This window comes from Argiope bruennichi, chromosome 7 (assembly GCF_947563725.1).
Source record: "Argiope bruennichi chromosome 7, qqArgBrue1.1, whole genome shotgun sequence".
Lineage (NCBI taxonomy): Eukaryota > Metazoa > Arthropoda > Arachnida > Araneae > Araneidae > Argiope > Argiope bruennichi.
The window spans coordinates 108540645-108673506 of NC_079157.1; the positions used below are offsets into that span (position 1 = coordinate 108540645).

At 28.1% G+C, this 132862-nt stretch overlaps 4 protein-coding genes and 1 long non-coding RNA gene across 5 annotated transcripts in view; 4 read left to right on the forward strand and 1 right to left on the reverse strand.

Moving 5' to 3' along the window:
- Positions 1–10376: 10376 nt before the first annotated feature.
- Positions 10377–32817, forward strand: LOC129975768 (zinc finger CCHC domain-containing protein 8-like). Its single transcript, XM_056088973.1, has 13 exons — positions 10377–10939; positions 12516–12614; positions 13829–13964; positions 16013–16074; positions 17443–17508; positions 17657–17788; positions 19807–19863; positions 23068–23216; positions 25966–26019; positions 26780–26850; positions 29382–29459; positions 30540–30639; positions 31983–32817. Exons 1-13 carry the CDS (start codon positions 10386–10388, stop codon positions 32765–32767), a joined length of 2343 nt encoding a protein of 780 aa, XP_055944948.1. The 5' UTR covers positions 10377–10385; the 3' UTR covers positions 32768–32817.
- A 21300-nt stretch (positions 32818–54117) lies between these two features.
- On the reverse strand, positions 54118–73293 carry LOC129975982 (uncharacterized). The gene is made up of 10 exons (XM_056089298.1): positions 72940–73293; positions 70248–70442; positions 68918–69171; positions 68583–68727; positions 65387–65516; positions 63102–63267; positions 62287–62435; positions 60157–60833; positions 57143–57260; positions 54118–54921 (listed from the first exon to the last, which is right to left on the reverse strand). Exons 1-10 carry the CDS (start codon positions 73233–73235, stop codon positions 54658–54660), a joined length of 2394 nt encoding a protein of 797 aa, XP_055945273.1. The 5' UTR covers positions 73236–73293; the 3' UTR covers positions 54118–54657.
- Positions 73294–74103: 810 nt separating this feature from the next.
- Positions 74104–81636, forward strand: LOC129976122 (uncharacterized). Its single transcript, XR_008785087.1, has 5 exons — positions 74104–74240; positions 78072–78158; positions 79953–79976; positions 80061–80126; positions 81537–81636. It is a non-coding gene; the product is annotated as an uncharacterized LOC129976122 (long non-coding RNA).
- Positions 81637–85644: 4008 nt separating this feature from the next.
- Positions 85645–103951, forward strand: LOC129976121 (ornithine decarboxylase-like). Its single transcript, XM_056089518.1, has 7 exons — positions 85645–85816; positions 87678–87812; positions 89076–89241; positions 91748–91898; positions 96641–96735; positions 100308–100519; positions 103801–103951. The coding sequence occupies exons 1-7, from the start codon at positions 85650–85652 to the stop codon at positions 103916–103918; spliced, it is 1044 nt and encodes a 347-aa protein (XP_055945493.1). The 5' UTR covers positions 85645–85649; the 3' UTR covers positions 103919–103951.
- Positions 103952–108177: 4226 nt separating this feature from the next.
- Positions 108178–132862, forward strand: part of LOC129975523 (ornithine decarboxylase-like) — a 32180-nt gene continuing 7495 nt past the window's right edge. Inside the window, exons 1-7 of the mRNA XM_056088585.1 lie at positions 108178–108572; positions 115309–115450; positions 118639–118704; positions 121118–121214; positions 126033–126109; positions 128787–128959; positions 132816–132857. Coding sequence (XP_055944560.1) covers positions 118648–118704; positions 121118–121214; positions 126033–126109; positions 128787–128959; positions 132816–132857 — 446 coding nt within the window. The 5' untranslated portion in view covers positions 108178–108572; positions 115309–115450; positions 118639–118647. The remainder of the gene's footprint in view (positions 108573–115308; positions 115451–118638; positions 118705–121117; positions 121215–126032; positions 126110–128786; positions 128960–132815; positions 132858–132862) is intronic.

The window sequence follows — 132862 nt, forward strand, 5'->3', positions numbered from 1 at the left end:
TCAAATAATTTGATCTCGAAATCTTGATTATTCTTTACCCTTTAGAACTTTCTGAATTTGTTGAAAAAGTTTGTCGCAAATGTATTTTCTTCTCTGCTAATACGTTAAGCTAAAGATGGATGGAGTTGGAGGAATATATGGTAATTGATTCTGAAATCAAAATTATAAATTTGTGTCAAATTTTAGAAACAATCCGTCCACGGGATAGTCTGTATATCATTCCATCTACATTCATGCAAACATGATTATTCAAACACTAGATGAATGAAATTTCATATACAGATAAGTCATCAGATAAATAGACATTTAAACAAACAAAAGCAATCAGAATAACGATCATCATTCATTTACTTATGAGCTACGATTTAGTTGAGCTTTCCCTTAAAAAAAGAAGCCTGCAATTTGAAATATGCATCAGATAGGAAATGAAAACAAACACACACACATATATGTGTGTGTGTGTGTGTTTATATATATATATATATGTCGAACTATTAAAATAAAATAACAATCGTTATTTCAAGTCCCAATTTCGAAAAGAAATTCAGCTCTCATTCAAAATCAGTGTTCTTATAAAAAGAAATTATGATAAAAATTACATATTTAAATCACACAAAAATTTTTAAAAAGTATCCTTTTTAAAAAAAAAAACAACTTAATAGAATTAGACAATGCATTAAAGGTGTAGGGGAACAAAACAATATATATATATATATATATATATATATATAACTACTATTAAAAAATTATTTTTGCAGAGACAAAACCAAAATTTGCAGTATATCTAATCAATTTGTAAAATAACTTAAAACTATATGAAGAATAAACTTGTATTTAAATAATTCATAAATATACATCATTTGCACAATAGCCATTCATCATAAAAAAAAAGACAGTGATTAAGAAAAAAGAGCATCTCGAAATTTCATCAGATCTGCAAAAAAATTTATTTGTGATATAGTTTCATCATGGGAAATTGATTCAATGAAGAAAAATCAAATGGTGTGATGGACAATTTTCAATATAGAGCTAACGAGTTAATTAAGTTCACCAATTTAAATAAATTATTGAGTTCATAAATTTAAATAAATTTTTTCTACATGAGTTTCTTTCATAGAAACCAGTTTTGTGAAAATACCATAATAAACACTTGGTTTATAGAAGTAACTTATTTGATGACATATATAGAACTTATAGCTTTCATATGTATTATTGAAGATGTATTTCCCGATTTCGCTTAGAAAGGCCGGGTGAGGAAGGGCAGACGACCTTTCATGAAATATTTAGAAGTCATAAACTTTCATATAAAACAAAGCAAAATCGGATCAGTAGTTTGGGGCTCTGCATCTGGTTCAATGGTTTTCTATATCATTTTAAATATACAGATTACGATATCAATCTCTACCACTAATAAAAATGAATATGTATGTATTTGGTAAGGTAGGCTCTATAAACTAGACCGTTGACTTGAAGCTATCCAAAGTGGCAAATGCATATTTTGGAAATTAGAAATGCGTACCTGGGAGGGATTTTTTCTTTTTTTTTCTTTTTGTAAGTTTGATTAAAAATCTTGTTGAAGAAGATAAACGAAATTTGCCTTTTTTTTGATAAAATTTAACAATATTAAAGCACAAAAATTGTTTTTGCCTCGCTTTAAAATTCAGAAAATATCTTTTTAATGATCCATTTTTTCTTTTTTTGCAGTATAATTTTCTATCTATTTTTTGAATACATTTTTGAAAAATGTTTTGAAGTATATTTAACAGCAATTTATTTGTTTCTTGAAGTGAAATTCTAATCATTTTTATTCTTGCTACCAAAATTTTTTTGTTCTTTGTCTTTTGTTTTCATTTTTGATGATGCAAGTATGAAGGTACGGAATAATTTTCCATAATAAGAAAGTTCTATTTAAAGTATGCTTGTTATGCATTTTTTAAAATTTAATTTACTTAGAATTAAGTTTTGGTTTCATAAGTAAGCAATAATAAATTTTTTTTCAAAAAAAATTGCATCTTTTTTTATATAATGTTGTTTAAAAAATATATTCTCTTTTTTTTATCGTTTAATGACTGCTTTCTTAATTAAATGCACTGAATTTTTTGTAGAATAAAAAAAATCTTTATTGAATAATCCTTAGAATTACTGCAAAAATTACAAAAAAAAAATCTGTAATACACATAAAATTTCAATGCTGAATGATTCTATTATCTATTCCAATATTTAATAACTTTTTTTTTGTTTCACCAAGAAAGGTTATGTATCAGATAATATTTAATCATTTGCATTTTTATAGTAAAAATTCGTGATTTAGGTGATATAACATAAAATTAAGAAGATGTACTACACAATGAACGGAACCAGTATAAGGATTTTAAAAGAGAGCATGTTATATGTTTGTGAAATTTTTAGTTCAATAATATTTTTCTGAGGAAGCTATCAAAAGTAACCTATGTAAAATATTTACTTAAAAATTTTAACAACCATTAATCCCAGCGAAGAACAAACTGGTCGTCAAAGGCGATTAATTATATTCAATATTTTTTTAGAATAACAATGCCGTTCTTTACCGTTGTTTTCCTAATGATGTTTTAAAAATAATCTTTTTATTGGGTTCTAATCGCTATTTTAAAAACAAGACTATCATTGACTGCCTGATTGAGGTCGGATACAGCGATGAAGGGAGAATTGACGGATGGGAAATGAGAGTAGTAGCATATCACCAAGTAGAGTTCCCTCCAAAATTGGAAAATTCATTGGAATTGCAATGGCAAAGAGGCTACTCAAGCGTGAAATATAAAGAGTTTTTATTGAATTTGGCAAAACTGCATCTTTTCATTATTATTATTTCGTTTGTCTTACGGCTTTTTTTTTTTTGTCACAAAATTTCAATATTAGAAATTGAAACACACAATGATCGGATTCATGGTCCCAACGGCTACACTATTTTAAAGCATCTGTAATAATTACTTATTTCTTGGCATCTTATTTCCTATATATAGATACGACTTGTCTTAACAAGATTTCAATTTTCTCTATTTAAAGATTAAAATCTGTATAAAATTACTATAAATAGTTTAGATGAAACAAATACTTCTTCACTGAAAATCAATTAAGGCCATGTTAAAATTATAATTTTCATTATCGAGAAATAACATGAGGTCGGATATTTTTTATGTGTATGAGTATATGTTAAGAACTAAATTTTGTTATTATCGCTTCGTTTTACATTATTTTACTTTACAAATGAGGTCTAAATAAAAGAATTCAATTCTTAAATAAAATAATACTAAAGTATACCAAATAATATTAAAGTATTGATGTGAAAAGAAGATATATTTGAACTCGTATATGCAGAACTTCCACATGTAAAAAATCTATATAAATATACAAAAAAACTTTTAAGAATTTTGCATTTTCAATAGAGAAAAGCTTCTTTCATTCTGAATAAAGTTTTTATATATCGCACAAAAATTTAAATATAAAAATTGAATATTAAAATTTTTGTGCGAAATATTAAAATTTTGTTGTAGTAAAAGAACATTAACTGGTTTCTTTCATATTTAGGTATATGAATAAAAATAAAAATAAAAACTGTTTTGCCGATTTTGCATGCAACAGAACTCATAAAAAAAGCAAAAGTCATTTACAAGGCAATAAACACTTACTGGCGAATCGTATTTTATTGCCAGTTTCTGTTCTACTTATTCATTTCATAAGAGTAAGGAGATATCTTCTTTAAATTTCCTATCGTGAACACGCTTCCAAACGAAAATCTTAAAATTCGGAAGAGTTGCATAATGATGAGGAGTGGGTGGGGGGATGCAAAGTGAAATTGAAACAAAAAGTATGAAATTTCAACATGCATGGTATCAACATTCCGGAAAAATTATTATTATTTGGAAATTCTTTTAAACTAATTTATAGGATACTTTTATTTTCTAAAATCTTCTAATAACTCTAAAAAAATCAATTATAAATTAATGTTTTTGATAAGAAAATGAAAAAAAAATATGCAATATGTATTTCTGCACATCGAAATTTCAGCACTTCGAATTTTTCAAGGATTTTTCAAATGCGATATATATGGATTCGACAGTAGTGCAATATTTATTCAGTAACATGAACAAAAAATATAAACCAAGGTTACTTAAAGCTTTTTCAGTAGGCAACCCTTTTTCATATGTTAAAAAGTTCACAGTCCTATTATTTGATAGGAAAAATCTTGTGATCCGAAATCAGAAAAGTATTGGGAATATAAGGCGTTAATTAATGAGATCAATGCAGTAAGGATTAGAAATTGCTTCCCACGAACTTTAATAAGTCTGTTTATTTGTCGCTTTGACTTTACGTTAACATGATAATTCAAAACTATTTTGAGCTTGACAAACAATATTTGATTTGCCGTCTTTACATCAAATGTGTAGATATTTTATCAAATTTTGAACACAATAAATTCACAGGAAATATACCTGTCTTGCTGTCCGAATATAAATGAACACGATTCAAAACGTAAGTTAATATTTGGTACAAAAATTCGGCTTTTAAAGTGTAAGCCAAATTTTGGCTCGTGTATGTCAAGAGATTGACAATCTATCGGTTTGTATTCTTACACGAATGTAAACGTGATAAATGAGAAATCCAACAACTTAGATAAATGAAATTCGATATTCGAAATTCGATTCAAAATTTAAAACCGATTTTTGTAAAATTTTGGGCCAAATTTTCAATGTGGACTGTTTGTCGGTCTGTACTTTCGTATACACTTATATTCGATGGTTCAAAAAGCTCGGTGATTTAAATAAATCAAATATGATGCAAGATTTTGTTTTTAAAAATTGCAGTTCTGTGTCAAATGTTGATTTAAATCGGCCGAAAAAAAAACATATACAACTTTCTTCATTATTCCATGAAGCACAAAACACTCAACTACAAGACTCTGAAAATAAAAATCTGAGCACTCGTAGTACAAGAGTCATAGATTTAAGCAGAGAGTGAGAGGCGATAATACCTTAGAGAGTTTGCAAGAAGTTTTGGAGATATCCCTCCTACTTGTTTCAAATACAAATGAATAAATTGCCTTCATAAAATTAATGAAATTATATTTCATCATGGCTATTTCTTTTGTTTAGTTGAATTAAAGTTCAATAGAAATGGATTTACTGAAAACGTAAGAAAATGACTACATTGCTTTCGAAAATTATGCTCATTGAAACTGATATTTGAATGTGAATATTAAAAGTGAAAACAAAACGTTTCTGTAAAAATAAGGCAGATAGCACTAATTGTTAAGTATTTTTTTGTTATTTTCATATAAATCTTCATCCAGCCTTAAATTTTAAATAAGCAGCATTCCCAACCACCCTTTTAAAAGCAGCTATAAATATTCCAATGGCAAATTATTTAATGCATATTATGTTAAAAAAAAAAAAAAAAAAAAAAAAGAAGAATTTCCCCTTCCACTTTTTTTTACATTTTCATCACATTTAGTGTTTAGATTTTAGATACGGAAATGTATAAAATGATATCGAACATTTTATACATATTTTTAATCTTGAACTTGATATCCATCTTGATAGAGAGACTGAAAGACAGTCAGTAAATTGCTCAAAAATTTGATCAGATATTCAATTTTAGTGATAAAGTTAAATGACAAAATCCCACTCATTTCACCTTATTGCATTTTTGGGCTATCCAATTTACCTATTGACAGATAGATTTCTACTTAGGGATTTTATTCATAATTTGAACAATCTATAATTTTAGTTTGAAGACAGAACACCAAATTTTATTTGTTCAACTCCATACATGTTTAGAGACAATTGTTGCTTAGCTTTGTCATACGGTGAAGAAAATTGAGTACGCATTTTGGATTACTTTTTAGTATCCAATGACGTCCAAAATTTTACACTTATCTATAATTTTGATACCAAATTTCATTCATCCGTACTTACTAAAAGACAGTTAACAAACTGATTCAAAATTTCGCAAAGTGATATGAAAATATAACATTAAAGATTTTAAATCACATTTTAGAAAGAAAAAAACATGAAAGGACAGAAAAATAATGATATGTCCAAAGTTCCGTTTATACTTGCTAAATTGCTGAGATTGCACCAAAAGCGTTATATTATGTGTCGCGCAATGGTTATATTTGGCGGAAGTATGAGGTTGGGTTGTATAACTGAAATGGCTGCCAATTGTTGCCAAATGATTACCTTCGTTACAACGTAATGTAAATTCATGTCTTAAACGATTCTATTTTTTGAGTTTCAAAGCCATTAAAAGAATATTAAATTTTTTTAATTAAAAATTAAAAGTATTTTTGATATTTCGATACATTTTTTTCCTTGATAATATCAGAAAAATTTATTACAAGAAAATGACATAATTAATTTTTATATTAAAAAAATCTCGCTCATCCTCTAATGTGAATTAACTGTTTTATAATTAAAGTGACTAAGGTTCCAGAGTTTAAAACGGACCCTGTAGTTATCGCAGAAAGGAGAAGTGTTATCTAATCGAGGCAGTAAGCTGAAAATCATGTTATATATTCATTCTAACTTGTTATTAATGACAGCAGGATCAACTTATGTAATTTAATAATATACTAAAGAAAGATAACATAGAACTGGGGTTATTTACTAATACAATTTCTGTGTTCTATAGTTTTCTAAGTTTTTCTAAAATCAAATAACTTTTCAATTTAAAAAATATGATAAATTATATTTATGTCATTGAAATATAATGAAAATTAATTTTGAATATTTCATTCAAAAGCAAGATTAAGTCAGGAGGTTTTTTTCAAGCCTATGTAGTGGTAACATTATAAGCCAGATAACAACTTCCGGAGAAGAGAGTACTCTTTTGTCTAGTGGTTATGTTACTTGGCTATGAACCCTAACGTTGCGAGTTCGTACCGCAACCCGCACATTGGTGACCCTGGTTCTGAATAAACGCATCCTTCATTCAGCTGTCGTGGCTCCCTCTACCGGCAGCAACCACTCACACACGCTCGCCGTCACCCGCCATAACGCTTGGCGCGATAATCACGTTCGTCGCTCGCCATAACTGGCGCAATAAACTCTACCGACTCACTGGTGGGGGACTATTGTAGTGGTAACATTATAAGCCAGATAACAACTTCCGGAGAAGAGAGTACTCTTTTGTCTAGTGGTTATGTTACTCGGCTATGAACCCTAACGTTGCGAGTTCGTACCGCAACCCGCACACCTACATGGCCAGTGGATTAGAGAAGAAAAGTGGCACCTAACGGGGCTTAATATGATTTTTTTGTTACTTGTCGTTCTCGACTAGTAAACAAACTTTAGAAAGAGTAAACAGCGGCCAAAGCATGATATTATTTTTTCGCCCCTTCCTGGTATTTATTTCTCTTTAAAAAATGACATAAACGCACAATTGTTTAGGTCTAGTGGTCTTATTATAGCACAAGATATTGTACAATATCTCCACGATGATATCCGATTGTTTGAATGTCGGCAACATTGTGTTGATATCGTTAACAATGTTGGAAATTTTATTCAGTGTTTTTAAAGTGTCCTCTGTGAAAGCCTCTCCCTTTGTTCCCGATCACTATAGCCACTGATAACGACTTGGCAGAAAATTGGAGCACTTGGGCCAATTTACTCCATAAGCCCTTGGACGGATCATATCATGAATAGTTGTAATTTTTTGACGTTACAAACAGAATTACAATGGGGTCAATTCACGGTCACGTGTCATGTACCAAACAAACCGTTTCTGTTCAATTTTCAACCGTTCTGCGCATGTCGTGATGTCTGCCGATAACGTTGATGAAACCATCGTTTAGTAAATATTACGCTAGCCGATCAATTATTAAAAACTTCTGATTTTTTTTAAAAAAGATATTATTTTGAATTATTTAATCCAAATTTTCGTAGTTATATAATTTTATTTCTTATATTAAAATTTTAATTAGTATTTTAAATTGAATTATTGTTTTTGCATAATTAATTAGCATCGCTTTTTAATTCGTTTGGTGCCGCTTTATTATTTCATTTCCCATATCCCTTTCTTTTTTATCCAAAGGATACATTTTGACAAATGACTATGGAAGTGTTTTTGAAAAATTATATGTGTTCTTTTTTACTTATTATTTAAATATTATTGAATGTTGAATCTTATTAATATAGTTCCCCCAGTTAATTCTTTTTAAAAATAATTATTACTCTTAGATAAGTTAATATTTTAAAGCTTACTAATAAAATTATTACATTTTTTCTTATGTAATTATTTTTATTAATATTGAGACTTTGATGTTTTGAGTTTGCTCAGAGGGAAGAACATGAAACTCAAATTAGTATATATTGAATAAATTAAGTTTACAATTTCAAATTATGAAATATAAAAGGCATAGATACCTTTTTTTAAATCTATGAAACATATGAATCAGTTATTTTATTTTAATTTGTAGAAATCTTTAAAGGAAAACAAACAAAATCACATTTTCATAATTTTTATTTACACATTACAAAAAAAAATATAGATAAAATATGTATGATAATTATTTGGAAAAATAGGATCAAATGGATGTTTTAATGCACTCGCTAATTCAAAAAAAACAAAAACAAAAAAACTATTTACTATTTATCAACATTTATTTTTCTAGACACTTAGAAATAATATAAACACAGTATTACAAGAATGTCTATGCAAATGATGAAATCAGTTTTATTCAACAGAAACATCCTAGATACTAAACAACATTTTTTTTATCATCAATAAAAACATAATGTTGAACAATATACTTTTAAAGCAGAACATTTATCAATATTTTTTAATGATAAAGTTACATTGAAAGAATATCATAAAATAAAAAAAACAAACATATAATACAGTAAATTTAATAAACAAGAATAAGGTCATGATAAATATATATATATATAGAGAGAGAGTTAAAATAGGATATAAAGAGTAGTTGAAAGAAATCCTTTTATGCTTTTACAGAATTTTATAATTCAAGATTGATATGTTAAAGAAATAGAAAAAAAAAAAAAAAGAGTCTAATATTTTCTGGAATGAATCTGTTTCTTTCTTACAGAATCCTGAAGTTCTTGTAGCTCATTTTGCAAATTGCTGATCATGTAGATTATTTCAGAAAAAGTAATAGTCTGGGAAGAAGCAGAGTACATTCCACTGAAATCAGAATTCATATAATTTTGCTTTGTAATCAATTCTCTTGCATTTATATACTTAACTAAATGACATGAGTTTTCAAAACTTAAATATATGTATATAACATTCAATTTATCAAATTAAGACCACTTTTAATAAAATACATCAATTATATATATGTTATAACAGTCAATAAGAAAATTGGATTTTCAGTAGTTAGTAAATTATTCACTTACTAAATATATCTTTAAGAAATTTATTCACTTCCACCTAAGTTTAGCATTATAACAGTTGTTATTTTTGCAACAGGAATTTGTTTACTTACATTAATTAAATTTAGATAAAAATTTTGTAGAAAAATGCAATGTAATATTCATGTAAACATTTTAAAACCTTCTAAGCATATTCAAAATTATCAGAAATTTCATCAAATGCGAATAAAGTAAATTAGAAATGCACTCATGTTTTTGATGGCAAATCACTTACCGATTTCTTTTTCTTCGAAGAGTTTTTCTAACAAATTACTGGAACAGCTATATTTAATAAATGGACACACACTGAATGAATTCTTCAAAATGATCGGAGCATATCACCGACTTCGAAGGCTTGAAAAAATCTGTACCAAAGCTATCAACCCGTCAGGATTATTGAAAAGAAAATAAGAAAGCATTTTATCATGACAGTCACTCTTGTGTTTCGCATTAAAGCATGCATCCATCAGCACACCAGTATTTCCTCTGTTAACACATAATAAGAGCAAAGAAAATGACTCAAACATTATAAATTCAAATGTAAACAAAAAATCCGCTTCATACTTGGCGGAGAACGTTAATGGCAGACTGCTCGACGAAAGCGGTGCGGATGAAACTTAAATGCCATGCGCGGATATCTCATGACATGTGACTTTTACGTCACATGAATTGACCCCATTCGTAAAATATTCGATATCCTTACCTAATAAAGTATGCAGGAAATTTGAAACACCAACAGAATAAAAATTTAAATAATTGTTTTATTAAAAAAAAGTGTTTTAAAAAGCAATAAAAATTCATATAGAAGCTTCCAAAATAAAAGTAAAATGCTTGGCTAAAAATAAAAAGAATCATAATCATGTTAAATTCTATAGAAATTTCTTTTCAAAATTTATAAATATATAAAGCAGCAAACTGGCTCATACTAGTTTGAAATAAGTGAACAACTAAACTTCTTTTGTTTAGGTTTTGGACTTCATCATGGCGGATGTATCAAGGGAACATTTATTTAAGTCCAAAAACAATCGTACCCACAATAAAGAAAAGCATAAAGAACGTAAACATGGTTCTCATCATAAAGACAATGATATAGAAAACGACAGTAAGCATGGTTTTAGGACTAATCATAAAAAGGAATCTTCCTACAAAGACATCAAGCACAAAGCTCACGATCACAACGATAGAAAACACGACGAGAGAAAAATACATTTTACTCAATCTCAAGATGATCGTTACATTTCCTATCGTTCAAACGAAAGAAATCACCATTCTTCATATCGCCACGAGAAACATGAAAACGTTGATGAAAATTTTAAGGACTCTACTTGCAACAATGACAGATATTCAAATAAACACTCTGGAAATAATTATGGGCGTTCGTCATATAATGAAACACAATGTGACGAACGTAGCACAAATAATGAACGATTTGTTACATTCAATCGCTCTGCTCATTCTGATAATGATGAATGTGTTGCCAGTCTATGGCAAAAAATAGATTACCTAAGTAATCAGGTAGATGTGCTTACTCAAGAAAATATCCTTGTTATGTTTTATGTTTCGATATATGGATTGTTTCTTAATTTATTTTTATCTATTTATATTAATAATTGCAATTTTTAAATATGTTGATACCATTATTGAATCTTATTTAGAACATCTTTATTGTGAATATATATTTTAGAGTCCCTGAAGTTTTCAATAATTTAAATTTTTTCTTCTACTCTCAAAATTAATCTGTCTATGAAGTAGGTACATTAAACAAGTATTTTAAAAATCTGATGAATATTTCACTTTTTTGTTTTGTTGGTTTTCTAAAAGCATTAATCATTTAGTGCTTCAGTACAATCAGTGTATCCTTGATTTTATTGATAAACTTTTAATAAATGAAAGTACACAAAATGAATTACAAATGAGTGTAAATCAATTCATACATAATATATAAAAGCCCCAATATATAGATTTAATTCATGTGTTATTCCCCCATTTGCATGTAATTATAATAATAAAAACATATATTTCATATACCTCTCTGTTAAGATGACATAAACTTCTCATTTAATGTTTTCAGAATTTCAATTGTTATGGCTTTTTCCCCTTAATATTTTGAAGCTTTATTATAATTTGGAAAATCACTACAAAAGTTTTTGTGTCCTAAAATTTTTTTTTAACTATCCTAATTAATGTCTTGAAAACTTTCTACTCTATACTGCCCTATAATTTGAAATGCATTGTATTCATCAGTCCTGCATTTATGATAATTTGCTTTTCACTCAGTCGGATTCACTTGATGCAGCAACCACTCACACACACACGCTTGCTCCCCATAATGCTTGGCGCTACTCAAATGGGTACAGGCACATTAGACTCAACAGCTAAATACATCACCACTCAATAGCCATATAGTTCGTCTCGCTTCCGACACACTGGAGGGAGAGTCTGTGGTGAAAGCTTATAAGCCAGTTAACAGCTATGCTATGTGAGCAATTGCTTTTGTATTGTGGTCATGTTACTGGGCTGCGAACCACAAGGTCCCATTTACTACCCCTGCTCAATTCAATCCGCCACAAACTATTGTCTTTGATTGTCAGTATTTCTTAGTCTTAAATATTTTGCCTTACAATGTAAGAATATAATAGATTTTGAAAAATTTTAATTTTCTTTGTATTTTGATCTTTAATTTATAGTTATTTAAAGTTTATGAAATGAATTATATGTCACTTTTTTAGGACAGCAACAATAAAAAATCATACTATAGCTGACTCTGTAAATTAATTTATTTATTCACAGTTAGTAATAACTAAATAGAATTTATTCACTGGTAATAATTAAATAGAATATTTTGTGCATTCATTTACTGAGGGAAATTAAATTATGTTTAAATACAAAAAAAGCCATCATTGCTACAACCATTTAATTATGCTATTTTATCTTATTTTATACTTATTTAACTTAAAGTTATATGTTTTAAAGAAAAATGTGTATCATGTTAAAACTTAATGTACAGTAATTCATTATACTTCACACTTTTGAAACTATAAATACATATATATATATTGCTGTAATATTTTTATAAAGTATTGTTTAATGTGTGTATACCTTAATTATCTTAAATGAAAAATTAAAATACAGTTTGAATATGAGGCATATGGCACATGAGGATCCACATTCAGAAGTGACTATAATTTTCCGAAATAAAGATTTTGAAGAGTAAGTATGTTTGACATTTTAAAACCTAGTCATTTAGTCTGACATTTTCCTTTCCATTTAATTTTTATTTATATAAATGTTTTTGCAAAATGATACTTAAGGATTGGTTGATAACCAAAATAAATTTAAATATGTGTACTAAATGATCAATATAAGCAATTTTTCTCATTACTAAAAATGATTTTTATTGTGATAAATTGTTATATTTTGTATTATTAGATTACCAGTCTCACTGACTTTCAAACTTCTCTCTAGGTATTTTAATGTCATTAATGTCTTAGCATTGATTGTTATTTTTGTTATAAGAAAACAGTATGTTGGCCCTTGATAAATATTTAGGTGGCAGCCCACTTTTAGCAATTTTTTTTTAAAAAAATTTCTGCATTTACTTCTGGTTGTTTTCAGCTGAATAAGAAAATATCAATCAAATCTATCTAAAACTTCTTGGTATTATTTTTTTTTAAAACATATGATTGTAATAGATATTAAAATAATCATTTGTTTTAGGCAGTAAATCCATTTATTCTTTTTTGACAGTGTAATAACTCTCCTTAGCATTGAAATTTTTTTCTAAACATGAATTCATCTATTATTATAAAAACATTATGTTTCACTGTATGAAATGATAAATGTATCAGTTTGATTAACTTAAAATCAGTTTTGATTAACTTTGTTCTTCAACACAGAAATTTTTTTTCATAAATACTTGAAAATCACCATTTTTTTTCTAAGCCTATAGCAAAGTGTATATGGAAACTGAAACCATCCAATAAAATAATTGGCCCAACTCCACTCATAAATGGACTTGTTTTTGAATTTCTGTCTTTTCTTAAAACTTACAAAATACCTGAGACTGACTTCACAACATTAAATAAAAGTTCTGTCATTATAAGGTTAATAAAATATTTTTCAATTTGTTACTGTGAATTCAACAGCAACTAATACATGTATTTATATTAACATGAAATATTAGCAACAAATTATATGCAGCAGTACAGTTAATACTGTAGTCAAGTTGTATGCAGCAATGTGAAGTATACTAGTCTAATGTTATGCACATATGCTATATATGCACATTTTATTTTCTAAGGTTCATATATTTTGGTGCATATTTTGGCTTTGTTTGTGCAGTAACAAAGAAAGTAATAATTTTCTTTCAGTAGTTTTTATTTCTTTTTCTCATTTTGTTTCTAAACATAACTTTTTTGTTTTAGGAGATTTTTACCAATTTTAACTGAGTTAGCTTCGGATTTAATTCAAGGTCATATTACTGTAGATGAACTCAGAGATATCAAATTCTCTAAATATAATTCTCTTGATGAAAGGGAAAGTATTAAAGATTTTCCTGAGGTTTGTATAATCTTCAGACTTTAGCTTCAATTTGTGAATCTTTCATTAAAGTATTTCTATATTGTAATTAATTATTGCATTTTTTGTTTGTTTTGTTTATGAAAAGTAATAATAAGAGCGGTTACTTGTTAAATTGTGTAATATTCCTTATGGCAGAGAAAATAAACTTTTGAAATGAAAATGCCAGTTTTATTCTTCTCACAGTGTTAGTTATAGCTTTAAAATATAAAAAAAATATTGCTAAAACAGCCTTAATGATTATTAATCTGAAAAAAATAGGGTGTTTTTTTGGAGAAAATTGCTATATACCCATTTGTTTACTTTAAGATATTAAATTCATGTTTTCATTAAGATATTAAATAATTTCAAGACAGCATTTGTAATTTAAATTTTGTGAATTCTATAGTAAACATAAACATGTGGATTTTAAAATACTATTTTATACAAATTGAGCTTGTAAAACATGTTGCATCCAAATCCTGATGAAACATGCTGACCCGAATTAACCTTATCAAGGGATATTTGTATTGCAAAATGTTATTTTCTGACTGCAGAGAACTAATTTTAGTAATTTGAAAATTTTGCAGTATCTTCAAAACGAAAGAAATGTCTTCATGTGAAAAATATCTTTTATAAATATTATTAATTTTATTTTTGCATTGCCTGAGAGCCATTTGTATGTATCAGATAAGACTCTCAAGGTGCAGTTTACTCTTTATTATCTTAAATATTGTTTAAGGTGTTTTTTTAAAAAAAATTATTGAAGCAATTGTCCTGATATTTAAAGAACTGATATAAGTATTTCAGTAGCACATTTGTTATATTTATTTATTGCTTCTTTTAAGCAAAATCTGTCAGAATTTATTGATTTGTTATTGTTATTTTTACTATTAGTCAGGTCATTAAACTGGTCAAGTATTATATAAATATTCCAGATGATTATAGCAATGTCGTAGCATTCAGTAGTCAATAGTTAGCATTCAATAAGTGATTCAGCAACCAATAACATTTATCCATAGCATGAAAATTAACATAGCAATTAATGTTATCAATTAATGTTATCCATAGCAACATCATCTATTCACAATAGAATATTGCCCATTGAAGATTTTTACAGATTCCATGATTCATTATTGCTTCTTTTGTTACTTTATCGTTCAAAGGCAACTTTTGCTAACTTCTTTAAGTTTCCTCTTGGCATGTATCAGAAAAATCTCAGTCTTGCATTAATACCACTTTCATTTGGACATGCATTAAGCATACATTTTTTTAAAAATTATTATTTTTAGCATCTATTTTTTAAAGCTAAAAAAAAAAAAAAAATGTAAATAAATTTGTATTTATTAGTATTGTTTAAAATTACTTATATGCAAGCTCATTATTATAAATATTCTAAGTTCCTTGGATTTTTACTCTGTGGTGATTTTTAAAATGAGATCACAATTATTTTTTCTTTACTTCTGAAATATACAAAAGATGGTATAACTGAAATAATAATATATAATTTAATCATAATTCCTTATCTAATTTAAATCATTGCTTATAATATAAAGAGGCAATAGAAAAAGGAGCTCTGTGAGAAAGATATGCCTGCAAGATTCACAGATAAAAGAAACCATGTTAATTCTTTATAATTTTTGCAATTATATAGAATAATTCGATAAAATTAGAATAATAATAATAAAATTATAATTTATTTTTAAACAAAATAATTATGTGAAATTAGGATAATAATGATAAAATTATAGTATATTATTGTAATAAAAATTCTATGAAATTTTCATGCACTTTTATATTAACTAAAAAATAAGCATCTTACTTTTAAAACCCTCAAACTTCTCTAATTTTAACTTTAAATTTTCTATAGGTCATATGAAGCAGTAAATAATTCTTCCACTTGATGTATATGCTATTTCAAGTTGGATAAAACTCTGGGTTTATTTTTTGAATGCAATAAAGTCAATTATTATTTTATTTTTAATGAATTTTTTTAAATTGTTAATTTAGCTCATTTTTATAATATATGTAATACATTTTTTTCTCTCTAGGGAGAATTATTTCAGCTAGATAATTCAACTACAGAGCCTAATGAAAATCCACATGTTCCAAAGTAAGATTAGCAAACTCAAAGACTTAAGTAACACTCATTGATAGGAAAAAAAAAAAAAAAGGAAGAAAGATTTTATTATTAAGTTTTTGATACTATTTGACAATGTTTTTTTCATAATTAGTAATGCTGTTAAGAACATTTTGTATGAAAAAATATGCATTATAAATAATTTTGAAGATTTCATTCTTTTGTCCGATGATTCTTCTGATGAGTCTTTTATATACCTTTTAATTGGGTTTGGATGCTTAATTTCAATAATGTTATTGGTACAGTTCATTATGTTTTGTATTAAATTGTGGCATAGAAATGTTGCAGTGCTTAAAATTGCTGCAGTAATTAATTTGTATAGCTAATTTTTTTATATTGATTTAAATATTAAAGTACTTTGAAATGGCTTATATTTTTTACTGGAAAATTATGAATGTTAAAAGAAAATGCTAATGTGCCAATTTTTCTTTTTGAAGCTAAATTTAACAAATTGAGAGTACAAATGGAATAATGATAATAATAAACCAGGCATCATTAATTCTCACTATGTCATTGATCTTTTTAAATCTTAAATTTGGTTTAGACAGTTTTAAGTTAGCCAGAATTTTGGCTGTACTCTGTCAAATATATATTTATTTTCTTCTAAAATAAAACAGGAAATCAAAGGCAAAATTTAAAGGTTTTCTAAAATATTAAATTATTGCCAAAGTGAGATAATTAAAAATACACTAAAGCCTTAAAATTTAAAATTCAGTGTTAAAAACAAAACAGTTTAAGTAAGGAAATAAAATCCTATAAGTTTTAAAGACAATATTAGATGGAAATGTGGATCTCTATTAAGCAGTAGTGGCAATGTAAATGCAATTTTTTGGAAGTGATTCAAGTATTCAATTGTAATATTAAAAATTTGAAATATAATGATGATGAAGTAGTTGGCTGCTATACCTTAAATTATCTTTGATTTCAAATTCGCTTTAAGAATAGAACAAAGATAAGGGGGGAGGGATAAACAAACAAAAAAAAAAAAAAAAAAAGGAAAGAAATAAATGATAATCATGGCTAAAATCTAAGCATTCCTTTTTTTCAAAAATGTTATTTTTCAAATTTTCAGGAAGATTAAGAATCTGTAAATATGATAAAGGTAAAATATTTATTTTGCTATGGAATATAACTTTTTGATATTTAAAACAAAGACAAAGATGAACTAGATGTTTAAAATTTTCTTCTACTGCACACATTTGTTATAATATTTAAATTTAATTATGTAAACTTATTATGTCTGCCATTTTTTAGTTATGTAAGGTAAATGTTTTGTCCTCATTTAATTAATAATAAGTAAATTACATTTATTGCTTGTTTTTAATTTTAATTATTTTGCAGATATGAAACAAGTTTTTTAGAAGTTTTAGAAGATGAAGACGGAAAAATCAAATTGGATAAAAAAAGGCAAAGAATTACAGATAACTTTTTCCTTAATGATTTAGAAATATAATTAAATTTTTTAGATATTAGTAATTCATTCATTTACCTTATTTTATTGAATGTAGTAATAAATGCAAATATTAGTTATTAAACTTATGTTTATATTTTACAGTGAGAAACCAAAATTTCGAAAGGTTTGTTTTAACTGTGGTGAAGATCATTTTATCAGCAAGTGTCCTCACAAAATAAATTATTATAAAGTAGCTAATGCCAAAAAACATCAAAGGGGTCCACCTCCTACTGTGTGAGTATCAATCTGTTCTTTTTATGGATTTATAATGAAAATGACATATTAATTTGAGAAATTTCAAGATTACTACCCTCACCCTCCTCCTAAAAAACTTAAGGAAAATTAATTAATTGCTGAGAACTGCAATTATTCAAATGTAAATCTCTTATTACATTTGAATACTTAGCAAAGAATGTATGAATATGTATTTATTTTATTATGGGTTATAGCATTGCTTTATTTGGATTGATGTCAGTTCTTGGTTGATGATATACATATATATATATATATATATATATATATATATATATATATATATATATATATATATATATATATATATATATATATATATATATATATATATATATATATATATATATATATATATATATATATCTTGTGTTATTTCTTACTGTTTACATGTTATGGTGTATATAGTGATTACCAAATGGAAAAAAAAATTCTATCTTGAAAATTTTCTGTCAAATCTATACCAAAAATAAATGCAGATTTGGAAAGAGGGGGAATAATTCTGTGAGATAGTACTATTTTCATCAGGATATTATATTTAATGTCAAACTGTAAGTGTCAAAACTTTGGCAAAATGCGATTATCTTCAAAATCTTTAATGTTGAATCTCGCAAATACCATTATAGCTGTAATATGTCAAATTTATCTAAAACTCTCCTCCATTCTATCGGATTTCAAATGAATTTTCAAGAAACCATATTGGTGTTCTAGTTTAGAAGAACTTGAGTGTTTCATTTGCTATACGTCACTGGAGTCAGCGTTCATCAAAAAAGAAAACTCACAAGAGTTATTATTATTACTGAATTTAATTTTTTTTCTATTTAAGCCTGCTATTGTAGTTAAGCTGAAGAAAGCAAATTTTAAAACCAAATAAGAAAAGTAGCCTATTTATTAAATTATAAACACACACACACACACCCACACACACAAAAACAGACATATATTTTCATACCCAAAAGAATTCATTTTTGTGGCTTTATATTGATTCCATTTACCCACCATCTTTCCATTTGCAGACTTTCTTATGAATGTCTATTTCAAAGAATACTGATTTCAGTGATGCATTATAAATGAAAGACTAAATTTCTGCTGAATTAGAGTACTGACATTGTTTTTTGTAAGTTCATTCAAAAGCTGATAAAATGAATAATTTTTTTTTTATCAAATAAGAGATAATGTAGATAGAATGGTATTTGTGGCATTTAACATTAAAGATTTTTGCAACCATTCAGTTTTGCATTTCTCCCTAAGTTATAACCTTGGAACCATTGTTACCAAGGTTGTAGTTCAGTTTTAAATCCAGATATCCTGGTGAAATTGATGTCATCTTATGAGATTTATTCTGCTCTTTTAAAACATGCCCATATTTGACATATAGATCTGTTGGAAATTTTTTAATATTTTTTTCGTTTGTATAATTACTTAATCTGTCATAACTCGCAAATGGTAAGAGATAAGACTTAATTGCTATGGTGTTTTATGGTCCACATGGTCTCTTTTCTTACCCTCTTTCATTCGGCAGCTTATGTCAAACTCACCTGCATATGCATAAAGGAGCATATCTAAATTTTCCTCAATTAAATTATTATTAAAATTTTGTTTTAAAAATTATGGTACATGCAATAATTTCGATAAATGATTTAAAACATCTTTTCTTAATTTTAAAACTGTCCATCCTTATTTATATTCTGATCTTTCTAAATTATATACACTTTTGTTTATTACTATTTTTCGAGCTTGTTCTTCTTAACTTTGCTTGCAATATGAGACATAATTTTTTAAAATTCATTAGATAATTTACTTTAATTTTCTTAAGCTATTAAAATTATTAAACCTAAACTGCATGCAGGCTATTAAAGCTCAAAAATATTCATTGTAATTCATACTTTTGCATTTTCATTCTGATTTGCATTCATATGCTATCTTTTAAAAATGATTTTCTTTATTTATTTTGCTATGTTGTCTCTTTGACATTAAAACATTATTTTACATTTTTTTAGGCGTTATCATCTAAATAAAGAACAAGGTGAATCTGGATTCAAACCTGGTATCTTAAGGTATTGTAAAATTCCTAAATCTAAAGTTGAAAACTTTTTTTTTTTTTAAATTTTGAATGCTTCTTAGTTAAAGATTTGAATGAGGCATCACCTAATAATGAGGGAGCAAATTCCAAAACCATTGCATTCAACAGATATTGTTTTTAAAATGTGCATTTTTTTCTTAAATGAGTCATCAATGAAATTTATAATGATGTATATTCATTTATTTCTTTATCCATTATAAAAACATAATCTCCATATGAAAGTAATTTCAAGCTTTCATGATAAGTTTATTCATCAAATCTCATAAAGTTTTTACTGATTTTATCATTTCATAATGCTAAAAATGAGTGATAAACTCGAACGATGATTTTCGATGATTGCATTGATGTTCAGATTGATCCCTTTGACGACTAGACTTTTTTCAAATTTTATATATTCCTTTGTTTTTATTCTTTCCACATCACTTACTCTATAAAAATGTTAAGTATTTTTTTTTTTTTTTTTTTTTTTTTTTGTACTTGAAATTTTCTTACCTATCTAAACCATAGTGCATGAGAATTTCATTCGTGAGAAAAAATATTTTTTTTTCCAAATAACTCTATTAATAAAGAATATACATGAATGTTGACTCCTTACAGGCCTGATTGCTCTATCTAGAGATACTAAATTTAATACAGATTTGCTTTAGAATGTGGGAGTATACATCTTGAAATAATAATTAAAAAAATTCTATTAATTAGAAATCATTTCAGATTGTTGCTGTTTTTTCATGGTCTATCCCTGAAATATTATTGCAAAAAATTGAATTTTGTTTGATTTTAAAATTTTAAATATTGTCTTGTTAAAGTTACCAATTTTGTGCAAACTTTTCTTAATTATAAGTAATTTTTTAAAAAATATTCTTATGCAATATTTCCAGCAATGGACTTAATAGTTCCAATGAAATTCAACTGTTACCATTATTTCATCAAATATATAATCATGTTATTTTCTTCTATAATTTAGTTTTCAACACCAATAATAATTGATACTTTGTGGAATTATCTTTTATTTAAAATAAATTGTTTTTGATTTCGAGGAGCTTTTTCTGTAGCTTTGAGATTTTTAGACACATATTTTACTTCATCCATCACTCTTTAAACTCTTTTAGCTTTCTAGTGCAGTGAAAATAAAGCTTTCTAGTGCAGTTCTCAGATTTTTCATGATAAGAGGGACCAACAAGCAATTAATAAATTTTTAACTTCCATATAAATACACATTCAACTTTATTAATTACTAGCCGCCTTTGGTGACCAGCCGGTTCGCCAATCTTAATATTCGTTAAAATTTTAATAACTAAATATTTTATGCAATTCCTACTTTAATAGCTTCTTCATCAAAATATTTTAAAACTTCAAATTTTGATTGTCATATAATTCATTCATAATATTATAAAGGCCTTCAGTTATAACGTAATATGTATCTCTCTAATTTTCTGTTAGCACCCGTAGAATTTATGCTTTAAATTAAAGTGGAAAGAATTAATCTTCAGTTAATATAATAATATTTTTTACTGAAACAAAGTATTTTTTAAATAATCTGATTACTGAAAATAGAGTCACTCAGCTTTTAAACTTTATGGGCACTAAAGAATATCTTTTTTAATATATGTAATATCTCAAGAATTTGTCAACAAAATTTTCTTAGATTCATCATGAATAGATCGATTAATTAACAATGTTTAATATTAAATGCATCAAACATTAAGAAAATAAAACGAATCGTTTAAAATAAACGGTTGAAAACAGGTTTTAAAAAAACTACTTAAAAAACGATGTACTTAAAACTATAAGCATATACATAAAATATTTAACTAACATAAATACATTTTAATTACAAAAGCATACAACGAACCTAAAAATAATTTAAATCCAGTCCGCATCTGTTGATAATAATTGTCAACACAATGCGCATGCGTGAATTTTCAACGCCAGTTACATAACGCAAATACGTGATTTTTTGTACGCCAGTTGGGGTAACGCTATGCGGATTAGACATTTTTAATTTCCTTTATTCTGTTTTATTTTAATTCAAAAGTACTTCAGAATGAATCTGAAAGATCGATTAATTAACAATGTTTAATTTTAAATGCATCAAACATTAAGAAAATAAACAGAAGCGTTTGAAATAATCCGCCGAAAAATATTATCCCTAACCTCATTACTGTTGGGAGAAAAAAAAAACTGAAGACTTACTCATTTGACGGTGGGGAAAATGGAAGATTTTTTTGGCGGGAAAGTTAGTTTTTAATTAATAATTAAAATTCTAATTAAAAATTCGAAAAAAAGAATCCCAGGTGCACATTCCCAACCTGCAAGGTATACATGTACCAAATTTGGTAGCTGTAGGTCAAACGGTCTGGCCTGTAGAGCGCCAACACACACACACACATACACATTGAGCTTTATTATAAGTATAGATAAGTGAAGCAGATGTTAGGAAGAAAATAAAATAAAGGATAATGTTTTCAAACATATGAATGTAAAACAATATAAAAATGTTATATTAAGTGGAATTATTTTGTTATTGGTGGCTGTTTAAAATCTAATCAATTCTTCTTATTCAACAAGATTTTTTTTCAGCATATAGCAAGCATTGTATTTGTATAGTGAAAGATATATGGAGTTCTGAGAAAAAGAAAATGCAATCATGATAAAAAGCTCTAATTCAATTCATTTAAAATTCAAATCTACTTTTCAAGTATCATTGTTAGGGAATTTGAGTTATGATCATTATTGAGAAAAGTGATGAAACTCTGATTAAAGATTTCCCATTTCTGAAATTTGGACATAAACATGGCTGGAGTAGATGTTTAAGTACACGTTTCTGCCATTAAGTCTCAAGAAGTGTGTGTGGAAAAGTGTGTGTTAAGTGTGGAAAATGCATATTAGTCACCATTTGTTTATTTAAAATTTCAATTTTGTAAGAGGGGGGAAACATGAAACTGCATAATTTTGAGTTTGTATGCGCCAGAAACTGTTAAATTCAGTAATCTTTGATAATAAAAATAATTTATCTATTTTATTTAGAATTTTTTTTATTTAGAAAACTTTTTATTTAGAATTTATAAATTAGAAGGTTATCATCAGAGCATTTTGTAATGAGTGCTATTGATATATATATATAGTTTTCTTTCAATTTCTGCAAACTTATTCTAGTAAAAGTATCTTGTCTTTTTAGTAATGAACTTAGAGAAGCTTTAGGCTTAAAGACAGACCAAATTCCTTTATACATATATCGCATGAGGCTTATAAATTATCCACCTGGTTGGTTACAAGAAGCAATGGTTGAAACTTCTGGCATTGCTGTGTATGATTCCAGTGACTCTGGTATGTATATTTCATTACATTTTATATTTTGTTTTATCAATTTGTTTTCTGCAGTTTGCATTTACCGCATTGGCTTTTTCCACTTCATAGGTTCATAAATACAGATGAGAAGCATCTTCTTACAGATAAGAAGAAATAAAGCAAGAGTCGCTTATTTGTCAATAAGCGGCTCTTGCTTTCCTAAGAGGCATATAAATGGCAAGAAGTGGAGTTATCTCTACTGTGATGGTAGGGCATACCTCCTATTGGAGAGTTTGGGCTGTGATGGACTATAGGCTCTCACCTCAGTTTACATATTTGGGTTGCCGTGCCACCTGGAGAATAGGAAAAAGTGTTAAAACACAGGGAATTTTAAAATCGTCTAAAAAAACAGAGAAAATACAGGGAATTTTAAATTTCTTGGTTATTTTTTTTTCCCATCCAAAAAATGCCTATCTCTAAAATGTTCCAAGAATAAAAGATCATAGTCATCGCTTTCAAAAACGAAACAGCACTATTTGCTATTGTGTAATGTGGAAACTCAGCCTTTTTATTTCTTACCTTTTCTTTTCCGTATCGATCATACTAGTTTCAATTTGCTTTTTCTGTGAGATTCCCGAATTGCAGCTTAGAAGCACACACAAGATTTTTGCTACTGTACAAAAGAATGGAATACATTTCTTTGGCAAGATTAGCAACATTCAAACTGGGGAAGTTGCACTGTGATGTTAATACTTGAGTTTATTGAATGGTTTGTTTATTATTTGAGAAACTGTGAGCTTATTCAAAGAGATTATAATTTTTTTTTAACAATGAGCTGAATGAGCTGCTCAAAATCCATATTTTATATGAATTGCAAGAATAAAGAAAAATCAGTCTTGATTTTGATGAATGGATTCGAGAAGTTCCGCAAAATCCATTTGTTTTGTACTGCTTGCTTTGTAAAAAGATAATAAGCTCAAGTAATATGGTAAAACAGGCACTTGCTACTCATGCCAAAAGAGCAAAAGATACATGATTGCGTGCCAGTTTAAAAATGTCATCATTGATGTTGGACATAATATCTAAAAGGAATGACATGTCAAATCCGAAAACGTCAGATTTAATACCCGAAAATAAATCGATTGTGGAATTCTGATTTTGAAGAACAGTCATTTAAAGCTGAAATTTTAAGGATATTAAAACTTGTTGCCTGACATTCGTCCTTTTATTCATTCAATGATATATTGGGAATAGCATTTCACATATGTTCACTGAAAGTGAAATAGCAAAAAAATTAACACTTTTTCTTTTAGTTCACAAACAATCATTTAAAGCTGAATTTTTATGGACATAAAACTTGTTGCTTCACATTTTTTTTTAAATTCATACAATGATATATTGGAAATATAATTTCACATATGTTCACTGAAAGTGAAATTGTTAAAAAATGTATGTTAGTCCATATGAAAAATATGAGGAAGTTGCAGAAATTGATGCCCAAATATTTAAATTTGCAAAAATGAATAAATAAATAAAAAAAATCTTGCTTTGTAATATTTTTTTGTTATTTAACCATTAAATGATTTGTACATGATAACGAAAATGTTTTCGTGTTTTATTCCACCAAAGTCCTTAATTTTGTGTGACTTACAATTGAACAGCATGAGGGATAATATATCTCCCACCCTTAATATATAAATTTTTTCTTGTTTCTTCTTGCACTTCTAGAAACAGTAGCTTAAGTAGCAAATCAGTATTAAACAACTATAACAACATAAAGTGCACAGAGAGGAAGAAACTCTATACAGCTATCTCTCAGATGTCAGCTATTCTGCTTTGTCCATTCACTAGAGCTGTACTAGACTATCAACTCACTACTAACTTTGTCCTGGATTTTGACTGGCTGTTGAGCACCTTATTTAGTGCTGCTTCTATACTTGTCTGAACTATTAACTTGAGCTCAACTCAATTGATTTCAGCCTTGTCTCTTGGCTTTTAATAGTTCCCATGTCAGGGCAGAAAAAGTTTAATGAAGGTCACCATAAATCGTATTTTAAGGGACTTATTGTCTCAATTCTTGGAAATTCTGGAACCTTCTATATTGTTGCCAAATTTGTCACCTAGCCGAAGGTCATTAATCTGGCATATGTTCAGCATCCTTTAGAATTATCTGTAAAACTATTTTCCTTGCAATGATATTAACTGAGCTGGGAAACAACATTGCAAATTCATAACAATATTTTTGTGAATTTAATTTATTTCATTTGAAATTCTGTTTTACAATAATATTTTTATTCTAATTGTGTTTGGAACTAAAAAATGGTTAAACCAGTTGGAAAACAGTTATATAGTAATTGTCCCAACAGTCATAAGGAAGCATTCTTATTTGGATATGCAAGTTTTTAAAAAAAGTCAATTCTTTGTTTTAATTATTAATATATCACTTATTATTTTAGATTGTTTAGCTCTGATATTTGTTGCATATATTTTACTAGTACATTGTCTGAACTCTACTAAAGTATTTTTCTTCATATACCTGAAATGCTGTAATTACCAATTAAATATAAAATTTTCCAGATTTTCTATTTGGAAAATCAAAATATTTTCATTTGTTAATAATTCAATCAAATAGCTTGTGCTAAATTAGATTTCTAATTGTATTTTGCACTTTTTCGCATGCCATTTCTTGAAAAGAATAGATGGATGTATTTAAGTAAATTGTATTTATTATTTAAACTTATAAACATTTTTTAAAATTATTATTATTATTTTCTATTTACCTTTTTAGTGCTCAGAAATGAAAATGAGGAAAATGCTGACTTAACTATGAATAGGTCTGAAAGTATGTAAAGTATTTAAATTGTTTCATTTCAAAATACAAGCTGTCTAGTTTCATTTGAATGCTTTTATTATCCTGGATTTGTTTTTGTTGATACAATTTGCTTTTAAAAATATGAATTTGTTGGAATTTTTGTAAGGTTTGTTTTGATATTAATTCCATGCAGGGGAGAAAAAACATAATTTAAAATTGTAAAATCCAGACTCTAATAAAATGTCTCCTTTCTCCCCACATAAAATTGTGGATCTTATTTAAGGTTGTGAACTCCATAAATATTTACATTTTTATTTTCAGAGTTTTTGTATATGAATATTTTATGCTTCATAGTATTAATTAGAAATCTGCAAATTTGATAGACCACATACTAAATTTCCTTAATTTAACTGAAAGCATTTTTAAGTTATTATGTTTATAGATAGATGTTATTCCCTGAAATGTGTGTGTGTGTGTGTGTGTGTTTGGACCCAGGAAAATTAAAAATAATTTTCAAAACATTGCCATAGATATTAAGCTCTCATTATTGGCAATTATATATCAACACATTTATATGATCATCAATATTAAAATGCATCATAAACATGTATATATTTATAATTAGTGAGGTGTATAGATTTCCAAATAATGATTTCTATTAATAAATCTTTCATAATTTAATCATTTTTTTTGTCCTGTCATTGAGTACCTCTTTGACTGATTGAAAAATACTTATGACTTCTAATAATAAAATGTAAGAAAATAATATTCTCTCCTTGCCATGTTTCAGTCCGTTATGATCCAGCTAAATTTATAGATTTCCCTGGATTTAATGTTCCTCTTCCATCAGATTATGTTGATGTAAGTGTACACTTTAATAATTTATATAGTACATACTGTTACCCACAATTATTGTGAAATTGAAAGGTAATCAAATAAGAATAATTTAAATTAATTGTAGCAAAGTTTCATAACTAAATTTAAAAGCGTCCTTTTTGAAGCCTTGCTTTTACTAGTTTAGGTATAAGATTATTAAAAATTAATTGTTAAAAGTTAAACTTTATTTTTGAAAATATGTTTTGCATCAATTTGTCAGCTTCCAAAATTTTGTCCATAATAAAAGAGAATCTTTTTAAGAGTAAGCTTTTGAAATTATATCTGATAGATATTTTTCAAAATTGAGAGAAAGTTGTGATACTTTAAATGCAGTATTTTAACTTTAATTACATTAATAAGAAAAAAAATGAGTTATTTAAAAGAATTCTCTCAGTGTAATCTTTACTGAAATTAGTATTAGTATTGATATTAGTGTAAATGTTTATTTTTATTCTTTTTTATATTATTTTTAATGAGATAAACTTAGCTAACTGTACTTGTATTATGACAGTGTAAATTTGAAGAAACTATGAAAAATGGATTTAAAAAATTTAATGAGGCAATTTATATTTTATTTTTAATTACTATGCATCTAATTACCAGGTAAACAAAAATTTTTTTGTTCCATTGTTCTTGATGAGAAATACTCCAAAAATTTCATGTAAATGCATCTTATTTAATAATATATATTCTGCAGCTTGAACTTCAAAATCTCGACAAGTTATAGCTTATACATGCTGCATTTGCTAAAGTCCTTGTCTTTAGACCTTAAAAAAAATGGATTATTTCATGTATGAGATAATCAATAGCGAAACTATTGCTCATATAAATTATGATCATGGCCATAATCATTATGATATGCCATCTAAACAGTAAAGTAAATAGTTTACACTGCATAATCATTATAGATATTTTGAAAGTAGCCATGACAGACATATAGATAGTAAAGTGCATGAGTTAATATTTCAGAACCAAAGGTGTTGATTACCTTCTTGATCACTTTTATCTTATGACGCTTGATGCTGTCTTGAAAAATAATAACCCCTTTTATGTTAAATAGTGCTTGCTGCTTCTAATTTACTGTAGCTGCAATTTTTTGCTATGGTGATGATGACTTCTATGCTGTGGTAGTTTTGCTATTCTATTGAAATTTAAGATGCATGAGATTTGGACAGGTCTACCAAATAATGAACAATACCTTCTGTTGATAAAATAAATATTTAGTGGGAAATGCCACTGTTCCTGGTAATAATCAATGATGTTTTCTTTTGGGATCACTTTTACTCTTGTAATCATTTTTACTCTTCTCAATATCTGGTCAAAGAGCAAAACTTTCCTATTCTGAGGCAATAAGGAATAAATGAGCTGCTGGAGTGCTACTGCTTTTTCCCCCCTTAGTCAATGCTTGAGACATCTTACCATATTTTTCTGATTATGAAGATACAGTTAAGTGGGGATTTTTTTTACTGCTATTATAAGACCTCATGTAAGCTTGTGGTACTTTTGATTTGAATGACATTTAGTGTCCTCTTTGAATATGGCTTCATCGATAGTGGGTGTACATATAGCTTGTGGCTTATATTGGAGGTTCTCGATTCTTGACACAAATCAATTGAACTTCTTTTGTGTTATATATACACACATTTATGTCTTTTCAAATGTGAAGCATACTTTTTTTTTTTTTTTTTGGCAATTTTGACCCAATTTCAAACATGATACTTTTCTGCAAAACTGCTGATTTTAGCATTTTCAGAAATGAATTTTATCATTCTTAAGATTGATTAATTTTCATTTATGTAATAATTCTGCTGTATTTTTAATATTTTATGCATATTTTTTAAATCATTTTATTTACTATATTGTTCAGTTAATCATATTTTTATTCTCAATGTTAATGTTTGGTACAATTCATTATTTTTTATATTATTTTTTGTTCTTGTTTTGTTTTGTTTCAAAACTGTGTTATATCTGCAATTTCAATTCATAAAACAGATGTGGCTGTAAAATATCCATTGGCACTATTGTGTTTACACACTGCTGGATTATATTTCCTACAGAACTGATATTGATACTCCGAATAATTCTGCATTTGCTATAGTTGATAGATATATCAGGATTTTACATCATCTTAGCAGGGTTACTGAAACTTCCCATTTAAATTTCTTTTCTCCGTCCAACGGCATAAACTTTTTTTGAATGCTTAATAGTTCTAATTAAACTTTTTTTTAGTCATTTTTATACTTTTAAAAATAAAATTTCTTTTAACAAAAAGCAAGTTATTTCCATTTTAGCTTTTTTTTAAGTAATTAGAAAAAAAAAATGTATATATATGTTAGATAATGTCACATTTAAATGAATGTTTTAATATGAAAAGGAAATGAAGTGTATTTATGCTATAAATGAGGCATACTGAAAAATAATTATGGCTGTTTTTGTTCTAGATAGTTATATAACTTACTATTAGGTTAATTTTTATCAAAAAAATAATATCTGTAAATATTGTCCAACATCTTCAGGAATGCTATAAATTAGGATTTCCACCAATGCAAGAACATCATCTGCGATCATATGTTGAACAGAATATGCCAAAGTTGGTAAGTTAAAAATATTTAATTTAAGTTGTATTTTTAAAATTACTGGAAGTATTAAAATTTATTTATTTTGATAATGAACTTTATTCAAGATTTAATTTTACATAATATTCATTATGCTCTGCTATAATATTGTTTTAATTAATATTATTCTTTGAAATATTTCAGTTCATTCCATTAACTTGCACAATCAATAAAATTGCAATGAAGTTTAGGTATAGCTCAAATATTGATTTTTATAGATATTACTTTAAAATTCATTTAACTAGGATAATGATTTCTGTATAATTCACTATTTTATATTAAGCAGAATTTCAGAAATGTTATACATTTGACCTGCGTTCAAAGGTTGGAGAAAAGTTTTTATTGCAGACATTTTGCTTAAACCCCAAAGGTAAAAATTAAAAGTAATGAAATGTGTATTATCTATTTATAACTTAGTTAAAATTCAGTTAAATATATTTATTTACAGAATGTTCCTAGAATCTTGGGTAATTTTCTTAATTATTTGTATAATAAAGAAGTAAAAAATCTAAAAGATTTTCTTGACCCCAATTTCTACTTGTTATCCAGACTCATTGTATAAGATATATGATCAGACAATTTTCATTAGTTTAACAAGAGATACCTTGTGTTGTAACATCATAATTGTGTGCCAACAGAGAAAGTTTGCTTTGTATATAGGTTTATAAATTTGGTTTTTGCATGTAATGTTTTATCTATAACTGATGCTTAAAATATGTGACTGAGAAGTGATATATTTAAAAACAAATATTATATTTTCATTTATAATTTTAATGATGCGATCTTTTTTTTTAATGTAAGGTATAGCTATCAAGGTTTACATATTAATATCTAATAACTTTTCAAAATCGGCGATAAAGATTTGTTATAGAAATTTTTTTTATTAGAATTGTTACTAGCAGAAATCAATAAAGATAGTGATTGTGCTTAATTTTGTTATATAATATGACTTTTTAAAAGTATATTAATGATTATGTATTGTGAAGTTAGTTTTGTTTATTTCAGTTTTTCATTTAATCCTTATTTAATCAAATTTAAATGTATGAATTGCTTTTTCAGGATATACGACCTAATCGTAAGAGAAAATTACAGTTGAAAATCGAGGGTTCTAATAAGATTCAACGATGTGATGAAGACATGGATTTGGATGAAGATTTAGGTAATAAAAATGTTTTGATTGAGACAATACAGTTATGATTCTATGCTTCAAACTTGAAGATTCCTGGAAGTGATATATATACATCTCAATATACAGAAATGCATATTTAAAATTTTTGATCCTCCTCTTATTAAAAACATTTATGCATAGACATTTTTTTTAAGGCTAAAGGAGACAAAAGAATTATCAAAGAAATTAATTTTGAAAAAGTACAAAAATACATGTAATTTGCAAAAAATTTTACAATACTTTAAAATTATATTTCTAATCACCTTTAATGTTTTTGAAGATTTTAATAATATCATCAGAATTTTGCAAAGCTAAATTACATTGTCTCTGTGATGCATTAGCAGTTCATGTTGATGCTTCATTTTTTTTACATTGCTTCATAAATTTTTGTCTTGCTTATTATGTCTTTTCTTAATTTAAACTTTTCTTTCACACTTAGGGATTTTTGTTTAAGAGGCCATGTTCATGTAAAAAAAAAAAAAAAAAAAAAAAAAATCTAAAGCTAAACTAAATTTAAAGTAAAACTCTTCTCTAAAGTAGGGAAGGAGGATGTGGAACACAAGTTAAAAACTAAATATGATTCAATGTTAAGTTATATATTTTCCTTTTGTAAACAATTTCTGTTCTTTTCAGAATTTCTTTTTTAATAAGAATCGGTGAAACAATTTTGTTTCTTATTATTTTATATTATGAATGAAATCAGTTAATATTTTATTAAGTGAAAATATTTATGCAATATAGGAAAATTTTATTTGATTTGCAGAAGCTGTTTTTTTAAATTAAAAATCTACAATTCCTAAAAGATGTGTGTTATAGAAATTTTCAATTTATGGGGTTTCCACTTTATTTTTTAAAAATTATTCTAAATATGTTTTTTTTTTAATTATTATTACTTATGCTTACCATTATACTTTTTAAAATGTTGTTCATGGATAATTTTTTCTTTTGCTTCCATGAGATTTTATATGAAGAAATATTATTCCTCTGTATTAAACATAATCATTTTAGGAATGTTGATGATAAGCTTTATCTTGTTATTAAGGGTAAGGAAAGCTGCCATGTTTGAAACATTATGATGAATTTTATGTCTATGTTATTGGTAAATATTTGTAATTCTTAAATTATTTTTCTTGGGAAACTGTCAGATAGGAAAATTTTTTGAGTAATAATACCAGAGAAATATTAAATATAATATTACATAAAATATTATATAGAATATTAAAATTATGAATTAAAAGGATGTTGATTGAATATAGTAAATTTGGCATCATTGTGTAATTTTTTGTAACTTTTATTACAAATATGGCAGGAAATTTAAAAAAATATATTTCCAGGCGAAACATTCTTACAATTCACTCCTCCATTACCACAAGATGCTCCACCTCCTCCACCTCCTGAGGATGCTCCTGAACCACCTCTTGAGGAGGAAACTCCTGAACCTCCTCCTGAGGAGAAAGCACCTGAATCTCCTCCTGAGGATGCCCCAGAACCACCTTTTGAAGAAACCAATAGAACTGTAGCCTCTCACGATTCAGATTCTGGCTGTAATACTCCTATGTCAGATTCAATTATGGAAGCACTAGCACCCGTAGTTGAAAGATTCAAAATGGAAGATTTAGATTCAGCTGATGTTCATAGTTCTTCACCATCGTTAAAAGAATTAGAAGAGATGAAAAAACGTTTGGTTATGGAATTGGGCATTGTGTCAGAATGTTCTAGTCCAGGTGTCCAAGATGACAGCCAAGCTATTGCTTCAGATCCAGAAGAATTAAATCCTAGTTCCGACTCTAGATGTTCTTTTCCGTGTCAAGACAGTAGCAATGATTTATCTAATTTCAGTGATAGTAGTTCCTGTGCTACAGCTGTGGAAATCGGTCAGTCATCTGGTACTGTTCAAAGGAGTGAAAGTGTCTGTAGTAAATCAAAACAGATGACATTAGGTACACCATCACTTTCGAGACACAGTTCTTATCAGAAATTACCAGACTATGATAAATTTGCTCAAAATGTCACTTCACACATTTGCTTTGAAAATTTGCCAAATTCTACAGGAACTTATGAAAAAATGAAGAAAGTATTGAAAAAAGTTAAAGAAAAGTTTAATGCATTGATGCCATGATTTTTTTTTGTCACTTAATATCAATTTTCCTTTGTATATATGTTCTATGCACAGTCAATTAACATTATTTTATAAAAAAATAATTTAATAAAATATTTTACTTTAAGAAAACATTTTGTTTGCTTGAGAATTGAAAGGCCAAGCAGGCTAATGGGATTTGTTACATTCTGCATGAATTTATGAAAAATTGCTGAATGTGTTGGGGAAATTCAAAGAAAAGTGTAACACATTGTTTCTGCGTCCCCCTCCCTTTTTGTGTGTAATTTTTTTTTTTAAATCTTCCTTTCTTTTACTATCTGAAGTATAGATAATACATTGTAAAATAATCAAAAAATTCAAACAGGATTTTGATAAATTTTCCCAGGTTTTAGACCTATCTGATTCCGATAAACATATTTTTGTCATTATGTCTGTCTGTGAAAATGACAGCCGAAATTCGCTTTGAGATAAGATAGATAAAATTTGGTGTATAGGCTTAGATCAAATTTGTATTCTATCATTAGAAAAAGTTTGTCTGTCAGGTAATTCGAGTACAAGTGAATTCAATAACTACAATACATAAAGAGATAGTGGGGTAAAATTTGGTATGTAAATTTCGAGTCTAAACTACATTTTCTTATCAAATTTTGATTCAAAGGGTTGAACATCTGTGTCTCATATGTTAACACAGTAACTCATAACCACAATAATTAAAATTAGGGAAATTTGGTATGTGATCTTGTGATTATAATTGTAGTTCTGTGTTTAGGGTTTTTTTTTTTTTTTTGCACAAAAGCCAAGAAATTGACTGTGTTGTGCCAACAGCGAATTAAAATCATAGCAATCATAGCAAAATTTTACTAAGAGAGGTTATAAATGATATTTTTTAAGAAAATAAACATATTTTAAATGAAAGAATAAAGCTTTATGGATTTTAAAAAAATCAAAAAGATTAATATGAGGAATTTTGCCAAGCAAAGTTGATAAAGAATTTGATGATGTATGAAAAAACACACAAGCACTGAACATTCAAACATGGGCATTCAAACAAAATATGATGAATAGACATTTGACAGTTGCATCATGAGCACGTTGTTGGTTGTTCTCCAAGTAAAAGATGAAGATGAGTGAATCTAGTAAGACCATTGCATAAACGAGTTAAAAGGGTATCTGTGTCTCTATTTTTTAAGACTGTAAAAGTGGTTTGATAGTGTGGAGTTTGTTCGCTGTCTCAAAATCCCACTCTGTTCTCATTTCGTATAAAGAACTTTTTTAACGTGTTTTTTAAATCGCTCGCTGGTAAGATTATATTTTTGGGAGCATTCGCCGATTTGGCTTCCTTGTCCGCTTTCTCATTGCCTAATAACACATTTTTTCGTGCAGATCCATAAATTTCACAACCGTAATCTAGTTTAGACAGTACTTTAATATATTTTAAGCATCAAACTTCTGTCTGATCTCCAGTTTGTAATTGATAGAACTTTTAAGATATTTAATGATTTTTCACACTTTTTCTGCAGTGTTTTCACATGAGATAGAAAGTTGAGTTTTGTGTCGAATATAATACCCAAAAATCTAATTTCATCCACAAACGATATTTTCACGCCATTGAGAATTAGTTCGGAATTGGGGTGGAGATTGCGTTTTCGGCAAAAATGGACACCAGCTGTTTTTGATGTGAAAAAATTAAAGCCATTAGTGTTGGACCACTGTGTGATGCTGTTTATTGCAATTTGCAATTGGCGCTGAATGAAGTTCAAATGCATCCCTGTACAGGGATAGAAAAAAAACCTTTTACAGAAAGTGGAAGTTGTTTTAAAATGTTATTGATTTTTAAAATAAAAAGTTGCATTTAAAACGCTGCCTTCAGGGACATCTTCCTCTTGTATAAAAAAATCAGATAGTGCAGTTTCTATCTAGACCCGGAATTTTCTAAGTTTAAAAAAATTATTGATAAAAATAACAAGATTTCCTCGTAGTCCAAGATCATGTAAGTATTTTAAAATTCCTTATCTCCAAGTCCGATCTTAAGTCTTCTCAATGTCAAAAAAGATAGCCACCATATGTTTTTTTTTTTGTAAAAATGCAAGGCGAATATCTGTTTCAAGGGTAAGTAAATTATCGGTTTTACTCTGACCTCGTCTAAATCCATTTTGGGATGCTGAAGGAAATTATGTATCTCCAAATAATAAATCAGTCTGCAGTTTATCATTCTTTCGAGCACTTTGCAGAGACAACAGGTTAAAGCAATTGGACTATAGCTAAAAGGATTCTTTGGATCTTTGCCTGGTTTCAGTAATGGAGTTATTACAGCCTGTTGCCACATATTAGGAAAATGATCTTCTTGCCAAATATGATTGTATGAATGTAACAAATTTTCTTGTGAATCCGTTGTTAAATGTTGGATCATAGAATAATTAATATTGTCTACGCCAGGAGATGAATCATACACACCGGTAAGGCACGATTGGAATTCCGAAAGAGTAAAATTGCAGTTATTGGGAAAATTATCCAGATAATTGAAATTTAATTTTTGTTTTTCAGCATTATATTTGTAGTTCAAAAAAAGGTAGGAGATAATTTTGACTATTCGATGTATAAGCTAGAGTCGAACCTATGCAATTTGCAATATCCTTGAATGATGCCATTATGTTCCCTCTATCAATTAAAATAGAAACTTGCTCTGTACGTGTAACGTGTTAAATAGAAACGTAGTTCTGTGTTTATCACCAAAAGAATCGCCGAAGTTAGACTCTTTCATAATTATTGTTTGCCTATAACATGTAGTTAATAATATACAAGTACTTTTATTAGAGAGTGTGCTAAAAAATTTCTAAGAGAATACTTCTGCGGTTTGGTGATATGATCTTTAAGCACACTTAGATAATATCACTTAAGACACTTAGATAAGATAATAAGGTAATTTAATAAAGTATTTTACTTTAAAAAAACATTTTATTTGTTTAGATATGTTGAGAAGTGAATAGTCAAGCAAGTTATACAATTTTGGGAGACATTAATGGGGGAGTGGCCAGCTACACCACCAATGTTAAAGTAATTAAATAATAATAAAATTTAGTATACACTTTTTCTTCAGAGATTTCTAATCTCAGATTTTTTCATACTTTGAAGAAATATTAAACTAAGGAATCATGAACTGTGAAAACTCCACAATTTTGAATAATTAATAAAAGGCAAAATTTAAGATGGCCAATATTTTACAGTAATAATAATGATAATTTTATCTTCAGTTTTAAAATACAGTTTAATTTAAATACAGGAAGATGGTAGATATATTATCATTTTAAGTTACTTAGATTTACATTTTTTTTCAAAAAATCAATAATTTTTATATATATATATTATCTTAAAATTCTACCGATTCTTAAAATTTCAGATATTTGATTTAAATACCAAGTATTTGGACTTCTTTATTTTAAAAGCTAATTATTTTTTAACCCTAAAACTATTGGTCAAAATAATTTGATGCTTGAATGAAAATAATTGGTTCAGATTGCAAGATATTTCCCTTTCTTTTTTGAGAATAATATCAAATCATTTTTTTTGAATAAAGAGAAATAAAATGACTAAGAATTTTTTTAAAGCTAATTTGCATTTTCGAATAATCTATTTGATTCACATAATTGATTCCATGAATCAATTTGAAATTAAATTATATAATATATTTGTTATATTCTTAATATATCTATATGTATATAAAACCTAATTATGTGACACAGAAATCACTTTTATTTCTTATTGTTGAATGGTAACAGTCAAATATAAATAAATCGCTATAGGAACATTTCAGAATGCTTCATTAAAATTTTTCAGCTCCACTGTAAAACCATTTAATTTAACATTTCACTGACTAATGGTGCAGCATAATACAATTAGATATGCTTTAGTTAGGTTCTTGCTGATAGATAAGTTCTCTATATATGTTTGCGATGGCCATCAAAATTCTATTTAATCAGAGAAAACAAGAAGTAAAAAAAAAAAGAAATTAAGAAATGGATGTCAAATAGAAAGTTTAATCCAGCATGAAAATAGTCTTAATGATTGCCAAATGGGTAATAACTATGGCTTAGCTATGAAAAATGATGATGATATCTTCTAAAACTATAATTTCATAAAAATAGTTTTTATGTTATCTTAAAACACACAAAAAATGTCTTTTTAATGATATCAATTTCATTTCTGCTCATTTTTTTTTCAATGCATTTTCAAAATTTAATATAGAATCTGTAACAATATTTTTAATGTTATTGATTTCAAACTCATTCATCGAACATTCGATCATGTGCTTTTGCCAAAGTTAAATTTAAAATTAAAAATTTCATTTTTTTAGACATTAACTTCGAAACAAGATTTTCCTAGCCATATTTATTTTGTGTTGTATGTAGCATACTTTTCAATTTGCCCATATTTTTGCAGTAATTTGTTACAAATTGATTCAAAATTCAAGTAAAATAATTTTTTCAGCCATATCAAATGACAAAGAAAAATTTAAAAAAAATCATTCCAGTTTAATCATTTCATAACCTAAAAGACTGCAAATTTATTGGTCGTGAATATATATATATATATATATATATATATATATATATATATATATATATATATATATATATATATATGAATGTTATTAAAAGACATTTTAAAAGAGTTTCAATTGTTTAAGTATTACAATTTTTTATTCAAGGTTTTTTAAAACTATTCTTTTATTGCTAAAAGAATATTTTTAAACTCTTATGTCTATGAAGATGAATAGGTTGTATATAGTTAAAATACTGTGTGTAAAATGATGAAAAATTGTAGAAAAGTAGGAAAAGAAATTGAAAGCATCGTCATTGCTTTTAGGCTTTTAAAGTAAGAAAATCCCCAGAATTTTGCTAGTTCTGCAGATATCTAGGATTATTGCTAATAGTTGTTACAGGATATTATCTCAGGTAAAGAAATTTCCTGTATATTGATTTTAAGATGCATAGGTTAAGATTAATCACTAATTATGTTTTAAAAAGCATGAACAGTTTTCTGATTTGTAAGTTAAAATAGAGGCCTTTTATTTTTAAAATAGCAACATGGAAGATAATTAATATTTATATAATATAAAATTTTTGCTTTGTTATAACTATTCATTTGTATTATTCTTTTATATTTTAAAAACAATGAATTATATAAGAAATATGAAATAATTCATATGGAATAATTTCGACTTGGAACCAATTGTGTTGATAGCGATTCTGTTTACAGTACAAAACATTCCATTTATTTTCTCTTTCCATATTATGTTCACTGTTAATATAACTGTTCTTCTATGATAATTTAATTCACTTGACGAAAATTCATACGTCATAATTTTTGGTTAGAAAATTATTTTGTTAGGCGAAACAGCACAATTTATATTTAATATCCTGAGAATAATTATTACTAACTAAACTATATTTTAACTTGGGATGGCTCAGTTTTAAAGCAGATAAACAGGCTACTATATATTGCACGGATGCAGTATATTTGGATGTTAGAAACATCTATGATTGAGATGAGAATTTTTCTGCGAAGAATGAATCATGTAAGTAGTTTTAATTCTTAGAATATGAGGAAAGATAAATAAAAGACGATTGATAACCTCAAGACCCATTTTACGCTTTTATTAATTGAGAATCATAGAGCTTTCTCAATAAGATGTAATTTATATCTTATTTTGTGCCTCTTTATACAAGTAAATATATAGAAACGGTACAAAATTTTAAAATAAATATTTATATTCCTAGTAATTCAAATAAATGATATTGTCACTTAAAAATAAATTCTTTGACATTATTCTCATGAAACTTTAACTCAAAGCATCTGATTGAAAATAAAAGCATTTAGGGTTACAAAAAAAAAAAAAAAAAAAAAAAAGGACATTTTGTTTTGTGATGTAAAAATTTTTCGATTAATAACCTATCATTAACCATACGTTTGTATTCACTATTGCTGTTTGAATAATTTTTGTATATATGTAGTATTGTATTGTGTAAACAAAGCAGGTAATCGAGATTGAAACTATATGATCTATCTTTAAACAACCTTATGTAACATCTAAATGAGGTGTTAATCAAGCAAATGAACTGCCATTCTAGGACTATTGTGAAGATAACTGACTAATTTTTAAAATTAATGGCATTAGGTCTACGTTATATTAGGTCTTTAGTTTTGTATATTTTAAAATAGCAAAAAATTTACAAGCATTTGGGAAGTATTCTACAAATATATAGTCCTGAAAAATTATAGAAAAATATTAGAAACATAATGAACGCTTTTTGAAAAGAATCCTGTAATTGGTACTTGTGAAAACAATTTTTGCTGTGTTAATTTCGCAGTACAATCTGTTTAGTCAGTCACTTGGGAGTTTAGTTATATTAACGTCCCATTGTAAAGCAACACTAAGGCTATTTTGGGACGGACCTCGTAATTTTGAACCTCGGTCAGATGACGAGGACGACACCTGCAGTCACCTGGGAATGTGCTCTGCAAGTTGGTAGAACCCTGCACCAAGTTGCCTTATGGGTAAATCAGAAACAACTTTAAGGTTATGAAACTTAAGATTTCATAACGTAAGGTAGGAAATTGTAAGGTTATGATCCTGCATTTCTTAATTTTCAGCACCATTATCCTAGCAAAAGCCATACTTGCATTGAGATATTTGATTCGTTTCTGGACCACTTATATGCGTGGTCCTGCTTTTTCAATTTTTAAAATAACAGTAACTTTAATAGTTTTTTTTTTTTTTTTTTTTTTTTAAATTCCAAATGCATGAGTACAGAAACAAACTGAAAGCAAAAAATGACTTGAAGCTGAAATTGTCAAATTTTAATTCAGATATTGATTGTCCCACTGGGGACAAACAATGTCAAAAATTATATTAAGTTCTTTTATGAATGTATGTTTATATGAATGTATGAATTATGAATTTTATGAATGTTCTTTTATGAACTTTGCAAAGCATACATTATTTTAAACTAATTATTAACTTTGGTCTCGAGCAAGAGTAAAATTGAGCTTTAGTTTCAGGACACAAGTATTTTGTACGCTCCATCTAAAAAAGGCAAACTTTTATTTCTCCCGTTTTTTTTTTTTTTTTTTTTTTTTTTTTTTTTCAATGTTTTGAAACTTAACATGTTATGTTTCCTCTGTGTTTATTCTATCTAGATCTTCCATCCTTTTTTATTTTAAATTATTATTGTGATATCCTATTGTATGATTCACACAAGATCACTAAATGTGGTTCTTAGCATTACGCCCTGTAGGCCATTTCTGTTTTGTTAATTTAATAACAATCTACTCATTTCAGAATTTAATGTCTTAAAGCTATTTGAAAGTTCAGAGCCCGGATGCTGATCGTACTTAATTATTGAATAAAATCAAATTTCAAAGCCCTTATTATTAATTACGATTCTAACAGTCTCTTAAAGAAGAATGTGTGTTTTGTCGCTCTACAGGCCAGACCCTTAGACCTAAATATATCGAGACACATATATATTTGGAAAGTGAAACTTTGCTCTTCAAATCAACTTTGCTCTTCAAGTAAAATTTCAAATAATCGTTATCGTTGTAATAATTTTAGAACGTTTTAAAATTCAAAAATTTATTTTTCAGTTATATCAATTTTTGCAAACAATTTCAGTTTTGCAATTTTTTTAAATTTATACATATATTCTTTTTTTAAAAAAAATTAATTAAAAAATATTTTAACCATATTTTGAAACTGTATATTTCATTGCTGCAGTGAAAGACTCGAATATTTTTCATTGTAGCTACTAATATTTTATCCTAGCTTTTTTTTCTATTGTTGATGTTCAAGATGTAAGGTTTCAGCTTATTTTTTCCTTGTTGAGATGATATAAAAGGTATGTCAGCGTAAGATATGCTTTTAATAAATTTTTGATATTTTATTTAATAATTTGATTAAGGTTCAATTTCAAAATCAAGCACTAATGTAATACTTTTTAATTGCGCCTGTTTTTTATTTTTTTATTTTATGTATATTAATATAAGTCTTTTGAAATTTGAAATATTTTATTGAAGAGACACTAAAATCCAATTTTATAAAATATATTTGATAGAAATTTGTAACAACTAATGATCTGGAAATGAAACGAGCCAACTGGTAACCAAGGGTAAGTTAGTTAATAAATTTTTACTAAGAGTTAATTAAAGGACTGATATAATTAAGGCTTAAAGCGGCATGAAGAGACTCGATAAAATTTATGAATGGTCAAAGCATTTGATTAAAAAAATTAAATAATTTTTTTAAATCTGTAGGTATACTAAAGTTACAAATGTGGAATGCTGAAAGTTGTTGATTCAACTGAACTTGAAACCAAAAAGAAGAGCGCCAGCAATTCATTGCCACCAAAATTTCCCTAAAAGTAAGTTTATAATTTTTATTATATTTGTTTCTTGTAAAAGTTTCTTTTTATATATTCATTTACATATATCCTTTTAATATATTCAGAAAAATAATTTTTAGATGTCGTTTTCTTTTTTACTTTCTCTTTCGAAAATTCCAACTCAAAATTTTGACGAATTTGCACATTTTATCCATCCTTGAGTATAAAAAAACACATTTTTAGAATTTTAGAATTATGTCTGTCTGTGAAAATGATAACTAAAAAAAAAAGCACCGAGTTAGATGTATGACTCCAATTGTAGATTTCTGTCAATTTTGCGCTAAATCCATTCAGTACAAATCCTTTCCGTACAAATATAATATGATAACTATAAAACGAAGAGCTAAATATATAAAATTTATTACATAGATTTAACATATCAAAAATTGTGAACGAAATTCGTTAAGGGGTTAGTTGCCTGTCTATCTGTACTTTCTCATGCAACAAGGACTTAAATAAATGAATGATGTTCCTTATGACTACATTGTCTATATCAAATCTTGGTTTTTAATTGGTCGGGAAAAAAAATGGTCTTCCAAAATGCATGTTCGATTTTCTGTCACTTATATATGCAATTAAACGTAAAAAAAACAATTTAAAAAAAACCCGATAAAAATTACAATCTATCATATCCTTTTGTGACCATTTTTCGCCAATGGCGTGCGATAAATAATACTCAAGTACATGTATTAGAGAATATGCGAGAAAGCTTCGGGAAAACGAGTCTTAATGATTTAAATTGCTTTTCATTAAAATTTTTTTTAAATGCTTATAAATAAATTGTGGTAGTAAAAAATAAATGTTAATCGGTATATTTGGTATAATAAAAACAATAATAATAATAAAAAAAATTTGGAAATGGTCCCCCGAAACTTCTAATGCTTCCCCCCCCCTTTACATAAGACCGTGCATTTAAGTCAAGCTACGAGTGCCTGGTTCGTATTTTAAGCCTTGCACATTAGTCTTGTGTGTTTTGCAGGATACTGGAAACAAAAACAAAAACGAGTATGCATTTTGGAAACCTTTATTTTCGACCATTCAAACTAAAGTTTGACAGAAAACTACAATTTTAGTAAGAACAAGTAATATATAATTTTTTTTTAAAGTCAATTCCTACTTAAATCAACATTTTTTTTTAGTTTAGTTATTTTTTATTAAATAATTACAATTAATATAAATATGTATATACATATGACAGAATTACAATATTAAATGGCGAAATAGAGCTTGACGAAAAACTTGGCGACTTTCAAGACCAAGAAGAAATTACTGGACAAATTTAATTAATTAATTAATTAATATTTTAAAAAAAACTGTATTAACATCAAGTGTCATCCACTACAAATTTAAAAAAATGTATTTGAACTTGAATGGATGAATAAAAAGTATTTTATTAACGATTGAAAATTTGAACAAGATATATATAGAGAGAGTGTTAGCTTATAGTACGAATTGAAAGATATACAACAAATTTCATTTACAGAAGTAGTTTTTTTTTTTAATTATCGCTTTCACGTTCATACAAATATATACTAGATCAAAGGACCTTGACGTCGAATTTAATTTCAATTTTGATGCATTACTATAAGTTTAGTAAAAAGGTCAGATATCAAATTTTATTTAATAAAGCCGAAGCCGTTGTATTTTTGAATGATCGCATTTATATGGAGGTAAATATAGATCGACTGCGGGTTGATTCGTGAAGCTATTTGGTTCAGAGTTTTATATGGATCGATACTTAAGATGTTAAATCTGTGTACCAAATTTTATTCATCTATCTCTTTATGGTTTATAGTTATTGTGTTCATTTATATTCGAAGGCCGGGATAGTCTGGTTGGTAGGGCGTTGGATTCGCGTCTCTTGGGTTGCGAGTTCGAATCCCGCCGACCGAAGACTCCCCGCTTCTGCGGTGGCTGGTGCGTTTATAAATCTGTCATGGTTATAAAGTCCTTCATGTCGAGAGTAATACCACTGGGGGCTGCTGGATCAGGGGTGATCGTTCTCTGATTCTGGTCTAAATTACGATATGAGTGAGTGAATGAAATGCATGAATGAAGTCCACCCCGTAAAAAGGGTTGTGACGCGTGTAGTGGGAAAGTCGCACTCTTGGCCCAAGATGGCACCGAAAAAACAAGAGACGGACCCTATCGGCTGAAATCGCTGTCTTCGTAACAGCGGGCTTGTCTATGGCAAGTGCCATAAGAAACAACATTTATATTCAGACAGCCAGAAAGACTTTCTTTCAATGGATGTTTTCCAGAATTTGATAGAAATTTGATCTACAAATATAGTTTAAAGATCAGCTATCAACTTTCATCCGTCTGATATTTAGCATTTTTATGCTATCGCGTTCATAGACATATCATTTCAAAAGTGTGTTTTTTTGGATTCAGAGATGGCGGTTCACCAGTTTAAATTTTTTGGCGATTATAGTAGTTTCTCTTTGTATATGAGAAATTTAAAAAATAATAATAACCCAATTTTGTTAATATTGCAAATTTTTTCTATCATTTATTTTTAAAAAAACTTATTTGTCTTTTGAACAACTGAAATACTTTTATATCTCTACTATTAATAAAGATGAATGTGCGTTTGCTTGTGTTTTGGCTCTTTAAATGACAGGCCGTTAGTCTGAGAGCTGCCAGATCTAGAACAATTGTACTTTGGAAGGTGAAAGTGTGCACCTCGAGGTAATTAAAAATAAGTAGTTACTTTAATTTACTTTTAAGTTACTTTAATTAAAAATTATGTAAAATGTTGATTTTTTTTTTTTTTTTTGCAGTAATTCCTGAACTGTACAAAACTGATTTTTAAAACTATTTTAAGTTTAAAAAACTGTCATTTTAATTATACCTATTTAATTGTTCTGTGATGTTTTCCTAAATTTCGACAATTTTTAAAGTTTCTCTTTGTTTGATTTTTAATGATCGAATTTTCTTTTTGAACTTGAGGTTGGGACGTAAAGCAACAATGACTATTATCACCTGTATTCAGTTGAAGACACCAAGTAAATTTATCAATATATATATGAAAAGGAAGTTTCAGTCCACTTACAATTGCAGAACAATATCATTGATGCGGTTCATTTCTTATTAGTGTTTTCAAAATTTTAAACCAAAAGAAGAAGAACAATAAATGGTGGAATAGTTGCAACAATAAGAAAAGACTTAGTTGAAAAGCCTATTGAGGGCGCTATAAAACGAGACAGATGAAATGAATAGATATTAAAGTGCTTCATTGCTTGAAGTGATTGTTGAATTGAAATTCCAACTGTTTTCCTAGTCCCGTCAAATATTAATCGCGTGATTTGAAAGCTACGAAAGAAGAATTGTGTTTAATATCTCTGTAGTTACTCGAAGTGTTAGAGAGTAATGTTACAATACTACTAAAGTTTGAAGATAGATTACCCAGGGCATAACGTTTTGAATAGCAGTATGATATCAAGGGACTTGACTCCATTTGGAAAGTTCATTAACAGAAATATTAGAACAAGTGTAAGGCTTAAAATATTACGACTTTGATGTTTGTCACAATTTGATAATAATATTTTTTTAGGAGAATCATGAATTTTAAACATTGCAAAGAGATTTAATCGAAAGTAAACGCAACAACCAGGTGGTCACTAAAGGTAAGTAAATTCTAATAAATTTAATAAAAGTTTTCTTTCAATTGTTTTGAAATTCCCGGTGAATTTTCTGTTATTATTTTACTTACATTTTTTGAAAAGTTACATATTTTGCTTGCACTTTGCTGTTCAGTGCTTGATTCCCGAACAGAAAGGATCTTGGAGAGGGGATGAGGCATCTCCAGCTTTAGTTTGTCAAGAAAAAAGTTAAGCATGCAACGATTGGGATGTAGGGAATAAATCTTTTCTCAGATACTAACCGAGTGTCGTTTACAAATCTAATTGACAAAAATGAGAGAGACAATACAGAGAACAATAATTGATTACAGATAGCCCAAATAGTCCTGAATATGACGCTAATGTATTTAAAAATAGCAGACGAATTCTTGGCTTTAACCACATTATAGGTGATTGTATCCAATCAGGTTATTGTTATCAGTCGTATAACGTTATTAGAATTCATAAGTCTCGAAGTGATCACATTAAGTAGCATCTACTGTAGTTTCAAATGTATTCGTTGGTGAAGTATGTGATTAGCAAATAAATAGGAAACAAATTCTTTGGTAAATATCATAGGAAACAAACTCCTTCTAATATTGTACCAGATAAAATAGCTATATATTTTGCTTACCATCAAAAAAGACTGATCTAATTAGCTCTATATTCATAGATTAATGGACTTGGTGCCTATTTGATGATATATAATGTGTCATTTCGAAAATCCAAAAGTAACTATTGTTTGCCTTTACATTTCAATGCACGGAGACTTCCATTATAAGGAAATAAGTTTATATAAATTTCCAAATATCTGAATTATTCTTACATCTAATTTTCAATACTTTAAAAAAATATGTTTATTTTTAATTTAAATAGTTTTTTTAATTTTTTCCCTTCTACAATAAAAAGGCACAAAAAATTATTTATCAAATCATAATAGGTGATAACAATTTTTTTTTGTAATGTAATCAGTCTTTTATGTGATCATTCCATTAAATACTAAATAAAGTTCAACATTTATTTTCAATCCTTAGAAAATTCGTTGCTTCATAATGAAAAAAAACAAAAAAACTACTGCTAATTGTTTTTACTTATCTAAAATTAACTAAAAAGTATATTTTCCAGTGAATATTCCAAGATATTTTATCATTAGTAAGTAAATTAATTAACCAACTAACAAAATACTGATGCTTTCTTACTTTGTAAAATTAGTAAATATAATTTAGAAATATCCTGGTGTAATGCCCTTTGAATGACTTAGATGAAATGACTATAATTTAAGACATATTAAAGCTCTCCTAAGCAAATTATAAAACATTAAACATTTTTCTGAAGCAATAATATTATCTCATGAGGTAAAGTAATCAAAAGAAATCTAAATCTAATAACACATTAATGCATAAAACTTACATACCACTCATTAAAAGCATTTTTAAGAAATCGGATTGCAGCTGTTAAAATCATCTAAAATAGTAATTAGGCCTAGTCCAGTCCGTCATGAAAAGTATCAAAATTTGAAAATAAATACATAGAACAATTTAATTGGTTTAAGTTATTGAAATGGCTATTTAAAACAGACATCTCATTTTGCATGCGGGTATGTTTCAGAATAAAAGGTGGAAGTTAAAATATGGTTTTTATTATTTTTTAACGTTTAAATAAATAGTTATGAATCTGAGCAGAAACGTTTAAATTTAAATGTCACAGATATTAAAAAAGCATATGAAATGAGCTATTGAACATTGTAGTAGTTTAATTAGTTAAGGACTAACTTCTCGAAAAATACAAATTTGGAAAAATATTTTTCATTTTTAATAAAAAATTGTGCAGGATTTCATTTTAGTATGTTACATAGGATTAAATATCTGTTAAAAATTTCCAATAGATACCCACATTATTTTTTCAAAAATTAAACTTTTTTGAAAAAAAAAAAAAAGATTCTGTTTAAAAGTGTAAGTTTCAATCGTAATAATTTGATGATCCTTACATTCGCAAATGCTACTTTTTAATGTTTTAATGAGTATCAGTCATCACAAAATAAACTTTTTTTTTTCTTTTTAAAATTTTAATTTCACCTTGTTTTCTTGAAAATCGTTCATTAGGATACCATTTGAAATCGTAAAATAACACAATGATTTTTTTTGTCCACAAATTATGTCTGATAGAAAAGTATTTATAGGCATTTTTCAAGCGCCCTATTTTTTCAAGTAATAATGTCGATGTTCATCTGAAATTCTTACCAGGTTATTTTCTTTTGTGTAAATATGTATTTAAGTGGAATTCCGAAAATCATTCCATTTTATAACTCGCTTTAACACATATAAATTTTTAAACTTTTCCTATAATTGTTTTTATTTAAATGCAATAATAATAATAATAATAATAATAATGCTTTAATTTCCAATTTTTATGCAGTGACATATTCGGTTGCAAATTTATTGAGTGATTATCCAAAACATGCCTTTAACTATTTCGTTTTAAAATGCTAATGTTCCAAGAGTATTTTATCAAACATGATACAAATTTAGACTTCAAAAAAAAAAAAAAAAAAAACCTTTCATCTTCACATTTAATTCTTGGATGCATATATCTATTTGCGACAATTTAACAGCGATCCATTAGCTAATTTTTAACTTAAACAATATATATATATATATATATATATATATATATATATATATATATATGTAATGATATTTTAAACTTTAATTTCAACTTAATTAATTTCCAAGATTTTATCTTAATTTAGCCCATAGTAAGTTCATTCTCTTATTTCTTGATCCAATTCCACTTTCTCTATTTAATTAATTCAAGAGAAGCTTTATAAAATTGCTGAATCGACTAAATCCCGATACTTTCACACGTTCGGCGTGAAGGGGTAAAAAACGTCCAGTAAGCACATTCTTTCTTAAAAGATCCCTGTGTTTCCCTTACATGTGATTGACATGCGTCAGAAATCCCTATCAGAATGTTAATAATAAATTAGCACTGTGAAGAAATATTTTTCCTATCTAAATCTAAGGTTATATAAGGCGAAGGATAATTTATTTCGGCCCCCTCTTCGGCTTTTGTACTGCGCCGTGGCGGATGTCTTGTCCGCGTCTCTGCTTGTAAATAATTATGCTTTCCCGATGGATTAAAAAGAATTTAAAAAGATAAAAAGTCTCTTCACTGTCTTCAAACTGCATCCTGCTTCACAACAAATAATGTTATATATATATATATATATAGGGTGATTCAAAACTTATCGTTCAAATTTCGTGGGGAGGTAGGGAATATTTCAGGAAATAGGTTTCATGCAGGAAAGTATGTCCACAAACTTCATCTGCATGGACAACTGAAGTGAACACAAGGAAACAGTAAAGTTAAGTGGTAACGAAATTGCGACCATTTACGCGAATGCGGGATTCACAGCGCTATTGCATCGACAACTAAACATTTTCAGATACGCCTGGCATATCACGGACAATACCTCTTCATATCCGCCGAGATATGCCGCATCAACATTACGGAACTCCAGACCATAGCACAATTGTTCAGCGTGATTACCTGAACTGAACATTTGGAGCTCAATGGATTGGCGGAGGTGGATCGATCGTTAGGCCACCTGATTTATCGACCATATATTTCATTTTGTACTGGGCCATGAAAGATCATGTGTACGAGACCCCCGTGGAGCAATGAAATGGATGAATAGTCGCCGCCGCAGGCATTGTCCGTGATATGCCAGGCGTTTTTGAAAATAATCAGTTGTCGATGCAACAGAGCTGTGAATCCCGCGTTCATGTAAATGGTCGCAATTTTGAGAACCTACTATGAACTAGTACTTTACTTTGTTGGAATAAAAATCACATTCATTACCACTGAACTGTACTGTTTCCATTTGTTTACTTCATTGTCCATGTGGATGACGTTTGTGGACATACTTTCCTATGTGAACTCGGTTTCCAGACATATTATTTACCTCCCCACGAAATTTGAACGATAAGTTTTGAATCACCGTGTATATTAGGTTTAAACAATTATGAAGACAAAAATACTAGATCAGGGTGACCAACATTTCTGCTGTTTGAATTTTCCTGCCATTTCCAGTTTTTTAAAAGAAATTTCTCTGAAATTTTTTGGATGTTACTAATATCTCCAGAACGATGACGCTTTATTTTATTCCCTTTAATTATTTCACAATATGTTCTTAACTTTATCTGAAGATTTGTTCTACTATTTTTAATTGAAATCAATGTAAAATCAAATTTAATTCTCAGAAAAAAAATCATTTTCACTTATTTAATTAGAAGATACATGCCCATCTGGACCGACTTTCAGCCAACCATATCTCAGAGCTGTTTGTCAAATTTACTCAAGAAAAATGCAGTACAAAGATATATGCACATTGGCAGAGTGCTTAAGAATGAAATGATTTGTTTCTTTCAGTAGGGCCTCCCCTATCCATATTGTTAACCAACGCGCCAATCAGAACTGAATAATAACTTTACAAACAGAAGAAAAAAAAAATTACAAATACAAAATGAAATACCTGCATCAAAATAAGAAAAAAATCTTCAATGAAATCAAAATTCCGCTGACTTTTAGCTCACCAATAAAAATAAAAAAAATCGCTTGCATGCTGACTGAATGCTTAGCTTGTAAAACAGAGAAAAAATTTATCCTTGTCAATTTTTTTTCCGTTATTGCATAAAAAGAAAATATTTTAGAGGTATAAATTTTCAAAAAAAGATAGTATGAAGGAATTTTGTAAATTTTTGTGGCAAACAGTTTCATGTACATCAAACCGTATAAAAAAAATGTTGCCCTTCTCTTAAAATTAAAAAAAAAAATTACAAGAAGCATGTGTACTTCTAATGTATAAAGCAAACTAATTTTTCATGTTTAATATTATTTTTAAATTATAAAGCATTTAGTTGAATGTATAAGGAATTTTAAACAAACACAAAATAAAAAAAAATGTAAGAAAATATAAGCAATGATGTCCATTTCATGTCGTCCATAGTATCCATTCATATGAAGAATTCAGTAGTCCGTGTTCAGAAAGTTTTTTTTTTTTTATATGTTTTACGGAAATAATAGCTATAACGTCTCATACTTCATGACTAAACAAAAAGATCTCAGAGAAGAGGAGAAAGTATAATTATTGTAAAATACTTGTTGAGTTATAATAAATTGTTTTGGAATTATAATAACAGGTCAATATCTTACAACCAGTTTTGAATATTAATACCCAAAATTCATATTTTCACTCTCGTAATACGCAGTATGATCGATCTAATGTTCGAAAGAAGAGAAGCGAGGTGGTGCTGGGTAGCTCCATATATATCTTTTTAAATAAAAGAGACCCATTAAAACTTAACATCATAACATAAAATTATAACAGGAGCTCGCCTATAGTTAGGCTGCCTTTTCACATAAAACGCCATTTTCGCTAATTATGTTAACTTGTTCTAGAAAAATAAATAAATAAAAAATCGGCAAAAAATATATATATTTATACATATATACAATAAACTAGATATGGTAGTTAATCATTTTCTTCTATAGTCTGTTTTAACAAATCAGTAAAAGTTTCATTTTCATTAGTTGCCAACAATGTCTCGTTCTGCTTATGAAAAAATACCAGCGAATTATCACGTTTAATAAAAATTACCAATTTATAATAAATGTCCCTGATTTTTTCCGTTCGGCTGGCCACCCTGTAGATTTTTAATAAAAATTGGTGAATTTTATGAAGTTTATTCCACTGCATATCTAAAAGCATTTTTAATTTTGCAACGATGATCTTTAAATTGTTAATTCGATATGCCAATGACTTTAGTTTTTTCCTCTATTCAAAACATCAATGGCTCAATAATTTCTTAGGAGATTCAAGCTAGTCAGCAATTTCAAGTTGATTTAGATGATTATGAACAATTCGTAACACAGCTACTTGTAATATACATTCTTTTGCAAAAAAAAAAAAAAAAAAAAAAAAAAAAGGAATTTATTTCAAACATTAGCCACAAAAATGTGATTCCACAAAGTATTTTTATTATCAAAATTCAAATATATAAACAAAAATGGACGGTGTTATTCAGTGAACATCATATTTACAAATTCATGAGATACAATTATAATGAGCAATGTATATCCTAAAATTATAAAAGTGCTTCATATTTCAAACAAAAAAATAAAAATAAAACATCACACAGTAAAATACAATAAACCACTACATTCTTTAAACATGTAACATTGATTTATATAAGAAAAGAAGCATTTTGATTTAACACCAAAACTCAGATCACTCTATTTTAATACAAAAATTGTATCATGAATATGTGCACTATAGTACAGAAGGAATTTTATTGCTTACATACACTTGAATATTTTGTTAATACTGTTTCATGTTTATGACAAAAAAATTTACACATATTATCAGCAGAAGCTAGACTGTTGCTGCTATGGCTATATACAAATGCTTTCTTATTTGGTTAGTTAATGCACATAACATTTTATATAACTACATCAAAAGAAGTTGAATTTGTAAGGTATAGAAAATTTTAGATAATTCATCATCAAGCATTTAGAATGATTAGTTAATAGTTATAAAACAAGCAAAAATTGCAGAGATTTTTTTAAAATTTATATATATTTAATAGCAAGAAATATCTTCTCTGAAAAATACTTTATATAAATTATAAAATTCACAATAATCATATCAAACTAATTTTAGACATCAAAGTTAAAAACAAAGAATAATTTTTTCTCTCTTTAAGAAACGAAACAAATTTAAAAGTGCTAGGTTTTAAAAAAGCATCTTTTATTTATTTTACATTTAATACACTAATAATTTTGTGCATTTGTACTTTTTCAACAAATAAATTATTTATTTGTTTCGGAAATACTAAGTAAAAAGTTATTCGTTTAAAAGTCAATACACTTTCAATCTTAAAATATTATTACATTTTTTTGTAAAGTCTTATTTATATGTAAATTGAATTCTTTTCCAGGAGAATTCAGAGCTTTAAACTTAATAAGCAAATATTCTGTTTGCACTTTTAAAACAATAAAATGTGATGATTTTTGAAAATATAAATTGCACTATCTTCTAAAATAATTAATGACAGAAATGTTTGAAATAGAAATAGTTAGGAATTTCTTCATAGACTTAATTATGCATTAAACCAAATTGACAAAAATTCCTACACTATTTTTTTTTTTTAAAGAGATAAGATCTATTTTCTATTATATTGAAAACTAATGTTAAAAAAATCAAAAACAAAAGTCCATATAATTGAGATTCTAAATAGATTTTGGGACTTCTTACAAAGACATTAAGAAACAGCAATTTAAAAATGATTGCGTTACATTTTACCACTGATATTTGAAATGAACTAATTGAATCTAATACAATTCAACCGTCATTTTATAACATTTATGCACAAAAACAGAACAGATATATAAAATTTTGATTAACAAATCATTTTTAACAACCTTCAAGCTATAACATAATTGTTATTTATACAAATAAAATTTATTTCCAGAGAATAATTTCTGGATTAAGGACTAGGATAAAGCTCAGAAAATAACCCTGAGACATTAACAAATGCAGCTAAAATGTTAAAAACAAATGGCCATGTTAAAATATTTTGGATATATTCAATGATTTGGTATACTTTAGAATAATTTAAGGCATTCTCAAAGAAACGTCTCATTAAAAAAAATGAAAGTGATATAAAATGAACTATTACTTAATATTAAGCTTACTATATTACATTTTTACATACAATATATTATTTAATTTCAAAATTATCATAAGGGATAAAAAATTTTGCACTAAACAGTATTAATAAATCAAGCATTAATAGTATACATTTCCTTTCAGATAAATAAATAAATTATAACTGATCAAATTATATACGATAAATAACAGAGGGAGAATTAGATAATTGAATTAAGTATAAACAGTTTGATTAATTAAATACCACTGTTCATTAAAAAATGCATAGAATATCACAACCAATAGTATAAAAATCTAATATCAATAGGTGTGTACAAAAAAAAAAACCTTATGGTAGTTTCTTAGACGCATTAATGATTAAATGCATGCTTTTACTGTTCCAGTATTTCGAAATTAATATTTCTTGAATCTATATTAAACAAGATAAATTATTCAAATATATCACAAGAAAATTGAGCAACTAAAACTTGTTGCTAAAACTTTTAAACAAATTAGTTATGATACACTAATTAGATTTTTGAAATCAGACAAGGAATATATCATTAAAAAACAAAACAAAAAGAATAAAATTATCTTTTGCTATTCATTTCAATAATGTACAAGCTAAACGGGGGGGGGGGGGGGGGGGGGGGGGGGGAGAGGGGAGGAGGGGCAATAAAAATGCACTGCATTCCTGCACATCTTTAGGTTGCATGTGCTAATTAAATTATTTGATCCTTAATCATATATAAAAAATTACAGGATTTTTCTTAAAACTATATTATATTATAGTTGGTACCATTCAAATTAATAAATTATAAAATAACTAGAATTTTTTGATGTTATATATTTGATATTTATCACCAGCCTTTAGATGTATTTTTGTAGATATTAAAAAAAAAAAAGTACTGTAAGTTAACAAAAAATATATATATTTGTTATACAAAATGCAGAAAATTCATGAAAAATTCTGTCATTAAAGAAATGGACGATATAGTGTTTTAAGAATTAAGGAAAAGTAATAAAAATTCAATATGTCTTACAGATATATAGAAAAAAAGAATATAAATTTAGTGGGAGCTGTACCCCCTCCCCTCTAAAAATTCCAGTTTTATCGGTCAATTTTAAACAACACTAATAAATAAATTAAATTGGGGGGGGGGGGGGGGAAAAAAGAGACTTTATCAAGTCAGATACTGTAGAGAATTCTCATCAGCACAAGAAAATATAAAATTTCAAAATAACCTACAATGAGAGAATAAGATGGCAATGATAGCACTACTCGATTGCTGATTTTTTTAAAAATAGAAATGTAAAAATAAAAAGTTATTAAAAATCTATCCATTTGTCACTTTAAAAAATGAAACAAATGGATTTATGAAAAGGCACATTTGAAAATGAATATACTTTAATCCATAATTATGACAAATGTAACAAAAATCTAATATAAACTTTAACATATTCTAAAAAACAAACACATAAAACTGAGATTATAAACAGTATGATAAAATTTATATATTCAATCATACATACAGTAAATTAATACAAATAAACATCAAAATAAGCAAAGTACACACTTACTGCATAAATGCTATTTGTCATTTAAAATACCATACCCATTTTAAAATAAAACAAAAAAATATGATTCATGGAATGTATGATTTAGTAGTAAATAAACAATAAAATAGCATAAATAAATTATTTTGAAAGATAATTTTATATAAAAATACATTCACCAGTATCTTTGCAAATATGCAAAATGAAATATAAAAATAAGACTACACAATATCACACTAATATCTGTCACAAAAAAATCTTAAATCATTGATATCATAACAGAATATGAGATAGAAAGAATATTTCTTTTGCTGTAAAAAACAATACAAATAAAAAAAGACTTTTTTTTCCCTATTCAATACCTTATATGAAATGCACTTATAAAATATATACCATAACCTAATAATCAGATCTTGATTAAAAGTGAGGAAAGCAAAAAATATCCATAAAATTTCACCTCTTACATGGAATGATAATTCAAAACAGTACTACCAGCAGGTTCCATGTCCAAAATATATTTTATGAAATGTATCCAATGTTTGTATACATATATATAAAAAGGAATGTTTATAATGTAATAATTCATTATAAAATATAAAAAAGTGCCCTATGTAATAGTAGTCCCAGGAAAACAAAAACTACATGACCAGTAATAGCTGCTGCTCCAGCAATGCGACACTTCAGCGTATCAAACCTGCTTGGGAAGTTCTTCAATAGTTTGTCAAATTCTGCTTCTGATATTTGACCATCAATATATGTTATGTAATCATTAAAAGCATATTCATAACCTTGATTACACTGACACTTATAACCTCCAGTGTCAAACCCTCTACCTAGGATAGGAACACACTGAAAAGAAATAGTAAAGTGTTTAAATAAATACACTGAATATATTTAGAAAATACTTCTACAAATAATTCTAATACTTCTTGTATTCAGATAAAAATATGCAATACTGAAAAAAGTATAAAGATGAACTGAAATGAATTCATTTTGATGCAAAGCTTTTTAACGGAGCAAAGTAAATGCTCGAATATTTTATTTAACTTGGTTTATTATTACTCACTAAAAATTTGTAATATTTTATTATAATTTTAACATAAATTACAAAAAAATATTATAAGTAATATTTTAAAAATATTTATTGTCAAATTTCCACTATAACCTGCAAAAAAAATTTTCCTGTGCGAAAGCACTGATATGCTAGGTATAATAGGATAACAATACTCCATAGTTTTAACGAGTGGAAAAAGCAAAGTTCTTCAATAAATGTGGAGTTAAACAAGACACAGTTTTTTAAAAAATAAAACTTTTGGATAAGCATTCTTATATTTTTATAACATTTTTCACAAATATAAAGCACTCAGCAAAAAAGCCCTTTTTTTCAAGTAGTCAAGTCGTTTGTCATTATTCCAATATCAGTGTTTTTTCTCAGCATAAGATTTTTAGAGTAATCAAGTTCTATCAAAAATATGTGTCTAATGTTTTTGCTTCATTTGACAATACTTTTCATTAACTGTTTAACAAAAATGAAAAGATTTTTCCATATAAGAAAGACACATTGGTTCACATGTTTTTAGATTTATTATGAGATTGTTGAAGAAATGGAGCTAATCCGTAACAACATTGTTGTACGACCTAAAGGGCACTTTTTTTTTTTTTTTGCTATTTCACAATTTGTGAACATGTTTGTAAATATTTCTGTCATTGATTACATTAAAGGCTGAATATGAAGTAGCAAGTTTTAATGACCATAAAAGTTTAGCTTTAAATTACTACTGAGCTAAAAATTTTGAAAATGACTTTTTTTTGGACATCAAATTTGACATTTTCAGACTTGGCATACCATCATCTTCCATATTCCTTTTAGACACAACTTCAATATGATCAACCATCAAGAAGTTCAATATCAGTTATGACTAATATGTCCCTGTTTTCTCATACTACTTAAGTTTATTAAATATGGATTATATAATCTGTATTAAATAGGATTTTGAGCAAAATTATCGTTTAAAAAAATACTATGAATAAGCTCAGAACTTCTTAAACAATTAAAAACCCATTCAATAAACTGACGAGTGAGTGATTAAACACAACCAAGATGCTTTTGCATATTGAATGTTGCTATTCCTACCAAAGAAATTGTTATTATATTCTCCAATTATGGAATCAAGCATCAACATTAGCTGTAATCCAAGAATTCCATGGAATAAAAATGGAATGAATGGAAAAAATGAAATGTCGCTGTAATTGAAATTAGACATATCTATACAGAAAAAAAAAAAGGGAGGAGGAGACAAATATAAAAGGGTTTTTGTGTAATTGCGGAAAAATATCCACAATTACACAAAAGTTCCATTTTTGGTACAATGGTTGTATTCTTGTAATGTTCAGAAATCAGCATTTTTTAGATGGGGGAAAAAAAAAGCAATTAGGAATTTAAAAATTCTTTCATTTTCCAGATTTTTATGGAAATTTTCAAATTTCTCTGCTTTTTAGATGATTCTTAAATTCCCTGCATTTTCCCAGTGTCTTGAAACTCGAAATATAAATTCTGAAAGAACATGTAAATGGCTGAACAACACTAACAGTAAAAGGTTAATATGATTAAAATTGTAGCAAATATAAAAGAAAATAAAATTAAAGGAAATGTAATCTCTAAAATAAAAGTTCAATCACTGTTATATGTAGAAAAATAGAAATGCAACAATAAAATATGGTCAAGTATTTATTAACAGAAAAAAAAGGGGGGAGGGGAACCAATATAAAAGGGCACTGACAATTACAATACAGACTAGCCTAAACATATAACTACAATATAAGGAATATTAAATACATATCTAAAATAGGCTTGAAAATTTATGCATCTAAATGAAGGGCAAGAGAAAAATAAAATTTACAAAGTAAGCAGTTTGAGCATGGCAAATTAGATATCAGTTGATTTCAAATCAATTATAATATTTTTGATTAAAACATTGACCAATATTTTGAATTGAGAATGTCTTTTATTTAACAAACAGAATAATTTAATAAAAAATTATATAATTATAAATTTACAATCTTTACTTACTCTAGATGATCGTCTATCACATTTATGAGTTCCTTTAAAGGCATTTTGAACATAAACATCATCATCACATTGATTTATGTCCAACTCTTCAAGTTTCATATTCACAGCAACAGCACCTCTAAAAACCAAGGAAAAGAAAATCTTATTACATGAAGGCATAAATATTACATCATAAAGCATGCAAGATGAAGTTTTTACATGATAAAAATCTCATCATGTATTTATATAAACAAGGCAACCACTTTAATCAACAATTAATAAGTAATACTTAAATGGTAGAGATGAGTAATGCTTCATCCAATTAGAAAATATTTCAAATGTAATAAAAAAAAAATATTTCATATTTTTTAATAAACATAATATTGTACAAATTAAATTTAAATTTTTATCCTGCCATATTTGGTTAAAAAAAAGAATATAAACAAGTACAAAAAATTCGATTCTACGAAATCGAACAGAGTTATAATGGTTAAAAAGAAATGGAGATAGTATACAAACTTAGTTTGGAGAAGAATTTCAGTTTTAGAAGAAATTGAAGACAGAATTTAAAAACACTTCAAACATTTCTGCCATTTTAAATATTGACCAGAAAAGTACAAAACAGATTTTTAGTTGGAACACAAAATAAATATTAATGATAATGAAAAAATAACACAGTTAGTGCAATAAACAATATAATGAAAAGATCTAATGATTTTATGTAAATTTTGATTCCATTTTAAGTATATTGAATACCAAATAGTTGCAGTTTTTGATTTTTGTAATTTTTTTTCTCTCAATAAAACAAAAGGATAAAATGATTTTGATAAAATTAAAATAAGTGGCATTGTAACCATTCATACAACCATTCCATTAAATTAAAAATGAAGTTCTAACTTTAACTACACAAAACAATTCTTAGAAATTCTATTGTTATATGTTAAAAAGAGCCAGGGAATTATTTTAATTTGCCTAAAATTAAATGGCAAGTGTATTTAGAGAGTATTACAAGACATTTTTGCTTTTAACACTCAGTTCTAAGTAAGCTTATCACTTCCAGTCTGGTCTGAGCTCTGAATGATCACTGGTAAGCATATAATCAATACCAGTTTTATAAATCAGTCAGTAAGCTAGTAAATTTTGATGGCTCATAATTTACAAAAATCAATCAATAATAATAAAACTCCAAAATTTGTTTCAGAGATGTCGAAGTTACACATTATAAAGAGTTAAAATAAAATGACTACACAAGACATAAATTACTTGCTTATAAGATATTTAGTATTGAAAGCCTTGCATAAGCAATAATATTTCCTCATGTCAAGTAACCGATATAAATGAAAAACTAACTAAATACTAATGTATAATTTAATTTTAACATTGCATACAGTCACTTAAAAGCATTATTGATATCACAGAATTCAGTTATTGCAATAATCTAAAAAATGATACATAAAGTTTCATTATAACTGATATATAATTTTTGGTTTAAAATAGTATATTAAGAACATTTTACTAGATGTGACTAACAGAGTCGGAGACTTTACAAGAATCTACATTTTATAATGTTTCAACTGCTAAATTTTAATTTTGATTATTAACATAAATATTTAATTCATTTAAAAATTTTGCACTTGTAAACATACGTCTCTCTAATGGTTTAGAAATTAACTGCTGAGCCAACAACAATTTAAAAGGTACAAACTATCAGGGAATTTTAAGAATACAAAAGCAGAACATTAAATATAAACATCTTATCACTAATGTAAGTATTTTGCAAATAATAAACAACAGGAAAGACTAACTCACTATTACTAAGAAATGTGCTTATAAATTTTACATTCTATTCTGAATCTTTTTATCATCTTGCTCTCATACAAAACAATGATAAACAACATATCAAATAAATAAAACAGCAGATGATTTTGGAATAAAATTTTCTAAGAAAATTTTTCTTAAAATTATTAGCAAATTATACTTGTGTTTACTGAGTGATCTTAGTTTGAAAATAATACTTTTAAAACATAAATTACTACTGCAATTTCAAATCAGATGAGTAATATAATGGTAAGTATTAGAATCAGAGGAGAAAATTTTACGAAAACAAGATAACAATAGCAGACTATCACAAATTTTAAAGAGTATATATTAATAATAAAGGATAATCTGTACCTATACCTATTGTTGGTACATTACATACAGATATCAAATTTTGTGCAAATGTATTTTGAAGGTTCAAAAAGCAAAATTTAAATGATATTTTAAAAATATTAAAAGTAGAAAAAAAAAAAAAAAAAAAGTTAAGAAGCAGCTGTATACATAAAAATAAGAATTTTGCATCACAGATTCCACAATTGTAAATTAAATATTAATGCATTTAGGATCATTGATTTATCAACTAGTAGCAGTAGCTCCATATATAATTCTAATTATTTTCTGTCTAAAAAGAAAATCAAACATCAATATTTTATTTGAGAAAGAATAATCCTAATTTATGTCTTTTTTCTTTTAAATATTGGTTAAAAAAACCAAAAAACAAGTAGATTCTTTCGATCTATAGTAATGATTGATTATATCTAGAAAGTTAGCCACTCCCACTATACTCATTCAAAGCAATTGATATGGCATGAAATTTACAGAAGAGGAGCCTATTTGGATGGTAGAACACTACCACATTTCAAATTTATGATGTTTGTCACAAAATAGCTTCTGTATTGCTTCAAAAATGGATATTAATATAAGAAAATTAAACATGAAGAATGACCATCATATTTTTGACTTGATATTGCAATGACTTTTATTAAAACTTGTCTTTCTAACTTTAAAGCATTTATTTTCCACCTCAAGCACCATAGCAATTTAATATGTTTCTATTTTACATCTGACTATCTCAGTTTAACAAAATATTATTTTGATATGAAATATGATTAACAACTGAGATATCTTTTTTTAAAGATAATTTTTAAAAAAGATTTTTTTCCATCTGTTTTATAATAGCAATCTATATCTAGTGAGAAGTGTAAAAGGAATCTTACTTAAATTCCAGGCGGCTTTTGATTTTGTCCCATCCAAAGAAAGGAGCAGCATAAGTAATTAGCCACTGGTTGTGGAAACCTCCGCAGTCAAAATATGGAGCTGTCCAGTAACCATGCTTGACTTCTGCAGCTTTATATTGCAAAGGGTACCTGTCGTAACGAATGGGATACAGACCAGATGAATTGTAACGAATCCTAATCTTTGTTGTATAAGTTTCAAGGTTATCAGTGTTAGCAGCCCACTGCACTTTCAAATTCTTAAACCATTCAGTCTTCAGATAGCTTTTCTTAGGAGCCTGCCTTGCCACATCTTCCACAAAGAAATTCTGGGCATTTCTTTCCTTACGGTATGCATAAGGTGCAAAAAGTGTGCGGTTTATGAATTGATTTCTATCAAAAAATGCTCCACAACCTTGAATTTTTTCATTGCCTATCATAGCAGATAACACTTCTCCAATTATTTGGTCTTCAGTTAAAGGTCTATCAGGTACTCGAAATTCAGCAAATAAATCATTTGGATCTACAATCTGTAAGAATGCAGATATAAAATTTGCCAATCTCAATGCTGTTCGAGCTTCATTTTCAAGTTGAATTTCCTTGCCATATGCCACATCTCCTCTTAGAATCAAACGCTCAGGATGGGTTCTAGCAATACTCTCACATTTAAATTTTAAATTCTGAAAGAAAAAAAAATATGTTACAATGAAGTTATGAAAAGTATTTTCTAATTAAAAGTTAGAACAAAAACACATTTTTTTAGTTAATAATTCTATTATAAATATGAATGATATATTTATAAATGAAAATACTCACTCTCTCGTTTATAATATTATATTGTCGATATAGAAATGAACAAAAAAAACCAGCATGATCATATCAGAATTTTTTTAATTGCATTAAGAGAAATATATTATTAACCCCTTCCAGTAAAAGGGCAAGTATAACTCAATGGTTTTTCATGCCATACAAATGACAAGCTATATTCATCATATGACTAAACTTACTGTTGAATATGATAATAAATTTGATTTAAAATTTCTAATGTACAGCACTTTTATTATTTCTGATGATATTGTAGATCACTATGATATATTGTTTACTGAATATATGGCACAATTCTGAATATGGAAAAATTTCATGGTGCAAGTCACGGCCCAAATATTGTTAATATGTGGGATTTCATTGTTATAACTATTTAGTGAAAACATCAATCCAGTCAATAAATATTTTAACTGAAGGAAAAACATGTTGCGAAATAGACAAGCTAAGGATTAAGAGCATACATTTACTGATACTGATGATGAAACTAATTATAGTGAAATATTACAAGGAAGATGAAAACATGCTATGTGACTAATAAGTGGATGCATAGACGCCCCATCAAAAGCATGGATTTAAAAGGAAATAAACAATATGCTTGAAATAAAAAATTTTGCAGGAGTGCCTGATGCAAATCTGATTTTCCAAAACCTAGATGCTAATTCAAAGTCAGTGTTTTTTTTAAAGAAGTGTTGAATATGAATTTACAAATTACAATTATATCCATATCAATAATATAATTTTAATTAACAATATGTTAGAGTTATAAAATGAAAGAACTTTTTTAAAAAATAAAAGATAAATGGCTATTTCATACACAATTTTTCATTATTAAATCTTACCATAAGAATCAAATAGTATAAATTTTAATGACTAAAAAATAAAAATTACTTAATAGCTTTTAAGTTTCCTATAAATAAGAAAAAATAGTAATAATTAAAAAACACTACTGGCCTAAAAAGTAGAATTCAAAAACAGAAAAAATATTTTTAAATCATAATTATAAATATTAAACAATTTAGTTCCCCCCCCCCCCACAAATTTTCCAGCAGGAAGTGCTATTTATACATATTGAACTAACTGATAATAAAATCTGAAAATATTAAAATAGTACACTGTTATAAAGAATGCACAAATATAAAATATCAATCTCAACATTGAAGCAAATTCAGTGAAAGTGTGTAAAAAAGAAAGTTACAAAATCAAGGAAAAAAATATATATATGTGCAAAAATCCACTTATTAATATCAAATAACACTTAAACATCAAAGAAGAAAAAGTTGATGTGTAAAAAGATAATATCATACTTACAGGATTTCTCACATATTCAACAACTTCTGTTGGATCAATTCTTTTACCAGTCATATTCCCAATATCAAAGAACATAGACTGTCGACTAATATATTTCCATCGTTCTAATTCAGACAGTCTTTCAACATTTTGGGTCATGACCATCAAATCTGAAATAAATTAGTGTAAGTCTGAAACTGGCACAAACATTGTTTAAGAAATCAACATAATGTTACACTGAGTAGATAATAAATTACTGAAAAAATCCGAATAAACTCCCAATAATTTTTATTTAATAAATATAAATTATAAGAATATAAATAAAAAGTAAATCAAAACTTTTAAAGCAACAATTATGTAACAAAAGAAAAGAACAATACTATTATACTGGTGAACAATAACAAACCTCTTCCAAATAAATTAGAGCTAATAATAATCTTTTTCATTTATTTTTTCTCCGTAGAAAGAAAGAACTAGGGGGGAGCATTGCATTTAGAAAACTTTTTAGATTTCATAAGAATGTAATAACTTCCATGAAATTCTTTTCTTTATCATTATTCCCATTATAAATATTTCATCATCTTTCCAAAATTTAGCATTCTAGAGCAACATTATCAAATTTCATAATCAATAATATTTCTAAAAAGGAATCATAATTTAAATTCCCTTTATGATCAATGTTTCATGTAATAATGAAACTTTAGTTTGCCTTATTGCATACATCACAGAAAGGATTAAATATAAGTGAACTTTTTTTCCCTTCAAATAAATAGTTCCATTAATAAATTAAAGGAAAGATTTTGAGATACAAAATTTAAAAAAATAATACAACTTACAACTAATTTGTTCACAATTAAATCCCTTTTTATATTGATCAAATGGTGCTCTTTCTACAATTTCTCCCAAGAATGGATTTCTTATTGTTTTAGGCAATCTGTATCCTGGTAAACAACGACACTGATATCCACCTCTACGGAATCCATAACCATGAATTGGTTCACACTATGTAAATAAAAAAATTCCATTAAGGAAGTATTCCTCATTTAAACTAAAAGCACAAATATTTGGAAATGCAATTCAGTATTATAAGTTACAATTGCAAGAAAATGGAGTTTGCTTTTTAAATTTAATTAAAACAAATCACTCAATACAGTCTTCCTAACATTCCTCCAAAGGGAAATTTGATTAAATGATTTTTAAATGAAACAGTAATAAATTCCTACACTTAAACAGTTAGATTTTAAAAAAGAATTAAGAAAGTATAAATATTAATGCATTGTTTCACATTCCTTGATACTTAAGTCATATGATGACAGACAATTAAAAAATGATGAATGACATAAAATGCACTAAAAATTTTGATAATGGTCAAGATAGACAACAAGCAATAAATTGCAAGAGTGATAATGTATCTTTTGATGATAACTTTAAAAATTACACTATTTTATAATAATTTGCAATGTATGCCAGAGTTAAAATATACAGTAATTAAGGGTAAATAATTTCACTAAAATTTCAATTCATCAGAACATACAATAATTTATAAGTTATTATCAATTTATAAGTTAATTTAAGTTATGTCAGAGAAAAACAGATTCATTTACATTTAAAATAATTTTACACAGTGTTAAAATTACAAGCCTTAATATAAATTTAATTCAAATATATAATGTGGTCTCATAATATTTAGAAATAAAGGCTCATAATCAACAGAAAAATGTTGGGATAATTTTCAGACTTTTTATATGTACTAGAAAATAAGGCTATTATTCTGTTCACATTTTCTCAGATCTGATTGTCCCACATGAACTAATGAAAGTTGTAGAGTAAAATATATATATTGGCAAAGCATTTAAAAAAATTAATCTGCAGTACATGTAAATATATAAAAATGGATAAAAGTTTTGTTTCCTTGCAAGAAATCTTCTTTACTCATAATGTTCACAAACACTAAAATCAGAACTAATTTCTAAAATTAAAGTAAAATGAATAGTGATTCACTAACAAAAAAAAAAAAAAAAAATGCTGTCATAAAAATGGTTAAAAAAAAAAACCCATAAAAAAATGGCAAAAGAAAATATTAACAATAATTTTTAGTTTGATTCATGACAGCATAATACAATGAATCAGCAAACATATAAAAATAAAAATGCTCAGTTCATTGACCTTTGCTATTTATTCATGTATTAGTTTATTTGCACATAAATAAATGTCAATTTAAACATAAGGGGGCATTAAAAAAATATCAGAAATTTTACATTCGATAATGATATAGAATAAAAGAACAAGCATTACAGATAACAGTGGACAGTTATATATACTGACTACATTGCACTTTCTGTTACATTAAGAATTACTCATAAAAGAAAAATACATTAATTAACAGATAACTTTCCATGTCACCCTCTCTTTGATAAGATGCAAATTTTCATTAATACTGATATTGAAAAAAAATTATGACATGATAAGGAAATACTAAAATTATAAAAAATTTTAAACTTCTTTCAAAACTTTAAATTTACAAAACTAGTAAAAATGATCTTATTTTATTAAGTTGCAAAAATAATTGGAGCCAGTAAAAAGTTTAATTTTATACAACAACAGACTGTAAAAATGGTATAAATCAAAGATATTTTAAATTAAAAAAAAATATTTTACTTTTTCACAATTCAAAGTCATTTTCAAGAAATAAAGATTTTCAACATTGGATCTAAAAATCTTCCCTACCTCTAAAAGGTAACTATTTCATCTTTGAAAAATAGATTTTAACAGACTAACCATTACATAGATAAATAGAAAGTACTTTTTTACTGGAATCCAGATATAATTATAAGTATTATTCAGTAATTTTGAAAGTATTATTTGAATTTTTACAATAAAAATGAACATTTTACAGTAAAAAAATGCAGTTCATAAATTTAACCATCAGATAAAGACATATAGAGAATAGCAACTATAAAAAAACAATTTGGGGATGAGTCAATATTTTTAATTCGGTATTTAATATATAAAGACAAATAGCATGAACTGATATAATATATTTAACTTTATAACAAAGAAATTAATGCCTCCTTATTTTATGAATAAGAAACTAATATTAGTATATGAGTATTCAACAAACCTCAGTAGTCTGATTTTTACACCTGGCAGTACCAGCATATCGATTAGGTGGAGGATTGCCTTCACCTGTTGGACACTGATTGATATCAATTCTTTCAAAATCAATTTCCATTACAGCTACAGCAACATACCTAAAAAAAGAAAAGAAAAAAGATAATTTATAATAATGAAGTCAAATGTTTTATCCATTCCCAAAGAAAAATTGTTTATAATAATTAACTTTAAAAATATAAATCAAATAAAAATAAATTATATTCAGTTAACAAACTGCTTATATTATATATATATTGCTTTTTCTAAACAATGATTTAAAATGCATATTTTTTTAATGTTTGTCAATTTGATTAACTTTTAATAATAAAGTTTTTATACCAAAATTCTTTATTTAATCAATTTTGAATAACATTATTCCAGCTACAGTTAAAGAATAAGTAACATAGTGACATATTAGAGGTGAATGGGACCAAAAGAAGTATTTCACTTTTTGCCCCCTCCCCATCAAATTTCATTTTAAAAAGATCCCGCATTTTGACTTTAACTTCATGTCACCCCCACTCTCTACATTAGGAAATCGTACTTCTCCACTTGTTATTAAATTACTATAGAACACATAAAATTAATTTCATTATGATCTTTTTGTAGTGGGAAATGTAAAAATTGATCCAAATTAACCAATGCAATTTCATTGATTTTGTTATTGAAACTCATTAAACAACTCATATGTTCCATAACATATATTTTGTTTCCAGAAGTTAATCTTAATTAATCCATCTTTCTTATCCACAATCAAGAAAGATGGACATTAACAGGTTGAATTAATTATGCTACATTAATATGTTTAAATTACTTAATTTCTCACACAGATATCTATTAAAATATTTTAATAAATTATATATTTTCAATACATTTAATTTAAAATCCATAGAGAGAATTTAAAATGAGAATTTTAGGTTTGAAGCTTAAAAAAGTATTATAATTTCTTTCATTTAAAATTAAACCAAATAATACTTATGCCCACTCTAATAATAGGCTAATAGCTACTTTAAACCTTTAGATATAAACTTCCAGTAGAAAAAATGATTTAAATGTAGTAAAGAAATTCATTTTATGTTGCAACCGTCAATAAGTTCACTGCTAAAAATAATTTTCAAAACCTAAATAGTTATTTATCCATAGGTTCTATTAGTCGTAATAAGTAAAAAATTCTTGGCACAATAACATTTTAAACAAAAGTAGTTCTACTTTTCTTGACTAAAACTAATTGAGTTATGAAGCTTTGGATATTATTATTTAAAAAATTTTTTACAATTAAATTTTGCAATTTCAAATTTAGATTTCTTTAACTAACAGATGGTACTACAAGACATTAATTATTTTCTTAACCTTTCATAAGGCATAATTCTATAACTTCTAAATAAATGCCTTTTTCTATTTTATTATATAAAACTAATTTTGTAAAATGAAAAAACATCAAAAATTTTGCCAATTAATTTCTTGAAATTAGGGGAGATAAATACAATTACCAGATATCCTTCAATGCAAACTAGAAGGATAAGCATAATTACCATTGACCTTTAAGGGTAAAAATTTCATACAATAGTTGCTGGTAGGGGTAAGCATACTTTCTTATTTAATTTTAGCCAAATTTAAACAATTTTAATCCAAAATTATTTAAAAATAAAAAATTTAAAATTCTATTTTCCTTTTAATGAGATGGCAACATAAAGGATTGCATTTGATGTGCATAATAATAAAACTGTGTTAAAACTACGATTAAGAATTTAATGCACTTAAAATTGTGACATGCAAAATCAAGAACATCTTGAACCTGCAAAAAGGTCTGCCCGCATAAATATTATATATCATGTATCCAAAAATTAAAACTGAATTTAAATTAATTTAAATTCAGTTTTAAATTATCCTATTCAAATTACTGAAAATTAGATAGAAGAATATTTCAAATACAAATAACAAATAATACTTATTTAATTTTGCAGAGAAAATCTTAATGAATTAAAATTTAAAGAAAAATAGCAATTGCTTTTTTAAAAATTTTTTAACATACGATTAAAGATAAAATACACTGGAATGTGAATGCTTGTCAATGAATTTGAAAGAATAATTGGACCATTTCTCTTTAATAATGTTAAACATCTACTAAATGCATTGCTAATTTATCTGGACCACTATCCAAATATTTGGAATTTATTTAATTATGGAATTTTGTCAAGAATGTAGTCTTATCAAGATGGTGTTCCAATAATCAAATATTTTAATCTGACCAATATACTTATAAATATTATTAATAGATGCAAAGATCCTTGGTGAGTGTCTTCATTCCTTTTTACCACAATTAAATTAATTTCATTGCTTTTTTTGGGACTATTTAAAAAATAAGGCGAACAAAAGAGATAATAAATTTGATAAATTATATTACAATGGCATATAAACCTATTGAACCAATGTAGTATAACATGCAAAAAGAATTTGTTTTGATGTCATCATATCAGAATCATATAATGAGTCATATCAGCATTCCAATAGCAAAAAATCATTTTGAGCAGTTATAATAAAGTTACTTTTAATTCAATTTATAAATTTATCATAGTTATATTTTAAATAATAGTCACTTTTGTTATGAACTGATTGATTAATTTCAGCAGGATTTTAATTGCACATTTTCTATTCCCCCCCCCTTCCCTGAGTTTTTATCCATTTTGCATTTTTCTGTCGAACATTATGCCAATTAAAAAAAAAAAAAATTGTAACACTTTTACTTTTACCCAAATATATTACCTTTTCAAAAGCTTACATGTGATCTGAAAATATTTGTGTAGATTAACTCCCTCTCCCTCATTTATATTAAATAGCTTGGTTACTTGGTCTTCCAAAGTAATAAAACAATGGACCTTTTTTCATTATAAGTGTTAAGGTAGAAAGATTTTGACTATATAAATTTCTAGCACATTAACTTAAAAAAAAATTTCACCAATACATAGATTGGCAAATAAAATGAAATATAATTTTTTTAAATATCATTTAAAGCATTTTTGCAAATGGAAATATATGTCAGTAACAGTTTAGAAAACAATTATAGGGCTATGATCAGAGTGGACATCCTGTATGCATATTTATACATATATATTTCTTAATGTATTATAAATTTCTTAAGGTATTAAAAGAAGAAATAGTCATACGTTGGTATCTCAATATGTCTCCATTGTGTGTGTCGAGGGAAAATATCAGGAATAGGAACAGTAGCACCATATACCCATTTATTGGATCTGCCACAATCAAAATACGGCTTAAACCATTTTACAGGACCAGGAATATCAGAAGCAGCTGAAGAACAAAAACATCTCATCAGTAAATGTTAAGAATGAACTTTGAACTATAACTAATAAATAACTCTGTAATAATAAATAACTCTAGCTGTCTAAAACATTTTTAACAAGTACAAGAATACATTTTATTCTTAATAATCTATAGAACATTAAGATTTATTTTTGATATATCAAATGAGTTATATTACCTGGAGGCCCATGCCATGTAAATGTTTCATTTGTTCCATTAGCATGAGTAATTTGAACTGAATATGTTGTTTTAGAATCCTGCCTCTTAGTGAGATCTGGTAGCCATGCAGAATACCAGTCATTGATTTTATAATGGCCATGAGTGTAATTCAAACTCATAGAATTGTTTGGAATAGCTCCAAGGTCAATTGCTTCAATAGTGTTCAAAGTAGATATCCGTTCCAAATGAAAGGGGTCATTAAAATCATCCGATCTGAAAAAGTATACATAAAAATCAAAATTTAAAAAAAAATATTTGCATGAAATAAAAAGAGAAGCAGCAATAAAATAGCACCAAATACAAAAAGATTAAAACATTGAATTAACAAATATTTGGGTAATCTCAGTTAATAATTCACCCTCAAAACTTTGAAATGTTCTCCAATTTTCATTGAACTTCTAATTTCACTTTTTTGGTGTTAAGAGCCAAAAACTAATGTAGCACCAAATGATACATTTACAATGAACAATATATTCATTATAAATATTACTATTTATTTCACCATAAAAATAAATAATAAACATACTCAATTGAAACACAGAAATCAGTATATGCTAATTTCAGTTTAAGGAAAATGTATGAATGATGAATGAACAGAAAAATTGTAATAAAACTATCATGAGCAATATACTGCATCACATGGAAAACTTCATATGAAGAATGCAAAACAAATGCATGCTGCAGTACATTATTCAGAATAAGCTGTTGTGTATATTGCACCGTACAAGAGGTTACTTTCAAGAATTGTATGATGCATAACATGCAATACAGATTTACAAAACAGGTAGTAGACAAATCAAATTTATAGCAAGTGACTAAAAGTTCTAATAATTCTACCTTTCTTTAACTTTTCTTTCCCCCCCAAACCATGAAACTTTAACAATTTTTATACTAAAGACATATTAAAAAAAAAAAAAAAAAAAAGGAAGGGGGGGGGGCAATTTTAAACATAATAGAAAATGGAAACCATACAAACATGATTTCAAATTTAAAGAGATGGAAATTATTTTGATTTTATAAAATAGAAATTATTTGATCTTATAAAATAAAAAATTATCTTAGAACGTGATCATGCTGATAAAAAAAATGGTACACAAGTATCAAATAAAAATAATTAAATATATTTTTTGAAACATAGATAAAAAAGTAACTTACTGCTGTAATAACAACAAAAGATTAATTAATTCTTGTGCAGTTTCTAATTAAGTTATACACATATATTTATCAATTTTCGTATTATTAAGTAATGCAAATACTTAAACTTTAAAAATTACATACTATTTTCTTACCTGAAAGCTCGAGGTGCGAATAATGGCATTGTTTTGTTGAAAAATCCTTTATATGATGGTGTAAAAGACATATTTGGAGAAAAATAAATAGCACTACTATTGATGAATCTATTAGCTGCAACATCTGATATAGCAGAGAGAAAATAATACATAAAACCAGGTTCATCATCATCTGCAGCTCTTTGAAGAATGAAACTAAATAACAAAAGGGAAAAATTCTATTAAAGGACATGATTTACAAGCCATTCAACAAGTATTCTAATTTAAAATAATTTTAGTATAACTGTAATCATGCATTATAAAATAATAGGATTCATAAAGTATATTTTTTAAGACTATTTTAGAAGCATACTAATATAAACAGTTCTAAAAACATATTGCTTTTTAAAATGCAAGTCTTTTCTTTTTAACCGTTTTTTTTTTTTTTTTCAATTTGATCTTTAATTTATAAATTTGTAGTTATAAATACTACAGTCTTGAAATCCTTTTTTTTTTTTTTTTTTTTTTTTTTTTGAAATCCAGAATTAGATATCATCCTTATAAACACTCAAAATATTAATGAAATCAATTGACTAATTGGCATTTAACTAAAGATATTGAAATAAAGTATTACCACTGACTCACAATTTCAAATTTATAATACATTTATGTGTTATAATTATGAATATAAATATAAGTTCCTTATAAGGAAATTTGATTAAAAAATCTCATCGTTGCAAAAATAAAACTGATTAAATAAAAATATCCTTCAACTTCTTATATCAACATTTTTTTTTTTTTTTGGTTTTTTTTTTTTTTTTTTTTTTTTTTTTGTTACCTAAACATGTATGGCAATAGAAAAACAAAATTTATTGTATTTTGGTTTGATATATTTATAAGCCAAATTTTAAGGTAACATTTCAAATTATTTTTCTGTTAATTTTTCCAGACTAATATTATAGAATTTGAAAGAAGAAATCTCTGCTGATGTTCTTCAACAATGAAATAAAATCATATAATCCATCTGAAGGAGTGACTTCTAATACAAGAAGTCTACAAAACAAATAAATAAAACCATACGATTACAGCCCGATGTAAATTCTAAACAATGTAAAAAAATGAATATAGTCTATTTATATGATAATGCAAAGATCTTTTCAGAACCACTCATGCTAATACATATTCATCTAAATTTCATCTTACAATTTTTTTCTATTTTCAAAAACTTGAGATAGGTTATTTAGCAGACATGTTTCAAGCTGTTAGAATGGATACAGAAAATTTAATGATTTTTTTTAAATGAAGAAAGCATTTTAATCTTCATATAACTTTCTTAAATAGAAAAACTTTTATACTTTGGCAAAAAAAAAAAAAAAAAAGTATGTTTAGCAACAATTAAACATTCTTGTTCTCTTCAAACAAATTTGTGGTAGTTTTTAAAAGAATTAAACCAAAACCATGTGTTTTGAACAATACCTCCATATTCAATTTAAAAGAAAATAAACCTTCTTAAACCTATACAGTGTACCATGTATATAAAATCATTTGAAATATAAAATAGAATAAATAGCTAAAATAAATAAAGAGGAAACATTTGTTTTAAAAGATTTGTTGACTTTCTTTTTCAGTATTATTTTTTAAATGCATTTATATTTTAAAGATTTTTTTCAGTTATAAAAATGTGCTATAAAATAGAATAAAAAAAACACATCCATGCCAAAAAGCAGAATCCTACGAAAAATACATAAATAAAAATAATGTTACTATGAAGATTTCCTTTTTTTATCCAAATGTAAAAGTCGTTCTATTTATTCAGTAGGTTATAACATATCAGGATTAAAATGCTTTCTTTTCTTAATTTTTTTATTTTCTATATTTATTCTAGCTTGAAACACATCTGCTGAATTGGCTGCCTTAAGTTTTACTGTAACTCATTTCCGAAAAGAAGAAAAAGATGAAACTTAGTAAAATATATTTTAGAATTAAAACTCAGTATCAGTGGTTTTAATAAGATCTTTGCATTAATATATAAATAATTATATTTGTATATTTAAATAATTTAGAATTTTATGGGGCAGTTATGGTGTAGTTTCATTTATTTTAATGGAAAACAAACAAAAATATTCTTTACAATTGACTCGCTACATAAAAGGAATATTTTATAAATGGTTTTTAAGACATTTTTTAAAGGTATTAACTAATACACAGAGGAATATTACACACAATAAGTTAATTTAAAATATACTAAATGTTCAAATGAAATAAACACAATTTTTTAAAGTTTCTATTAAAGTCAATTTCTAATTTTCAGAAGTTAGGCCTCTTGTTTACTTATCTTGTATCTAATTAGGTTATGACCAATAGTGAAGAAAAATAACTATTAAAATCCTTTAAAAAATATCAAACGAATAATTTAACTGCATAAATATTACTGCTTTTAGTTCAAAAATAGTATTCGAATTGAATGCAAGAATATAGAATTATAACAGTAAACAGGATTGCAACAGTGTTACAGGTTCAGAATAAAGTATTCTATATTTACCAATGCCTTTTTTTTAAAGGTATAAATCCATAATAGCATTAATAAAATAACCGAATTTGAACCAAATGTGAACCATTAGAAATGATGAAAAAGAAATGAATAAAAAGATGAAAGTTAAGAAGCCATATTTTATAATGCAAATTCGAATTTTCAACATTTAAAAAACATTACCTGTAGAAAAAAGCTCTTGATAATGCCATATTATGAATTTGTAGAAGATTAGTCCTGTTTGGTAAAACAGGATCGATACCAATTTGCTTAATGTTTGGAACATGTGTAACAGAATCTGTTGGCAAAAAAAGAGCATTCTGATCAACTACTTTACAATTATCCGCGCCAACTTTACCCATTCGAGATGTAATATCATCAAATCCATCTCGAATCTGCCAATCAAATTGAGCAAAAACTTTAATTGAAAATAGCACAAAAATAAATCCACATATTAAAGGAAACTTATAATTTAACATTTTAATATTGCTGAAAACGCGTTAAAGCTACATAAATAATTGTAAACAAAAGGGCGCGGCCAAGTTAATGAGTTGAAGTTGAAGTCACATATGGTAAAACATAAACAGGCGAGAGGAAAATTTAAACTAAATTTATTTTGTAAACTTATTTAATATAAAAAATGAGTTTATTTTACTCAAGTAATATTTGAATTTTACTTCCATTTATTTGAATCTCTTCAATAACAAAATAATAGAAAAGTATTTTACTAATCATCATTTTTCACATTATTAATACCCGTAATTTCAAAATTCGACAGTCTTGACAATAGAAAACAATCCTGAATTGATTCTAAAACTAAATAAATAAAATTCTGTACCAAAAGAAAAGCTAAAAAGAAGGAGGGACAAATAAGATGTCTGTCTCTTGTAAAATGTTACTGAAGAATGGATACATTCGTACTCATATTAGATCATACGAAATATTTATTCTTTATTTGGATGGCCGTACTTAACGACATTCGGATTTCGAATTCTATTAATTCTAAAGTTATTTGCAAAAATTATGTTATTCTTAGGCGTTATGGCTCTAGGCATCTCGAGTATTCAAGTAATTCTTATTTTAATTACTATGATAACACCTCAAAAGTTCCTCTAAGAGTAAAGAGGAGAAAAAAAAAAAAAAAAAGCGACATTGATTATATTTAAGGATATTATAATTCTTTATTCTAAATTGAAAAGCATTCTTCTATTCCTCATTTTTTTTTCCTTTGGAAAGTTTATAGATTCGTCAGTTTGGTATTAAAGTTTAGTGCCAAGATAAAAGGATTGTGGGTTCAAGATCAGATTCCGGTAATCCATTTTATCTGTGATGTGAACCTGGTATAGGCAGGATTATAACAATACAACTTAGATATATGTAGGTAGTGTTGATGAGATAGATACTTCTGGAAGAACTAAAATTGAGACCGCCACACATTTTGTGCAATCACTTTCATCCCCTTTTTGGTGCCTAACTTCTTTCCGGTAAATTACCATACTCCATTTTTTTCTGTTTTTATTTAGCAATTTTTAAGTACATTTACAATAGTATATTTTAATTAAAAATGATGTATTCCTGAAAAGTCCCTATTAGTGAAAGATATTGTATGATTCAAGATGTTATTAATAGGGATGATTCTGAAATGAATTATACTGATGAGAAATGATGGACAAAACAAGTTAAATCTACCGCAGTAGTGAATAAATTACAAATTGTATGCATATATATATCAAAAATTGCGAGTTAATTTATATAAGTTACATAAGGTTTATTTTTAAATAAGGTTACAACATTTTAATTTATTCCACAAATCATGAGCCCATCTCACATTTTTTAATGTCTTTTTGAGCAACATTTTTTGTCTGCGCCCTTAGCAAGAGCTTATCCAACACGATATTCCCTCGCTATTGCTTTTTCATCCGATTTTACATTAAAAAAATAATTATTAGCAATGAATAAACAATAATCTATCGTATCTAATAAAATTCAATAAGCTATTTAATAAAATTCATTAATAAATATCGCAATGTGCTTGGGTATCACCATAATAGCTAAAACTGTGAAAAATATTGGATAATATCATTAAAAAATTCATAAAAATTAGAAAAAAAATTCTATGAGATTAGAGTTTTCATAACTGAAAAATTCTTTTAATTTTAAGATTATATAAATGGTTATGTACAATAATATGCTTGAAGTTACAAGGAAAAAATTTCAGACGAATTCATAGTCAAAATTCTGCCACTTAGTCATATTTGTTACCATTCAAATATATATATATATATTAAATTTTCTGATACTCGGAAATAGATTTTAATTGTATTTTATGTACGCTAATAATCTATAACTATCAATCCCCCAAATTTTATATTTATAATAAAATATTTCAAAAATTTAATTTTTAAATATTTTAAGATAAAAAAAAAGTCTTTGTTGCTTTTTAAACATGCATATCTTTTTTACAGATTTTCCCCCAGTTACCTTATAATATACTGCGTAAAAACGAGTAGGGAGTCTCTTTTTGATGTTGATATTTGTTATTTCTTTACTGTTGGAAACGCAGATTCCCATAAATGCATTGTTTTTGACATTAAAATTTGTTAAGAAATTACTACAAATCTTAAACTTAATTTCTTACACAGTTTTACAAACTATGTATTTTAGAACATTCATTAAAAAAAAAAAATGAACACTTCTATTTCAATAGTTCCAAAAAATAAAATACGAAAAAAAAAAAAAAAATATGATAGAGAGAAATATTAAAGTTTTCATAGTCTAATAGCATGGTGTAATGTACATGGAAAAATCTGTAACACTTATGAAATGTTGATGAATTTATTTTATATGGTTTCATTAAAAAAATTGCAAGAATTTGTGCCAATAAAATGTTATATTTTGAAACTGGATGTGTAAAAGTAGCAAAGAAAAAAAAAATTTTAAATTTCCTAAATTACTCAACTTCTAATAAATGTATACAACAGAACTGATTTTATTCATAGGTCTGCTAGTAACACTGTTAACTAACAATATGCACAAAAATATTTTTTACTTTTATTCCAATTATTTTTTAAGACTTGAGTGTACAGAAGCTAAAAGCGAACAAACCCATTATATAAAATACTTATTTCTTAATAAAAAAATATTTCATACGCAAAATACGCAAAAATTGAAAAATTGTATCCATATATTTGTTTAAGTAGATACCTAAACGGATTTCAATTATAATGGTGTCTTGAAATTCAATATTTATCAGCTTCTATATTCAATATTCATCACCTTTTATACTGAACTTCTATATTCAATATTCATCACCTTTTATACTGAACTTCTATATTCAATATTCATCAACTTTTATACTGAACTTCTATATTCAATATTCATCAACTTTTATACTGAACTTCTATATTCAATATTCATCAACTTTTATACTGAACTTCTATATTCAATATTCATCAACTTTTATACTGAACTTCTATATTCAATATTCATCAACTTTTATACTGAACTTCTGTATTCAATATTCATCAACTTTTATACTGAACTTCTGTATTCAATATTCATCAACTTTTATACTGAACTTCTGTATTCAATATTCATCAACTCCTATATTATTCTTCTATTTAAAGTAAGTTTTGGAATTTTACAGATATATTTAGAAAGAACGATTTAAACTATCATACGAGCCAATAAAAATATAGATTTTTTTTTGGGTACCATATCGTTTTAGTGAGCATATTCTGCCCAAGAAGTAACTACCAAATTTTATAACTCTAAGTCAAATAATCTGCCTTGTACATCGTTAATTTTTTTTCTTCACAGTTACAAGCATTATTATATTTACATATAAATATATTCTTACCAAAATATATTGCGATATTTCTGTGCCCGTTCGTTTCTTGAAAATAAGGCTCCTCTTCTATTCAAAAGCATTGTTTTCACAAATAACTTTACAGGATTTAGCTTCTGTACAGGTGTGAAGGAAAATTATCGGCATTGTATCGGTTGGTAGATAGTTGTAAGAATAATCAAATGAACTCTGTTCTCGCTATTTACTTAAGTTGATCAGTACAGAATGTAATATGTTCAATTCCTGACGAAATATTATAAAAAAAATTAATACAGAATTTATGAAATATGTAATATACATACTCTTTCAGATAAAAAAAAACAATATTAAAGATAGTATTTTTAATATTTTATTATTTATTACACAAAGGTTAAGGTAACATACTGTGTTCATGATATTTGGTAACAAGACAGTATTGAGTAAATGCGAAAGAAAAGGATCTAAGGACAAGAAGCGCAAATATCTGCCAGCTTTCACCAAATTTGAATCTTTTCAGCTCATGTTAACCTCTCATTTTTTTTAAAAAGAAGTATTAATATTGTTTAGATTGTTATTTTTCTAACGTGCAAAATTTTTGAAACCGTAAGCCATCAGTTTACAACTATGCATTATCATACATAAAAATAAAAAAATATATATATTAAAACCAAAATAAATGTATTCGTATTCCTCGTCATGAACGGAATTTGTCAACAGATTTATTTATTTAGAAAATCTATTTCATTAAAAAATATTTTCAATTGGAATAATTCGTGTGCATGTAAGTTTTATACGTTTTTGCATTATTAATAAATGCTTTTAAAGAATTGTGGTATACTTATATGTAATATGTTTTAAAAAGCAAGATTGTAATAAATTATTAGATATTGATCTTGCAAAACCAACCGATAAAATAATTTTGCATTTCTACTCAATTAAACTAAATGCAATTATCAATATTTTCCGCTTTTTCGCTATAAAAACAAATTATTTTCTTATTAACATCTACAGTTTTAGTTTTATATAAATGAAGATGTTAAATATAACTTCTCTCGATACAAAAATATGTTTCGCAATGAATGAACAAGAAAAGGCCGGGGTAATTAATTGGCCGTGGTTCGTAACGTAGAAAAATATTAATTTCTTTCTCTTAAACGTACCATTTTTAATTTTTGCATCTCAATTCTTAAAAAAAAATAAAAAAAATACAAAACAAAAAGAATACAAACGATAAGAATTCTGTAAATGTATTCCGGTAGAACTGTTATTCAAATTTAAAGAATTCTTCTTAGGGAACATGTTTTTTTGGCATGAAAATGCTGCTCTTTTAATAGTAAGATTAATTAGCTATTATTTTTATAAATTATTTCATATTCATTTCATCTGGTGATCTGTTAGTTGATTAGTTGATAGAATTTAAATCTAATTATTTAACTGAATTTAAATAGTTAAAGGCATCCGTGAATTTTGTTCTTGTTTTCTATTCTAGTTTAAAGGCTGTTTGGAGGCTGTCAAACACGGGGAAAAAAAACCCTGCCATACTATACCAAATATATTTGTGATTAGGATTGAAAAAGTAAGTCAATTCCATATTATTTACATGATATGACTCGTAAGTTCCATATATCAATTCAAGAATATATATGGAATATAAAAATAATTGATTATTATAATGTTATTTAAAGAGTATAGAGGAAAAAACTTTAAATTTATAGATTGTTTAGTCAATTGTTATCAACTGATCATATTTTCAGTCATGCATAATGATGTGATCAGTGTCTTGGATATAGCAAGATTTTTCACTTTTATATTTATTATTCATATATTAGATATAGATGATGCCAAAGTATACGATTATTTTGCTTCAGTCTGGTTGTATTTAGCTTTTTCTTTTTAAATACTGAAAATTCCGAAACACTCATGCTAGTAAAGTACGATAAGCACCTAAATTCCCTGCGAAATTTCAAAGGATTGAAGTTTCGAGCTGTGTATGCACTTTGTTAAAATAATTCACCCTTATGAATCTACAGTCAGACAAGCGTTTTTCTTCGAAATAATTTTAAGCTAAGTTTTTATGCACAGAAATCTTATGTATTTTATTATAAATGAAATCTCAAGTCTCCAGCATTCTGCTGTAAGCTAGATATGCTTTTGGAATGGTAGCAAAAACCGTAACTTAACAATCTGGGTATAGGCCAATGCCCAAGAAATTTAAATTAAATAAAAAAATTAAGGCTAAAGTTAAATTGCTTTAATAAGTAAGGTTCCAGTATAAATGTCCTGTATTTTCATCCTCCGCAGAGGTGAGTTTGGCTGCTAAATAAAAAAAAAAAAAAAGGTGAAATATAGCATATTTTCCCCCTTGCCTTATTTGAAAATAATGCATACAATCCTGTAAATTTTGCATAAAAGTTTGAAATATATATCAATATTGCATAAGCCTGCTGCAAGAATATTAAAGTAGATGTGTTCATCCCATCTTCAATAATAAAAAAGATATTTCTTTTATGAAATATAATGCGAGTATTTTTCCATCAATTAATGTTAAAATGAAGCATTAAATGTTAAAAAAAGGCAAAACTTAAATAAGTTTAGAAATTGACAATTTCTAATAATTACAGCAAGGTTTGAAAGAAAATAATCGCCACCAGGAAGATTATAGAAATAAATATGGTTTCAGAAATTAACCTCTTTGTTTATTTCACTCGTCAAACATTTCGAAGATTTGTAATTAATTTCGAGAGGAAGCAATTAACTTGGCGAGCAAATCTTATTTTATGTGGCTATGACTACTGCATATTCTTTGACCTCATTTGGATTGAAAAAAATGCTACTCCTATTACAATGAAAGTTAAAAATTTCAAATAATTAAAACTATTTAATTTGTGATAAAAAATCTTTTAAAATTATTAAATTAACCTTAGTAACTTTTAAAATCTAAACAGTTCGAAAGATACTTGGAGATAGCAACAAAATTGAAGCGTGAACAGAAAAGTAAGTTGTAGAAGCTAGAGGACAAATAATTACAGCAATTACAGCTTTTAAATGGATGCACCAATGAATCGAAACAGATAATTCGGTGTTTTAAAAATGATTGCAATGGAAAGACAAATTAGGGAATGTTTTAAAACTGTTGTTGAAGAAAAGAAAAAGAAACAACAACGAACCTCCAAATGAATTTAATCAAAACAATAGAAGCTTTTAGGAAAACAGATTTGTCATAAATGTCTTTATTTTGAAAAATGGCATTCCAATTTTTTATTATAATAGCACATATTTTTTTCTGTTTGGAGAAATTTGTATTATAGGTTGCAAGTATGCACCCTATACTAAATTATTACACCTATTTAATAATTTGAAATTATTATAGGATCGTCACATCATAGATTAACAGGTGTATGAACTTCTTCCATTTTTTCTCTTTGAAGTACATGATGAATTATTGAAGCTATTTATAACTTGTATATCTTTTCAACAGAATTCAGTCATGGATCCTGCTGTATTAGAAGAGATAGAAAAACTATGTGACACGGCGGATCAGGAAGTAACAATGATTTATTTTTTAATAGACTCATATGATATAAGTTGCATGCTATCGAATTATGGAGACAAAATTTCATATAATAGAATTTGCTTTAAATATGTGTGATCATTCCATTTTCATTTATGCTATTTTACAAAAATCGCATTTTGTATGATTTTTATGAATGTCCTATTAATTGAAAAGATTTACACTTACGATCCCTGATCAGTTAGTGCTTGCAGTTTGAACATCATATAAACATTTAATAGATAGCCCTTTCGTCAAGACGGTAATTTCCCAGTTATATTACGGAAGTGGTCACTCCAAAGCTTTCTCGCATATTCCTAAATAATAATAACATAATCCTTTCCGTGTATAAAAATTGGAGATTTGGACAAAACCATGAATGCCACGTATGCTAGATTTTTATTTCCAGAGTCCCGCACGTGACCATTTTGTGTTTCGAAGTATAGCGAAACAAACCGAGTATGAATATTTACTTTCTCGTATGAGGAGTATAGAGAGAATATTGTAATCATAAAAAAAATTCGAACTCGGGATTTTGACCACTCTTCCCGTTTTAGACCTCTCTGAGTTCGAAAAACGTCTTTGGAAAGTATCTGTCTGTCTGTTACAAAGATAACTAAAAAAAAAACTTGGAGTTACACAGAGGGGATTTGATATACGGTCTTTGCGGCAAATTTACATATTTTTATGAAAAATTGGGCAAAATGCGTTCAGAGGAAGCCTGTCGGTCTGGCTGTTTGAATAAAAGTTAACACAATAAGTATAAAACGAAGAGAGCTAAACGGATAAAAATTTAACATCTATGGTGAAGACACCTATCAGATTTTGAGCCAAATCGAACAAGGAGCTGATCGTCTGTCGGTCTGAAACATAGTCAGAACATGTGACCGCAATAACTCAGACTTAATTATATCAAATTTGGTAAGTGATTTTATGACTACAAGTGTAGTTCTGTATCAGAATGTTGTTACAATCTCTGGAAAAACGGGTCTAAAACGCAAATTCAATTTCCAGGTACTTATTGCCAGATATTGCCAGATTTTGTTAAATTCTAAAACGGGGTAACCTTTCTACTATACCTTGTATATTTTGAAAGACCATTTTTCTTTATTTGTTCCATTAACTACAATTAATTATAGCTGGAAAAAATGGAAAAAAATATCGAGATTCCAACCAAATTTGTAATTATTCAAACTTTATCGTTTTCTTTTATTATTGCACATGAATTTGTTCTTGTATAAAGTTCCAAGATTCACTCGAAACATTAAAATTTAAGATAAAAAATTTGCTGGAAACTTTAAAAGAACCAATATAATTTCTTCATAAACAATAATTCTAAGAAATCTTTTGGTAAATAAATTCTTTTAAAATGCAATTTTATAATAATTATTATTTTACTTTTAGTGTGACGATTCTGCTTTTTTGGTTTTTGATATCGGCGATACTGTCGAAAGGGTTAAGCAATGGAGATTAGCAATGCCTCGTGTAGATCCTTATTATGGTAAATATTTTACTAAGTTATTGCAAATTATGCAGTTGGCGCTATTTATAAAGATCTGGTTTATTGAAGAATGTAATTAACAGTAGCTTTGTTTTCGTATACTTGAAACCCTTAACCTGTATCGGGTTCTTTCCGAATGGCTCAGTATGTTGCCATGAATTTGAACTATTTGTATCGGTCAGTATGTATTATTTCCATGTGCAATAATTCTCTTGGTAAGAAAAATAGTTTTAAAGGTATAGTAATGATTGCAGAATGGATACCGAGCCCTAATGACAAACTTGACGATTATTTGAAAGTTCTGGCGACAAAAATGAAGGATAAAGAATATTCAAGAATCTTGGCTATATCTCCATTAGGATTCGATTTCCAGCGTTTGTTCTAAAACATTCTGTGCCCTGTCTCGAAAATCATATATAAAAGAAAACGAGTCAGTATTCAGTAAGAGTAGCAGACGAGTTGAGAGACGTGAGTAGTTTAGAGAAATCTCTCTGCTGACCTCCCCCCGAATTCTCTGAGAGTTTTGTGCTGATGCGGATTTTAATAGCGATTAACTGTTTGTATGCTGATGTTTACTGCAATGCTGTTCTTGTGTACATTTTGACTGAGAATTATTTCCCGTATCTTCGAGAAGAATAAAGCAATGTTATTTGTTATTGAGCGTACTGGACTTTCCATCTAATAACCCTAGAAAGGATTTTATTTTTGATATTTGAACAATAGTCATTGAAAACCCCAATGCAGTCGTTATTTGCCTGAGAGTATGTCCGCTAAGCTCATTTTTTTCGTGCCATCTGGCAGCAGTGGTGTAACGACTGAGGGACAAAGGGACATCAGTTTTAAGAAGAGCCATGGAGACAAGACATTAGTTTTCTTGTCACATTTCTAAGAGAATTTTTCTGAAGCGGCGGAAAAATGTTATACTTCGGGCATCAGTTATTTTCGCTATGCCACTGTTGGTCAGGCTTTTTCTTGAATCCCCTCGTTCTCATCTCTATTGACAGAAAGGCTTCTCTACCTTAAGCACCGATTTATACAACAGCAGGGTTTGAAATGGGCAATGAAAATGTCAACCAACCTCTTTTCTCATCTTGAATATATATAAAAAATTTCCTTTGAATAATGTTTTAAGGATTGATTTTTATTTTAATAAATAAAATAAACGACTGAAAGCACAACATTAAATTATCTAGAAAATACAAACGTTTCAGGGCCCCAAAAGATTAGTTGTTTGTAAACTGTTGCTTACATTGCTTATATGATAATATGCTTTGTGTAGTGCTTCTAAAATCTGCTTGCTGACGAAGGAAAAATTTATTAATCATTACCATTTTGCAGAAAGAAAATATTTGTTTGATATAAAGTGTTATTTTTAAAATAGGACACAAATAGGTTTACTAATGCTTAGGATTTTATGATATTCATTTGCTTTTTTGATATTTAGTTGAGGGATCACAGAGTTTAGAAATAGAAGAAACATGGCTGATGCTAAAAATCTAAATTTCAGTTTTGTAAAAAAAAGCGTTTTTATCACAATCAAAATACAAAATTTTTTGTTTGCTTAGATTAATTTAATAATTATTCATTTTGATTTATAAAAGTTAAAAATTAATTCTTAATTGTCAAATTTCTTTCTTTTTTTTAGCCATCAAATGTAACAGTGATCCTGTTCTTCTGCGAACTCTAGATGCTCTAAATGTTGGCTTTGATTGTGCGAGTAAAGTAAGATTTTAAAATCATTTTATTTGTCGTTAAACCTAAGGGATTTTACTTATTAACCTATATTATTTTAATGGAGAAATTGCCAGATATTCGGGTTTGATAAGCATTGCAAAGTTATATTAATAATTTAGGATTATTTTGACATAATATTTTTATATTTGGTGAGATCAGAGTGCATATTTATTTTAATGACAAAAGTGGAGAATATTTTGGCAGCAAAATAAAAGAAAAAGGAAAGGGACGTAAAAGATAAAGGGAAAAAAATACCATTGGAAGATATTTGAACTTTTTATTCTAGATGACAATCTGATTTTTAATGCCAGTGAAAGCATGCGAGAGGTGCCTGCTGTATTTATAAACCAACAATTAACCCATTTTACAATTATCCCAGCTATTACCCAATCTCTAGGTTAATAGTAGGATTTAGACAATTTCGTAAAGGTCGAAATATCTTAATGATTTTACTTCTGCTAGTCAATAAAATGAGTTGACAAAGATGATTCTGAAATTTGAGTGAATGCGAAGTTTTGATAGAATCAAATAACAAATTAAATCCAGCATTCTTTGAATATTCCAAAGAACAGGGCATCAAAGGTCTGAAATCTGTCACATTTTTGGGAATTAAAACTGTCCTTATATATTTATCAATTAATATTTCCACATATCGAATTTTAATAAGAAACGCGAGTTTCCTTGTTAGCTGTGTAATTTTGGCCTTTTCCAGATCTTTATAGAAGACGATTACTTTTTTATATTTTGAATTTGTTGTAATAATAATTTCAGTAAGAAAGGTTTAGATAAGGCAAAATGGTTTTAAATTGCAACTATGATTACTTTATATATGCATTTAAGTATTCTCTTGTATAATACTTGCAGGTGTATTAATAGAGGATGACAATTGGATTAGTTTCTAGAATATACATAATGCAGTCGTCATCTCATAATTCATTCAGTCATAATGCAATAAAGCACGAATTGTAAATAACAAAGCAGAACATTAAATATTAATCTACGTAATAAGAATGGGAATGTGAATTTATTCATACAAAGTAATGATTCCTGCAGTGAAGGCGCAAATAGATCAAATAAAATAACTTTATTTTTTTTTGTTGCCAAATAAATAGTCTTGTAAAAAATTATAAATTCCGCGAATTACAAAATATAGTGTAATACTAGCACTTTAGCAAGAATAATTAATCAGGTTTCTATGCGTTTCATCATAAATTATTTTAAGCACCAAACGTTTGTTGAAGATTTGTGAATGTCAGACAGTCTAAAGTCCCAATAAACAAAGGAACATTTTCACAAAATTAATTAAAATTAATTAATTAAATCAATTAAAAACAAATCATTAGTCTGTTAAAAAAGCATTGAATTGGGAATCTATGTCGAGTATTAAAAAAATAAGCTTCATGGTGTGACGCAAAATAATGAAATCAGGTGGAATTTTAAGTAAAAAAATAACGAAAAGAAATAAGAAGGCGATTTCTACCAGATTTGTTCATTCCTTTTTTTTTTTTTTTGCGTTAGTCATTTCCACACATTCTCCAGTTTACATCTTCATAAGTGGTTTTCTTATGATTTCCGTTTTCTTTCCTTATATGAATACAAGCAAAGCGTACATAATTAAAATTACCTGAATCAGAAACTGATTACAGCCTTAGCCATGCACTAGAAAAGAGTGACGCTTAATGAATGACTCATTAAAGGGGTGAAGAAAACATTCAGCGAATAAAAATAAAATTAATTACAAATGTTGCCATTAACAACTTCGGGTAACTTGTATTTATGGTACTCACCAATCACAATGACCTTGAATAGAAGAACATGTTTTGTCACTTAAACAGTTTTTATTAAAATGCTGATTTAACACCGATTCGTGTATGGGCTGTTTGAACTTTGAAGCGCTTTTGAATAGCAGTAACTGCTAAAGAGTTCTAAAAGAAGATCATAACATTTGAAAAAAAAATTCCTACTCATCCTGTAAGAAAACCGTTTTCGAAAAACTAGTAAAGAAGGATAAAGCTTAAAGATCCATAATAAATTCTTAGAGAATGCTATTACCACATATCTTCCTAAATCGAAAAATGCGCATGGTTTTATAATATGCCTATGGTCCGAGTTTCACATCTCTGATGAATGGTTTCAATAGTTATACAGATTAGAATACTGAAGGCAGTTCTAAATAGTAATACTTTAGTTATTAAGACACTATATATTGCTCTTAACAGGGGTATTTTGATTCTAATTAACTTACATTTAATATTCATCCGAATTTTCTTTGTCAGGCAGAAATGGATACAGTTATCAAACTCGGTGTGTCCCCTGACCGCATTCTATATGCAAACACATGTAAAGGGATTTCTCACATTCGGCATGCTTCTCATTTAGATATCAGATTGATGACGTTCGATAGCGAAGAGGAACTGATAAAGATCAAACAGTTTTTTCCAACCGCAAAGTAAGAATTTTTTTAATATAGTTTTAGAAAGCAAGCAGAATCAATATATTATAGGCTTGTTAAAAAACTATTTTCTTTTTACGATCATTTTATCAATTAGGTAATGAAGAATAGTGAAATATTTAATGATATCTTTGAGCTCTTAGTTAGTCTATACAAGTGCAATGTAAATTATTTAGTATAAAAACAATTTTGGAAATTGAAATATACGTAAAGGAAAATGAACTAAATTATTAATATTCTAGTACGAGATAAATATATTTCGATTTAGTTCCACGGAATAACTTCGAGCATGATGAGATACCAAGAAGAGGTCTTTGATCCATATGTCTGCTCGTATGCCGCTGCTGATGCTAATGATTTTCTTCTTATGGACGGCAGCGCTCAACCACATTGAGCTTAGCTTATTGAAGATTATCTTCAGAGTCACGAATGGAGCAACTGTTACCATGGGATGGCTAGCTTAATCGCCTGATCTAAATCCGTTAGAGCATCTTTGGGACTACCTTGATAGACTGGTTTTTGCTTTAAGGCCATTAGATGAGCTGGAGCAAGGATCACTCCCTATCTAGTCTTCTTTTCCCTTTTGAGTGCATTGTGTTGTTTAATTCGCAGCATACCGCAAATGTATTGCAGCAAGGAAGAGCACATTCCTTATTACAGATTTTTCAACATAAAACTGCATTGTCCAATAATGGAGTTCTCCGCCAATAGTACATTTTTTTGTCGTAAATCATGTTTGTGTTGAACTTGAGAAAATTTCTGTTACGTTAATTAAAAAACTGTTTAGTGCACATTTCCTCCAAATTTCTTATTTCTATGTTCATTCATTCTCAAATTAGACACAAAAGACAGGCTGTAGCTAAACTTTTGAAGGCCAGTGCATTAATTGCTCTTATTACCGTATTTAAAACAGTGTGATTTGAACATTGAAACATTATTTTAAGAATTGGGAGTGTCATTCCCAAAATACTTTTACATTATGTCTGTTTTGAAATTAATATGGATAGAATGAGGTTGCATTATTTAATAGTATTTTTTTTCAGTTGGCAGAAATTATAATAGATTTTCTGTAAAGACAATAAACTACACTGCATATCTTCTTGTGATTTAACTGTTGTCGTGCTAACGTATAAACGAACTGATTGAACATTTTACTTTTGATTTAAATCGTTTTTCACAGATATTAAGAGAGATAATCATTCCATTGATGGATAGAATTAAAAATTTGACTATGGTCTTGTTTTAGTGAAAGCTATTGAATAGATTTCATCCGTCTGTCTGTTTTATTTATGAGGCATCTAAATCATAATATCATAGATGGTCAAACAAACAAAAAAAGCAACATTCTAAAAATGTGTTTTTTAGCGGATTACAATACTATTACGAATCTGTAGTGCCGCATCGTTGTAACATTAGAGTCACGTTGGAAAGATTTGCAGGGATTCATAATGGCTGGCATGCCAATGACTCCGATCTTGACAACCAATTAATTTGGCGAGTTTTATGATACAATCAAGGAACTTTGGCCAAATTTTATCTGGAGAGATTGTGGAATAAGTTTGCACTTTGAGTGCTATTATTGTTTCCCGTTTAGCGATTTACTACATGCTTTTGCGAGTTTTTATAAGCGCTGTTCTCTACTTTTCCTACCTATCCATTGCATTCTTTTATGGAGTAAAGCGCCGTTTTGAATTATTCAATATGTTGAGCTGTACTGTACACATACCAGACAATTCCCGAAGCAATATTTTTTACTTATGTCATTTATACAATAAAAAACAAGTACTGTAAGTAATTTTAGAGAACTTCATTTCTTCATCAGTTACATTTTTAACAGAATATATGCAATTTTTTTCAGGCTTCTAATTCGACTTAGGATCAAAGTATCAAATCCCCAAATTCTAATGAACGATGCAACCGGGTGTGAAGAAAGAGAAGTTCCTTTACTGCTGGAATCGGCTCTCATACACAATCTCACTGTTGTAGGAATAAGGTACTTAAAACATATTTGCTCAAACATGATTTTAAAAGAATATGCATTTTATTTTGAATATTGTAATACCATAATAAAAAATCATAAATGAACTGAATAACACTGTTTATTTAAATTTATAAAAGTGCTTGAGTGTGTTTGTCGGTACTTTACAAAACAAGCCATTAGATCTAGACCTACTAAATTAGAAGCAGACATAAAAAATTAATTGAAATTCACAAGTTTCCCCGCTTTAAACTTCCGAAAAGGGTACAGCCGACTTAATTTTTAAATCGCTTTAAAATAATAATAATAATAATTTTGGCAATTTCCTAAAATTTTTTTGCATGCTTTTCGAAAAATCCAAAATTTTCGATAATATTTTCCACAGACTTCATTACGTTATGAAATATTTAATCATTTGTGTTTCATCTATTGTTTAAAGCAGAGAAGACAAATTTTGATAATTATTTGAGGGGTTTATATGAGAATAAGAAAGCTTTATGCCCTATTCTATCATCATGTGATGGGATCAACAATGCCGTAGGCAATGTTTGCTTGCATGTTCTCTGGTACAATCATATGTTTATCTTTTGGATTGTGAAAAGTTTGCATCTGGAGTCTTGGCTTTCACCAGCAAGTGTAACACTATTTTTACTTGCTTCTAAAGAGTGTTCAAAAATTAACACAGGATTTGAATTTACCACCATTCATGCAGAAAAATGTTAGTAACTCTGGAAAATGTGCTTATATGTATCTTTCGACGACCCATTTTCTTCCGTCAGAGTCGAATTTTCAAAAAATAATGCTTGTATTGATCTGAAAGTTTTACCAATTATTTTCTTCTATGTAACACATACTTAAATAGAATTTCAAAAACTTCATTTAAAAATGATTTTTTTTTCAAATTTTGCAATTTTTGAAATTTAGATCTAAATTAAGCTATTCTAATGTCATATAACTTTATAACATATAATATGCTTTTTTTATTGTCAACAAATACGATTTTTTAGTTCAATTTACGATTTTTTAGTTCAATAAAAAAAACTTTTACAATTTTTTTAAATTTAAAAATGAAAATTTAATATTTCAACTTCCTCTTCTTATCCGGTAATATATAAAGGTGTAAACTTTGGATAGAGCTTAAATTAAGCTAATAAAATTACAGCTATGCGTTGTTTACATTTTGACACTGTTAACTGTTCGATTTTGATATTGGATTTGGATTTTAATGTTTAGAAACTTTATGCTATTGCGTTTGTTTGATATTTAAATGGTTTTCAGTTTCCATATAGGTAGTGTTATCCAAGATCCCAATGATTTTAAGGCTGCTATAGAGATGTGTAGACGAGTCATTGAAATAGCGGATTCGAAAGGCATCATCATGGATAAACTTGACATTGGAGGCGGTTTCCCCGGTTCAAAATCTTCCCAAGATCTCTTTACAAACGTAAGTATTGTTTTAAAGAAGGCAATTTTCCTATCACGCAAAATATCAATTTATATATATCGTAATTTTCCAAAACTTTGAATCCATTGTTTTTCAATTAGACTATTAACAATTGATTTACTAAATTCTTGGTTCACTATCTTTTAGCATCTATAAATAAGATGATAAAGGCTGTTTAGATCTCTATCTTTATTACTAGCCGCTTTTGGCAACCAGCTGGTTAGCCAGTATTAATGCTCTCTAAAATGTTCAATTAATAATTTTATATAACTTGTTCTCATAATAGATTTTTCAGCAATACAATTTTAAGCTTCAAATTTTGATAGTCATATTATTTCACTTATACAATTATGTATGCCTCAAGCCGTTCTGTTCCTTGTATTACGCATCTCTTTCTAATTTTCTATAATGCCCGTAAAATTCAGTTTTAAATTAAAGTGGAAATAATGAAACTACAATTAATATAAAGAAGTATTTTAGTGAATCCAAGAGTCTTAAAAAATATGAGAACTGAAAGCATAGTCGTTCGGCATTGAAGTCTTATGTGCACTGCAGAATAATTTTCATAACTTATAATATCTCAAAGAATTATTCAATAAGAATTTGACAGATTCAATAAAAAATTCCGTTTTAACTTTATTTTTAAAAGGATATAAACGCCATTAATAATAATAATATATTATTTTTTCGGTTTATAAATATATTTCGAAAAATTATGAAATTTTAATTTTAAACAGCCATTTGGTTCTAAGGAACCATATTCTGCAAAATATTCTTGACTCTCCAACTTTTAAATAAATAAACGTTTCTATTTTCTGCCTTCAAATCTGATCGATTTATTAAGTTTTGAATATTACAATATTAGAACAATCAACATTTTCATAATATAGGCCATTCACTCTTGAGAAACTCTGTAAGGGGGTGATGATTGGCTTCTTTGAGACAGTCGATGAAGTTATCTAAAATCACCCGGTTTTATAGAATAGTGATGTTGTAATTCTCATAAGTCGGTCAGCTTTAGTGATTGATTTAGTTGATTAGAGTGCAACTCTTTTTATTTAAAATATTCGCGTCTCAAGAATATTTTGTTAAATATGACTCACAGAGAGCTGGATGTATGTAAAAATTGAAAATTCGTAAATCATAAGCATTTATTAATTCAAATTATATAAAATATAATGATTTATTTCATTTAGATCATTTGTTAACAGATGTATGTCTGTTACTAAAGGTTCGCAAATTAGCTATTAGGCTCCAATTAGAGTAGATATCTTATACATAATAAACCTATTTGCCTTAAATAAAACTGTTTATTTGAATTAGTAATATAGGTATTGTGAAAGATCATTGGAAACATTTCTTTGCATTTACTTTTCAAAAAAATATCATGTTTCATATTTATTTGATTTCATACAGACACATGCTGAAAATTACATTTTTATATATTTAATTTGGACAGTTAACTTATTTTTTAAATTTGAGCTTTAATCAATATGATGGCAACGCATTGATAAAACTTAATTTTTCCCATTAATGTGCAACGTGCTCGTGCAGCTTAAATTTTATTTTTATTTTGCGCGAAATAAATTGTTAAAAAATATGATTAAATTATTTTTTAAAAATTCTTTAAAAATATAAATTTAATATGTTTTTTAAAACATTAGTATCACTCAAAAGATAATTTTTTGAACTTCAATATGATGTAAAAATCAATTTTCTGCTGTAATACTTTCGGAAGTTATAGCGGAGAAATGCCAAAATTTTCGGTGAATTTTGAATTAAAATTCTAATTTAAAAAAATCGCTCCGAGGTGCAAATTTCTGGCTTCCAAAGTATATACGTGCCAAATTTGGTAGTTGTAGGTAGAATGGTCTGGTCTGTAGAGAGCCAACACACACGCACACGCACACACTCTGAGCTTTATTATAAGTATAGATAATGATTAATCTCTTTCTCTCTCTGTGTTTTGGCATTCTATAAGAGGAATCAAATCTTTGATGTTGCGGATAACTTCGTGGCTTTGGAATTTGCATCTTGGAGTGATTTTTTAAGATTTTAATTAATTAAAAATTAAATGTAATGTGTCTTTTTACGCAATGACTTGTGGAAATATTATTGCACAAAAGTTATTTTTACATCATTTTAAAGATTAAAAACAATTTTTTTTTAATGTTATCAGTTTGATAATTATGCAAGGTTTTCCTGAATTGAAACTTTGCCTAATTTTTAACAAAATTTTTTATTGTTGCAACAAAATTCAAACAGTATTCTTTGTTTTGTCAAATATTTAACCGCGAGATTTCTTGCATTGTTAAAAGCTAAAAAAAAAAAAAAAAGTGTTTACAGTATGGACAGTGACATGACGGTAAAAATTTCACCAATACCTCATTATGTCACTACTATGGAACACGATAATTCAATAGCGTTTTAAGCTAGACCGGTGAAATTTGGCATGTAGTTTTATATTTTACATCTGTACTAAATTTTCTATTTGTTTTTATGATAGACAGCTGCAGCTATTAACCAAGCAATAGATCTCTATTTCCCACCCGACGAGCAATTTCAAATCATTGGAGAACCAGGCAGATATATTGTAACAACTGCATTTACGTTGTGTGCTAATATAATCGGGAAAAAAGAAAGATTTGTTGAAAATAGTAAGTATTTAATATCTAGAGCATGTTTAGGAAATAATAGCTTTGGTTCTTCTCTGTATATACTCATTTTATTGCCTATTTATTATTTCTTTTTCTGATGACTTTTTTTTTTTGAAATAATGTAAATTCTATAATGATAAATAAGGTATTAGTGGACAGCGAGTTTTACCGACTTCTGACGTAGTGGCTTAAAAAACACATATTTTCTTAAAATCGATGCTGGAAGGAAAACTGAAACAAAGACAACTACTTGTGTTAATCGTATTTTGAATTCTTATGAAAGGTAGTACTTGCATGTGTATAAAAATGTTATGTATCTGGCAACAGCCAGATTAGAGAAAGGAACTCTTATGTATCTGGCAACGGCCAGATAAGAGAACCTTCCAGGCTGTGTGACGCGCGTGTGTTTGTTTTACCTTTTTGAGTTCCGTAGTTCTTCGTATTGTACTTGTTCGGTGTAGTTGTTGTTATGCTCGTTCGTGCCTGTGCATCTTAATACTAATAAATGTTCTTTGCGTGTATGTAAAACGAATCGTATCTCTCGGTCTACCTGGCATACATGACAAAAAATTGGTGCATTACGAAATCTAGACTAGAATTTTCAAATTGATCATAGATGTATTTCAACGGACGAGAATGCGAATCTTGGAGATGCTTTTAAATTTTTAATTAGAATTTTAATTAATTTTAGATTAAACGTAATTTTGGTGTTTTTGCCCAGTAGTTACAGAAAACATTATAGCATAAAATAATTTTTGCACCGTTTTGAAATACAAAAATCATTATTTAAATAATATCAATTTAATCGTCAAAATAAGTAATTTTTTTAAAATTTTTTATTATAGATTTCTGTTTTTAATAAAATTAAATCGTTTTCATGGCTTCATATAACAGTGATTTTCTTCCATTGTTAAAAGCAAATAACGATTATGTTTTACTCTAGAAAACTACGCAGATAAAATGAAATTAGAGTAACACGAAAGACAATATTCGATTAGAAAGTAAATCATCCGCACAATTTTGGTTTTAATGGCATTATGATAACATTTATTATTCAATGAAAAATGTTCTTTTGTACAATTAACCGAACAACCATAAGGCTATTAAAATAGCTAGGTTTTAATATCTGTCATAATGTTTTAACATTTTTTTTTAAAAGCGGAAACCATGATCCAGTTACACCTTGAAGATTTAACTGAAAATAAACATTATAATATTACCGGTGAACTATCTAGTCCCCAAGAATGGCTAACTATTTTCATAATTTTCTGTCGCTGACATCTCTTTTCTTCTAATATAAAACCAACAGTGATGAATACGATATAATCAATGCATAAGGTATAACCAGACTTTAAGACTTTTGACATAACATACTCTGTTAAATTGGGTTGCTATCAATTATGCTAAGTTAGGTTGTTTTAAAAACATTAGCATTATTTGTTTAAAATTTAATTTTATAAATGTTGTAACAAACCCATAAACTTAATGATAATTGAGATAAAGATGCAGCAGGCATCGCCAAAGCTCCCGATTTTTATGCTACTTGATTCGGCGTTTGAACACTAATAAGTACTTTCATTTACTTAAGGTGCAAAATTTACTTGTTAGCAATTATATTTTCGAGGTTATCGCAGAAAAATGCTAAAATTCCCTTTGATTTTGAATAAATTAAAAGTTTATTAAAAAAAATTAAAAAAATTCGCCCTGAGGTACACACTCCCGACCACCAAGGTACACGTGTGCCCAATTTGGTAGTTGTAGGTTAAACAGTCTGGCTTGTAAAACAACAGCACGTACACACTCATATTATTAGTATAGATGTCTTAATATTCTTATAGGATATTCTAAAAATTGTTAAACGATATCTTTTTATAGTAATAACATTTTGGAATAAAGGCTCTTAAAAATTTCAAATGCATTAAAATTTTTGATGTTAGTGCAATAATAGAAAGGCTACTTCTAATCAAAGATTTTTTTACGAATAAGGAAAAGCTATTTTCGATAGTTAAGTAAGCTTATTGATAGCCTTGGTTCGGAAATATTTATAAATTTCTAATGCTTTAAATTCAGCGATTTTAAATTTATTGTAATTTTCTATCGAACGCAACAAAATTTAATAATTTTTAATCATTACTTTTCATTTTGCTTCATGCAATGCATTTAAATTTCATGAATATAGTAAAGAAAAGTAAATAAGTTGTTTGTAAATGAACAATATGTAGAACCAAAATCTAAATTATTATACGATTTTTCTCCTAAAAATTAATGATTTTAGCCGTAACAGTGTTAACCATTTTTATTCTATCCCTTATATTATTTATACTATTTAACTACTGTCCGGAATCAAAATACGATATAGTACTTTTAAAAGATTTATATATTTCATATATGTTACTGAAATTTTCTTTATTAGGGTAGTAAAAGTGCCTTAATTTATTTGATGCACCATTTTTTCGGTCACAATTTCCTTTCATCTGTATATAATAAACAATAGTAAAACAAAAGATAGCTGAAATTCTGTTTAGAGCATCTGTCAGAAATTTGACATGTTTTATTTATAATACAGTGTGGGGAATGAATCAAATATCTGTGTGATTATGATCGATCCATTGCAAAAAAAGGTATATTTGCAGGAAAAAAAACGGAATACGTTTGAAAAAAGGGTTAAATTTTATTGCACTATTTAAAATAAAATTTCTTTTGCTTCAAATATTTAAAAATGCATTTAAGTTATAAAGCTTTTTTGTATGATAATTATACTTTAACCCAAATCTCATTTTAATAAGTGCAAAAAAAAAAAAAAATGCTTCAAATACAGTTATTTAAAAGAAAAAGGATGGATACTTTAGTGAAAAATAATAATTCAAATATAGATTTATTTTTTATGTAATTCTTATATTTAGTATCTGCACAAGTATTTTATTGCTAAATTAATCCATATGTTTTGAAATGAGATCTTTTAGAGAACTGAAATTGCCCTCTAACACAAAAGAATTTCACTTTTGAAAAATTGATGCTTCTTTAAAAAAAACTTAAAATGGCGTTGAAAAAACATTTTTTAATTAATGTTCTTTTAAATGACAAGAATTTTCTGTAAGAATTAATATTAGTTATATTTCTCTCTTTTATATTTTTTATATACGAGTTACACAATGAGAAAGTATCGTAATAATCAACAGCTCCGATTCCTCCTTGATTCTTTTATTTCTAGAATTTTTTTCTAGAATCTGTTTGAAAACACGGTGATTGAAAAATGGTTTTAGTTCGACGGATGCGATTTGATACATGGACTTATACCAATTTGTAGATTTCTATCAAATTTTCAACGATTTATTTACAGGAAGATTGATTATCGGAGTGCAAGTGAAAACTCTAACTTCAAAGCAAAACGAAGAAAAGAAATGCCTGATATAATATACATGTATATAGATAAAATTTAATGCATAGTTTCAGCATCTGAAATGTATATATTATTTTTATCAAATTTTGAAATGAATCTTTTTCAAAAAGGCTACTCGATGCTACTCTATTTGTGTGAGGATTCTACGTTTGGTTTCGGTCTTAATCATGCATCATTAATGGTCGTAAAATATAAATTTACCTAATTCATTAAATTGAATCCAAAATCCATATTAATTGAATACAAATCAATTAAAACGATTTTTCTTACTAAAGTTTCTATCTCAAACGATTTTAAGTATCACCCTTCCGAATCGTGCCATGTGTATAGGTTTTAAATGACTAGTCGGCTCCTTTTATAATTTAAAAGATATATGCACCAAATTTCCTTTTAATTCTTTTTTTTTAAATAAGATGGTAGAATTCACGAAGTAGAAAAGTACTTGACATCAGGAGTAATAAGTCCCCCCTTTCTCCAAGTCATTATTAGTGATTTTAGTTAGAATAAAGATACGGATTTTAACTATGTCGAATTTTCAAAATAGCATATGTTAATGAGTAAAGAATATGTATTGAAATATATTTTTGAAGCAACCCTCGGAACACAAATATTTGAAACATTGCGAAAAGCCGTTGAAAACAACTGCTTATCAAAAACAAGAGTATTTAAGAAGAATAAAATATGTAAAAAAGATAAAGAATTCATCATAAATGAATCACGCTTTGGAAGACTCTTCACTAAGTCTAATCATCAGCATGTTGATAAAATCAAAGAACTGGTGCTTAGTGATCGTCATTTAATAATTAAGAAAATTATTTAACAAGTTCTTATACGGAAAAAAAAATTTGTAGCTGTGAAAATTTTAAAACTGTGAAGGAATAATTCATAGATTTAACACTATGAAAAGACTCGTTATAAAGGTGCAATTATTATTCATGAATTTTTTGACACTTCCCTTCTTCCTCAAATACGGCTTCAACAGAGTCATGCTCATTTAATATGGCGGATTATAACATTTCTCATTTTAACAGTTGAAATTGTCTCTTCATAGTCGCCATTTTGAGACCATTAATTTGATTAAAGAAAATTCTCTGCGAATTCTGATTTCATAACAAAACGAATTAAAGGCATGTTTTGACGATTGGGAGAATTTGACTAACGAATTGACCTCTTCTGTTTTATACTACTATTCTGGGTACTTTTTGAATGCAGTAATATATATCAATTAATCAAAAAAAAATCCTTAATTGTATACAAGAATAAAATACAATATCAATTAAGAATTTTAAGAATATTTTTTAGAGGTTTCGAATCCTATTTTGAAGTGTGTTTTTCTTTACAGATGTGGAAATCATGTACATTATAAATGAGGGAGTATATGGTTTGTTTGTTCATTCAAACCTTCATGGTGATGAAAAAAGACCAGTTCCAAAACCGGTAATAAGTTTTAAATAATATACTGACTGGGAAAGCTAAAAAGAAAAAGAAAAAAAAAACATGTATTTGCATAAAAGTAACAATTATTTTAATTGGTATGACAAAATATAGTAGTATATTTCTCGAAACAATAAACTTTTTAAGAAACAAAAATATTTTTTTACGTATGTTAAAATACAAAAGTGACGGTGTAAAGCTCATAATTTATAGAGAATAATCTTTATAGTCAGGAAAGATGTAATCTTTTCAATTTTTACCTCATTCAAAATTAAAAGTGAAGTGACGAGCGGAAGTAAATATAAACATGATTTTTTTTTGTCCTTAATACTAAACATACCATAACCGGTCAAATGACGGATTATGAACTTTTGCATCAAAAATGCGCATATCATATTGCTTTTGCACATTTGACTTCATGACTTTTTCTAAGAGTTATATACAGTTAATATTCTGTTTTTTTTCTATTTCTATTTTGTTTTCTTTTGAGTAATACTTGTCGTATACGTTATCTACCTCAACCGGTCATTTGACTGGAAGAACAATTTGTTGCTTTATAAGGTTATTGGATCAGAAACTAAGATGTAATACGTATTCAACGTATTGTATTCAGTTAGTTGTACATTGATTTAGCTGGCATAAATGCCTGGATTTTGTTCAAGCAAACGACAGACGAAAATATCTCGGGACAAGATTTTTTACTCCAGTTAGTAGCAGAACTTGACACTCTAGTTAGTAGCAGAACTTGATGTCAATTTTCGAAAAGCCCGTGAATAGCCAAAAGAAAGAACAAATACAAAACGATCGATACCTAAATCTATTACAGATTCTTATCAGCGTAAGACATGTCAAACATTATATTGTAAAGAAAATAAAACAATGAAAATTTGTTCTAAATGTGAAAAATATGTTTGCGGAAATGTATAATGGAAACACCCTGTATATGTAAAAAATGCGATAAGCAATGAATTAAAAATTCTTATTCTTCGTATTTGTAATACATATAAATTGTCAATATATCATTCTGTTTAATTATAATGAAGTTCATTTGTTTATTTCCTTTCTAAAATTCATATTTCATACATTCAGTCAGGAAACATAAAATATAATAAAAGTTAATAAAGTTAAAGTTCAGGAAACATAAAGTTAAAGAAATATTAGACTGGCTATGGTAGAAATACGTATGCATTAAGTGTTGGTATGTTAAGAATTAATCACTATCAGTGACTTTGCAAATGTAAACTGCGCTCATAGTATGGAATCATTTTTTCACCCTTTCATCATTTTCCCCATATTTTTGTATAAAAAGTTATGTATTCGCTTTAAGGTATTATCTCTGTGGTGCCCGTGGCATCTTTATCCTCCTTAGCCCCCCCCCCCCCTAAAGGTTGCTACGCTTCTGGAGGTCTGTCACAAGACAATTTTATATAACTTAAAAACTGATATTAATCTAATTAAATTGAACTAAATTCGTCTTCAAGAAGAAAAGTGACTGAATTTAGGGATTTTAATCTCTTATGTTATAAGAAAGTGCTGTTGAAAATTCATCGAAAAATGATGTATGAATGACCGTTCTTCAAGGATTAAGTCTCTCAAATCTGTCATGATTTCATTCTCATTGGCCATCTCAGTAGGATAGTTCGCATTCGACAGATTATTCATTTCGATCATGCTGTTCTTCTAAAGGCTGGGTCAACCTGTTCGCTACATGCGAATTCAGCTGTTTAGAAAATTATGAGAAGAGCGTTTAGTCATTTACCTCTCACCCTTCTTGAAAACAGTTTGAAAGATGAAAATGGTTCTTTAATTAAAAAATTAGATAGAAATGGGATTCTCTATGTGCTTGGTCCAACATATATATAATATAAACATTACTTTATTTTAAGCAGAAAGCAGGTGAGACCAGCAGTGAAGAGACTTAGTAATTTTAAAATTCTTTTTAATCCATCGGGAAAGCATAATTGTTTACAAGAAAGCGCGGACACGGCATGTCCGCCACAGCGCAGCACAAAAGCGGAAGTGGAGAAGAAGAGCGAAATAAATAATCCCTCGTCTTATATAACCTGAGATTTAGATAGGGAAAATATTTCTTCATAGTGCTAATATATTAATAAGATTCTGATAGGGATTTCTGACGCATGTCAATTACAAGTAAAGGAAACACAAGGATATTTTAAAAAGAACGTGCTTACTGAACAGTTTTCCTATCCCTTCAGCGGACCGTGAAAATGTGTCGGCGTTTAGCCGATTCAGCAATTTTATGAAGTTTCTCTTGAATTAATTAAGTAGAGAAAGTGGAATTGGATCAAGAAATAAGAGAATGAACTTACTATGTGCTAAAGTAAGATAAAATCTTGGAAATTAATTAAATTGAAATTAGAGCTAAAATATCATTACATATATATATGGATTTTGCGTTAATACATCTAAAAAAATATTCAGGCGAAATAAATAGATAAATTATTACAGATTGCCAATTCTTCCTGGATATCTTTCATTTTTTGTAATATAGATATGCACTATCTGTTTTGGTAAAAAAAATTATTACATCTATTACTTTTACGACAGTAACAAAGAAAAATCATTGAAATCGTCAAAAATATCCGAAATCTTGAGATTTGGACGAATCTTTGTGCTTCAAGTCTCTGAGTTCAAAAAATGCATTTTTATTGGAATTATGTCAGTTAGTCTGTAAATACAATAACTCAAAAACAATTTGAGATAGACGAATAAAATTTAGTACATCGTTTTTATACTAAATTTGTAGATTTCTATCCATTTTGAACGCAATTCTTTCTGTGAAAGTCTATCTGTAAGAGTACAAATGAACAAGATAATCACAAAACGTCAAGAGATGGATAAAATTTGGAACACAGGTTTAACATTTAAAGTGTACATTCGTATAAAATTTTGTCGAAATTTATCAAAAAGTTCATAGTTTGTTGCTTTATATGTTGCATGCATGTAAAGGCTAGAACTTACATAAATAAAATTTAGAATGTGAGTTTATTATTTAAATTGTAGTTCTGTTTAAAATTGTGATATCAACCTGTCCAAAAAAAGGCGTCCACTATGCAGACTCTATCTTTAATTAATATCCTGCGAATCGCAGGAAACTCATGTGCAGATCTTTGATAGTAAAAATTCGAACATGCTGAAGGTATCAGCAAGACCTCTCTCATGGTTTTGCCAAAGATCACTCATGAGAGAAAGTGGTTAATACTTTATTACAGAAAACGCGAGGAAGTTCCAGGAAGATTGTTTCAGCTAATTAAAACTCATATTTATCCGAGAAAATGGCATTATTATTATCATTTCTATGATGTACTAGCAATTTATAGCACCTACATATTATATAACACTTTTCAGCCTTTCAAATAATCTATGTGATTAAGAATTTGAGCACGTCATTTAGCCTAAATTTCGATGCAAAAGTTAATGTACCTTAACTGTTTTTGATGATATATTTAATCTCTCACTGGTAATCTGACTTCTCAAAAGCGTTATGAATGCTTTTAATTTATAAACTCATCTCGCATCTCATTATTCGAATCTAATTCATGTTTTTATTTTAGTTGTCGACAGGTTTTGATATCAAACCCAGTAGCGTTTGGGGACAATCTTTCGAACCCGTTGATTTAATTGTAGAAAGATGCATGATTCCTGAGTTGAAAGTGGGTGACTGGCTTCTGATGGAAGAAATGGGAGCTTATACAACTTCATGCGCCACAACGTTCAGCGGATTTGCAAAGACTGAAGTGAAGTACCTTATTTCTGAAGAGACAATGTGAGTAGATATGTTGAATTTTTTTTATACATATTATTTAACACGTTTGGTGTTCTGAACATCGCCCATGACTAATACCTAATTGTACCTGAACTATCTAATTAGAGGACCTCTTCTCTACTATGATTAAGAGATAGCAGAGAAGGGGGTTGTCTAATTAGATAAGTGGTCCGAATATCAAGCCTGAGCCGTGGCTATGAACGTATCAATAGTATAAAACTTTTTATTAATCCGAATCAATCTCGGTACTTAAAAGAGCAATTGTGCAGTATTAGAATTTACTAAAATTAAAGTGCAGATATTCTGAGCCTGGAAAAATTATAGAATATATTTAAAATCACCGAAATTCCTTTGCGATAAAATAAAAAAGTAATAATAATTAATAATTAGGATGAAACCTGGCACTTCATTTATATCAATAATTAGAAATGGGGGGGGGGAAAGGATGTTGTTAATGTTTTATTGATATTCAGTAGCATAATTAATAATTCTGATTAGGATGAAACCTGGCACTTCATTTACATCTATAATTAGAAATGGAGAGAAAATGCTGTTGTTAATGCTCTATTGATATTCAGTAGCAAATAAAGTTCAAATCTCTTCCTAAAACTGGATTTTAAGAACATCGTGAAGAATTGTGAAGTGTAATAAAATTCAATTGTTTTGTCCTTCCTGAGGTGGGAATTTTTTTTTGAAGTTGATGACTGACCATTGCAGCCAATCGGCACATCATACTTTTTAAGGACCTTATGTTACTACGAGTATTATATAGAGCGAAATGTTATCCTTAAGACATAAACAGCTGTAAATGCAAGGATAACATTCTATTATGTTACTTAAATACTGGAAAATTTGAATATTAAGATTACTGGAATAAAAGCGTTCCGTAATCTAATGACAACTCTCTACTGAATTATTTTATTGAATTAATAAAAAGACAGTTTTATAAGTCTTAATTTTAAAATAGCGAAGTCTCCTTCCTTTTCTTCACAGATAAAAAATGGGAGCGAAGTGGTTAAGTTGAGGACATTTTTCCTAATAAATGAAACAAATATCAAACTCCATGATATATTTTTTTAATCAACAATTTTTTGGCCTTCATTTCCTGGATGACATTCTTTATAAATAACTTGCTGACTGAAATAATTTTAAGTCAAAAGTTCAAACTTTTTTTTAATAATGTTGCTAACTCGAATATGGTATCTCTAATTCTCGGCTGACTGTAAGAGTAGTTTAGGAATCCGCTTTCAGCATTATCTTCCTGTAACTGTCCATGAAATTTTAAACGGAACATTGCGAAACGGTTATAGTTTCATCTCTGTCTGCGAATTATATTAAGATAGGAAATTTTATTTTTCCCAGTGTTTGAATACACCGAGATGACAAAAGTCATGGGATAGCAATATGCAAATATACAGATAACAGTAGTATCGAGTATAAAATATATAAAAGGGCAATGCATTGACAAGGCTTTCATTGTATTCGAGTGATTGACGTGAAAAGGTTTCTGACGTGATTATGACAGCACTACGGGAATCAACAGACTTTGATCGTGGAATAGTAGTTGAAGCTGGAGACGGGAGACATTACATTTCGGAAATCGTCAGGGAATTCAACATTCCGAGATCATAAATATTAAGGGTATGCCGAAAATATTTAATTTTTAAGCATAACCTCCCAACATGGACAATGCAGTGGCCGACCACCTGCTCTTAATGACCGAGAGAGCGATGTTTGCATAATATTGTCAATCTTAAGACAAGCAACACTACGAAATAACAGCAGGGAACGTGCAATGAAACGTGTCCGTGAGGATAAGGCGGCGAAGATTTTAACGGATTATGGCAGCAGAAGACCGACTCGAGTGCCTTTTATTAACAGAACGTCATCGCCTGCAGCGTCACTCCTAAGCTCTTGAACATATTGGTTGGACCCTAGACAACTGGAAAATCTTGGCTTGGTCAGATGAGTCATGATTTCAATTGGTAAGAGCTGATGGTAGGGCTCGAGTGTGACGCAGACCCCCGAAGCCATGGACCCAACTTGTTAACAAGGCACTATACAGGCTAGTGTTGGATCCATAAAAGTGTAGTCTGTTTCTACATGGAATGAACTGGGTGTTCTGATTCAACAGAATCGATCGATCAGGGATTCAAAATGGTTATATCCAACTATCTGCATATTATTTGCAGCCATTCATGTGTGTCATGTCCCAAAGCAATGATGGAAGTTATATGGAAAATAGTGAGCCATGTCACTTAGCCACAGTTACTCACGACAGATTTAAAAAACGTTCTAGATAATTCCAGTGATTGATTTGGCCACCCAGTTCGCCCGACACGAGGGACATACATTTATGGGACATAATTAAGAGGTCAATTCGTGCACCGACAACTCTTTCGCAGTCATGGATATCTATAGAAGCAGCATGGCTCAATATTTCTGCAAACTTTCAACGATTTGTTGAGTCTATTCTACGTCGAATTGCTGTACTTTGCAGACCAAAAGGAGGTCCGGCACTTTATTAGGAGGTATAAAGGGATTTACGTGACATGCAACAGCAATTTACTTTATAGTTTACAATTTCCTTATTTCTTTAGAATTTCATTAATTTGAAGCTTACATATCTGAATTTTCGTTTGTTGCAATAATTTTTCAGTAATAAAATTCCAAATATTTTAATAATAATTTCCTCATATTCTAATGCTTTGGGAAGTTTAGTTATATTAACATCCCATTTTAAAGCAGTTCTAAGGCTATTTTGGGATGGACCTCATAATTTTGAATCGCGGTCAGATGATGAGGACGACATCCGAGCTGGCATCCCCCTCTCCACACCACACCACACCACACTAGCGGGAGGACGTTTGGCGCGGATGGATTTAAGGTGCACCAGACCCGCTTATACGACAGTTCTTCGGTGGAATCGGGTCTCGAACTTGAAACCCTCCATTTCCGTAGCCGAGCTACCAGGCCACCAATGCTTTAGGAAGATATATCACTCAAAAATAAATCCCGCTTTTCTATTTAATTTCTTCAATATGATGCTACAGTAATTTTAATTTTAAATATTTTGAGTGCTTGAATATTTTAATTATATGAGGGCTCTTAAAAATAATTCACATGAGAATGTTTAGAATTAAAAAGAATTTTAGGGATTTTGCATTACAAAATGTTTTATTTAAGCTATTCCTTATATTTAATTTTTCAATAGAAGTATCAAATCATGTTTTTGTTCTCTTATTCAGATATTATTCTTAATATTTGTTTTTTTCGTGCAGATCATATCTAGAAAAATTTCCAGTCGGATGTGAACTCAGCCGAATATTAAAATTAGAGGTCAAGCTTATGGAAAGTAGCAAAACAAATTGTGAAGAATGCCCTGTGAAATTGGACTGAATTTTTAACAAACTCACATTTTTTTTTTTTGTATCCAAGTGAATTACCTTTTAATAAATTATTTTTCAATGAAGTATTTTATGTATTTTTAAAGAATAAACTAAATATTGATCAAATGACTAATCCTTGAATTTATTCCAGTGATACTTCATTGGTATCATTTTTTAGGCACAAACTTCTATATTTGTATATATAAAACTCTAACGCATATAACACAGAAATCACTCTTATTATTTATTGTAGAATGGCAATAGTCACATGTAAACAAAGTCATCATACTAATTTTAGATTGCTTTGTTGAACGTTCTTACAGCTACATTATTCCAATGTTTAGCGTTACCAATGAATGGAGGTACAAAATATTATTAGAAATTTTTTTGAAGAAAGTTTGCTGTATCATCGAAAATTCCATTCAGTCAGAGGGAAAATTTATTATCGTCTTGATTCGACCTTTATTGTAACTTCAATTCCATTAAATATCGTAATGGAAAATTGTAATTTATCTTACACAGATAGGTAGATTATTTTGCAGCAATATAAATATAGGTTTAGAGAAAACACTCCGTATTTGCAATTGGGGAAAAAATGTTTTTAATTAGAAATCATGAATTAAATATTTTAATAAAAGATTGTCATTTCGAAGTAATGAGCGGAATACTTTATTATAAGCAATCTCTGAAAGGAAATTATTTAAATGCAATTCAAGACGAAAATTTTATTAAAATAGTTTAAAAATACGATCAAAGTATGTTTTTATGGTGATCATAAAATGGTAAAATTTGGCCAATGAAATGGTCTGTTATGTCAACTGGAACAGTAGCATAGGAAGAATTTATAAACACTAGTAGTCGTCATAAATTGGGAATAGATCAAGTCAATAATAATAATAAATTTCGGAAATAATTCCGGAAACGGACCATGTGATTGCTTTCTAATCGTTCTAGAAACATGTGGTTTTGAGGAAATAAAACGAGGAAATATATACGAGGAAATAAAAAAATCAGATAGTTATCTCTCCAAAATTTTCTCATTTGTTTTCCGATAAAAATGTTATTACCTTCCACTAGGGATTGCAATACCGGGATACCGAATACCGGTATTTTGAGACATCTGTACAATTTTGTAATACCGGTATTCACAAGTTTAAATACCGGTTTTTCGGTATTTACTAGAAATTTTTTAAATTTTCTCCACTATATGTTCAGGTATCGCGAACATAGCAAAATAGTATACGGTTTTGTTTTTATGTCTCCCAAATGGGCGAAATAAATTAGCTATTTAATGGCTTAATTAATTGCTTAAATCTAAATGAGCGAAACATGGATTATCCCTGAAAGAAAATATTGTATCCATAACTACTGATGGAGCACCAATTATGAAAAAAGTTGGAAAGTTGATTGGTGCAAATCAGCAGTTGTGCTATGCACATGGAATTCACTTAGGAGTAATAGATGTATTATACCAAAAAAATAAAGAACAGAAGAATCTAAATACTGTGGATATAGAAACTTCGGATTCCAACTTTGAAAAGAGTAAGAGTGAGAGTGATATTGACAATGAAGATAATGACAATGTAATTGTTGAAGAAGATATTGCTAATGAGGATGAAATATTAACCTATCAAGAATTGATTCCTATAATTTATAAAGTTCGAAAAATTGTTAAGATATTTAAACGTTCCCCTATAAAAAGGACATATTACTAAAATATATACTAACTGAAAATAAAACCGAATATATGTTAATATTAGATTCTAAAAAACGTTGGAACAATTTACTCCGAATGATGGAACGATTTTTGAAACTGAGAAATCCAATCCAAAAAGCAATAATCGACTTAAACCTGTAAATTAATTTTTCAGACAGTGAATTCGACTTAATATCCAGAACTATATCAGCTCTACTTCCAATAAAACTGACTATTGAAGCATTATGTCGGAGAGATTCTAATTTATTAACAGCTAATGTAACAATAAATTTCATGTTGCAGTCACTGAGAGAATAGCACATATCACTATCTGAAGAATTATATATTACATTGAAAAATCGCACAGAAGAAAGGCATACCAAAATAAAAAATGTCTTATGGTATTTACATAATTATAATGATTTTAAAAATGAAAATGAAAAATAAAATAAAATAAAAAATTCAAATCTGATTAAGTTTAGAGTAAATTTTCTTCAAATTTTTTACCCACAAACCTATCCACATTCAGAAGAATTCGGTCCAATTATTGAAGATTATGATGCCATTACTGTCGATTGTGAAAAGGAATTGTCTCTTGAACAAAAATTAGATTTAGCGATAAATAAAAAAATTTCAACAAACCAAAATACAATACAGAAATCAACTATATCCAAAACCATCCGACGAGAAATCGATTTATTGGAAGATGAGGGATTTAGAGGTAAATACTTGGAAAAAGTATATTGCGCATTGCTAACAGTACCACCAACTAGTGTAAATGCCGAAAGAGCGTTTCCGACAGCTGGTAATTTTACACAAAATTACTTTTCAGGCTTTATGACAGTACAATTGATGCATTATGTTTTTTAAGATCACATTTCAAAAATTTGTAATAGTACCACAGACTAAATAGTGATATTTACACTTTTTTTGTGATTTAAATAAATAAGATGTTTCTTTACTTTTTTGTGATTTTAAACTGTTATAATTTATAAGTTACAAATTATTTTTTGTGATATTTATACACTCTCTAACAAAACTGGCAAATAAAACAAAGAAACACCTGTGTTTTCTTTCTTTTTCTAAAATTTCTAATATCGGTATTAAAACCGTATCCCGGTATTACGATTTAAAAAATACCGAATACCGGTATTGAAATTTTGGTCCGGTATTGCAATCCCTACCTTCCACATTACTCGGCAGAACCAGAAATGCGACAAGGGCTCAGTGTTTTATTTTTAAATCCCAGTATGTGAGCGCTTGACGCTTCGTAGTATGGACGTAATATGGACAATATGGTTGTTCGTTTTTTTAGGATGATTCAAACTAGAATTCAACAGAAATAACAATTTTAGTAACAAGACGACATTATGGCTTCTACATGCATACGAATGCAAACAGAGATGGTTTACTCCTTGACGGATTGGAAGGGAACTTGATAGGTTTCTAAACTTTCGATGATACAACTGCGTACCAAACGCGATGTATCTAACTCTTTAAGTTTTGTAATTGTTGTGTTCACTTGAATTTGGATAGATAGGTGGGAAAATTTCCTGTTTATGGTCCCATACCAAATGTGATAGATATTTACAAATTAATTGGCGTAAAGAAAATCAACCAAATTTCGCTTTATTTTCACAATAACACAAAGAGTTTCATGTTCAAATATATAAATCTAGAATTCGGAAAGTTCTGAAGCTTGAAAAGTCGTCAAAATCTCTGATTCCGAAGTAAGAGTTTCACTTTTGCTTTTATTTTGTATTATATACATTTATTATAGACGCTCAGTAACTATTATTAACACCTTTTTTATTAATTTGCTTTCTGTTCTGAATGTGTTTTGTTGTTGTTCGGTACAAATTTTTGTATCGATTTTAAACTAACCTCATGATGAGCTACAGATTTCATTAGCATTTCAGAACTGGATGGAATTGGACTCGCTGTTTTATCTGTCCGTTTGTCTGTTGTGCTCAAATTTTGCAATCGATTAAAATCTTTCATTACCGACAAATGATAAAAATGCCAAGTCGTTAACTCATCGAGAAGTTAATTTGAAATCGATTATAATTTCACTCACACACTCTAAAAAGCATAACATAATAACATTTTTAAATATACCACATTTATAAAATAACCTTTCCTAGCACCATACAAATTTATAACTCAATACAGATTGTATTGAAAACTTGTGATTGTAAATATTAAGAATCACAAATTCTAATAGCAATCAGTGTGAGCTAGGAGAAATGGTTTTATTTGTTATAGTCTGTTTTAAAAACGTGAAGCATTAATTATTTTTATTTAAGTAATTATTTGCAATAGACTTATTCAAATAAATGTTTTTTTTCAGTTTTGTCAAATAATTAAATGATTTTTTTTCAATGCATTTCACTTTAGTAGTTAAATAACCTAAAACGTCAATCTGGGTGAACAAACGGGTCTCCAAAGATGGTTAGTTTTGATAAATAGGACAAAGTGCATCATTCTTGATTGTCTTTGTCATGAATGATGGTTTAGCTTTGCGGTCTTTTTAAGTCACATATGGCACACATATGTTCCCAACTAATGTATAGGTTATCAGTTAATACGGAAGGTAAGGGGAAAAAAGTGGGAATTTTTTATTAGAAGAATATCAAAGAAACTCCTTCTAAACATCTATATGAAAGATATTGTTAAAGCACATTCATCAGCAAAAGAAATATCGCTAAAGTTAGAAATTTTCTAATGGCTTTGAATTTGCAAATGTTTGATTTTTACTAAAGGCGCAGACCCATTCGAGGAACGACGTTTTCCGCAGCTGATCGAAAATCGAAATACATGGCTAAAAAAAATTAACCCACTTAAACTATTCCCTTAATTTTTTAATCCTTTTGATAGATATCTGACCTACTTTTACAGAATCAAATCTGCGTTCGTTTTGAAAACGAACTCTTTCTGATTGGCAATAAAATTTATTATATCCAATAAGGTAAGTTTTAATTAATATATTCTTTAATATTAAATAATATATCTTTTATATGTATATATTGGATAGTATAAAAAAGGATATATCTGCAGCAATTCTATCCATTTACAGGCATGGAATTTTACACACAGGAAGTAGTAATAGTGTCTTAATGTATTTCGTAATCCAAGTTTTATAATTTGTCGAAAAGTTGTTATTTAATAATCTATGTTATTTTGAATGGTTTATCGGACGTATTTACTGTTGGTATCGTTTCTGATGATTATCGAAAAAATCTGTGCGAGCAAACAATCACTCTAAAAATGTTTTGCACTTCAAATGTAATTTACTGAAATTTGAAAAATAGTAACTTTTTCAGAAAGATTTTAAGAATTGAAACTGAGATTTTTACATATGATATTCTAATTTCTTTATCTTTTTCAAATATTTTCAGGTGATTATTCAAACATTTTTCTTTAAATTAAAAAAAGAGCGATCCAAATAGAATTTTTACTGAATCGATTTTGTGATCCTAGTTGAGTCTTTTGGCGATTAATAGCCCTGGAATAGTGTTCGGAAATCGAATTTGTATTTTAAAAGCGTTTTTCCCTTAACGAGTGAAACAAAAATTTAACAGAAAACTACACTTATAGTCACAAAATCCAATACCAAATTTGATGCATTTAAGTCTAAGTGTTTTTGAGTTATCCTGTTTACGTACAGAAGTAAGTAGAGTTAAGTACAGAAAGACAGATGGTCAAGACATTGTTGGATTTAGTTCAAAATTTGATAGATGTCTTACACTATAGATGCAGAATCTCATTATCAAGTTTTTACCTATCTAGTTCTCTTTGTTTTGTAATTATCCTGTTAACTTTTATTCGAACACACGGGCAGATAGATTTCCTTTGAAAGGATTTTGATCAAAATTTGATAGAAATTTACATATTTGTTGTAAAGACCATAAACTTAAATTTATCCTTCAAGCTCAAAGAGTTTTTGAGTTAGTTATCTTTGTTACAGATGAAGAGACATTTTCTAAAAATGTATCTATCGAATTCAAATGAATCTTAAACGTGGAGATTGATCAAAATATCAAAAAGGTCGAATTTTTTAACGATTATGGTCTTGAATATATTTTCCCGTATAAAGAAAATTTAAAGTGCTATAAGGAAAAATATTATTATTATATCAATATGAAATTAAATAACAAAAAGTATTCATTTTCGCAGTAATAAAGGGAAATTTCCTGAATTCAATTTATATAAATTGATAGTCTCTTTGTTTGTATATTTGAAACTTATACAATTCGACACTCCTAGGCGGATATGAACTAAATTTATTGCTCCTGTTTCCTAACACCTAGAAGCGTTATTGCGCTATTAAAAAATTGCTCTGATTCTAAAAAGAGAATGAAAGTGTATGCACGGAAAGGGAAGATGTTGAAAGGTTTTACGTTTTTCCGTATTACTGAAGAAATCATTGCACAAACAATTTTTACACTATTTTAAAATTAGATTTTTAATGAAATTAATTTCATTGTTAAACAGCTATTTATCTAATTTTAATATTTTTTTTTTTAATTGATTTTAACTCAGATTATAATGTCTTTTTTCCATTGAAACGTTAAGTATATTTTTTGTTTTATTATGCTTGTCACTACCTTGGTTTTACGATCATTGAAGTTAATTTCTTTGGCCTTTTTTACATTTTTCTTTTGTTAAGCAGGTTTTCGATTTCAGGTTGAGTAGAATTTGTTATACTGTGTATACATAGAATGTAAAGTAATCGCCAAAAAATACAAATTCGAGATTTTGCTGATTCTCCATGTTTAAGCATTCGAAAAACACATTTTTAAAATATGTCTGTCTGTGACAAAGATAATTCAAAGACGCTTTGATTTAAACAGGTAAAATTTGGTTTACTGTCTTTATACTAAATTTGTAGATTTCTATCAAATTTTGAACAAAATCCGCTTACAGGAAGTCTGTCTGTCCGGATGTTCGAATGTAATTTAACAAGATAACTGCAAAACGAAGAGAGTTAGATGAATAAAATTCGGTACACATATTTAACATCTATTGTTTACACACCTATCAAATTTTTGACCGAATCCAACTAGGGCATAACGTTTGTGTCTGTACTTTTAGAAGCTTACAAATGCGATAGCTCAAAAATGCAGTGATTTAAATGTATCAAATTTTGTGTACGATTATGTGATTAAAAACGTAGCTCTATGTCAAATTTTTGTTTCAATCTTTTGGAAGAAACGCATCCAAAACACAAATTAGATTTAACAGTATGTCAGGAATGAATCGCCAAAAACACGCCAAGGATTACACGGTAGTTTCTGTAAAAAATCTAAAGGTTAATATTTCGTGATTATTGTGCGCAAATGTCATGCAAAGCGTTCTCTAGGATAACGTCTTTATTAGAAAGTATGGGATAAAATTTTTAGGAGACCGTTTCGTATTGTTTAAAAATATATGATCAAAATTTTTTTCATAATTAAGTAATTTTGAAATCTTAATGTTCCAAATTATCGTACCCTAAATGCTTTTTTCTGGTTTTTTTAGTTTGAGTTTATTAAATATAAAATTTAAAATTAATAAAATATAAAATTTAAAATTAATAAAATATAAAATTTAAAATTAATAAAATATAAAATTTAAAATTAATAAAATATAAAATTTAAAATTAATAAAATATAAAATTTAAAATTAATAAAATATAAAATTTAATAAATTTCTATTTAAAAATAAATTAATTAAGGTACGACGGAGTTTAACCCCCTGCTTGGAGCAATTTTCAAAAATCGGCAACTCGCCAACAACGGTCTTTTGCTGTGTTTTGCGAAATGTTCAAAAGCGAGGGAGCAGATGTCCAATCATAGCTCATAATAAAGGCGAAAGATAATAGGTTTGCCAATCTAGAGAAAACGGAGGTTGCCAGCTTTGGCGCATTATCGCATCTTGGTGAAGAAGGGGGTTAAACTCCGGTTCAACCCAAATTAAAATTATTTTCAAAATATATATTAATTTATGAGCGCGTTTGCATTTTCCCAAAGCTCTTCCGTTGCTCTGTAAGAATCTTTTATTTATAGGTTATCTAAATTTTGTAATTACTTGAATTCTGTTTTAGTAGCAGTTGATATTAAAAAACATAATTATAAAAATTTAAATCTTTAAAGTAAAAATTTTAACTTATTGAATTCATGCCTTTAATTTCATATTTACTGCTGAATTTTTAGCGATCCTGCAAGCCTTAATGATATCTCAATTCCGGAAAAAGAAATTGCTGTTGCTGATAGGCAGTTTCTCTGTCCTTCAAGCCTAAAAAAGTTTATATTTGAAATCGCTAACAGTGACTAAAATAGAATAGTTAAAAAATCTTAATTAGAGAAAATTAAACCAAAAAAATCGTATTGCTTTGGAAACTAGGACATTCAATATTTCCTGGAATGAAAAAGCGAATTCTCACACCAAAATGAGGACAAGGTCGTAAACGTACTATCTAAGTTGAAGATGTTATCATATTTACCAGAAAAATCTTGCTTTAAAATTTTTATCAAATTCATCAAAGAAGCAAGTACGAAGAAATTCTAAGGAATTTTTCTTTAATTTTATCTAAAGTTAAAAAAATATAGCGCATAATAGCAACAAGTATGATTACAAGGATGGCTAATACTTCAGCACAATTAAGTAAATTTTGATTAAAGGATAATTTTTATTGACAGTTCTGCAATCAAGGAAAGAACATTAATCTTATTATCTTTAACTGAAATATTCAACTCATAAAACTCAACGAACATAATCTTAATAGCAATCGTTTGTTAAAATTTTTCTTCAGAAAACTATTTTTAATAAGTGCCATTTTATTAAAGATTTTTGGCGTACTATATTGATTTTGATTTCTTGGTCTTAGAGGATAGCCTTTTCACTTTCTCGCTTACGTAGTATAGAGAATGTATAGTAATCATCAAAATATTAGAACTCGAAATTTTGACAAATTTTCACGGTTTAGAAGTCCCTGAGTTGGAAAAATACATTTTTAGATAATGTCTGTCTATCTATGACAAAAATAACTAAAAGAAGTTTCGAATTAGGCGGATGAAACTTGGTATATGGTCCTTACACCAAATTCACAGATTTCTATCACATTTTCAGTAAGATTTATCCAGAGGAAATACGCCGTGTTCGAATATAAGTTAACTACAAAACTGAGAGAGTTAGACAGATAAAATTCGATACACAGATTTAAGATCTATAGTGTAGAAACCTGCCAAATTTTGAGCCCAATCAAACTAGAAGTTGACTATCTGTGGGTCTGTAGTTTCAGAAACATGTAAAAGAGATCATTCAAAATCAGCATGATTTAAATATATCAAATTTGGTATGGGATTTTATGACCAGAAGTGCAGTTTTATGCCAAATTTTGTTTCAATTGGTTCATAAAAACATGTCTAAAACAGAAATTCAATTTTTGGATACTATTAATGCATGTCAGGGATTAATCGCCAAATAACTCGCCAAGAAAGACACGAAAATTCAGTAAAAATGTTAATGATTCACGTCAAAAGTTTAATCGGTGTGAGTAAGTGACTATTGTACGCCAATGCCGTGTAAAGCGTTTTCTGGCATGACAAGTTTACCAGAGGGTATGCGGAAAGTTTTGGGGAAATCATTCTCACTGGTTTGCTAAAGATTCTAATTTTTTTTTAAAACAAACTTTTAAGTAATTGAGACAAAGGGTTTAAGTTGCCTTCTCCTGATATTGGAAATCTTTTAATATAAAATATGTCTTAAAAACACTGCTATAAAACTAGAAATTCAATATTCCTCCCATGGTCAATTAAATGGTACCAGATTCTACAGAAGGGGGACTTAAAGAATTCATTACATATTCGTCATTTTTTTTTAAATTCAGATCCTTTATAAAAATTAATTAAAATTAAAACTCTTATGGATTACATATAAAATCCTTACGACTTAGAAATATATACGTTTCACGTTTTTTTTTTTTTTTTTTTTTTTTTACACACACGCACATATATATAACAACCAGTTGGATGAGCACACGATGGAAGGGAAAAAAAATAAAGAAATTGTTGGCAGAAAGAACGACTTAGAAATATATACGTTTCACGGTTTTTTTTTACACACGCACATATATATAACAATTAGATGTCAGCGGAGCTACATAACATAACGCCATCCTGTACCTATAACACTAAGTTATCTAACCAGTTGGATGAGCACAAGATGGAAGGGAAAAGAAAGAAAGAAATTGTTGGCAGAAAGAACGACTTAGAAATATATACGTTTCACGTTTTCTTTTTCTTTTTTTTTTTACACACGCACATATATATAACAACCAGTTGGATGAGCACAAGATGGAAGGGAAAGAAAGAAAGAAATTGTTGGCAGAAAGAAAGAGACGACAGACCATCCAGGGTTCTTCAAAGAGAATCCCATCGTGTCAAATCCTACAAGACTGCATTTAATTTTTTGATGAAGTAATAACTGGATGGAGGGGACAAGAATACTTAATAAAATGGTCACTATGGGTTAAACTTACAGGGAAACCAGATTACCAACTGAAAAAATTGATAAATTACATTGAGAACATTTGTATGACATGTATAAGCATATAAATAATAACTGAAGAGTCAGAAATCTGTAACGTCCCTCTGAGTTTTTTCGTTTTGATTTCCTTCGTGAGAACTGCTCTTATGAAAGACTTTTGAAGTTATAATTTCGGTGGACCTACAGCGAATGGTCTTAATAGAGCTTATACAGACCAACTCTGGAATCTAAATGTCTACCTGAAAATGGGGATAGCAAGGGGGAGGAAGAGTTTTCTCACGTGATCTATCATGAATACGAATTTTACTACAACCACTGACGATAGGTGGTTGTTACTTTGCGCATGTTAAATTGATTTCTGAAAGCTTTTCAGTTCACTTTAGTTTAGTTATATCAATGTCTGGTTTCTTTAAAATAATTAATTAATACCTATTCTGGGCCGAATCACCTAATGTTGAACCAAGATTAGATAAGGGTCACATCAGAGATGCTACCTCCCTTCCTAAGATCCCACACTAGATTGGCTATGTTTCGATGGCCAAACATCCATAATTTGTGGCACACAATTTTTGAAAAGGGAACACCAGCGTGTTATCTTCGTCTTGTGATAAAGGTTCTAGTGTATAAAATCCATTTCTTAATCGACCTTGTGGAAAGTGCTACGTGACATAGCTCTAAATGGAATTTCTTTTACTTGAATGTGATCAGAGACATCGAATTTATCAAAGCTGCCAGTATATTAACCTTCAAATAAAATAAACAGTGAATCCTGCGAGAAAAGGATTCAAGGACATAAGCTATAAGTTTCATTTGGCTAATAACGTACAACTTGAATCACATCAGATAGTACAAATTTATCATTCCATGAGAAATGTTTATGAAGATTTTATTGTTTTCTTCACAAGCGCTAATTTTGCTTATCAAAATTTAAAAAGTAACAAGAACAGCTTAAAATTATACATTCTTTTATAATATAAGGAGAGTAATTTACTCATTTGAAATAAAAATACGCTAAGTTCAGATAGATGACAAAAATCATTTAAAAAATGTTGTGTATATCTGAAGCGAAGTGTGAGAATTGAATTGTTGGTAAATTTATTAACACATGGAGGTGATTTCATTCAAACTTCTTTGGATTTTTTCCTAAGTTTTGTAATTTTCCTTTTTGCTTAAAGGTTCACTGGCAAAGCCTTGTTTTCCCACGCAGCAGAAGTCAGCGAAATATAACATCAGTTTCAAATTCACCATCCTTTCAGTCTACATCAGCTTCAACTTCACCATAATTTCAGTTTAAATTTTTTGCAGATCTTAACACATGTAAGTTTTCATCATTTCATTTTATTATTTGAATTTTAACACCTTTAAGCAGTTTGGAAGTATTACTTATTTGGTACATTAAAGATATGATTGTGACAAATTAATGGAAACCAGGAGGTGAAAATGGGTAGTGAAGAACTCAGTAAGAGGGCTAAGCTTTGATATACAGTCATTTGGCGCCTTGCGAGGTTGGCAATGTTTTCGGGGGCACTTTGTGTGGGGTTACATTGCCACCATTTTTTTTTCACTGTTGCTTGTTCTTTGTCGCTCTTCCACTGTTGCTACGTTTCAGCGCTTATCCGATTTCGATGTATTTTCAAATATTTATATCCGTTATATATATATATATTTCCGTTTGCATATGTATATATCCGTTTTGTTATGTATATATCCGTTTATGTTTGTATATGTATATATTCGTTTCAATATATATTTCCGTTTGTTCTAAAACGGAATCTTTAAAGGATATTATTGCCAAATACCAGTTCCTGCTGACTGAGAATACGGAGTTGCCGAAAACAAAACGCAGCGTGTTAGGTAAAGACGGTATTCCTACAAGGTTATTCTTTGTCTTTTTGTCTGCTTTTTTTGCTGGATTTTTTTATAAGAATATATTGCCGTTAATTTGCTGCAGTGTTAATCGGAACCTTATGTTTGGAAACGTTATTGCTGCCGTTCAAGCCACATTCGACCATTTCGTTAAAATTTGGTGATAAACTATTTTGGCGAAAATGACGGTATATCAAAGCTGTTCCCAGTAAGATTTATAATCTAGAAATCATTAAATGTTGTAGTGAGTATGCAATATTATTTTAGTTTATTCTGATTCATTTCTCAGTATTTCAACATTGTTATAGTTTTTAAAAAGAATTATTTTTTCAAATGAGGAGTTTAATCTTTTTGCATCGAGTAAAATATTAAGAGCCATAATTATTAGTCGTCCTTTAGCCTCAAGCGATACATTTTTTTTTTTTTTTTTGTTTGAAAGTTTTTTTTTTTTTTTTTTTTTTTTTTTTTTAGATTAACGCATATTCATTCAGTTGCTTTATCTCAAATTATCCACCACTATGTTGCCAAGACAACAAGTGATACAGAAATTTTGTCTCAATTATTCCATACAACTTAGTAGATGATGCTACTGTAAAACCCTAGTTTAGTGTGCTTGTTACTTCACCAGAGATGCTAACAGTGGTAAATCGCCATTCAAAGTGACTGACCAGACAAAAAATATGAAACAGTTACAATTACCCACTTTTTAAAAATAAAATTGCGAGTTTTATTGGTTATGATTGTTTCATATAAGAAGATTTATTTTAGAATCTTTATGGGTTATTATTGTTGAATCTCCTTTGAATTTTAAAATAAAGAATTTTTGCAAACCTGCTATGTCGGTCCATAACAATAAAATGAGAGAGAGCGATGCCTTCGGCCTTTGAAGAGAGCACCGGCAGAATTTTTTAACTTAAAATAAACTCGCAACATATTATTGAAAATGTTCATTTTATTAATGTAAACGATGTTATTTTTATCATATATTTTAACAATAAAATTTATATTATATTTTGATAAAAATATTCTTTGTTCTCCGTTGTTACATTGTGTTATGTTATTTATTTTTGTAAAATAAGTTGTGGGGAGAATAACGAAGCAAGTTTCTTAGTTTCAGAGAATGTGGTTTATCCTCGAGAGAAATTGCAAAATGATTGAGATTCTCAAAAAGTATTATGATTAACTTCTTGAAAGATTCTGATCACTATTTTGATCTGATAGAAAACCATCTATATCTAACCGATCAAAAAGAGCCTTAATTAATACAGTCCTTCCTTAACACCAATATTCTACTCAAATTAAAAAGGAGTTGCAACTTTCTTATTCGAGTAGAACTATGCGTAATTCACTTTTAAAATATTCACATGAAAATATATCAAAATGAGAAAATAGCCATCAGTAATGATAATCGTGTAAAATGGGCAAAACGGCATATTGTTTTTGGAAACAAATGAAATGGCGTAATATCTTCAGATAAAAATAAATTTAATTTAGACAGACCTGACTGCTTCTGATATTATTGGCATGATTTACGTCATGAACGATCAGCGTATTCTAAACGCCAATTCGGCGTTGGTAGTGTTATGGTTCAGGGAGGATGTGGTTGTAATTAAACAATTTCGGTTACCACTTGGAAACCGAAAAATAACTTTGAAATGACATATTCTGCTGAAGAATTACTATTAGAAGCTTTTCTCATTACAAGTGGGTATTATATTTTTCAACAAGATAATACCTCTATCAATGTGTTATCATCTACAAAGTTGTATCTTCAAGAAAATGAAGTACAATTATTGGATCGGCCATCAAAATGCCTCGGCTTGAATCCTACGGATATACAAGCGGGTGTTATTATGCCAATAAATAGAAATTACCGTGCTTAACATTTCCTTAATTTTCTGTCTATACACAGGAGAATGCAGCATTACACAGGAGAAAGCCGCAACATTTTTAATTGGATGAATTAAAAAATTTTGTTTACCTCCTGAACTTAAACTTTAAATACAACAAAATATCAAAAAAAAAAATATATTAGGAGTATGCCTCCTACTGATACCTATTCACCATGAAAATATCAGTCGAACTTTCATATCTTGACCACAGCAATGGGAAAAAAAGCTGAGATGAAATGTTAGAAGAAACAATGCGTTTAGTTTGAATTTCGCTTCAACAATAAAATACATATTGTTATAAAATATGCTTAAAATATTTAATAAAAATTAATTAAAAATAGATAGAAAAATTATATGGCAGCATGTAAAAATGTAATTTTTTGAATTAAAACACTGTAAAAACTATTTTATTAACAATTTTAGAAGTTATCATTAAAAATTCTTAAAATTTCACTTAATTTTTAATTAAATAAAATTCAAATTAAATTTGGAGGGTGGTGCTCATTTCCATTCTCCAGAGTATATATGCGCCAAATTTCGTAGTTATAGATCAAAAGGATACGACTGTACAGCTCCGACAGACAGACAGAGAGAGACAGAGAGAGGGAGGGAGAGGTATATGTAGAGACGATAAATAGCTGAATAGAATTGCAGTGCTATTTTTTACAGTACATTTAAACAACTGGAATTGTCTCTGATCAATGATATTTCTCATTGTATAAATTATGTCTTTCTATAATTTGATAGCATTCAGTCATGGATCCTGGTACATTGGCCGAAATTCAGAAATTCTGCGAAATAGCAGACCAGAAGGTAAGAATAGTCCATTCCCTGAAATTTTTGTTGTATTAATTATGAATTAACACATTCTAAGCGGATGTACAGTTTTGGAAACATAATATTTGAACAGGCATTAAGATGCAATTTTATATTAATCGCAAACAATGTAGATATATGTGTAGATAACAATGTAGATATAAAAACAATGTGTCCAATTCAATTCACTCTCCTATTGTTTTTTTTTAGATTAAAATAATTTATAAATAATACAGACACACTGGATTCTTGTATAATGTGAATGCACTGAAAAGAAATTGCACTTAATTTCCCTACAACACTATTGGCAAATCAGTATTATTCGGGAAATTAATTTAACTTTTTTTATAGTTTTGGTATTTTTTCTTGAATTTTAGAAAAGCAAATACATGCACTTTTTTGTGTATACAGGATATTTTTAAAAAGTGTGAAAAACAAGAGAGTATTCCCTTAAATTTTGCATCTAGATATGTATTTCTTATAACAAAGTTTTATTAAATAAGGCGAGTATTTTTATGAGTATATTTTGGCCTCTGTGGAAATCGATAATAAAAATTTAAACAATTTTGTATACTGCGCCCGTAATATAAACATTGAAGCATATCTCGGGAATAATGCGCATATGACAATAGTTATTAAAAACGCCGAATAAAAAATAATGCATTTATTACTTCTTTTAAACTTTAAATAACGGCCAAATGTTAAAAGTGTTTACAAAATGTGTTTAAAGTGACTATTTTTGATATATATGAAAAGTTACATTATTCTAACAATGTTTAAATAAAGTTTATTATCGCATGAATCATAATTTCAAAATTTTCTTTCCTTATAACGTTATTTCCAAGCAAAACTTACTTTCATGCATACATTTCTGAAAAAAAAAGTTTCTTGTTCATAATTATATATCTGAAGTACCTAAAATATCAATTCATGAAGTTATTCATCACTTTTTTATTAAGTCGAAATTGCAGCTATCGATCAAATAATAAGTCAAGGTATGATATAATCAAATAATAGAAATAGGCGTTATTAATAAATTCCTATCAAATCACTGTGATTGAATGGTGTACTATTCAAACAAACTTTTGTCTATGATACTGTTTTCGTATTGAATAAATTTCCGTTTTTCAAATAAATGTTCCTATCTGAATTTGTGATAAGTCCCTCTAAATTTAGAAATAAATATACATCTGCAAATCTTAAAAAGAGAAGTGTGTATCTTTCTGTATGTATAGATGAATATAAAAGAAACATTTTCTAATTGACGTAACTAACGTATCTCACGAAAATTCATCAAATTTATTTTTGATTAATACAATATTCCCAAGTCCTCAAGAATATTTAATGTTATTCTTGCTTAATTTTCCTGCTTTTGTAGCATGAATGCATTATGCTTTTTTTTATTGGGCTTAATAAAAATTGAATCTATTCAATTAAATTTGATCATCGTATAGAAAAGAGAGAAACAAAGAGAAAACAGAGATTTTTCCTCTACAAAACATTGACACAGCAGTCTGAATAGGCCAATAGTTTCATAAATTATACACACTTCTTTTAAATTATAATACATCGGATAGAAGTAGTTGATTTGATAATATTATGTATTATATTGATTTATTTGTGATATGAAATAAAAAGATTTACTCAGATGATTGTAATTTTGAAGGAAAAAAAAAAATTCGGAATAAGAATGGTAGGCAATAGAACTTTCAAAGAGTCCTCAGGGCATCAAGTTGTAGTCCGAGTCATCAAGCTATGGTATTTGATTGTGAAAGTTGCTTTGGGTTCGAATAACAAGAGCAAATGAACTCAGTACGAATTTACCGCATTCAAAGCATAACAATATTAAAGGCCTTCCACCTGCGCCTAAACGATTGTGAACATCCGTTCGGTAACTAGCGAAAGCGAAAACAGAATACCAGACAAACATCGCGACTTACTCGTATGGGTAATAGAGCATCTTGATTATATCAAATTCAACAAAGGCATATATTGCATTCGAGTCGTGACTGACATTCTCCATTAGAGATCCGGCTCTTATTTTAAAATAGATTGGACAGAATGTTTACTTCTCGGCAGAAAATAAGAAAAGCCGAGATATGCTAAAGCGATTCTGATATATAAAAGAAATTCTTACTGCAGTAATGTATTTAAACAAAACATTAAATCACAAGGGACTAAAAACAAACAGTACAAAAGGAAGAAAAATAAACAGCAATGAATATCGTAAATCAATGAATTCCAGTAACAAGTGGAATATTTGAGATGCAAATTTCAATTTACTTTAAGTAATGATATCATTCTTTCTGTTTTGTCCTGAGAATTTTTAATTTTCTTCTATCTTTAAAAATCCCCCAAAAAATATTCAAAAATTATTTTTTAATTTTGCTAATAATTTTTTCCTTCTCAGAATGAAGATTCCCCTTTTTTGGTTTTTGATGTGGATGATGTTGTTTGGAAAGTAAAGCACTGGAGAGAGAAAATGCCCCGCATAGACCCTCACTACGGTAACAATTTTCTTATTCCTTTACAGCTGCAATAATTTCTAATGACCTTCATGAAAATATATTATATTTACATGAAGATACAAGATATTTTTAGTCAAAACAAAAACTACTGTACATATTTCAGCATGGTATTCTATTTACTCTAGTAAAAGAAAGTTTACCAATATTCCTGTTCATGTTTGGATTCATTGTAGATCCAAAATCTACATTATTAATCTTTTGTTTTTACATCTTAATAAATAAAACTTTTCATAGCTTAAAATTTCTACTTAATTTTTTTTATAAGAAAGCATGCTATCTGAAAACCAGCATGGGGAAACCAGAGGGTTTGACCTCTCTCAAAGTTCCGCGCATGCTTTCTAATGAAGATGTTATCCCCATCTCACTTTGTGCATTTTGGATAAGATCGCGAATGAATTGTATAGCATTGGCGAGCAATGATTTCGAAATATTAATTTTTGGCGTGAATTAGATTAAACATTTTTACTGAATTAATAATGTGATTTTAGGCAAATATTTTGGTGATTAAATCTTGCTATGCGGTTAATATACAATTATCCGATAATCGAATATGTGTCTTGGACGTCTTTTTTCCCACCAATTGAAAACAAATTTGACCGATAATTACAATTGCAATCATAAAATCGTATTTTTAATCATATATTTCACTTATTTTACTACAGTTTTGATTTATTGTATATATCTGCATGAGAAAGTATAGACCGACAAACGATAAACCCTTTTGCAGATTTGATTCAGAATTTTACAATAATTTACATTTCGGATACTAAATCTATGCAAGAAATTTTATCTAATTTTTTAAGTTTCATTTCTCTCAATTGCACACGTTCTAGAATAGATGGCCAGATAAACATCCACCGAATGGATATCGTTCAAAATTTTATATAAATCTATAATTTTTTTGTAAGACCATATACAAAATTTTTATTCCTATATCTCAAAATGTTTTTTGAGTTCACTTGTTCACAGACGGATACAATTCCAAAAATGCATTTTTTACTCCAGGGAGGTCTGAAACATGAAAATTTTACAAAATTGCGAGTTTGAATTTTTTCACAATTACAATTCCTCTGTGTACTTTTCTTATACGAGAATGTAAAATTCTTTAGAAACACTCTTCAAATCGGCGGGCTTAGAATTGCCAAATTATACATGTTTTTTGGATAGTAAATTTCTTCTTATCATTAAATTTTTTATGTAATTTTTAAAATTAAACATTAATTGTAAATATAATGCTACCCTTATTAATTTCGAAATTTTTTTGCGTAATCCATTTTTTACCATTCTAAAATTTAAGAAAAAGTTCTTTTTAATGATATCAATTTATGATGACACCTGGTCCACATTTTTAAAGATATTGATAAGTCTTTTTAAAGCAATATTTTTTCATTAATATATATATATATATATAATATAATGATATTTTAAACTCTAATTTCAATTTCATTAATTTCCAAAATTTTATCTTAATTTAGCCCATAGTAACTTCTTTCTAAAAATATTCTCTTATTTCGTGATCCAATTCCACTTTCTCTACTTAATTAATTCAAGAGTAGCTTTGTAAAATTGCTAAATCGGCTAAAAACCTCACATTCCCGCTCTCCGCGAGAAGGGATAGAAAAATGTCCAGTAAGCACATTCTTTTTAAAACATCCCTGTGTTTCCTCGGCCTTGCCGGCGAGTGTAGCGAAAATCCTTATCGAAATCTCATTATATATTAGCGCTATGAAGAAATATTTTCCCTATCAAACTCTTAGATTATATAAGACCGGGGATAAAATGTTTAAGAGTTTTTTCCTCATTCCTCTCTGTGTCGTTCTGTGTTGTGTGTGTACTCATCGCTTCTACATATGCCTGCTTCTCCAAAATGAAATAAAACGACGTCACGAAATCGAAAGTCTTTTCACTGTCTTCAAAACTGCATCCTGCTTCACATAAAATAATACAATAATGCTTATATATATATGTGTGTGTGTGTGCTAATTACTTCTATATAGTTAAGAGCGAATTTTGAAAATGATACAAAAATATTCAAATCAAATCTAATAAATTATAGCAATACGATGTTTAGGAATAGAGGATCGAATCTCCTTTTTTGCATTATAATTTTTTTTCAAGCAGTTTTTGTGTTATTTTATCAACTGTTTTTATAGCATCTGTTTGCTATTTTCCACATTTCATTTTGTTTGGCAGTGACCCTATAATGGCACTTGCGCCATAAAACCCAAACAAATCCCAAATATGTAATATCAACTCATCAATTGCCGCATAGATCGCCAGTGATTAACTCCGATTTACTCATTGGACTTCTCTCTTCTACATTTAAGATATATAAAAAAATAGAGGAAAATGGTTAGATAATCCGATTTTTAGGCTGCTTTAATTGTGTCAATGAATGTGTTAAAATTATTTACATTTAAATGTATTCCATTGCTATTATACAAAATAAACTAACCACATCTGATTTTTCCGATCATGGAGGGTGGTTTTTGTTTTCATCAGCTTCTAAACTGTTATTACAATAAGCACTGCTAGCTTTTCTATACCTTTTAGCCTGTTTCGTAATTCTTATGTCCGATTTTTTTCCTGTTTGGTAGGAATTTCATTGTGGAGGTACGTTTATAATTTAAATACATTAGTATAGCTTTGTGATAAGGTGTACAGTTGGAAAGTAAAGTAAGTAAAGTAAGTTGGAAAGTAAAGTAAGTAAAGTAAGTTGGAAAGTAAAGTAAGTAAAGTAAGTTGGAAAGTAAAGTAAGTAAAGTAAAGTAAGTTGGAAAGTAAAGTAAGATTGGAAAGTAAATGCAATACTTCTAAGCAGAATTTTTAAGAATGGAGGAAATATTCATACGACTTGACAGTTTAAGTATTTTTTCTATATTTATTTTCTATTATTTTACATAAATGTTTATACGTTCGTTTAGGTCTTTTATTAACGAAGACTAAGTGTACTGATGTTTCAACCGACACTGTTCATTTCTTAAAATTACTATGTAAACTTTAATAATGCAATTAAAAATCCCGATTAACTTTACAAAAAGTAAAATTGTATATTTAATAAATCTGCTCACAATACAATGAATTGATTTTATAAATCGAGGAATCTCATTTAATATTCCTTAATTTAATAAATACTAAAAGTGATATTCAAAACATTCATTATTTTTATTATTGGATGCAGTACCATTATTACTCAGATCGTTTTTTTTTGCTCTGTATTTTATCTTAATGCTAATGCTTGTTTTTACCATGGTGTTTATTTTTGTAATGTTTTTAAGGTTTTCATTATTATCAGCATTTCCTTCGTAATAAGTTACTCTTATTTTGTTTTTTTTCCAAAAATTCGCTGAATGATATCTTTTCTTCATCTAATGTTTCAGAAAATATGTTAAAATATTGCCGGTTAGTCAATTTCATTTAGTTTTAATCAAATAGTTTTTTATGACAGACTTTAATGAATAACTTTGGATTTAATATAAACAACAGTGATTCCAATTTAATGACAGGAAATTGAGATGACAAACTAAAAACTGAAATAAAGATTTTTAAAATTTAATAATACAGAATTCCATATAATATTTGATACAAACACGTGTGGCAAGTCAAATCGAATCGCTGCCAGCTAGAGATAGGAAATGTTTTCTGATTCTAAAAAAGAAAAAATTAAAGCCTGAGAACAAAGATGCCCAAGAACTTGCAGTTTCTCAAGTCCATATAGAGATACTTCAAATAGAGTTGTGTTGATTTGAATTATTATTATGCAGAAAGTAATAAATTACTAGGCAGTTCTAAATTCGAATTGTAATACTAGATGGGGAGAAGCATGGAATCTAAAAGAAAAGTCAAGAAACGGAATTTATTCAGTTTGCTCTTAAAATAAGGGTCTCATTAGTTAATGGGGTTGATAACAAATCTCAGTTTGTAATCGGAAAATAAAAATTTGAGATCCAAATCATCTTAGATTCAACATACATGACTAGACACGTGATACGTATCATCGAAACGTATCACATGATACATATCATCGAAAGTCAAATGTCCTCATTTTTGGAAAGAGGTATGCCCACTAGGTAAGTCACCCTAATCGTACAACCACCGATCAAAATTATGACAGGCCTGTAGTTTCAGTTTATATGAAAAATGCATATCCCAATTTTGTGGAAAGTCGATTTAAAATTAAGTCTCATACGCATTCAGAGCCATAGTGGCTTAAAGGGAAGCTTTGGAGTCTTGTGGCGTAATGGAAGTAAGTGGCGTTCTGGCTATAACACGATTTTTTTCACACTTAGCCTTTAGTGGCTTTGGAAGTAGTAAACTAGGTTCGGGACTTGATATTTTTTCTTTCTTTCGTAATATTTTTTATCAATTTTTTCATATCTGACTTATCTGTACTAGTGTTTTGTTTTCATGGCACCTAGTCATTTGCCTAGTCATCTATGGCTCTCCTCCTTGCCTTCGTTCAATGCGCCTCTGTCAGAATTCGACAGCTTCAGGTTCCTAATACGATTCCAATAAAGATGTATCATATATATATCGAATCTACTGCATGCCAACTGTGATTTCATGAGCCAAACGTTCTCTTGTTGGGAAGAGATTTGAAATTTGGAAATATAAATTTCAGTTGAGGCTGATCGGGGTTACAAATTGCTAAATTCGCCCTAAACGAGCCCTTTTTTAAGAAATGAATGTTAATATAACTAAACTAAATTCATATATATCTCACGTAACTTTTCAATTTTGAAAATAAGCAACTTTTTCTAACTTTTATATGAATTCTCAAATTTTCATTGCTTTCAGCTGTGAAATGTAACGGTGATCATGTGCTATTACGAACTCTGGCAGCTCTAAAAGTTGGCTTTGATTGTGCAAGCAAGGTAAGGTTTGAAGATTACTTAACTAATTTCTAAATGTTATTTAGCTTTCTTCGGTGAAATAAAATAAAATTTTTCTACACTTGTAAAAATGTTTATATAACGAAATCATTGATATTACATTTTGTTTCTGATGAAAGTGTATAGTTGCTGCAAACATATCCTGATGATATTGTAACCAGCATCACGAAAATTTTAACTTTTAATGAGGGAGAAAGTGATTTGCCACTCTGATGAAAGAGAAAATCGGGACTTTATTACACATGACATTTCCTGTTTTCTTCCAAAGGCTATCATTTGGTATAATCGATTATGATTACGTCTTTATATTAATCGATCGTACATTTTTGATAAACGTATTCAGAAAGTTATCTGAAATAGTTACATTGCTGTACTTTCATAAAAGTTAGGCTAAATATTGATATACGGAGAAGTATAAAATCATTCCTGTCTTAAATAAGCATCACAGATTGAAATTGTCTTCTTTAACGCCGATATGATACTCCAATAAAATTATGTTCCCTTGCCTACACATGCAATCTGATTGATTTTGATAATATGATCGATAATTTCAATATACTGTGATGATTTTGAATTTCTGTGTCACCAGTTTGGCGAAAATTTGATGAATTTGATGGTTGCATTTTCCCTTGAGATTTGATTTCAATAGCAGATCCTCCAAGTATACGGTCGTGGCATAGTATAGGATTAAGCGACTTCCCGTTGCTTTATTGTAATAATTTGGAGAGATACATGCATGCGGCTATACAATGGGTGGTATAAATATTTTGGAAATTTGAATCCATCGCAAGCTGCACAAGATTCAAAAGAAAAAAAAAAGATTTGGTACATACGAAATTCATATGTGATCTTGGTTCGTAACAATGTATATTTGCGCATTAATAGATGCACCGAATGAATTTTGCAATAGTCGCTTTGCGATGGCTTTTGATCATCCCTCCAAATTTAGCACTGTTCTTAAATTTGTTATTAATAGCGATATCTTCGGCATATGATATATTGATTCCTTCAACCTCTTATCGTCAAATTTTGCCTTTTAGTTTATTTTTTTGGTGACAACTAGAATTTTATTTTGCTTCATTGTTTGGTTGTAATATTATGTAAAATGCAATTTGTTTTTGTTTTTTTTACTTTTTGTTTTATACTGGATGGTAATATTGTTTTGCCCATAGTAATAAGTTTATTGAATGTTTTTGCAAGCCCATTTTTTCTCAGCTCTATTCATACTGATGTCAATTCAGAAAATAATTCTAATATCGGTATTATTTCTGTGTTAATCATACAATGATAACATACAATAGCAGAGATATATCCTTTGTTGGTAATTTACTTTATTGGTACCAGCGAGCGATTAAAGTAATGCTATTTTTGCTGGATATGCTGATGAATTTTTTTTAATATAGTTCTGAATTGTTATTTTATATCTAAGGCAACTTTTCCTGTCCTCTAAACGTGGAAGTTATAATTTATTCATAAAAAAAATTTGAAAGATAAGTGAACCAGTTTGGCAACTATTCCCGTCACTAATTCCTATTGGCAGGAATATTGGCTTGGAATGTAAACTTCCTAAACTTTCATACCTAATGACTTAAGATGTTTCAGCAAACGCCTTAATTTGAACTCGGGTTATATCGTAATTATATTGTAATAATTTATAAAAATATAGTATGAAAGCTTAGTTAGTATGGAAGTCTGTCTTTGATCACCAGATAAAGATTATATTCATAAATATTCTCATATTAGAGGGAGATAAATATATATCCCTTTTAACCCTTTCTAGGGCCGTGGGAAGTATGCTTCCCACCAAATTTATCAATCTTTGTATGAAATTAGGTAGGTGGACAAAAGTTCTGACAAATTTTTTTAGTAAGTCAGAAACTTAGATGCTTCAGTTCTTTATCTCAGACAAAATGATGCGTCTCGATTTGTTACTTAATTATTAACCAAATTAATTAATCAAATTAAATTTATCTAATAAGCTAAATGAATCCCTTTTGTTATTCTAATTTCAAGCCTAAAATATTTTAACATAATATGACTAGAAAAAAATGACCCTTTAAAGGGTTACGATATTCCTTTTAGTAGGTTTAAACTGCAAAATGGTTCTGATGATATTAGTTTGGGTAAGTTTCTGCATATTTTCACCAACTTGATCCCACAGTTCAGAAAGCTATATAAAATATTCCTGTGCGCTTTGCCCATATTATGCCAAGAACACAATAAATATAATAATTCTGAGTCGTATTCAACCGAAGATGGTTAATAGTATTAAGTGTGAAAATCTCCTTGGATTTTGCAGATGAGCCATTCGGTTTTGAAAGCTTGAATTTCCCTTTATAATTAAAAATAGAAAAAATTCTAGTTAGGGAAATTATTGTCGCATCTTAAAGAAAAAAAATTTCTCTTGAAAATTTTTAGGTTACTGTATTGCTTAGAATTCAAGGTCTGAAAAGAGATTTTCAATCATTAACTTCTACTTTAAATACATAACACTTCATCTGTAATTTTTTCTATCTTCACAGCTCCAACATTTAAAAAGTTAGAAGAAATAGCTGAAGGGTAAAATTTTTTCTTCCTTCATACCTTCCAATGAAACGAATTGACCTTTACCTTTCTTTTCTGCAGGAGTTTTAATAAAAGTTTAACTGGTTTACTTTAGGTGGAAATAGAGACAATCGTGAACCTGGATGTTCCTGCCGATCGCATTATCTATGCCAACACCATCAAAGGTTTTTCTCACCTTCGCCGTGCTGCAGAATTAAAGGTTGACTTTATGACGTTCGATTGCGAGGAGGAACTATTGAAGATCAAAGAGCTTTATCCATCCGCAAAGTAAAAAACTTCAAATTCTTTTGGTATATATATTTCAATAATTTATTAATATACAATATAAATTATTTTTTTTTCTTAATTTTTATTTCTTAAATTTACAAACTTGATATTACAAGCATTTTGCTATCATTTTTAACGATAAAAATTGCTATCATTTTTTAACTTAAAAAAAAAAACAATTAACTTAACAAAATACTGAACTAACTAAAAAAAAAATCCATCCCAAATGGGATGAATTTTCTTTAGGAATATCTTTTCCTATCTTTCTAGTACTAAATTACGCAGTTTCAGATATGTGCTTATCAATTTAAGATTATCGAACAAAATAGAATACAACTCCATTTTATTTATTACCTAATAATTGAAATCTTTGTGCTTTAAACAGCAGTTCTCAAAATTTTAACACAAGAGACAAACAATTCCTAGAAAAAGAATTTTTTCTTTTCAGTTTATGAATGTTTTCATTGCTTTTCGAATTCGTTCGTTACTTATGAATGCTTTCATAAACTGAATTGGAAGTTGATAACGAAAAAGGAAAGAATTGAGTTTTCGAGATCTGATCTGACAAGACTCTCTTGCTTACTTAATGAAACTTTTTGCCATGGTATTGATATGCAGCTTGATCAGATCATTAAAAAAATTAGAAAATACATATAGATTGAAGATCTGGTCATATCTTGCAAAAAAATTGATTCATGGTCCGTAGTTTGGAAAATCATGTTCTATACACTGATTTAAATTTCGAATAAAGTTTGATACTACGTTATTTGATAAGCAAAGGTACAGAACAGGTTTCATATTCCCGCATTTTTAACGAGTATAGTCACTGAATGGTTTGATGTGCATGATATGGGAATTTTATTAAAACATTAATATTTACAGAAAATAAAATGGAAATAAGTATTGTAAAATTACAGTAACATAAAAAATTATATTATGTAACCGCTTAATTAAATTTACTACTTTGAAATAGGGCAGTAAAAGTATCTGGACTAATGATAAATAGAACGATACCATGAATTAAAAAATCCATGATTCAGCGCTTATCGCTCTTATTTAAAGAATACCTAATATAAAATACGAATGAACGTGAAGAAGCTGTGGGGCTGTTTTCCCTTGGTCGTAGTATGTGCGATACTTGATGTTTGAGTCTTGGAATGTAGGAAGTGATCTCTATTTTCACTGATTAATTTAATTATTTTATGGAATTTTTCCTTTTTGAAAAAAAATTGTTGACGACTCTTTCCAGCCATTATTGTTCGAGACCTAGTTCTGGTTTCTTTATGTATCATGAGATTGAGGATACACTTCGTAGCATATTTAAGTTCCGAGCTAAACCTTTCCAAAGTAGGAAAAAAAGCCCAGTGTTCCGACAGAAAAATATTATCCTCTCTGATCCAGTTAATGGGGCAAATACTAACTGAGTGTAGGATATCAAATTTTTCAACCAGTGTACTGTTGAAAGATCTGCTCCAAGATCTTTGACATTTCTCAACCATTCTTTTTCAGTGGAGGTCTTTTATATGTGGTTTAAGAAACTGTGTCTCCATATAAAGTAGTCCATTTTGAGTTGCATTTGTTCCCTCATAAGCTTCTGCTTATGAAACATTTATTGTTAGATTTGAAAGGAGGATGATAAAAAAATTTCTAGCTGTTTGGTTTGCATTCTTTGAAATAGAGAATGTCACAATTCTTGCTCTGTAGTCTACATGTAGTTTAAAGAGGGTATTGCTTGGATATTGAGATGCATATTTAACTCTCTGAATGTTTAATTCTTTAAAATCACTATTTAGATGCGATGTTTGCAAATAAGTTCAAATATTTTTTAAAGAAAATAAACTGATACTATATGTTTCACGATAATTATATAATATAATAAAAATCTGTAATCTCAAAAATAAACACTCTAAACTGCTAAAAACTCGGGATGCAACAGAAAATGGACCGATTGCAAACCCTCGGAAATCGCATGATACGCAGCTGGAGGGTTAATTGCTTCATGAAAAAAGTGAGTTCAAATTGAAAAATGGTATTGTTGTCATTTAGTCTGGCAGAACAGTGATAGTACCAGATAAATCAAGACAGAACTTAACTCCTATTGAATATTCTGTTTACGTGCTTTATCTGTGAAAATATTAACGGTTTCCTGAATTTTTAGCAGAATTGTGCGAATGTCTTGTGTTGGAGAAGGATAGACTAAAATTAATGTGGTGGGATATGAAGACACATGAATTTTTAGCTCCACCATGTTGACTTTGTAGTAAAAAGGGTGGGTTTTAATTGGGATGATGGTATGAAAATTGCTGTCTTCAGTATTGTATCTTTCTGGTATGGGGAGCTATACTATTTTTATGATTTTGGAATTAAGGAGATATCGTTATTATAATATTGTTATTACATTAGGATTATACCGGGATTAATCGAGCTTGTTAAATGAAATTGATTGGTCACTGCTCTACCTAAAATGATTTTGAGAATTTTTTGTGGACTTGGAAGTAGTTGCGATGTTATAGAGAAAAGGAGAATTTAAAATTTTTTTATTGCTCTTAGTAGTAATAATCCTTTGAATTTTTTAATAGGGCACTACCTCCTTTTTGTATTAGGATCATGACTTATTGGTAGCTCTGTGTCTAACTTTGATGTTTGTGCCTCTTATGTTTAAAACAATTTTCTTTGAAAACGTATCTAAACATTATTTAATCGCACATGCTTTATTTTTTATATAATTTTAATCATTGCCCATCCATTACATTGGAATACAAGCATCTATATCTCGAAGTCTTGGAATCCTATTACCTTTTTTTGAAACTAAAATTCATTTCATAGTGTTTTGTCTTGGAGATTAACGCATTTCTTTTAAATAATTCTGCTATTTCGAGACGTCTTTTAGATTCCTTCTTGAGATTTTTTTTTTGAAGAAGTTCACCAGAAAACACAATTAACACCGTTCATGGACATTGATTCTACTTCCAGAGAGTTCAAGACACTATTTTGCTGTATTCTGTCAGTTCATTATGTTTGAATAAACAATTTTTGTGTGATTATCTACTGCGCGCTCCACTTGTATAAAAAATGTAGGAACGGATTTCACATTTAACAGTATTCTGAATTGGAGCAGAAACACTGAACACATTCCATTTGAACCAGGTTAGTACAAGAATGGCAAAAAACAAACAAATTAAGGGACGAAACTGGTTGTGGTACCTTGAGCGGACCTGTTCTTCTACAGTACGCGAATGAAGAGATTTTCTTCAGTTTTTCTTCTAAGAGTTTGTTCTCGTATAGTTCTTCCAGAGTTTTCTCTTTCTTTTCCTTCAGTTTGCATCTCCCTCCCCCATGTCCTGGTATAAGTGTTTGGTTGAATTTTCATTAGGTCATTATGATTCCGTGGTCTTACATGGTTTTTAATTCTACATGGTTTGAAATAAAAGAAATCAACATCTTAGGGAGATACTTCTGTTTCTTATCTAAACAGAGCAATACTGTAATAACCAGAAGCTGCTCTTTAACTATGTTGTCCAATAGCAGCAACTGTTTTGTTCTTTCAAATTGAGAGCTTACTTCAGAACCTTCGATGTTTTTATTAAAGGAAATAAACATCCTTGTCTAGTAATTCGTTACTAAGGAAAAATCGTTTAATGATCTGATTTTGTTGTCGGATATTAATAGTTAAGAACAGACAAATTTTTTCAAGGTCAAGTTCTAACCTTGTCCTGCCAACTAAAGCATCGAAACATTATAATTCTGTCTTTATGCATCATGTTCTTACTTCTCTAATATATCTGGTATTAAAAGACACTCAGACTAATATGTGATGTCACAAATTTTGTATATAATTTGTCTTTACTTTTTGCAGACTTATTCTGCGACTAAAAATGACTACTTCAAGTGGCTTTAAAAAAA

Excerpts from the sequence above, each read along its gene's own strand:
- LOC129975768 (XM_056088973.1), top strand. The coding sequence starts at position 10,386 with ATGGCGGATGTATCAAGGGAACATTTATTTAAGTCCAAAAACAATCGT. Across the intron at positions 13,965-16,012 it reads GTATTAAAGATTTTCCTGAG|GGAGAATTATTTCAGCTAGA; the intron begins GTTTGTATAATC and ends TTTTCTCTCTAG. Across the intron at positions 26,020-26,779 it reads AACTATGAATAGGTCTGAAA|TCCGTTATGATCCAGCTAAA; the intron begins GTATGTAAAGTA and ends GCCATGTTTCAG.
- LOC129975982 (XM_056089298.1), bottom strand. The coding sequence starts at position 73,235 with ATGTTAAATTATAAGTTTCCTTTAATATGTGGATTTATTTTTGTGCTA. Across the intron at positions 70,443-72,939 it reads TCAAGAGCTTTTTTCTACAG|TTTCATTCTTCAAAGAGCTG; the intron begins GTAATGTTTTTT and ends TTTGTTATTTAG. Across the intron at positions 57,261-60,156 it reads AAAAGCCGCCTGGAATTTAA|AGGTGCTGTTGCTGTGAATA; the intron begins GTAAGATTCCTT and ends CTTGGTTTTTAG.
- LOC129976121 (XM_056089518.1), top strand. The coding sequence starts at position 85,650 with ATGGATACAGTTATCAAACTCGGTGTGTCCCCTGACCGCATTCTATAT. Across the intron at positions 87,813-89,075 it reads CTCACTGTTGTAGGAATAAG|TTTCCATATAGGTAGTGTTA; the intron begins GTACTTAAAACA and ends AATGGTTTTCAG. Across the intron at positions 96,736-100,307 it reads AAAGACCAGTTCCAAAACCG|TTGTCGACAGGTTTTGATAT; the intron begins GTAATAAGTTTT and ends TTTTTATTTTAG.